Below are 144,179 nucleotides of genomic sequence, written 5' to 3'. Positions count from 1 at the left end.
TTAGTAATTTCTTTAATAGAGCAGGAAGTTTTAATTGCAGTAAGATCCAATTTATGTTTTTCTTTCATGAATTGTGCTCTCAGTTTTATATCTAAAACTTTTATCAACTCGGCGAGTTCATGTGGATTTTTTCCTTTGTTTTCTATCAGACGTTTTATAGTTTTGTATTTTACATTTAGTTAAATGATCCATTTTGAGTTAAGTTTTATGCCAGGGGTAGGTTCTATGTATGGGTTCATTTTTTTACATTTGAATATAAAATTGTTCTGGTACCATTTATTGAAAAGACTATCCTTTCTCCATTGAATTGCCTTTGTGCCTTTGTCAAAGATCAATTGACTATTATTTGCTTAGATCTGTTGTATTATAGTTTCTGTATTCAGTTCCACTGATCTAAGTATCTGTTGTTTTGCTAATACCACAATGTCTTGATTACAGTACCTTTTTAATAAGTCTTCAGATAGTGTGAGTCCTTCAATGTTCTTTTTTTTTTTCAATATCATGTGGATTATTCCACTTCCTTTGCTTTTCCGTATAAAGGATTAGTTTCTAATTGCTGGGATTTTTATTGGAATTGTGTTTAACCTACAGATTAAGTTGAGATAAATTGGCATTTTAATAATACTGATTCCAGTCCATAAATGGAATAATTCACCATTTATTTAGATCTTTGATTTCTTTTATATGTGTTTTGTAGTCTTTCACATATAGACCATATATATTGTTTGATTTATAACTCAGTATTGCATTTTTTCTTTTTATTGGTATTGGTATTGACTTTGTAATTTAAAAAATTCCACTATTCATTGCTGGCATACAGAAAAGCAATTGACTTTTGTATATTAACCATATATCCTGCAATCTTATACATGCTTTTAACTTCCAGGAGGTTTGTGTTTTTTTGTTTTTGTTTTTGTTTGGTTTGGTTTTTGAAGATTGTTTGAGATTTTCTACATAGACACTCATGTCATCTATTAAATGGAGTTTCATTTCTTCCTTTCCTATATGTATACTTTTTATATAATAGAAAAAGTAGACAACATGCAATAACAGATGGGTGATAGAAACAGAGAGGTGGAAACTCTAAAAGGAATCAAAAGGAAATGCTATAAATAAAAAATGTGTAAGAGCAATGCACAATGCCTTTGATGGGCCCATCGGTACTCAACATAACCAAGAGAAAAAAATCAGTGTTAATGTTATTCCTTTATTAGCTCTTCACTAACACGTTCTTTTGTAATTCATTTTATTCTTTTAGTGGTTACATTATAGGTTAAAATGTGCATCCTAGATTTATTACTATTGATTGAATTCATTCATGACCACTTCTCAAAGAATAAAAGAAACTTGTAACACTTAATCTTCACTTAACACCTCCTATCCTTTGTGTTAAGTATGATTTTTCAATATATCTTTCACAAGGCATTATTTTTCTTTTATTAAGTAGTTGAGATTCATATTCATTTATATTTATTATCATGTTTACCTTTCTAGTATTTTTTTCCCTAAAATTCTGTGCTTCCATTTGGGATCAGTTTTCTTTAACTTGAAGAAGTTCCTTTGCTAATTTTTGTACTTAGCCCTGCCAGCAATAAATTATTCAAATATCAGTTTTTTCTCTTAAAAGAAAATCCTCCTTTCTCTTATTTTAATTACTGAAGAATATTTTATCTGCACAGAATTCTAAGTTGGCAGTATTTTTATTTTAATCCCTTAAAGATTCTCTTTGTACTTTGATAAATTTTGTTCAAAAGTTTGCCTTTAGTCTTATTGCTTTATTTTGTTTATGTACTTTTCATATGGTTATATTTAAGATACCTACTTTCTAACTATCATGTAGTTAGGTGTCATTTCTTTGTATTTATTCTGTATGGGATTTGCTGAATTTCTTGAATCCATGGGTTTTTTTTTCATCATATTAGGAAAATTATTGAACAGTATTTCTTCAAACATTATTTATGTTCGAGTAGTACTCTTCCCTTTTTAAAGAAACACTAACTGAAAGATGGTATGCAGTTTGTACCTTACATGTTTCTTAGACACTATCTTTAAAAATCTTTTTCTCTTTTTACTCCAGTTTGGGTCTTTTCTATAAATTTCTATAAATTCTTTTAATTCACAAATCCAATTTTCTTGTCTCCAGTTAGCTCTTAAAAATTGCCTGAAGGATTCCTAGTTTCAAATATTATATCTTGCAGTCCTAAAATATCCATTTAATGTTTTTAAATGGATTCTGTATCTGTTGAAATTCTGTATTTTTTCCCTCCATTTTCTATCCTTTTCTCAGTTGTCTTTATCGTATGATTATAGTTATCCTGATGACTTTGTCTACAATCTCTATCTCAATTATCTCTGACTTTGCTATGACTGAATCTTTTTTCCTCTTGATTACTTGTCACTTTCTTCCATTGGGCACCATGGAAGATAGGTGGTTGGAAAATATCAGCTTCTAAAAAGTATTTAATTAAAATCTGTCAGGCAATTAGATTACAGACAGATCAACTTGACAGTGTTAAACTTTGAGGCTTTTGGGGTATGACTCCATTTCATTTTTCCCTTAAAACTAGGGCACAATCCTTATTCCATAGTCATGCCCTTCTGGGGTTTCTCAGTAGCTGGGCTCAGACTTCAAGTTCTCTCTCCCAGTATCTTGCAAACTCTGAAATACTTGTCCAGCTCTCCAGCCTCTGAGTGGTTCTCACTTCGAGGCCTCCTCAAATCTTCTGCTATATATGTATAGCTTAGGGGTTGGTAAAGAAGCCAAGAAGGGTGGTTTATATAGGTTTATATAGGTGGTTTATATAGGGTGGTTCACAATCTGAACAAGGATTGACAAATACTTTAATGGAGTTTGCTGACCCCTATTGTTACAACATTCTCTCAGGACAAAAGCCAAGGTAAAGGTGGAATTCAACAGCCCTGCATCCCTTCTCTCAATAATGGCACCTGCTATCCAGAATATACCAAACAGCAGACAACTGATTTTTTTTAAATATTCTAACCAGCTTTTATAGTTTATTTTTTTAAAGAGTAGGATGGCCTGCTGACAGCTACTTTATCTTTGTCAGGACCAGTAGTCTTCTCTTATTCTTATTTCCATATGAAGTTTATAGTTCAATTATAAGAAAAAAATAAATATCACTTAAGATGCAGTGCTAAATTTCCCCTGCTGACCTCAAAGAAAGATGTGAGGCATAAGGTTGAGAGAGAGTAGGGGGTGGCAATGAAGGCAAAAGAAAGAAAGGGTGGAGGAAATCTTTCTATATTGTTTTGCTTCAACCAAAGAAGTTGAATTATCTCTCTGCCTCAAAAAGTAAAGGTTTAAGTGAATAGCAAGGCTTTTTGCTTAGAACTTTTAAATTTGCTCTGAGTCATTTCTCATTTCATTAACAGAAATCTTAGATATTTTCTGATCAGAGAAATACATCATTATATCAGAGCAATATATAAATAATTTGAAGCTTGCTTGAAGTTTGAAATTCTCTGAACTATTTCCCATGTCCGTTAGCATGTATAATTAAGAGGTCGTCTATTGATAGAGGCTGTTCCATTCTCCCGATCCTTTTGTAAAAGAGTATATTTAAGAATACATAAAAAAGATGCCTTTTCAGAGCGTTGTGTTGTAGGGCTTAAATAATAATGTTACTTGAGAAGCAAGTTACTTAATAGAGTTTTTAACTTAAAGCTCAAATATCTTAGGATAGAAGTTATTTTCTTTCAAGAAAATGTTTTCTAAAACCAAAGAAAATAAGTAATATTTTCCCTAAGTAGCTAGAAAGAATTGGGGAAAAACCCTACAAAAGTGAATCAGGTACAGTACTTACCTGTCAAGGTCGTATAGGCATTCAAATTCTGACTTAATTCAGTTCACAACATTTTCTTCACTCTGAAGTGATGTTAAATACAAATGACTTGCTTTATTTTTACCAGCATTGCATTTGTAAAGCCACAAACCTATTGCAAGTAAATGTCCTTGATTTAACATTTACCTCTAGTGAGCTCAGTCCAATGTGAAATAAAGAATATCAAACTGGCTCAGAGACATTCCTTGTTGAAACTGCCTGAGGTACATTCATGCAGAAGAAAGCTTTGAAATATTTCCAAAATATAGGTGGTTAAGTTGTCTCTAAAAGGAAAGTACTTAAAATCTCCCTAAGTATAGTTCAACTCCTTACATGTCATATAACTGATGTTTCCATTCTAGATCTAAACTCTGACATGTAGAATTAAAGATTAAAGGACACTGAGGAAAATTCTCTTTGACATATGTTGTAATTGATGGCCTGTGGACATATGAACTCACTTTGTACAGGAAGAACTCCACAGATTCCTAATAAAAATTCCAATAGCTACCACTTATTGAGTACTTAATACAATGTCAAACACTTTGCATAGGTTATCTGTTTTAAATCTTCCCATATATTATAAAGTTTTATCTCCATTGTGTAGCAAGTGAAACTGTGACCCAAGATGGTCAGAGGATTTGTCACAATTCTAAGGGCTAGTCCAAAGCAATGAGCTAGTGTCAAACATTGTTTACCCCATGTCTCTCTGGATTCAAGGCTAGGAATTTCAATGCCTTGCCATTTTGCCTCTGAACTAATATGACTGTTATGCAAATTTAGTTCAATAGATTTTTGGCTAGACAATTATAAGTTCAGAGAGAGCAAGACCATTTCATCTATATCCAATTGGATGTGGTGTTCATTTTCATTATTTGATTCAATCATTTGTTAACTCATTAACAAATATTTATTGAATGCAGATCTCCTGGGCATTAGAAATTTACAAGACAGACAAAATTCCTTAGTTTATGGAAATCACCTTCTAGTAAGGAGACTGACAATAAGCATTGGAAAAATAATAATAATAATCAAATAGTTTCTCATAGTGAAAAGTTCTTTGAAAATTATGAAATATGATAGAAATGGAATGAAATTTAGCTAGCCTGGTCCAAGAAAACTTTCTAGTTGAACTAACATTGGAGTTGATAAAATGCATAACTCACCTGCAACATTTTAAAGCCTGAATTTCAATACCTATCAAGTCTTAAGTTTGGTTAATTTGAATTCAGATTTGCTCTCCATTTCTGTAATATTGCTTCAGAGAAAGAATCACTGAGCTCCTCAAATGGAGATGCATCTTTCTATTGCTAATAGTCTTTTTATAATCACAGATACAGCTTTATAGTAAGAATGTTTTCTTGAAAAGGATAATTGGATCCTGTGATGGTATAACTTCAAAGAAAAAGTGATTATTTTTTCCACTGATGTTCCTTACCATTTCAAAGAGCCTCTGTTGCCATTGTTAGTCCTGTTGAACATGGTTTCAAATGAGGAAAGTGATCTGCCTAGTGGAAGAGGTATGCCAATTCATGAGCTGGTGGTGAGTTTCTTTTTTCCCCTCTTATGTTAGGAAAAGCATTAACCAACCAGGTAGATAGATAGGAGAAATGTCTTCAGAATACCCAGTATTCATTTGGGCACTACTGTTTAATTGGTTTTCTTGAATTAAATAACTGTTTACAGCTTGTATGAACCAAACCCTTCCCTAATATTTACCTTACAATATAACAAGAAAGAGTTCAGGCTAAAATTAAACACATACACACCAAAATTCCTCTTGCAATGATAATACATTGCTCTATTTATTGCCCGCTCACTTCACTAAGGTAAACCTGGAGTTAAATTTTTATTTGTGATGTTTCCTGATAGCATCTGATAGCATCAAATAGAAATTTTGTATATAGAGGCAGTTAGAAACTTGCCTTGCACAAGTGAAAATGTGGCATTGATGAGAAAGGCTTTAGGGATATTCTTGGAGGACAAAATATCCAAGGCCTATTAAAATTCTAAAATAGCATTATAAATTGTAATTATGTATTCTTTTACTATGGTCAAACTATGATTAAAATAATATTTATATTCTTATTACCAAAAAGGTAAAGCACATTTTTGCTTCCTATTAATTGAAGTGATAATAATCTCTAAAGACGAGAATAGCACCACCTGTTCTCTTTGCTTCCTTTAATTATTTTGTGTTAACTTGACAAGGTGTTACTGCAGTTTTATTGCAAAGAATTTCACTTTACTAGTGCTTAGGACTTACTGTGCAAGCATGGTCAAACCTTGATTCTCTATGGCTTGTGTACATGACTTTGAAATAGCTGTATTTCCAAAACAAAACTCAAAATCTGTAGAAGAGGCAAGATATGACAGGTGCCATATACAATGAACAATTGCTAAAGGCAAGATTTGGTAACCAACATTTCTTTTATGTTAACTCCTTTATATCTTCTCTGAACAGTCATTATGTCTTTCTGAATTTTGGTTCCACAGATGTTCAATCCTGTTTCTCTAGCACATTCTTTGTAAGATACATTAGGGATGGTTTTTGGGGAAAAAAAAAATTTCCTGTTTTTCTCCACTTGCTGCCTCTTTGTTATGATGTTAAATAGTGATCCTTTCTTCTCCAAGAATCTTCTAAAAATCAAGTGTGACTTCATTTGCCTACCAAGTAACTTCAGCTAATTTATTCATCTGAAATGCCTAGAATAATTCAACATCTCAGCATTAATATGAAAACTTAGCTGTCCGTTTCCTATCCCTCCCTTCCCCCAACATATACATGAAGGTGAGAGTGTTTCCAGAGGGATATGGACAAACCAGATAGCTTGAACTACCTGTTATCTAACAATTTACTCAGGATTGTCTATCTATATCCCTGGCCTCTTATCCACTTTGTATATTAAAAGTAAAAAGTAATTGTGCACAAATTCACAAATGGTGTTGAAATAAAAACACGTGAATCTAACCCTGTAAATATAGTAGGAGTTGAAGTATTTAAGTATTTTTTCATTGTGGAAAATAACTATTTTTCTGTAACTTCCAGTTATGGGAAATTATGAATTTTCTTATTAAATAAACTGAAATTGATACTTTTTATTAATTTGCAACTCAAAATAGCCTGATACTATATCTCAAGCACTATCAGCGGTAATGTGGTAATGTAAATCATTGCACATTTTTTGGATAATTTTCAGCAAGTAACTATAACTACTTTAAAAAAGTATACCTCCTTTGACCTAACTACCAACACCAGGAATTTAACCTATGGAAATAATAATTATATATATATATGATTATATATATATTCAATGATATATCTATACATATAAAATAATTCATTCATAGATACATTCACTGTAAGTTGTCTGGGGTTTTTTTGCTGCTTTTAAGTCAGTGTATCATGAGGGTAATTTTTTAAATGCCTACTTGGCACCTCCCATCAATTGTGATTTTCTAGCTGTACCAACTACTGGGCAGGAGGCATTATATTTTTTGTATCTTAATTCTACATATATGACTTGAAAGGTTTACACTTTAATACACACTCATAATGTACATTTTATATTTTATAATAACAAGATGAAACTTAATTCCTTCAACAGGGAAAGATTATCTTCTTGTACTACATTTTATGAATTTTAGCAAGTCAGTCCTCTATTTCTGTACACTAAGGAAATAGAGTTGCTAAGAAGGAAAATGATTTACCTAAGACCTACAGGTCTTTTGTTACACAACTGAGAAATTGACTTGAGGGTCAGCATATTTTCAAATATAGTACATGCTTTCCCTTCACCACTGCCTTTCTATACAGAAGATTTAAAAACAACAGATATCAAGTATGTACAGATATTTTAAAACATTGCTTAAAAATAGTTCTAGAATATAAAACTATTTTTAAATAAGCATATATTTAGATTAGGACCTAGCATAATGTTTATCACCTCGTAAATTGCTCAATATTTTTACTGAAAGGAAGGGAAGGAAGGAAGACATACTCTTGACATACATGAATTATAAGGTATGTCAGCCATACTTGAATTACCATTCATTTAAAAACATATCTATAGCTAAGAAGACATAAGTAAACTTTACAAGTATCCTCTTTTTAAAGATCGTTTTAAATATATTTGGCTGCAGAGGTTTTTAAAGCAAATACAAAGAAATATTGATGGATTATGGTTTTTCTCACACATTAAGGATACCTGCTGGTTAAAACACTACACTTTCGGGGCGCCTGGGCGGCTCAGTCGTTAAGCATCTGCCTTCGGCTCGGGTCATGATCCCAGGGTCCTGGAATCGAGCCCCGCATCGGGCTCCCTGCTCAGCGGGAAGCCTGCTTCTCCCTCTCCCACTCCCCCTGTTTGTGTTCCCTCTCTTGCTGTGTCTCTGTCAAATAAATAAATAAAATCTTTAAAAAAAAAAACCAAAAACACTACATTTTCATTTGCCATTTTGTCTTTTTATTTTTAGTGATAAATAATTGAACACCTCTCATTATATATGATATACTCATTAATTACATTAACAAAGGATATTCCCATCTCATAGGAAGTTAGCTCTCTTGCATTTTCATTTAATGTACGAATCTTGTGAGGAATATGTGCTGATGAATCTAAATGTTTTCTAAATGAGGGGGTAAAGATGATATACTTAATCACTGATTAGAAACTATAAAATGGTAATCTTAATGCTTCCTTAAAAATCATAAATAGATAATATCAGATGTCAGTGACATTGTTGAGCTACTGGATATATTGCTGGTGGGAGAATAAGTTTATGTAATGACTTTGAAAAATAATTTAGTATTACCTGATAAAACTGACTTTACTCATACCACACGCCTAGTATTTTCATTCCTAAATACCTGCCCTATATGTTCAATCAATCCTTGTTTATGTGCACCAGAAGAAATATTCAAGAATGTTTATAAAAGAATTAGTTTGTAATTGAAAAAAGAGTGACTAATCCAATAACTACCAGCACTAGAAAAGGTAAATAATTTGTTTTAATTTGTGATATAGTAATTCAATGGACTATTCTATGGTAAATAAATATATATATTATATATATATAATATATATATATATAGCTAGATAAAACAACATGGATAAATCATAAGATGTTAATTGAGGGGGGAAAAAAAGTGAAGGATAGCATTGTAATTCCATTAAGATATATTTCAAGTGAAACAGAAAACTTTTAGGGATATAAACATAAACAGCTAAAGGAAAGCGAAGAAACAATAAAGAAATTCAATACAGCATCTATTCTGAGGATGTAGAGATGGTAAAGAGACTGGATATATAGAGAACTTCAGGTTAATGCTAACAGTCTTTTAATTAAAATGAGTGTTGTGCCCACAGGGGATTGCCGTATCTTTGTTCTTTACCCGTTACATATATTGCATACATACTCTCTTGTTATCTACTGACTATTCAATTTAAAATTATTTAATGAAGAATGACAGAAAACTGTGTAATATTTCTGTTTAAAATAGGTATTTTTTTTCTTAAATAAGAATTAAGACTCAGAACAAAATTTAAAAAGAACAAAACCAACGGTATTACTTGGGATCCCTGGCATTAGTTACTTTCATTATCTGTTGTCTCCTGTGGTGTGGTTGAGCTGTGGAATCACACTTTGCCTATCCCTAGATCTTATTTCTGGCATAGAGAACTTTAAAAAACAGAAACAAAAACAAAAAACTGATGAGAACTAGAATTGCTAACTGATAAGAACTAAAATCGATATCATTTGACTCTCACGGAAGCCAGATTCTTAGCCAAATGTAAGTCTGTATTTCTTTTGGAACAGATGTGCGTGTGTGTGTGCTTGTGTTTGTGTGCATGCACACACGCCACACACACGCAAGGCGATGAAACCAGCTCATCCATTCAAGACACCAGTTTCCATTCAAGAGCTGCAAAGTACTTTTGATGAGTTGAATGGAACCTGATTGTTTGATGATATATCACTATTATTTACATGGTGAATTGTCCATCACAAGGGAAGTCAAAGCTGTCAAGCTCCAAAGGAGAGTTATGGAAAGTAGAAAGTAGTATAGTCAACTCACACAAGTTTCTCCTTCCTGTGTTACAGCTTGAATTCAACACCCCATATCTAGCCGAAAGCTGGAGATTGAAGCAATGTTCAGTTCTTTAACTATCATAAAGTTGGTTCCACCTAACACAAGTTCTGCAAAATAGGCTTCCATGGGCAAATAAGCTTGGGAAATGCATTGTCAAACAAAGCTAGTAGGTTTCTTTACTACAGAATATTTTAGAGGATGTAAAACAGTTTTGTGATTCTCCTAAGTGGGAGACCTTGTACACATTTTTCCTCAAATTTATTTGATTCTGATGCCTCTTCCCCTTTGGAGGATCATTCCATGGGATTATTGACTTGTGTAATAGATTTTGAGAAATGCTGTCAAAGATGGTTCTATTCTCTACCTTTTCCTAAAAAGGTATAGTAATTAGAGAATTTAGGATATCCCAGTAGGATATTAGTTTTTATTATGGGCTGGCAGAATGGTCAGAGGAGCAAACTGAAGTGAAACTATACTCTATAAAAAATATTAGAAAAATATTTTATAAAAGCTTAGATTTTATCTATTGATCCCTTAAATTGCTACTGAAAACTTCCTTTGCCTTTAATATTTCCTCATCGTCCTGTTCTACCTACACACCTACCACCCTTATCTAAACCCTGAAACATTAATCTGGACTCTGGAGTTAAAAAATAAATAAATAAATAAAAGCAGAGGTCTCTGGCTAGGTTCACCTTCTTTTTAATCAGGCCAAAGAATTTTCACTTTAAATATAGAAGTGTGTCTCACTCAAGTTTCTCTACAAATATCCTACAGCCCACATCCTACTTGGCTGTTTTTAGATTCTTAGTTCTCATAAGAGGATAAGACCAAGAGGTGAGAGAAGTCAGGTGAATGTTCTGAATGGAATGGAATGGAATAAAAAGTTAACACTCCATATGGAACTATGTTTTATTTAAGTGTGAAATTGGGAGAAAAATAACCTGTCATGCTGTTAGTGCCTTTTGGGTTTTCGGAATTTGAAAAGTTGTTTCACATGTACCAGTTTCTTCCACAGCTTTGCCAAGGTTGTGCGTATGTAGAATTATTATTTTTGTTTCTATATAATAATTAGAAATGTGCAAGACACAGCAAATATAGATACCCTGTATAAAGTCATAGGGGGTGAGAGGGTTGGATTTAATGAACCTTAAGAGCTGGTTCTAGATTTAACATTGTTGGATTCTATACTGTGATAATGTTCTTTCTAGTCATAATTTTGTTCCAGAACATCAAGGAGATATGGCAACAGGGAACACAACCAAGGACATATATCAGGAATAGTCTTGATATTTGATACTAGCCACATGTACCACCTTGATTAATTTCTAAATCAGCCATTAATTTTGGGTCAAATGTGTAGCATGTGCTGACTGAGCTGGAGTCCATTGCTTGTGCATTTTCCCAGGCATGGGAAGAAGGATGTTTTTTTAGGCCTTCGGTCTACAATAAAGGGAGGTGGAATCCTGCCTGTTACTAGTACAGAAGATGAAAAGGCATTCAGAGGCTAGATAGATTAAAGAAATTAAATACACAAAATAAAGTAAATAATCCAATTCCTGGTTCCATAATTTCTGTTCCATTGATTGGATGAAATTTATAGTTTTGTAGAACTGGAAAACTATCATTCACAATGGCCCCTCTTTATTTTATGAATTATTAGTTCAAGCTTGTGCTTTGAAGTCCCCAGAAAATGAAATTTGGTGGTAATGTCTGGTATTGGGTGAACTTCAATGGCAAGTATATTTGGTAATGACTCTTGGAACTTCCACATGTATTATTTGTATACAGGAGCACAGGATAATCAGATGTTGAGATTAAAGTATCAGCAGAAGTGTAGAAAAATATAGAGACATGATCTATCTTCATTCCTTATCTTGTGCTGAAACTGCTCTGTAGACTGAGAACTGGAAGCCAGTTTTTGGTGGTGAAGTATACCTCTGAAAAAGATTAGGTGACGTTTGGCACTACAAAACTGTAGAATGGTAAATCCAATATTTTCATGTTTGTGTTTTGTAAGCCTTGGAAACGGTTCTTACAGACTACTCTGATAATTATTCCCATTACATAGAACAAGAGGCCGTATCTCAGACAGGTTAAGTAAACCAACCAAGATTAAACACCTGAAATGACAAACTCAGAATTCCAATTAAAATGTTTCTGGGGGCACCTGGGTGGCTCAGTCGGTTAAGCATCTGCCTTCGGCTCAGGTCATGATCCCGGGGTCCTGGGATCGAGCCCCACATTGGGTTCCCTGCTCAGCGGGGGGCCTGCTTCTCCTGCTCTCTTGCTCTCTCTCTGTCAAGTAAATAAATAAAATCTTAAAAAAGAAAAAAAAAAAAAAAACGTTTCTGACTCCAGCACCTGGTATCTTAAACATTAAGGCATGCTGTCCGTAAATAAATCAGGAGCATCTCTTAATGTAGAAGGCTCTTCTGAAGCCCTGATATATTATTGTTATTTACCCTCTGTGGAATGTTGGTTTGGCACCCCTCCCCCACTTATTTATCTTACTGTCAGGCAAAAATTTGTCCATATACAGATGTGAAATTCAGGATGCTGGTACTCTTTTCTACCTGGAAGAATCGAGGCAAATCACAAACCCCTTTCAGAACTCAGTTTCCCCTTTCATATAATAGGGAGGTTGTAACAGATGTTTAAGATCCCTTTCAGGTTGAACACTGTTCAAAATTACATCACAATTTTCTCTTTATGCCTAAGAAGATGATTTTAAAATTTTGCCAATACATAACTCCTTCATAAAACAGGATCATACAATAACTAATTAAATACATAATAAATAAAATAAATAAATAAAAATGCTGTGACAGGGGCCCCTGGCTGGCTCAGTCAGAAGGCCAGGTGGCTCTTGATCTTGGGGCCATGAGTTTGAGCCCCACATTGGGTGTAGAGAAAATGTAAATAAATAAAATAAATAAATAAAATTGCTGTGACATTAACCCTTTCCAACCTAAATATTATAGATCTACTTTATCCGTTTTAAATGTTGTATAGTACTCTATAGAACTCCATGCTCTTCTATAATGCACCAAGCTTGTTTAGTCACACATGTATGTAAGGGCCTTTCTATTTCCAGGGGGTTTTTTTGTTTGTTTTTGCTTTTACAAGTAAGGTTGCAATATATATATTTTATTTAAATTGGACATACTCCTAAGATTTCTAGTATTGCTAACTGGGACAAGATGAAGTAAACATTTTAGTTTATTGACAGTTATTTACTGGTGATTATCCAACATGTCACAATGATTTATGTTATCACTGGCAGTGTTTGAGACCTCATCAGGCTACTTTGGGCTGCAATGAACAGAAAATGTCAATTTAGTTTATTTAATAAGAAGATCCACTATCTTGCCGAACTCTAAGTTCAGAGGATGAAAGGGTAGTCTCTATGTCTCTTTCTTCTCCTGCTCCCCTAACCTTATATAGCTCTCCAAGGTATTGCAAGAAGCTGCAGCTGATCTGGAACAGACACCTAGAGGAGCTGCAGCCTTTGTTTGTGTATTCGTTTGTCTTTTAGATTACACATGAGTGAAATTATATGGTGTTTGACTTTCTCTGACTTACTTCATTTAGCATAATATCCTCTAGATCTATCCATGTTGTTGCAAATGGCAAGATCTCATCCTTTGTTATGACTGCATGATATTCCTCTGTGTGTGTGTGTGTGTGTGTGTGTGTGTACCACATCTTTATCCATTCATATATTAATGGACACTTGGGTTGCTTCCATATCTTGGCTATTGTACATAATGCTGCAATAAAGATAGGGGTGCACATATCTATTCATATTAGTGTTTTCATTATCTTTGGGCAAATACCCAGTAGTGGAATTATTAGGCCATATGGTATTTCTATTTTTTTAAAGATTTTATTTATTTATTTGACAGAGAGATAGAGAGCACAAGCAGGGGGAGCGGCAGGCAGAGGGAGAAGCAGGCTCTTTGCTGAGCAGGGAGCCGGACGTGAGGCTCCATCCCAGGACCTGGGATCATGACCTGAGCCGAAGGCAGCTGCTTAACTGACTGGGCCACCCAGGTGCCTTGGTATTTCTATTTTTAATTTTTTGAGGCACCTTCATACTGTGTTTCACAGTGGCTGGTACCAATTTACATTCCTACCAGCAGTGCACAAGGATTCCTTTTTCTCCACATCCTCACCAACAATTGTTATTTCTTGTCTTCTTGATTTTAGCCACTTTGATAAAAGTACAAGGTGATAGCTCATTGTGGTTGTGATTTGCATTTCCCTGATGATTTGGTGTTGAGTTGTAGAAGTTCTTTATATATTTTGGTATTAACCCCCTTACTGGTTATATCATTTGCAAATATCTTATCCCATTCAGTAGGTTGCCTTTTTGTTTTGTTGATGGTTTCCTTCACTGTGCAAAAGCTTAGAAATGGACTTCTTGATCTGTTTTTTAGAGAGAGTGCAAATCTGCAGAATTTTACCAGATTTTTTCTTCTTATCTCATTGGCCTGAGTTATGTGAGAAATCCACACTTAAACCAATCACTGGAAATGGATTGGTTCAACAGGGTTCAACCGTGGAATTGCAAGTAGGGTCAGCATATTCTGCAGTGTCTAAGTATTACTAGCAAGAGGGAGGGAGAGGAAGAGATAGATATTAGGTAGACTTGAAAAGATTCGTGTGTATTGATCCAACAATAGAGGAGGGCCTTCAGAGTGTAAACCTCTCATCAGAACTGGATCCAACTTCATTTATTTTACTTCACAAATGTTCTCTTTTCCTACTGGTCTTGTTCTCTTTACTTCTGTGTAGGAATTTACCTCAACAATAACCTTTGCCTCTTGTTAATGTCTTTGAGGGGTGATAAATAACCTAAGGCAGTATGGAGGTAGTTACACAAATAGAGTTTAGGTTTTTCATTGAAGGGGGCACAGTCCACATGTAATGAAACATATAATTTTCAAAAACAAAATAGAATTCAAAACTTTAAAGATTATAAGTGCACTAACCTTTCAGTTATCTGGGCTGAAGATTTAGAATTTAATACCCTATTAAACTGTGTAGTGCCTGATAAGTACCAAAATATTTGACTGAAAGCTTTTGCAAATAAGTATCTTTCTAAAGTATATTTATCTATTTATTTTTAAAGATTTTATTTCTTTCAGAGAGAGAGAGAGCATGAGTAAGTTGGGGGAGAGGCAGAGGGAAAGGGAGAGAATCTCAAGCAGACTCCCCACTAAGCATGGAGCCTCTCATGACCCTGAGATCATGACCTGAGCCGAAATCAAGAGTCTGATGCTTAACTGACTGAGCCACCCAGGCGCCCCTCTAAAGTGTATTTATAGAATTTCTGACGACATATATAGAGTACTAAAATATACGGAGCATAAAAAACACCTTGATGATTCAGTTTAATTTTACAATGGCCATTTATTGAATGCATAGTAGATGTGCATGAATTAAATGAGAAATATAGGGATTTCTTTTGACTGGAAGTTTTTCTTCAAGGACCAACTCGAGCCATAATTGAGAGGGTGAAAGAGGGAAGGAAGAAGGGAGACATGGCATGGGTGGCAGAGGATCTGAAAGACTTTCTTCTGATAGCATGGAATAGTGAATGGGGATATAGCCTCTGGTATCAAGAAGATCTAGTTCCCAGACCAAGTTCTGACACTTCCTTTGTAAATATAATTTAATCTCTTTAAATTTTAGTTTTCTACTTATTTGTGAAAGTAACAAAACACTACTCCCTATTTCAAGGAGTTGTGAAAACTGAAGGAGATCACACAAACCAGCTGAGATGGTGCTTGGCACAGCACTCACTAATTCTTCTGAGGCAGCTAAGATAGAGGGTCCATGTCAGTGACCACGTCTGTACCTTGTGACCCTGTCCTCTGGTCATAGTTGATTTAACAAAGGCATTTATCTTATACACACTAGTCCAATTTTTCTCCCACTGAGAAATGTGTCTTTTCTAATAGAGAAAAACACAAAGATTGGAAGGCTGTTGGCCTGCTTCTATTGCTCTTTCATTATATTAGGCAGTCATTTAGCATTTCCAGACTTCAAATTATTTTTAGTGAAATGAAGAGGTTTTATTGAATTATCTGTCACTAAGATTCATTCAACAGATAACTGTATGGTTGTATTTGAAAACAATACTATATATATTTTATAATTCATTTTCCTTAATTGTGGGGATATTAAGTTCTCAATTCTGCATGTAAGGTAAAAAATAAGAATAATTAAAATAACCTTGAAAATACCAAAATAGTCCATGAAATTCATTTTATTCAACAATAACGTCATGTCAGACTTGGTAGAATGTTCACACTCTTAGTGGCATGTAGGAAATGAAGATAAATAAGGCCATAAAGAATTCATTTACTTCATCGTCTGCTTTCTCTGGGGTGTACAGTATGTTTAACAATAGAAGTCATGGGGAAAAATCACCTGGTCTTTACTTTCTCATTTTTGAGATTTCACTCTCTGGCTCTCAAGTTTGTGCTCACTTTCTCTTATTTGCATTTTCTACCCACTGTGATTACCATTCTTCATGACTTCATAGATCATTATGTGTCCATATCTTTCTCACAAACCTACACATAATAATAGGTGATTGATAAATGTTTATTGAAACAAAAATCAAATTTAAGAATTTAAATGTTTTATGTTTACAGTGAGATGCTAATATCTAATGTAAAATTTTGCACATAGCAAATCATGTATAAAAATATAATTATATTGTAATATTAGCAGTAAGTGTTCACTATTATGATATTGTTCATTATATGCTTAGTATTATGTTAAGTACTTGATTGCGATTATCTTATTTTACTCCTAATGATCTGTGAAGTAGTTAACACTGTTACCTACCTTTTACAGATGAGAAAACTGAGGCTCAGAAAGGTTAAATAATAGGTATTGAAATATAATTAATACAGAGCTAGTGAATTTTCAGCCTATATCCAATCAATTAATTCTAGAAGCCAAAATATATTCATTCTAAGTATCAATCTGTCTACCATCCACTCATCTCTCTCGCTCTTTCTCAACTATCAATAATTTTTTAACTTTATTAAAATCATGTAATTATATACCTTTTAACCCTGCTTATTTAGCAAAATGTCACCAATATTTTCCATGTCACTAAATACTTTAATATAGTCTTAATGAAACATATATATTTCCTTGTTTTTAACATTCTTGTTTTTCATCAAATGTAAATTGTGCTATTTTTATTTTCTTGTTACTTAACCTATGCCTCAATACAAATTAATCTTGAGCTTTTTAAAGAATTCAAGAAGCATGGCATTTTATTCAAGAATTATTCATAAAATAAGTAAAATGTGGCTCTGAATATAATTATGTATTCATTAATTAAGTATGCTGAAGAACAAAACAAAGCAAAACAAAAACAGCCCCTTTAAGCAGCTACATATCACACCGGAGTTTGAATTTTCCGAGAATTTTTCATTCATTTAAAGACTGAAGTGCAAAATCTGAAATAAAATGATAAATGACCAAATGGGTCCTCCCCCAGCATCTGGAGATGACAAGGTTAATATGGTCTAAAGGAAAATGAAAAATGTTTGAAAGCATAGATTTTTATGTCCAGAAAGAACATTTTGTTTTTCATATTTCTTTGCTCATACTAAGAGCTTAATGCTAGCTTAGTTGAACAAATTTGTCTCAAATAGAAATAAAACTTCTAATCACTGCTTACATTGCTATACAAAGTACTTTTAAAAAAAGTAATAAAAATAAAATACTTGCTTGTCAGTTGGGTAATTACCTGGGTAGAATCGAGATTCCAAGAAAGAAATAAGACTATCCGAAGGGAAGAGTAGGAGGTTGAGAATGTTACCAACACTGTGGTTCAAACCAAGTTGTATCATTAAATTATACTTATAACCAACTGAAACTACCTAACTGAATACGCCCACAACCTGCCTTTCAGGAGTAAGCACTCCTTCCTTCTATATCCCCAGTGTCATAAATGATAACTGATCTTCTACTAATTTGAAGAGTTAAATAGCAAGACCCAATGAAAAGTAAATTATCCCTTAAGACTGGATAAAATAAACAGGAAAGAATTTCATATATTTCATCATATTCAAGAAGTACTGAAACATATTTTATGGTAACAATCTCCAACTTGGTCTTAAACTATAAACTAAAGTTGTTTTCTTGTGGTTTGGGAGAGGCAGATGAGGTTTTGCAGTTTGAAAATCGGCATTTCCTATCCTGACTCTGTTATTAATTAGCTGGGTAACTTTGGATCAGTCATTAAACCTCTCTGGGCCTAATTCTCTTTTTTGTACAAGGAGAAGCATTGGTTGGATATTTTCAAAAATCAATTTCAGGCTCTACATTATATTCCATGACTTTTTCACTGAGTAATTTGATAGCTATTAATGCAAATATGGGAAGGTAATAAAGGTATTAAAGTATCTAATTTTATAAATAGAACATCAATGAACTACAGTAATTTCAAAAAGGCTTAGTTGATATTCTATTCAATATCAAATTCCCATAACCAGCCATGTGTAATCTCTTAGAATGTCAACCAATACTCATCTTCTTAAATCATTCTTCCAAAATGTACGTATAGTGCCCTGAAAGTGAACACCAGGCTGCCCTCGTAATGAATCTGTATAGGGGTTAAGGACAAAAATCATGGCTTAGTCACCTTTATATTGCCAGCACCTGGTGCAGTGTCTGACACCTTATTATTTTGTTTTGTTTTGTTTTTAGAGAGGGAGAGCGAGGTGAGTGAAGGGGCAGAAGGAGAGGGAGAGAGAGAATCTTAAGCAGGTTCCACATCCAGCGTGGAACCAGATGTTTGGGCTTGATCTCACAACCCTGATATCATGACCTGAGCTGAAATTAAGAGTCAGATACTTAACCAACTGAGCCATCCAGATGTCCCAGTGTCTGACACCTCAGTTGACAATTAAAAGTTCTTGTTAAATGAATGAATGCATGAATTGATAAATTAACTTGAAAGCATACTGGTTTGCTTAGGTGTCTAGAGAATTAAGTTAGAATTTTCTATTAGAAAAAGGATTCAAGCGAGTTGGAATAAACTTTGTAAGTAGCTGCTTTACTAATATGAATTGAGGAGTTAATGTCAAAAGAATTCTCTCTTCTAATTATTGTCATAATGTGCAACCATCACCACCATCCATCTCCAAAATACATTTCTTCTTATAAAACTGACAGTATACCCATTAAGCAATAACTCCCCATTTCCTCCTCACTGCTTCCTCTAGCAACCATTCTACTTCCTGTCTGTATGATTTTGACGACCCTAAGTATCTCATATAAGTGGAATCATGCACTTTGTCTTTTTGTGACTGACTTATTTCACTTAGCACTATGTCCTTAAGGCTCATCCATGTCGTCACATATGTCAGAATTTCCTTCCTTCTTAAGGTTGAAAAATAGTCCATTATATATAGGCACCACATTTTGCTTATCTATTTATCTACTGATGCACCCTGGCATTGCCTCCACATTTTAGTTATTATGAATTCTTCCCTTCATTTTAGGCCACAGGGCTGGAGTTCAAGAGAACCAGTCAAAGAGAATGATAGAAGTTCCTTGGTAAATTAGGGGGACAGAGGGATCTGCATATGACTCAGAATTCTAACCGTCTAAAGACAAGAGGCTATGGACTAGAGCTTTCTGGTAGCAGAGGAAGACTGCGTGCATTGGAAACATTCTGTACTTTCAGAGCTTGGCAACAAATTTGTGTTTTCTATGAGTCAGATATGGCTCCCAAGGAAGAGGGTCGGCTATGGGCTGCCTTGAAAGATTCCGCGTAAAGCATTTCTGATCGGTACAGAGACGGAGATCTACCTGGCGATGCACAAGCTGAGGGAATCATCAGCACCATTCAGATACGTTGTCTATCCCAGGAAAATTTTGGCAGCTCTTTGTGGGGTATCTTTTAGGAACCCTCAAAGGTGCTTTGTAAGACAGAGACAGTAATTGTGTATCTAAGGCCCTTGCACTGGATTCGAATATACCAATCAAGTGATATCTCCACTTCCACCCCTTGTTAAAAAAACCCCAGCCATAAGGTGTGTACATGTTTGTGTGTGTTTGCTGTGTTTATGTGGGGGTTTCCCTGTTAGGGACAGAGTTAAGGGGAGGTATACCAAGAAAAACCATTAGTCTCCCCCTGCCCTTTTCAGATTTCTTATCCTGAAGTAAGTCTTCACTGCAGCACCAATGTTCTACATTGGGAAGTGTATAAGAGATTTATGTTAAGTTGAATTGTACATGTTGATACCTGGTAAATACCTATTCATTTGTTAGCGGACAGTGCTGGAAAAAGCTGTATGATGTGCCTGGAATTTCATGTGGAAGAAAGAAGAATGAGTGCATGGAGGGACTTGAAATGAATTTTTTTGAGAAAGATCTTATAAGAACTTATGTCTTAGAGACTGAGTTTAGATACTATGAAACAGAAAGGAGGAGAGGGAAAGGGCTTGCTTTGTGTGCTAAGAGTGAGCATGGTAGAAAGTTAACTGGCTAAGCTGTAATCTCCCCAAGGGCATGAAATGGGTGTAAATTAACTTGGTTTAAATGATGCCTAGATGGAGGCCTGGTAACTCTTAGGTACTAATAAATTTTGATGAATGTTGTTAAATACTAGGAAAATACATAATGATAATAAGAGGTAATTATTGAACTTACAATATAGGCTGTAGATTGTGTAAATAAATTATTATATATTAATTTATGTAACCCACAAAGCATTATTATTATTAGTCCATATGCAGATTGAGACAAATGTAAAAAAAAAAAAAAATCTCTCTCAGTTGTGCCCCAGGCATGTTAGTAAAATTTCTAATAAGGCTTAAAACATGGATTGATTTTTCTTGCTGACCCCTCTCACTTTTCGACCAAGACCGTAGAAGTTTTCACATATTTTCTGTGGCTTTAAAGAAGCCATGTTTTCTTTTAAGTATTAATTTTGAGGTGCTGAAATTAGTTTCCTCAGTAAAATAGTCTGATAATTTTAAGCTGAATGTTTTTACAATTTGATAGCTCCATATTGAATATTTTCAGTTTTCACATTTGTTTTCTGCTGATGCAAACTGTGTCAAATAAACTGTGATGTTTCAGTAATTATTGTACTTATATTTGTGTTTTCTACCACAATTAAAATTTAAAAAAATGAAATCATTTAAAAGATGATTGACCTTTCCAACTGAACAACAACAAAAAAGGAAATTAAATGCATTTGAAGAATGCCATAAATTATCACTATCATCATTTGCTGTCATTTTCATTTGTCCTTATTTTCCCCTGTGGTTTACAGTCCTCTTGTATGGGATACTTGATTCTGGAGCCAATGGGGGGTGGGGGAGTTTATACTACAGCTCCAAGCCTGTCTGTCTCACCAGTCCCATCCACTAACATGGTCACACTAAATGACACTTCTGTGACTCCAGAGTCTAAGAGAAAATCCCTGGGAGGCACATCATTAACGGTGAGAGACATTAGCCTGGGAAAATTCCACTTTACTGTGTCATGATTGCCTGGAACATCTGAGAATCATTACAAGGTAATTCACAGCATTGATCAAATTCTTACATTGTGTGCCATGCTAAGTAAATGTTGAGAATGCCTGCAGTTTTCAGACCACAGTTTTGATATAAAAAAAAAAATTATACCCAGTGATTTTGAAGGAATGGCCAACATGGCCTTCATCCACTGTTATTGCAAATGTAAACTTCATTTGTTTCTGGAGGATATTCTGTAAGACTCAACTTTGAGATTTTAGTAAATATTCAATGAGCAAATACTATGTGCCAAGCCCTCTTCTTAGGTGCTGAGGAGAGTGCACTGAAATTAAAGCAAGTAAATGCCCTGTTGTTATGGAGAACTGATGTTTTTACATGATGGCAAGAGCATTCCAAAGAGATGAAGATAGAAGTGTAGATGCCCTTTGAGGCTCAGACTTCAGAACTCACACATCTATACATTCTATTGGACAAAGCAAATTCACGATCAGTCTAGAGTCAAGTATGGGGAAATAGACTCCACCTGTGAATCTGGCTCATCCAGTACCCTGAGCAGTGAGGTACTTTGAGTTTCCCAGGAGACCGAAGGAGACCGAGATGCGATAACCAAGCCAATTGTGCAATAACATAGACATCAACCCTGTTAATGTCACGCTGTAACGTATTTGGAGGAACTATAGATACTCCATCCACTCTACTACCCCTAAAATGCTATTGGAATTATAGGTTACTAAATGTTAGAACTGAAAGGATCCATCCAAATCACCTGTATCATCCCTCATTTTATTGATGAGAAAATAAATCCTAAGGGAATGAAGTAATTTTCCTAAAGTCACAGAGTCCATGACAAAACCTGACTCTGGACTCTGTTCTTTGTATTATATCATGTGCCTCTAAAGTTTTATTATAGCTCATAATTAGAGAAGACAATAACTTTTTTTTTTTAACCACCATTATGTTACTCAGAAACTGTATACTCATGCTTAAGAGTTCAGTTTTTCTTAAATTACATAGCCTATGTTTAAAATCTACTCTGCCATGGACTATATAATAAGTCTGTGGGTTATCTTGGGCAAATAATTTAACCTCCCTAACTTCAACCTTCCCATGTGGAAAATTGCAAGGGAATTGTACCTGCCTTATAGTTTTTCAAGGAGGATAAAATAATGCCTGTCACACAGCACTGTGCCTGATGCAAATTATGCTTATTGATAAGGATGCTATTTATTTTATCAATAACATTTAATATTAAAGTGAAATTAACATACAGTGAAATGGTTAGATCTTAGTGTAAATTTGATAAGTTTTATCAGTAGATAAGCCTGTGTTTAATAACCTTCCTAATCAAGATAGAGAATATTTCCTTCATCCCAGAAATCTCTCCTGTGCCTCAACCAGTCAATTTGCATCTATTCTAGGGAAGCTCCATTCTGATTTTAGTCACATAGACTTCTGCTGCTGCCTCTGAAGCTCATATAACTGGAATCTTTCATTTATTTATTTTTGGCCTGGCTTCTTTTGCCTAACATAATATTTTTGAAATCCAACTATGTTCTTGAATGCATATATGTATGTGTGTATATATATTTATATATGTGTATGTATGTGTGCATGTGAATAAGTTACTCTTAAGAATATCACTAAATAATGCATTTTTCCATTTTATAAATATGGCATGGAATCTGATTATCCATTCTCCTATTGATGATATTGAGGATATTGTTTCAAATCTAATAAATCTTCTACAGATTTCTTGTACAGGGCTTTTTTGGGGGGGCACATGTTTTTATTTTTCTTTGATAAGTACCTACGTGGAATCACTTTGTCATATGGCAAGTGAATGTTTAACATTGTAAGAAACTGCCAAAATCTTCTGTAAATGGTTGTACCATTTCACAGTCTTACCAGAAAATGTATGAATTTTAGTTGCTCTCTACATTAAAAAAATTTGGTATTGCCAGTTTTGTTAATATGAAGACGTATCATTGTAGTTTCAGTTCATATTTTGTTGATGAATGCTGACAATGAGAACCTTCCCATGTACTTTTTAGATACACCATTTTTTTTAAGTATCTATTCGAGTATTTTGACCATTTTTATTAGGTTGTTGGCATTTTCACTAATTAGATGTAGGATTTCTTTATGTATACTGGATACAAGTTCTTTGCTGGATATTTTCATTGTTAAAATCTCCTTGTATGTGACTTGCCTTTTCATTATTTTTAGTAGAATCTTTTGATAAACAGAAATTTTGATTCTTCTGGAGTCCCAATTTATCAATGTCATATTTTATGCTTAATTTTTATACATTCTTTAAGAAATTTTTGCTTACCCCAAAGTCATGAAGATAGTGTTTCATTCTAAAAACTAATTTTTAGCTTTTGCCTGTATGATGGAATAAAAAACAAAGGTTATTATTTTTTTTAAATGCCTACTTTGGGGGTGCCTGGCTGACTCAGTAGAGCATGTGACTCTTAATTTCAGGGTCATGAGTTCAAGCCCCACATTGAGTGTGGAGCCTACTTAGAAAATAATAATAATAAAATAAAATTTATCCATCTATTCCAACATCACTCTTAAAGTATTAAGCTGTCCCCTTTGAGATGCCTCACTTTTTTGAAAATCAAATGGATATGTATATGTAGAACTCATTAATTTATTCTTTTTCTAGCTTCTAAAGCCAGAAGCTTAGTTAATTGATTTTAATTTTTCTTCTTTTCTATATTTTAACAGTTAAAAATTTTCCTCCAAGTCCTGCTTTAGCTCCACAAAACAAATTTTGAGATGTTGTGTTTTCATTTGTTTTGAGGCAACTGTGGTTTCCTCTTTGATCTATGAATTAGTTAGAACTATACTGTTCAATTTTCAAAATTTTTGGAACTTTTCTACCTATCATTGATTTCAAACTGAATTCTGTTGTAGTAAGAGAATATACACTGTAAGCTTTCAAAATTTGAAATTTATTGAGGGTTATTTTATGAACAGTTGAAAAGTATGTACATTTGCTAATTTACTCTGCAATTATTGAGTAAAGTGTTCTGTAAATGAGAAGTCAGAAGACTTACTATTGCCAACTGTGTGGGATATATCTATTTCTACTGTGAGTTTTTGCTTCATTTCATTTTAAGCTGTATTATCAGGTATGTAAAATTTTATAATACTTATGTCCTCTTGATGAACCAATCCTTTTGCATTATAAGAAGAGTGCTTTATCTCTTCTCATAATCCTTTTATTTATATCAATTTTCAGCCAGCATTTTGCTATTTGTATTCTCCTTGTCTCATTGTTTTCTCCCCATTCTGTCATTTTCTGCCTTTTCATTTATTATTTTTTAGTATTTGGTTTTAATTTCTCTAATGATTTTTAGCTATACCTTTCTATATTATTTCCAGTGGTGCTTTAAGGATTGCCATATTCATTTTTAATTTATCAAAGTCTATTTACAGTTGCTATTATGTCACTTCATGAAATAGAAGAAACTTGGAACAGTATAATTTACTTAACCCCAGCTCTGGGATACTTGTGCTACTATGCACGTATGTGTTATAAACTCCAAATGAGCTGTTACAATATTTGCATTTAAAAGTCAGATCTCTTTTAAAGGAAATACAATAAAATATGTGTTTTTTTTTCTTCAAATATTAACCATCTTCGATGTTCTCCATCTGTATAGATCTGGATTTCCATATGGTATCACTTTCCCTCAGCCTGAACAATTTATTATTTCTATCTCAGCTCTGCTGGTGACAAATTCTCTCAGCCTTCATTTATTTGAAAATGTCTTTTTCTTTTTTTTCAATTTTGAAGGATCCATTTACTAGATATAGAATTCGATGTATGCATTTTCTTTCAGCACTTTAAAGATGTCACCCACTGTTTCCTGGCCCTGATTGTTTTGATCAGTCAACCATCATTGCATTGCTAGTCTCTAGCAATTAATGTGTTTCATTGTTCTCTGAATATTTTTAAAGTTTTCATTTAATCTTTAATTTTTAGATGTGTGACTAAAAAGTTCCCAGGAGTAGTTTTCATTATGTTTACCCTGATTGGGGTCCACTGAGCTTCTTGGATCTAATGTAATATTTTTCACCAATTGTGGGAAATTTTTTGGCCATTATTACTTTAAATATGTTTTTGCTTTATTCTCTCTTTCTTCTCCTTCTACACAACTTTATTAGGCTTGATATTGTCACACAGGTTTTTAGTAGCACTTTTAAATTTTTTTCAACACTTTTCTATGATTTTTATGTTAGATAATTTTTATTGATTTATCTTCAAGTCTACTGATTATTTCTTCTGCTATCCTGCATTTGCCAATCTGTTATTAAAACTCATACATAAACTTTCCTTGCAGTCATTATAAATTTCAGTTCTAGAATTTTCCATTTTTAAAAAGTTTCCATTTCGGGCACCTGGGTGGCTCAGTCATTAAGCGTCTGCCTTCGGCTCAGGTCATGATCCCAGGGTCCTGGGATCGAGTCCCACATCGGGTTCCCTCCTCGGCAGGAAGTCTGCTCTCCCTCTCCCACTCCCGGGTCTTGTGTTCCTGCTCTCGCTATCTCTGTCTCTGTCAAATAAATAAATAAAATCTTAAAGAAAAAAAAAGTTTCCATTTCTTTGCTGAGAGTCTCTATACTCATTGACCACATAAACATCATAACCATGTTTTCCTTTAAGTCACTGAACTATTTAAAAGAGTTGACTGAATATCCCTTATTTGCTAATTGCATCTCAGGTTTTGTTGGTTTATATTGAATGCTATATTTTAAAAATATGTGTCCTATTATCCTGTGCTTTGTGTGTCTTACTTTTTTTTTTTTGCCATGTATCAAAGAATTTTACCATGTATCCACACAATTTATATATTTTGACATTCTGATTTTTAAAAATCCTCTAAAGAATGTTGATTTTTGTTTTATTAGGAGTTAAGTTATTAGCGAATGACCTTCATCTGGTGCAGGATTAGTTTATACTGTTTTCAGGTTAGTTTCAGTTTTGTCCTTAGTTTAGAGCAAATACTTAGTCCTAGAATAGGAAGGGTTTTGGTACTTCTAGGGTTTTTAAGGAAAGTGTGAAGTATTTATTATGATCCTCTAACTTGGTGGATTCAGACTCCAAACTCGGTGTCCCCTGCAGTGATTGGAAGCTGAAATACTGGTTCAGCTTTTCCAGTCTTTAAGTTTTTGCTTTTCTCCAGGCTTCTTGGCATCTTTTCCCCCTTTCACCCAAAAACAAACATCTAAGGGAAATTTGCATACAGATTTGGAGTCTTACCTCCCTTTGTTGTTGCTGTTTTTCTGTGATTTCTGCCCTCAGTTTGAGAGGCTCTGGCAGCCCCACACCCTCCTTTTAAATCTCAAACCAGTAAATTGCTGCGTTTGGATTCTAGCCATCCAGTCCCTCTGGAATGGAGGGTTTTCCTGGAATGTGGGACTTCCCATGCTAACACCAGGCAAGTTCATGGCAAATAGGGAAAAATTGGTCATCCTTTAACTGCCCTCAGTGGAAAAGCCACATAACCTTAGATCTCCTCCAATTCAGTTTCATCTTTCTGTGGCCAAATGTTCAACACTTTCTGCTTGTTTGGGGTAGCTTTCTAGTACTTTACACAATTGTTTATTTTATATTTTGTCTACCACTTAAAATTATTATATGCAGGATGGCTAGCCAATTTCATCATTATCAGAACTAGAACCTAAGTAATATGTTTTATTTCTCCAAATGATAAGAGATTTGGTATCAACAACCAAACTGGTCCAACTTTTGACCTCATAATTCACTTTTGAGCATAGTAATAATATAATAATAGTAATAATAAAATATGTCAAATTAAAAATAAAAATAAAACTTTATTCAGAAAAAAACTGTAAAACTCCAGCATTTTGAGAATGGCTTGCTTGGATGACAGGATGCAGGTGGTAGTTTTTCCTTTCTGTTTTACATTAATTTTTAAATTTTAATATAAATATATGTCTGAATACATATATAATTTACTGTGAAAATATAAGCATCCTACTTATCACATAATGGTTATTTAAATATGCATTATAAACATACTTTCTTAAGTATGTAACTAAAAGGTAATTAAAAGATTTAAATTTTTTTAAAAAATAGAAAAAAAAGAAATTAGTGGATAAGGTGTCTTGCAATTACCAATGAATTCAATATGTATTGCAAAATCTTAAAAAATACATTAAAATAATATTCTTCAGAGCACACACTAGATAGGAAAGGTCCACAGAGGCAAACTGAAGTCTAACCAGGAATAGTGCAGGTAAAATTGTACCCAAATACTATAAAAAGTAAAATTTCTCTATGGATTCTCTTAATATGCTGAGAGGTAGTCCGTTATTAAAATGGATTAGAATTTATGGAGATCATTGTGAGATGGATAAGGGATCAGTATATGAATTACTACTTTGTGAATGTGATAGCATTCGCTCTTTCAGGTTAATATGCTTGTTACTAAACTTGGGGGAAAAAACTTATGTTGCAAAATTGGAAATTTTCTGTATGGTAGAAGACAGAATTGTCACATGAACTCTTTACGTGGTATGAAACAATATTCGTAACCTAATGGCCTGCCTGTGTTTGGTGTGTCCTCCTTTGTGTTTTAAAAATTAGGATTTCTCATAATTTTATTCCCATATCCTCTGGCAGCTCTAACTGGAAGGGGGCAGTGGCAACTCCATTCCGATGGGGTGTAGTTACTCATCAAGTGTGTATGGTTTCCACCACTTTACTGATTCAGAAACAGCCCTTTTCTTTCATTTATCTCCCTGGCTTGGTTTTGGTAGGCATTGGGCCTTGGCTTACAAAAATACGATATAATATCTTCACTAAAAACAAAAATACAGCTATTAACAACCCAGCATCTTTTTGTAAATAAATGTAAATATGAGGAGGGCCAAAGTTCCTCACAGCGCAGCAAGGAACAAGAGAATTACAAAGAGAGGGATTTACATTTGTTCTCCCTCTATTTTAATCACAGTAGAAAGAAGTCAATTGCTGCCTGTGAATAGTGTTGTTTTGATTGGCTTTTGTTCAAATGACATAAAGTAAGGCAGATTTCTAAAGGTGTGGAATCCTCTAAAGGATTCCAGGTGTGTCTTTTAGGCCTTTTGTGCTTCATTGTCAAGAGTCTCCTCAACTTCTGTCATTGGCAGGAGCTGCTAGTAATTCTTCTGTCCTTGGACAGTTTTTAGGGTTGAGGATGGAGTGTGGACCTACTCGTTTCATGTTCTATTCGTAGGCCTCCTGGACTCCATACTCAAGTTCCCTACCTGGAAGACTTTCCTCCTATAGAAAAGGCGCAGGTTTTGAAATGAATCCCTGCTATATACCAGCAGGGGGTCTGATTTGTCCTCTTTACCTGTATTTCTCCATGTACATCTTTGCTGTGGTCTGGACTCTACAGAAAACTTGAAACACTCTTTCACTTTCTTCTTTATGATGATGAGTAAATGGGGTTTCCTCTGTGGCAGATGAACTAGGATGGCACAGAGGGATATCTCCCATGTATCAGTATCCATGGTAACATTCCAAGCAAGAAGGAAGCATGCTAACACGACTCATCCACCCCACAAATTTTCAGGATTGTCACCAAGCAGAACGAAAAAAGTCAATCCCCACACAGCAAATAGAAATCTCCTTATATTGTTAAATGTCCTCTCAACCTTCCCCCTTTGTCCAAGTCTCTTCAAAAAGCAGCCTCTATTTTGTGGTCTGTATTCTCTATGCAAGCAGCTGTGTCAATGCAGTTATATTCTTCAACCTTCAAGTAGTTTGTGTCTTTATATTTTCACTGGGGATGGGGAACAGAAAAGGGAGGAGTGAATCCGGGGGAGCATGGAATTTTTTCATGTCTTTTAATTCTATCCATGTTTTCTCCCTTCATTCAAATTGAAAATTCACCAAATCTGTTTCCCTACAGGATGTTACAGAGAAACAGCCATTCCTCCCCCACTGTCTGCCCCTCCTCCTGCTACAGTGTAACCATGATTTCTAAGACTGCATGATTTTAATAAGGATTCTTGGCAGATCTGATGAGACAAACCTTCTGTCATTGGTGATACAGTTTACTGGCTTGTTAAGGCATCTCTTGTCCGCATGAAAGTCAGTCCTTCCATGCTTGTGTGTGCAGTAAGGAGTTTAAAGGCGCTGGGAAGACACCACGCATGTGTTAATTCGTGCTGCAGCAGCGAGCATCTCTTCCACTTTGATCTCATAGTTAATCTGCGTGATAGTTAATCGCACAGAGACTCTTTGATCTTTTTAAAATTTCTTTTAAACACACACACACAACCCTATCCCAGCCTTCGCATGCTAAAAGGAAAAAAAAAAAATCAAAACAGAGCAAACAAATAAACAGACCTAAAATGATGGACCTGGGGGAGTATGTGTGAGTGTGAGGGGCATGAGTATGTGTAGAGTGTGCGCGCATCTTTCTCCCTTATTTGTATCGGTGTGCGTCTCTGTACCCTCCCCCTGCCTCAAATACATTATTCCCCTAGACTTGGAAGCCGCTCCCAGAGCTGACGCTTTGATGGTATCTGCAAGCGTTTGTGCTGATCTTATTTCTGCCCCCTGAATATTAATTCCCAAAGCTGGTGGCAATACAGTTCCCCAGTGACGGGACCTACTAGAGGCAGGTGGGGGGAGCCACCATCAGATCATAAGCATAATAATAATACAAAGGGGAGGGATTCTTCTGCAACCAAGAGATTAGAGGCAGAGGAGGAAAAAAAAGCGATGAGTTCGACAAATATATGGAGCACAGGAAGCTCAGACTACTCGACTCCTGTATTTTCACAGAAAATGACGGTGTGGATTCTGCTCCTGCTATCGCTCTACCCCGGGTAAGATGTGTTGTTTTCAGCGTTGTTTTGTTCCAGAGGGGTGGGGGAGGGGGTGGGGATGTGGAACTAGGGAGACCACCCAGATTTTAAACACTGTTCTAGGATATGGGGTTATAATTTAGGGAAATGTGAAAATATAGGGTAGAAAATAGAGGGATGAAAAAGGAAGGTCACTTTCCTTTATTTATTAATTTATTGGATTTTATTTGTTTTGTTTTAGAGTAGAAAAGCTAACGTCATAAAGACTTTGTGTTTGGGGAGTAGCATTTTGATAATACTGCAATCTGATGTCGAGGTGGGCTGTGCTGATACAAGCCGGCATTTGAGGCCATGTTGGAGGCGTTTTGGGTGGGGGTCTGGAGGAGATAACTGCAAATGGGATCCTGGAGAAGACCCAGGAGGTGTGTGTGTGTGTGTGTGTGTGTGTGTGTGTGTGTATGGGGATGGAGGGGTTCTGTTCCTGTACACCAAAGTATTGCTTGCTCTGCACCTGGGCATTCTTAAAATCAGTCAGCCAGATTTTCTATTCAGCCCCATTGACCTGGCAGGAGATTGCCTGATGGGCAAACATGGTTCAGCACCAGGGACAGCAGTCCCAGTTAGGGCCAAAAGGAAAGAGGTTTATCTAACCCCATAGGGAAATCTAATTCTATACAGGACATCGTATAGTACAGACAGAAGGCCAAAGGAGCCAAGGAGCACTAATGACCTCTGGGAGCCCTGTTCTGATTTCTCTACCCCCTCCTTGAAGATGGGAGGGGGCATGGGATGGAGAATGTAGTTGATGAAAGCATAGAGGATATATGACTAGAAAAGACTTGGTCTTGCTGCAATGTTGAAAAAAATAAGCTGAACCAGGTGAATGTTAAGCCAAAATTGTCAAGTTATGCATTGATGCCTTAAAGCCTTGCTGAACTATATGGAAACGATGGGAAGGGGGGAGATGAATTCCCCAAAACCCTGAGCCAGTGTGTGCTCTGAAGTGTTTTGCTCCTAAATTTTCTTGAACTTCATTGCACCAAAAGTATCAGTGAATATTCCTCCACTTATAGGTCATTATTTATCTACACACCCAAACAGCCCCTGGCACCACACATATACATTCCCTCAGGATGTCCAGCCAGGACCAAAGGCAAGTTAGAGGTTCACTATTTACATTTCATGCTTTCTTCTATACTGTCATTTTAAAATAAACTCTATAAGAATTACTCTCATACCCCTTCCCCCCCCCAAAAAAAAAGAAAAAAAGAAGAGAAAAAACTAGCTATAGAAAAAATCAAGCCATTGCCCTAAGGTTTTCATGGGAGTTGACATTCTTATGTAGTATTTGTAACAAAAGGCGATAAAAGGGATAGGGTTTAAACTATTATTAAAAAATTTCTAGTTAACTTCTCTGGTCCTCCATTCTCTAGGGTAGGTAATGGGAGATGCAGATTTCTGATTAAGAAGAGATCCAGGGAAAACAAGGTGTGAAAGCTTTTTTTTTTTTTTTTTTTTTTGGAGTTTCTAAGCAGACAGGGTCTGCTTAATTATTTCAGCACTTTTCATACCTTTCTCCTTTACTTTAAAATAGAATGTTTTTCATTAAGAGCATGAGATTAAATAGCTTTCTCAAAAGTGGAGACAGTCTTTTACTGGAAATGTTTCATGTGCATTACATTTGAGTGGAATCCTGGAAAAACATTTTTTCTATCTAAAATTTGCACATAGATTTTTTTGTTTAGTGTTATATGTAGCTCTTAATTTGTTTCAGAAGTTAGAGAGTTGATAGTTGCTATGGATAGAAAATCATTCTCATATTCTTAGCATTTATGAAACCTGTGGATTGAAATTTAGACAAGACAGGGAAATAGGTCTTTCCTTCCTACTCATGTCTATCTTAGTAAATAGTTTTTTAACAAAATAGATGAATACATTATTATTATCTCCAATGGTCTTGTTTTAATGAAAAAATGTAATTTTATTATTATTCATAATGGTATGTTTAAGATGTCTTTTTATTGCCATAGCTCTGACTTTTCCAATATTATGTAAAAAGTAAAACTTAGTGATACATTTTAATTTTTAATTCTTTGCATAATAGCCTAGATGAGCTTTGTAAATAGCCCTGAAAAAGGGAACTGTGTGTCATGTAAACTCTCCAATAGGATTTTCACATTTTCTCAGTAATGAGAGGGAATGGAGTCATTGCAGTTTAGTGCAGAGAATGTGATCAGAGTTTTAGTTTGCTGCAATCCCATAAAAAAAAAAAAGCCATTTGAGTGGCTGAATAGGGCTGGATGGAAATAGAAGCTTTGATTTCTAAAGCTGGTTCTAAAGAAGGACAAAAATCATCTGGGAAAGTGTGGGACCCTGGAAGCCAATTTAAAAGAGGCTTTTTGAGTAAATAGTGGCAGTAGAAGCACTTAGAAAGTTGAAGGGGAATTAAAAAAACAAACATTTCATTGACTTTTTCATTTCCAGAACTGCAAAGAGTAAGTTTTTCTCCTTTATTAAATTGATTAAATTTATTATATTGTGTTTATACAAAAGTAAAACAAGGAAGGATATAAAGCATTGAGGTGAGGATGTTAATAGCTAATATCTCTTATGTGTGAAATATTAATTTCTGAACCTCAAAGTTATATAAACTTTCCTGCATCTTGTATATAGTGCTATTGAAAGAAACACCTAGAAAACTTGCTTAAATGGAGATTCCTGAACCATACACTGAAAGATTCTGAATCATTATGTCTGGGATGAAACTCAGGAATATTCATTTTCAACAAGTACCCTAGACCACACATTGAAGAAAAGTGGTATTTACTTTGCTGATTTCCAAAAGTTTATCACCGTATTTAATATTTACAAGTGCTTTGATTATTGCTACTTCACTATTCAACTGAGCATAATGAGTCAATTTCACATATAGAATTTCTTATTTGGAAGTCATTGGGCATATTATACAAACCACAAAGGATAAGGAATACCTATAAAGGATTTTAATAAATGCAAATCATGTGTGAGGAAACATGGGCTGAAAAATAAAATATGCATATATGTATGAATGTGTGTAATTATATTCACAAACTACATACATTCCATGTACAACTACTCATACATATAGGTTTTAAAACAAATTTCACAATCTATAAACTCTTTCAATGTAACTATTTTCCATCTCAGAGTAAAAATACACTAACAAGAAGAAATAGAGATACAACAAGAAAAATTTTAGAATAAATAGGAATTAAGTGTTAAAAGTAAATATATTTTGGGGTGCCTGGGTGGCTCAGATGGTTAAGCATCTGCCTTCGGCTCAGGTCATGATCCCAGGGTCCTGGGATGGAGCCCCAAGTCGGGCTCCTGGCTCAATGGGGAGCCTGCTTCTTCTCCCTCTCCCTCTGCCTCTTCTCCTTCTCATGCTCCCCCTCTCTCTCTCTATCTCTGTGTCTCAATTGAATAAAAAAAAAATCTTAAAAAAAAAAAAGTAAATATATTTTTCTATTGGAATAAAATAAGATTTTTATAACAGAATTTTTTTTTCAAGGAGAGTAGAGATGAATTTGATTGACTTTTTGATCCTCAGTGTGACCCTTACTTTGAAGTGCTAGCAACTGAATTTTAAAAAAGAAAATTGAGTTAAAGATTCATAAATATTTTCTGTTCTTAGCTGTTGCCTGAACAGAAATGCTTCAGGAGACTTTTCTTGTGAGCTGCTAAAGTTCTGTGTTTTTTTTATCCCATAATCAATGTTTTCATAGTTTTTAACTTTAAGCAGGCTATGATCCTTCATGTAGAGGGGACATTGTGGTTCTTCCTTCTAACCCTGTTAGTTAACAATTATTCTCTACATACAACCTTACTCTGTGCTATCTTTCCAAATGCTCCAATTGGTTTTATCTAGAAAAAAAAATTTCCTCAGCATACTTAATCGCTAAGTTGTTGATAGAACATTTCAAATAATCTACCCTGAGGCAAACATCTACCTGGGGGGAAAAAAAAAAGAAAAGAAATATTATCACCCAGTATTTCTCAGAATCCAGCTGCTCACCACTCCAGACAAAACATTTAGATTGTAGGCAGGAATTTAAGAATTGGCTTTTAATTTAAATAGTTACATCAATGTCTCTCTGATAGCTTAGACTTCATTTAGAATAATCTTCTCAAAATAATTGGATTACAGAATATTTAATGATCAAGGTCTCTGTTCTACACACTTGAAAATTTGCTTCCATGTCAATAATTTTTCAAATTGAAATTAAGACTAACTTTGAAGATTTTATCTTTGTTGTAAATATGGTAGTAGGGCTATGGCTTCTTGTCACTGTCACAATTTCCTAGCCATTCCAAGACAGAATTTTCACAGTTTAAATACAGGTAGGCTTTGCTGGAATGACATACATTGTGGTTGAAGGGGAACAGGTATATATTTTTGTCTCACTACATAGACTTTGGTTCTACAACCAAACTTGAGTTCATGGCAGGGTTTCAATTATTATAAAGGATCTTTGCTTAAAAAGCATTCTTGTTTTCCCCACTATTATGTTATTTGGTATTCATATGGTTTTCCTTATTAATGGGTGGAGAGTATAATATCAGTGCTACTTATTTAGCGTTTACATGGCACTTTATCTATAGAGTTATACAATGATTTTTATAATGATATAGAATTATTACCATATTCTGCATTCTTATCATAATACTATAGGGATTAATATGATTGGGAGTTAAATTTTATTTTTACTCTAAGCCACTAATGTGTAACTTAAAGAAAGCTTTTTATTTTCTTTTAAAGGATATTTATTCTCTAGAATATGGGAGAAATGAATAGCAAATAACCCTCCCAGTAAAGTCAACTGGAGAGGGCTTTTATATCGCAAAACAATCCAAGTATTTTCTTACCTTTGGAAAGAAGAGGGCTGGTTATACTTGTGTAGTTTGGATTATTGCCCTAGGAATATGACTAGGGGAGTTTTAATCCTGCTTTACAACTAATATTCAAGAAGACTTGAACTAGTGCCTTAATTTCTCCATATTTCATTTCCTACAGCTATTATACTATCTTCCTTATCAAACTCATGAGACTAAACAGAGAATAAGAATGTGCATGCAAATATTCTCAGAAGAAAATGAAGCCCCAATTTCTAGTTGTAACTTCATATTCCTTTAAAATTAAAGCTTATGCACTTTAATATTATTGCATGCCAAAGTTAAGCAGTTGCTTGTATGATTGAGGTGATTAAAATGTCAACTGTAAATATTTACATATTGCAGATTGCAGTGCCTGGGTGGCTCAGTCAGTTAAGCCTCAGACTCTCGATTTTGTTTCAGGTCATTATTTCAGGATCGTGAGATCGAGCTCCAGTTTGGGCACGCTCAGTGCAGAGTCTGCCTGTCCATTTCCTCCTCCTCTGTGCCACACCACTCCACTCCCACCCCCCAGCACTTGTGTGTGTGTGTGTGTGTGTGTGTGTGTGTGTGCGCGCGCGCGCACGCGCACGTGTACACGCGCTCAGTCTCTAAAATAAATGAAATCTTTAAAAAAACATATTGAAGTTACTTTATATCTTTCATTTTTTCTAAGGATTTTTGTAGATCTTTAATTTCATGTCTTCTATTAGATGATACTTAAAGTCTGCCTGTATTTCCCAATAACGGATTTATTGAACACGCTGCACTTAGGTAGGTATAGTCTAAAAATTATATTTCTCTTCAAATCTTATCTGTTGAATCTCTTTTCCCCATACCTGGACAATATCTAAGGTAAATCCCATAAATTTTCTAATCATTTCAAAGTTTAGAATAATCTCATTTTTAGGTATTAAATTCTCATCTAAATTCATCTTTCAATCTCCCATTGAGTTTTGTTTTTTTCTTCTATTCTCTTATCAGGCTTAACCTAAGATTTCTTTAGTCTGACACTACTTCTTCACTTTTTTGTTAGGCCTTTCCTTCTCTCTTAGTATGTTGCTCTTGACTTTTTTGTGAAATTGGAGTGGAGGGAAAGAAGATAATTAAAGGAGCAGTAAGATCTTAAATTGTGTTATCTGGGTGACAGATACCTAGATGCTGAGTTATTCTTTCATGGGGGTGTTGGATGGGTTCCATGAAGATAACCCTCTTTCTCCTTTCCACTTTTGGGTACCTCCAGCATTGCACTATTCCCTGACATGAGTTATGCTATATGATGGCTGATGTCAGATGATACACCTTCAGCTCCACTCCAAAATACATTCACCCTGATTTTCTGCTAGCATTACCTCACCAAATAGACAGTTTTTAAAAGATGTTTCCAACATGACTATTTTTTGACATCCATTTAGCTTAGGAGAGGAGGGAAGGAAGGAAAGAAGAATGAATGGACTGAGGGATGGACTTAGCAAAACTGCCTGTCAGATTCTGGAAGTGAAGGTCTTTCCCACTCAGATTCACTATTCGGGTTATTCAAACCAGCCTATTACCTTTAGACTTTTTCAGGAAAGAATCAGGCTACAGTAGTCCTTTGGACTGCTCAGATTATAGAGAATACAGGGCATATTTACCTAAGAGTTCTCTATCCACTTTGTGTTCATAGAGCACTAACAAGCAGGTATGCAAGTTTTCTATTTGGGGTAAAGATAGCATTTGCCTTTGTTAGTTTTCCATCACAGTAGACATCTATGAGTGGATTTCTTGACTTCCTTTTTTAATTGCCTTGAGCTAGAGGTGGTGCAAATATCTCCATGGGAGGAGGGAATATGAAATTGCACAGCTCTTTCTACTCATAGGCCAATAAACTTCTTATACAAGAATGCCTCTCTCATTGAATCCTTAAACTTCTATTATGTGGCTACAAGGTGGGTGAAGGAAAAGGAACCCATGACTGGTTTTTAGCCTTCTCTAGAAAGTTCTGCCTCTTTTTGGCAGCCTTCCATATTCGTACTAAATGAGAGTCTAACACTCCTTACTTATATTTTCCCTGTTCTGAGACATTGGTTATGATAACAACAGGGAAAGTATATTTAATATTCTGTTCCCTATGCATTGTATTTCTCCCAGATATCCATTGGCTAATTCACCTACTCAAATATTACCTTCCCAATTATACTGATCATTCAGTGTAATATTGCAAACAACATTCAGCCTTCTACTCACAATTCCACTTATTCTCATCTATGTTTTATGCTTCCTTATACTTTGAGCCTTCGGTAATTAAGTAGATAATTTTATACAATGTTGCTTACTGGTTTATTATTTTTACTTTTTATTTTCTGTTACCCTCAGTAGAAGCCAGGATTGATGAAAGCAAAGACACTGTTTTGTCTACTTATATAACCCAGGCTTTTAGAGAAGTGCTTTGCCTCTAAAAATGCTTAATAATTATTTTTTAATTAAATAATGAAAATTGCATTTTATTTTCCCTGTAATTTGTCTTATTTTAAAAAAGGAAGAAAGACGGGTGCCTGGGTGGCTCAGCATCTGCCTTAGGCTCAGGTCATGATCCCAGGGTCCTGGGATCGAGCTCCGCATTGGGCTCCCTGCTCAGCGGGAAGCCTGCTTCTCCCTCTCCTTCTCCCCCTGCTTGTGTACCCTCTCTCTCTCCTGCTGTCTCTCTCTCTCTGAAATAAATAAATAAAATCTTAAAAAAAAAAAAGGAAGAAAGAAAACCCTTTTTATTTTCCCAACAGTATCTCACTCTAAGTTCGGTATATATAGCTGCTAACAACAAAAAAGCAAACAGGTCCTAAAGTATAGTGTGGTCCTTAAAGAATGTAAGCTATGGAGCCACACTTGACCAGAATTTAAATTTCTATCCCTACCATTACTTGCTGGCCCTCAGTTACTTTCATATAGCCTTAGTCTCTTCATATAAAGACAAGGAAGATAATAATTCTTCATAAGTTTGAGTAGTAATTGATATGATACATGGTAAGGGCTTGACACATGGTAATCATCCCTTATATGTTGTCATTGTTTTTGTTACTACTACAGGGTCATTATTTCCTGGGGATATTCGTAGAAGCAGAAGTATCTTCTCCACCTCTGTTAAATCGAAATTTTGGGAGAGTGCAGGAGAGGGTTTCTTTCTTTCTTTCTTTTTCTTTCTTTTTCTTTCTTTCTTTCTTTAAGATTTTTATTTATTTATTTATTTGACAGAGAGAGACACAGCGAGAGAGGGAACACAAGCAGGAGGAGTGAGAGAGGGAGAAGCAGGCTTCCCGCGGAGCAGGGAGCCCAATGCGGGGCTCGATCCCAGGACCCTGGGATCATGACCTGAGCCTAAGGCAGACGCTTCATGACTGAGCCACCCAGGCGCCCCGAGGAGAGGGTTTCTTAATAAGAATTCTCTAATTCTTCAGTCCCCTACCTTAAGTTGTGTAAGATAAAATAGGGGAAAGGTCCCTAAGTTTGTAGAATGCCTAGACCAGTCATTCATTTTAGATCATTTTTGTAAACTTAATATTTCTAACATATGTAGATTAGATCCCAGTATAATAAGAAAATAAATGCTGACACATGGAACTTCTTGAAGAAGTTTCTCTAATGATATGCAAATAAGGATCTTTTCCCAGAGATAGTGTGAAACCACTGTCTTTGAGTTTCTGAGCAAAATTACTCAACCTATTATTCAGAGCAAACCCATGTTGTTACTCTTGATGGCAACATCTATATTAGATTTGAAATGGAAGCAATGGGTCGAATCTGGAGAGTAATGAGGAAGGAGGCAATCCAAGCTGATATTTTGCTATTCAGGGTCATGACTAACTTCATTTTTCTTTGTGCCTAATAGGTCTGATCATGGAATTAAACTCAACATCATCTGTCACCTAGGTTACTAAATCAGTCACCTAAAGTACTTTCTGATGCCAGTTTTGCTGTCTTATTAATTTACTACACAGCAGAGAGTTATTTCTCCTATCAAATATTTTCTTAATTATATAACTGAGATGTAGTAAACTGTTCAGAATTTAGGTGTACAGTTAGATGAAATTTTTTCAAATGTATGCAGTAGTATAATCACTGCTCCTATATACATATGCATACGCACACACACACACACACGTTTTCAATATATATTAGTTCAGCCACATCTGCAGGTTTTCTTACATTCCTTTTCAATTAACTACCTCTCTACTCTCCCTTTCCTCCCTTCTCCTGATAGTCTCGCTTGTGATTTTTCTCACAACAGACTATTTTTTTTTCTATTCTAGAACTTTATATTGATGAAACCAACATTTTGTGTCTAGTTTCTTTTGCTAAACATAATGTTTTTGACACATAATAATGTTGCATATATCATGAGTTCCTTTTTATTTTTAGGAATCCCATGGTATGAATTATAACATGTTTACCCATTCTCCTCTTGATGTATACAATTAGAGGCAGTTTGGACAAAGCTGGCACAAACATTACTGTATAAGTGTTTCATTGGACCCTTTCTCATTTTTCTTGGTGGAATTACTGGGACATAGAATTTATTTTTATTTTTTATTTATTTTTATTTTTTAAAGATTTTATTTATTTATTTGAGAGAGAGAATGAGATAGAGTATGAGAAGGGGGAGGGTCAGAGGGAGAAGCAGACTGCCTGCTGAGCAGGGAGCCCGATGCGGGACTTGATCCCAGGACTCCAGGATCATGACCGGAGCCGAAGGCAGTCGCTTAACAAACTGAGCCACCCAGGCGCCCTAGAATTTATTTTTATATTATAAGCAATTATCAGAACAGTTTTCTAATGTGTGACAGTTCAAGTTGCTGCACATCCTTACAACTTAAGACATTATCTGCCTTTGCATTAGTTGGTATTATCTGCCTTTGCATTAGTTATCTATTTTTATATAAGCAGTTATCCAAAACATTAAAAAATAACAACCCCCCCCAAAACCAACCCCCCCCCCCAAAGGCAAGCCATGTCTTACCTCACAAGGCTCCTGAGAATCAGGAATCCAGAAGTGACTTAGCGGGATGATTTTGGTTTAGGACCTCTCATGAGGTTGTAATCAATTTGTTGAACAGGGTTCCAGTTCTCTGAAGGTGCTAGATAAGCCATTCTCAAGCTCACTACTATACTGGCAGGACTTTCCACTTCCTTCACTGGTGGTCTCTCCATGGTGTTGGAGAGGTGGAGTGAAAAGAAAGAGATCTAAAGAGAGGGAGAGAGAGAGAGAGCACATTCGAGATAGAAGCCACAGACTTTTGTAATAAAATCTTATAATTATGTACCATCACTAATGCCATGTGGCATTAGTAACAAGGAACAATCCTGATACATAGTGGGAAAGGTATATGTGAATGTGTGAGTACCAGAAAGATAGAATCACTGGAGACACTGCAGAGACGGGTAACTAAAGTCTTTTGGATTTAAACCATTACAGTGGGAGTAAAATTGTACCTATTCAGGTTTTTTGGTGTTTTTGTTGCGTTGGTTTTTTTCTGAGAGAGAGAGAGAGAGAGAGAGTGCTCTTGCGTGCAAACAGGTTGTGGGGGGGGGTGCAGAGTGAGAGGGAGAGAGAATCTTAAGCAGCCTCCATGTCTAGCGCATAGCCAATGTGGGGCTCGATCTCACAACCCTGACATCATGACCTGAGCTGAAATCAAGAGTGGGACATTTAACCAACTGAACCACCCAGGTGCCCCTCAGGTTTTTTGTTTTGATTGATTTTATTATTGATTTGTAGAAGTACTTTATGATTTTATATAAAAACCCTTTGTCAGATATAGGAAAATTTTTTTCCTGTCTTTGGGTTTATTATTTACTATTTTTTTAAAGATTTATTTATTTACTTGGGGGGGAGGGGCAGAAGGAGAGGGGAGGGAGAGAATCTCAAGCAGACTCCCCACTGAGCACAGAGCCTGACATGGGGCTCGAAATCATGACCTGAGCTGAAATCAAGAGTCCGACACTCAACTGACTGAGCCACCCAGGTACACTTATTATTTACTAATTTATTTAGGTGAGCAAAATGTTTAAAGTACAATTTGTCATTGTTTCCATTATGGTTAGTGTTTTTTCTGTCCTAGGATATTTGCCTCCTCCAAATTTGCAAAAATATTTTCATATTTTATCTAGAGACTTTATATTTACAGTTTTCTCTTTTAGCTCTAATATCCTTCTCAATGTTTTATTATTTTCATTTAATATGTTAGAGAATGAGATTTATTACCCCCTACATTTGTCCAATTGCTTCAGCCCCATTTTTTGAGGAGATTTTTCTTTTATTATTGATATTCCTTTGAACTTTGTCAAGTTCATATATGTCTAGGTCTATTTCTGAAATCTATATTCCATTCCATTGATCTACTAGATTATTTGTATGTCAGTACTATGTGACTTTGATCATTGTAGCCTTATAGTAAATCTTGAAACCAGGCAATGAATATGAAACACAACCTAGGTGTTCTTCTTTTGTAGGACCTGATTTGTCTATTTTGCATCTTTTAATATCCTTACGTATTTTTAGTAAATTTGTCAACTTCTACAAAAACAAGCAAAACAAAAATGTCCTGCTGTGTCTCTATTGAAATGGTATTGAACATATAGATCAAATTAGAAATTATTGACATTTTGACAATGTTGAGTCTTCCAATCCATGGACATGGTTTATCTTTCCATATGTTTAGCTTGTCTTAAATTTTTCTCACTATTTTATTGTCCTATTTCAGTGTAGGCATTTTGTACATGTTTCTTAAGTTTATTAAGTATTTTGTGTCTTATTTCAAATTATATACTTTTAAATTGTTTACCAAATGTTTATTACTATTATATAGAAAAGCAATTTATTTTGTATATTGATTTTATATCCTGTGGTATTTGTTCTAGAACTTATTCTGGTAATTCTAATAGATCCCTTATGATTTTTTATAATACAATATTGTTATCTGCAAATAAATGTAGTTTTACTTAGGAATGACTTCTTACAATACAAATATGGTTGTTTTATTGCCATATTAAATATTTGCAATAACACACCTTCTACCATAAAATCCAATTCTCTTAACTAGACTTGTAGGTAATATACCATATATTTGTTATGCAAAATGGAGACATTTTTATAGTGAAAGAGGGCATAATTATTAATAATTGTGTCAGGATCACAGGTGCCAATTGGAACTTTCCCAGGCAAACTGGGCATTTGATTACCCAATATGGTCCTTCATGATCTGATCCCTGACAACCTCTCCAGTGTTAGCTCCTGATCCTTCATTGGACCCAACTTAACTGTCACACTGTATTTTATTAGATTCCTTCAAATGCTGGTTTCATTTTCCTACCTCCTTTAGAGGTACTACTTTCAGAGCTTCTTACCTCTTTTCCATTTTCTTTTGAAAATTTTCAAATTCTTTTGAAATTCTTTAATACAGAATTTTCATCAGAGAGATGTTTTAGGATTGAGAGATATTTTTGTTATAAATCTTTTCTATTTCATGACTAAAAAGGAGCATAGTGAATGGTATTTAACTAAGCTAATTATTATATTTGAAAGCATAAAAAAATATTCAGTAATAAAACCCTACTGAAAGGGAAAAATAAAACAAAACTTCCCAGTCACACCACGTCACTTCACCAAAATCTTTTATATAATAAAATAAACAGCAAAAAATTCAACTCAGTGCCACAAAACCAGAGCTATGTTGGCATCAAATACTCCTTGAAACATGTGATTTTTCAAGTACCCTTGTGGTCAACAGGCCATTAGCAGTGTTTCCAAGGTCCATAATGGGAGCTCCTTTTTGTAGATCTGCTACCATTTCCATATGCAGCTCAATTTCTCTGATGAATGAGTATATCAAAATGAACTTTTTAGAGAATCACATAAGGAGGGAGAGATTTTTTCATTAATCTTATTCTCTTGGACTTCAGACTCCATGTAATTCCCTAAGCAGATGCTTAGTAAATGTTTAAGTATCAATGAAGTTTATCAGAAAAATGCACATAAAGCAGAAGTTTGGACATAGTGGTTACATACTCTGATTTAGGTGATCTGAATAGTGCCCTTAATTCTTATTTATTTTGGGAATCATGTTTTGTTTAGTTCCTAGCCACTCTGTTCCTGGAACTATGCTGGAAGCTGTAAAGCATTGGATGAGGCAAACCTAGTCGTTGCTCTTGTGGAAGTATTTTCTAGAATAAAGATGTGCTTTTAAAAGCAAAACACCATACTATGTTATATATTATAATCATATTTTTATAAATTTACTTATAGACAGTGTTCTATTTTTTATTGATTTGTTTCACTTATTGCCTCTGATTTAAGGAAATTGTGTAACCAGATATACATTTCACAATCAATCGTTTTTTAAACTCATAGATCCATGTGATTCTGTCCATTTTCTCCTTGAAATAGGCTAATGTGGGATGTCATTCAACTCTTGTTGAACTTTAAAGTGCTATGTTAAATGTGGAATGAAAATAAATGCAAAGTGGACAAACTTCTTCCTCCTTGTCTCCTGCCATAATTAAATATTTGTTGCATTCCTAACACTTGTTTGGCACTGTGGGGGTTGGAGATAAAACAGTGAGAAAAACTTCTATCTTCTTAATCCTCTTAGAGCTTGCAGTCTAGGGACAAACAGTAAACAAACTTCAAATAGAGGTAAAAGTTGAAGAAATAATTAAAAGTGTTGTGTGATGGAGAGAAGAAAAGAGTTACTTTTAGGTAGAATGGTCAGGAGAGGCCTTTCTGACTAATGGGTAGGAAGTTGAGTTTATATGAATATTAAAAAAATTCAGCCATGAAAACATTCAAGGGAAGGCTGTTCTCATCATAGGTAACAGCAGGTGCAACGGCCCTGAATGGAGAAAGAACTTGGTGTGATTTAGGAACTAAAAAAAGGCCCAGATGGTTGGGCAGTGTCCAAGGATCAAAAGTCAGGATATAGGATTTGGGAGGCAGAAAGCTGCTTCCTGTTACATGGCCTTGCAGCCTTAGTGAAGAATTTGAATTGTATTCCAGATACGGGGTTTGTGTCAGGAGAAATGCCTCATATAATATCAATTTTTTTCTTAAGACATGTGCCTCTATGATTTGGGGAATGGTGAGGGTTAAAATTTACCTGCCAATTCTCAATTGCTTACAATTAACTAAATTTTTTACTTTAAGCTTCCTTAGAGTTATACATAGTATTCTACATTTTGCTATAAAATCTTAGTGGGATCAAGAATCATTCTATTATTTCAGTTATTTGAAGCGTAGTAATTATTTTATGGCATTGTTATGAAATTATTGCATTATATTTAACTAATGTGTTTAAACAGATATGTTTTTATAAAGATAAGTACTTTGTATCTAAGAAATGGCAAAGATAGTCTCTTACTTACAAATTAATATGATTTAGGAGCAGTTATTTGGATGACTGAGTTTTACATTTTAAGGGATTCTCAGAGAACATTAACAAAAGTATACTTCTTTCCTATCCATAAAATATGTTGAACTTAATCTGTGAACAACGAAGCCATGAAGGTAATATTCCATCTAAAAGGCTGAAAGAGATCCAAACATCTATGTAGCAATTTAAAAGGAAACCACAATACCATTTCAGTAATAAAATTCCTTTCTCCCCAGGAGAGTTTGATTGATTGATTGATTGATTGATTTATATTTATTTTTTTAAAGATTTCATTCATTTGACAGAGCATGAGCACATAAGCAGGTGGAAGGGCCAGAGGGAGAGGGTGAAGTAGATTCTCTGTCCAGTAGGGAGCTCGATGCAGGGCTTGATCCCAGGACCACGAGATCATGACCTGAGCCAAAGGCAGATGCTCAACAACTGAGCCACCCAGGCGCACCCCCCCACCAGGAGATTTTTAAATGTTTGGGCTCAATTACCTCATACTTTAGTATCAGGAAATTTTACAAAAATCTTATATCAAAGAATATTTTCAAAAGTTCAGTGATTTAAGTTTACAGCATAATAGCTTTTTGTTTTATTTTTAACGTAGAATAAAATTGACATTTATTGGTGGGCAGTTGTATGAATTTTAACACACATAAATTCTTGTAATTCAGTATCCCTTTTTTTTTTTTTTAAAGATTTATTTATTTGACAGAGAGAGAGAGACAGCGATAGAGGGAACACAAGCAGGGGGAGTGGGAGAGGGAGAAGCAGGCCTCCCGCTGAGCAGGGAGCCCGATATAGGACTTAGTCCCAGGACCCTGGGATCATGACCTGAGCTGAAGGCAGACGCTTAGCGACTGAGTCACCCAGGCGCCCCTGGAATAATAACTTTTAAAAACTGATTATCTAGATTTTTTTTTTTTCTTTCTGGAATGCTTACACAAAATGACCATATTAAGTTTTTCCAGACAAATGGAAGTTTCTTTTATTTTGACTGAGGTTGTACTCTTGATTGAATTAGTCAGGACCTTTTCATTGGTAGTGATATCATTGAAATGGTAATCAGTAATGTGATCTGTTTTGACACCAGTGGTAATTAGGTACCTGAGGATACTGGAACAGATGGAAAGAAAACCCATAGGGAACTTGTAGGAAGAAACATGGATTCTGTGGAGCCTCTTTTTGCGATTTGTGCATTAGATTTGCAGTCTCTTGAAAAAGGTAATAATACCTTACCTAGAAAAGGCAGTAAGGGACCTTGTTATTCCATTAAGGCACTCTCTACATGGTATGAATTCCTTGTCATTTAAAGCTTTTAAACTTATTGCACTGTACAGGATCTATGTTTATAAATATATAAATGATACATACATAAATGTATGGATAGTTTTCTATCCATAGAAATGCACTTAAACTGGGGTGAAGTTAGGCTGATTTCAAAGTCCATCGGGACTTTTTTTAAGATTTTATTTATTTGACAGAGAGAGTGCATACAAGTAGGAGGAGTGACAGGCAGAGAGAGAGGGAGAAGCAGGCTCCCCTCAGAGCAAGGAGCCAGATGTGGAGCTGGATCCCAGGACCCTGGGATCGTGACCTGAGCTGCAGGCAGATGCTTAACTGACTGAGCCCCCCATGAGCCCCCCCCTTTTTTTAACATTCTTCCAGGATTCTAAGCACAAAAATAATTTTGGACTCTCTAAAATACATCCATAGAGTACTTATTCATGCTCATTTTCAATATAGAATTTTTTTTGTTAACACTAACATATTTTCGTAAACAACGTACTGAGGATAGTGTTTAGTTTATAGAAGATGCCTTTGAATAAAAACGAATAAACACAAATTTCTGTGAAGTATTTATAATTCCTAGTTATATAAATTTATATTATATTGAGATAAAAATGGACTATTCATATAACAGGGGTAGGGACTGAGGAGGAAGAAAGCTGAAAGCTGAGATAAGACTTGATTAACTTTTTAAAGTGATTAATAAAACCCTGATTTTGAGAACATGTTTTAGCAGGAAGAGCCAAATAATGAAAATGTTAAGAGTAGTCTAGTAGTAGATATGACCACAGAGACAGATTTGAAATTTGTGTTGACTTGAACTTAAAGACTATGGTGCAATTTTAGAAAATATAGAAGAGGAAAAAAATTTCCTAGAATCATGGTCATGTGGGTAAAATCCCACATAGAAGTGAAAATTCAGCCACCTGAGTAAATTAGCTCTAGGTTTCCAAACATTTGAATATAAAGACAAAATTGAAATATTTCATTTTCTGCTCTCAAAGAACAGACTCCAATGAATTTTTAATATATTTTGAATATATTTGAATAAACATCTGAATATACGCAGATATTCCATGCAGTAGAATCAGCCTTCACTTTTGTACACTGCTTTTCACTGACCCTTAAACTATCCTAAACCTGGGACAGTTTAACCTTTGGGAGAAAGTACACAAAGTTTCTCTTATTCACATGTGTGGCCTCCTTGCAAATATGAGAACAATTTTGCATGTTTATATGTGTGACCTTTTATTTTGCTAGAAGAGGGATCAAAAGTTGGGTCAGTTCTTCAAAATGTTTTATGTTCTAGAGAAAACTATCCTTCTTACTACAGAAATTGAGATTTCATAATAAATGCAGAGGCACATTTATAGAAATAACCTTAACATCAAGTTGGAGGTACTGCAGACAGAGATTAGTCATGGTCTACCATGTGACAATGTTTTTATTATTGTCTTGCATTGTTAGTTCAGTGTTTCTTGCTTCTAGCTGTTTAGGTGTTTGTTTCCTCAAATAGATGAAAGGTGTTTTGATATCAGCATTGAACTTTCTACTTCTTTCCATCTACAACTGTGCTTTGCACAAAAGAATCTCAAATAATTAACTGAAGGACCAAGAAATATAAAGCTATAAGGCATTGTTTCCCAAATCTGGCCACCTTCATGGTTTTTGCCACATCTAAGTGACACCTGATCATTTATTTACTTAATATTTTTCATAAAACCAGTATCTTTTTAAAGTAATTGTTTTACTTAATACATTTAATAATAAAAGTAATAAAATCTGGAAAATCAGTTTTCATAATACAAGCCACCTGCAAAGTAAATACAATGAAATCAGTGCAATGTTATCACATCTTAATTATATATTATTTTCTACTGGAAGTGCTGAGCTTGATGTTCTCCTTAGAAAGTAGATTAGCAAGTTGGAGAATGTGGTTAAAGAGAAATTATAAATAAACTGAGACACTGTCCTTAGTATAATTGAGTGTATTGACAGAAAATTAAAACAGGAAAAATTTTCAAATTTTGGGCTTCAATGTCTAAATGCTATTCCTATGTGACACTTAAATCTGTCTTGGTTACCAGGGACAGGTGTCCTAAGTTCCGGGAACCGCTGATATGGGATAATTTTAATAGGACATAAATTTTGAGGATGATGCTATTTTGAACGTCCAGTGTACAATGAAACACTAGTAAGTGACATTTGACTTGGTTGAGAGTAATAACCAAAGTGGTACTTATTTTGGGAAAAATCTCTATCACACTCTCTTGCACTAGCTCTTACTTCTGGCAGCACCTTAGAATTAGCTGAATACCAATGTCTTGGTCCTGTCCTAGATCAATTAATTGAGTATCTTAAGAGGCAGGTCTTCAGCACTGGTATTTTTTTTAAAGCTCTCTAGGTAGTTATAACATGCAGTCAGGGTAAGAACGACTGGTCTATATAATGTATTGAACATTCAGTATATGCTGAACATTGTGCATTCCTAGTGAATGATAATCAAGTAGATAAAGGAAGAAATACAAATATTTCCTTTTGAGAATATTTCTTGACAGTAAATAAATTACAACCTTCTCTGACATTAGCTTATAGTTTACATATTTCTGTGGTTTAAGTTAGTCTTGGATTTTCATAGTCAGAACATAGCAACTCAATGCAAACTCCATGTGTATTTCTAGAATGAGGGAGAGCAGCTCCCCAAATTGTACTGGCCTAGTCTATCACTGTGTTATTGCAGTCCAATAATAATACAAGTGCAGTGGCTAAGTTCTGCTACGTCATAGAAAAAAAATTGTTGCTTGAGACCAACATAGTTATGGCCTCACTTCCTTTTAAAAATTCCACATCAGTATATAGTGTGCAAGATGAGTTGTCTCAGTTTCCCGAGATCATTCAGGTTTTGAAGACAAAGCTTCTACTCTGTGGCAAAATGTACACAAACAAGAAACTGAATATTATTTTTATCACTTATTAAAAAATCACATAAAAGTACCTTATATATAAAGGGATAGATTAGGAATTTGTCAGTTTAATAATCATCATTATCATTATAAATATCATTATTTATACCCTTGTATCTATTGACATTTGGATGTCAAGAATTCTTGTATCCATTGACATTTCTTATCACAATTTAGCATCAACACTTTTATTTCTATTCTATCAAACAGTTATAGACCGTTGGTTTCTGGGGCTAACCTTGGTTTTATTTTCTTTTTAACTCTCAAAAATATCTTCAGTGCATGTTACCTGAGTTTTTACACACAAGGAATTATAGTGTTCAATGAAGAAGGTGATGGCAATCATGTGATGGCATTATGTAGGCCACTCATTTTAATATTAGCTGTAATTGTTACCTATGTACATTTTTAAAGAGAGTGAATCTACATTTCCATGTAGATTTTCACAAACATTAAATTTTTTAAAATAACCCATACTCTCATTGATTCATCCAGTATTTTGGAAAGTATTCATTGCGTGTCTTGTTACGTGCCAGGCACTTTGGCAAATTTTCAGAAAATGACACTGTTGGAGACAGAAACGTTTCTTGCTCTTAGGAACCTAATGTTCTACTTTTAACTCTCACACCTAAACCTCATTTTTTAAATGCTTTGTTGTTGTTGTGAAGTAAAATGTAGAAAAGTACAAAAGACCTAAATATGGTTCAATGAATCATCACAAAATCCATATAACCCCCAACCACAACTGGAAATAAAATACTGCTAGCACCCTAGTAAACATCCTCCCTTACTTCCTCATCTTCTTCTTTCTCTTACCCCAAAGAAATCATTGTCGTGACTTTCAGCTCTATAGTTGAATTTTGCCTTTTATTAAATTTTATATAAACAGAAACATAGCGTGTGTGTGTATGTGTGTGTGTGTGTGTGTGTGTGTATGTGTGGCATCTTTTGCTCAATTTTTTTTTTTGATTCATGTTGCTGAATTTAGCAATAGTTCACCAACTTGTATTGTTGTATGATATTTTATTATGTGAATATACCATCTTTTATTAATGTATTGTACTACTGGATTATGTTCACATCTGTTTGGGTTATGTTTTGTTTTATGTTCATATCTATTAATAATCTAAACATTCTTAATCAAGTCTTAGAGTAGACATGTGCATGTGTTTCTTTTTGAAATAAATCTAGAGATGGACTTTTTGGGATATGAAATAGGGATTATCATTAGCAGATAATGCCAAAATGTTTTCCTTCCAGCAGTGAATGAGTCCTATTTGCTCCACATTCTCCCAATTTTATTTAAGAATGGTTGAAACAAACACAAGTATGGTGAGGTGGCTAACCAAGGAAAATGGGCTTCAGGGATAATCCTAGGCCTCACATTGATGGCTTTTTTCTGTGTACACCCCTTGACCCCAACGAGCGTTGTGGTTGTCTTTTCCACATTTCCCCTCCTTGCTTTATTTTTTTTAAAGATTTTATTTATTTGCGAGAGAGAGAGAATGAGAGACAGAGAGCATGAGAGGGAAGAGGGTTAGAGGGAGAAGCAGACTCCCTGCTGAGCAGGGAGCCCGATGCGGGACTCGATCCCGGGACTCCAGGATCATGACCTGAGCCGAAGGCAGTCGCTTAACCAACTGAGCCACCCAGGCGCCCCTCCCTCCTTGCTTTATTAATTATCCCAATTTTCATTTGGTGTATGTGAAATCCTCATGCCTTTTGTGAAGCTGTTTCCATCTTGGATACTAATAGGATAGATGATTAGACCAAAATAATCAACATAATCTCCTCTAGCCATAGATTTCAGTTTCGTATGTATGAATTCATATGTATTTGGCTAGCGATGCACAAATTTAGACTCTCTGGGGACTTTTCTTTGTGAAGGAACTTCTGGAAGAGTATATCTCGGTTTTCATAGATGTAAATAAGGAGGCATAGAGGTGTAAGGAGTTGTTAGCATCTCTTGACTGCATAGTCAGGCCATCTTTGGGTTGAAGCTGACACTGGAGGATAGATGGGTGAACTAGAAAGAATCTGAGTTTTCAGATACCATAGTTGTGAAGCTGTCTAGAGCACTGTGAAGCTGATCCTACATTAGGCTTTATGAATATATATGTCAGTGCCTACCAATTTGGTTTGAATGTTCTGATACTTGCAATGAAATTTATCTTAGGTAATAAAACCCCACAGACAGTTATTTGGTACAGGTCACCGGTGATGGCTAATAAAATAAACAATTTGCATTTACACATTGGATATATGTGTCTGATAATTGACTCAGTCAAATAAACATACTTACCAATAGCTGTTCACCTAATATTAAAAAATTGAACTTGGTAAGAGCTAAGGAAGTCATTATAAGTAGGACAATTCACGATCAGAATTGATGCTTGGGGATTTATTTCCTTGCTGTACCGCTCCTCTTTTTGAAAATTCACATTCATGTGTACACAGACAAGCAGAAGCACCTTTCCCAACAGGTTCTACATAGGTTCCTTACATGTCCTTACTGAGAGGTATAGAATCCCATAGGCCACGAAAGACCCTATGTGAAAGACTAATTGGTGCCCCAGTGTTCTTGTTCACAGAATACTGCAGTGTCCCCAGAGAGCTCCCAGTTCTCCTGGACAATACAGAGTGGAGCCCCCTCCTCCCATGATCAGATGATGAGTTCCCTGTGTCCTCTGAGACATATACTCACCTTTCATACCTGCTCTAACACTTTTTACCAAAATCTGCTTTTTGCAGTGGCTGGAGGACATCCTTTAAAATGAACTGATGGGGGCGCCTGGGTGGCTCAGTCGTTAAGCGTCTGCCTTCGGCTCGGGTCATGATCCCAGGGTCCTGGGATCGAGCCCCGCATCGGGCTCTCTGCTCGGCGGGAAGCCTGCTTCACCTGCTTGTGTTCCCTCTCTCGCTGTCTCTCTCTCTGTCAAAATAAATAAATAAAATCTTAAAAAAAAAAAATGAACTGATTGATATGTATGCCTTGCCCTGTAGTGTACATTGCTCTCCAAGCCAAGAAAGAGTGTGAGACAGTTTATCACATGTGTGAAGTTAAATTGTGAGCTCTGCTTTTATTCCTCAGTATGGGGAGATCAAATTATTGGTATCTGTAACAGCAAGCTCACGAAATTTGAATGTTACTAACTTTGTGTGAGGGTGCCATACTTTTATTGAGCTCAGGCATAAACTAATTTATTGTCCTAAAGGAAAATGAGCTTGAGCAACCATTTATTTTGGATCTTATTTTTTGATGAATGTACAGTAGCAGATTCTTTGGACCCAATTTTTCTTTTTCAAAGCTTTGCAGCATAATGGTTAAACATTTTGGTTTTGGCAAACTGAAGTGACTGTTGGTAAATATCATTGTTTTTCTTCATTGGCAAAATGGGGATAATTATAGGAATATCAGTGTTTTAAGGATTAAGTGGGAGAATGTATGTGAAGTCCTTAAAGTTATTCCTAGGACATAGTGAATATTGAAAAGTAGCTATCATTGGTATTATTATTTACCTTAGGAAAACTAGTTAGCAAGAACATTTATTCTTTCCACAAATCTTAATTAAACATGTACTCATGGAATTTGTAGTCTAGTAATGGAGACAGAATAAACAAATCAATACATAGACATTGTAACAAATGCTATGAAGGGACTGGCTAGAGCATATGAAGGGCGGGGTGGGTGACAAAGTTAGATAAAACAATAAGAGCTCAGTGCATTGAGCGTCTGCCTTCGGCTCAGGTCATGATCCCAGGGTCCTGGGATCGAGCCCCACATCGGGCTCCCTGCTCTGCGGGAAGCCTGCTTCTCCCTCTCCCACTCCCCCTGCTTGTGTTCCCTCTCTCACTGTGTCTCTCTCTGTCAAATAAATAAATAAAATCTTTAAAAAAAAAAAAAACAATAAGGGATGACCTCTATGTGAAGGTGAAGGTGATGTTTGTGTTGAAAAGTAAGAAGGAATAAGCCAAGCCAAATATTGGTTTGGGAGGTGAAGAGAAAAGATTGTAGGCAAGAAGGACAATACATGCAGTTAGACTGGAGTTTGGCCAAGTTTCAGGAACTTAACAAACTTCAGTAACATAATGAGGTAAGAAACAACACATTCTTCTCTCTGATGCTTTTGGAGTGTGAGGATTCTCATTGGATTCTATGGTCTGAAGAAAATGTGGGGTAGAAGGATATCTCTGTGAAAACAGTAAAAAGAAGGAATAGAGATTAGATTATATAAGCAGTGGAGATTCACAGTAGAGGTAATATTAACAAAGCAGAAAATCCAATGCATAGGAATTTTTAATAGAAAAGATCCAAAAGATTTCATTTTGCTGACCTATATATCTTGAGAGATTTATTTTGACATATAAAATACCCTGCATATAACTCATTGCACCTATAAAATAAAACTAAAACTTGTACCAACAAAATATTACTGAAACTATGAAAGAATGAAACACTAATTATTTAAAAATAGTTTAAACATAAAAATAAATGATTTTTTTATTTTTTTTATTCTACTTACCTGTGTCAGAGAAAGAAAAAAAATATATATTTTGTCTTTATGATGCCAAATACCAATGGATTTTAAGATGCCTGAACGAAAAGACAAATGTTTTTATATCTCACCCAAATGTTTGCTGTTATATTACCCTGGGATGGTAAAGTGACTAGATTATCCGCCCCCCTCCGCCACAAAACTTAGATCTTTATTGAATTTGTGGGAATCTGAAATACATGGATTAAAATTTAAAATTCCATAAACTGCATGATTAATAGTCAGTGTCAAACATACAAAATATGTACCAAAATTCAAGTATTTAGATTATTCTATGTAATTTAGAACAACCTCTCACTGAGCATCTATCAAATATTTCTTTTGTTTTTCTAAGCCATTTTTTAAAATCAGCTTTTGTTTCTGATTATAAACATGAGCTTATTACATGTTTGTAATAATTCATAAATTCAAATCATGCATAAAACTGGAAACATGAAAATAAAAATCTAATTTACAACATGGAGACTCAGAAGATTTAAAGTGGGAACCTGGGAATATGTATTTTTAAAGATGCCCCCCGCACCCCCCAAACACTCTGTGACTGAGATTCTCAAATGTTAATATGCATATGAATCACTTGAAGATTTGTTAAAGATTTTGATTCAGGAATCTCGGGTGGGGCCCAAGGTCCTGCTTTTCTAGCAATATCCTAGCAGTGCTCATGCTGCTGGTCCAAGGGTCCCAGGCAGATGGCTTTCTGTATCTCTTAAAAAGCTTTCAAAGATGAAAACTTTACAACCTTTTCTGGCACTGTTTTTGACAAATTTTCACTCAGACTATGAAAAAATGTTTTTCATTATGGTAAGCTAATTTAAGACTAATTTCAATTTTAGTTCTCTCTTTTTATAAGATTACTTTTTAAAACTAAAGGGCACAAGAAATAACTACTTGTAAAGGCTGTTACATTTGGATAGGTGGCTTTAGCTAGAAGTTCAACTTTATGTTTGTGCTCAGTACACTCAACTATCAAGTCTGTTTTCTTGAATCATTATCAATCTGTTTCTGCCCAGGCCTTCTTATGGGGTTGACAATGCCACAGAATGCCTTGTGTAATGATCAGACTTCATTATTCCTAGACAGCCTACCTACAAATCAGGAGGTCTTGACTCCAAGGAATTCTTCTCTAGAGAAACAGCCAACGTTGAATGAGAGAGGCTCTTTTTTCTTTTTTTTAAGACAAATCTGGAAACAATCCCAGATTATGCATCAGCCCCATTAATTTAGACCTCAGCTGCGAAAACTCTAGAGAATAAAAACTTCATTTATTTATAATGTAGGGGTTCATTATTTTTTTTTCCTGGAAAACATCTGTTTTTAGTTTTTCTCAGCACATATTAGATAAAAGCCTGAAAGCAGCATCTATGGATTCAGGTTTTAGTTACATGGTTGGAGCTGTCGTTATAAATCTAGCAGTGGTCACTTTATAACAATAATTATAACAGACCTATTTTCAGGGCTATGTGTCAGGCACTATGCAAAGCACTTAATAACCATTATCTTAGACTTACACAAAAATAAGATGAATACTAGCATTAAGTCTATTTTATTTTATTTTTTTTATTTTTTAAAATTTTAAACAAATTTTTATTACACAAAAGTTGTCATATAATTGGATTATTTCTCTACTTTGTACACAATTATTCTTACCCTCCAAAGAAAGGCTGCTGCTTAACTTTTCATCTGGTGATGGCAAACACTAAAATCCTGACTTTAACAGAATAGTAGTAAAAATGCCTTAGTGATTTAAGTTGAAAGCAGTACATTGGTACATGGCTCTTGTACTCAGTTATCGGGAATGTACAAATGTCTTTTTATTCAAAAATACAAAATAAATTATCCGTAGGCATGGACAATGACAACAGTAACCCATTATATGTTGTCAACTGAAACCAGTAACTGATGGTTATAGTGATTTTCTTAAACTAGCATTAACTCTATTTTAAAGATGAAAACTTTGTGAAGTTTAGCAAGGTTAAATAACTTGCCCCAGGTCATAAAATATAGTAAATGATAGAGGTAAGAAATGATGAATCCAGAAAGTAAACCCAGTACTTTCTAACTCCAAAGTATATACTCTTAATTTCTCAACTCTTTTTTTTTTTTTTTAATCTCTCTCTGGCTAAGGAGGCAATTTCAATTATGACAAAATCTATCACTGATACTTTTAAATGAAATAATCCATTTGTTTATTGTTTTGGCATCTAATAGATGATGATTCTAAAAGACTTATTTATGCAATTCTGGAAAGTAGTATTCCTCCTAAGCAAGAATCCCTTGTATTTTCACTATATGTATTTTTCCTCCTAGTCTGCCAGATGATGGTAATAACAGTAATACAGTACCATCATGCTTGGATTATTTACTTGTTAGTATGAGGAGTTGCTATAAGCGAGTGAACCAAATGATTTAATATCTATTCCCTTCCCTTGAAGAAACTTTAATAAGGTGCATTTGTCTGAGGGAGAGAGAGAAAGAGAGAGACTCGGAGGGAGGGAGGGAAAGATTTTTTTTTTTAAACACTTTTGCATGAACAAATTAAATGGTGGTAAAATTCCATAATGATGGTATCCAATGGGCCAACCACATTCTTTTCTCAGAGTTATTGGAGGGACTTGAAAATCTCTTGGTCAGAGAGCTGTTTTTTCTCTTAAACTAGTGAGATTTAGGTCATAGAATGAGAATTCTATTAGGGAGTGTTTAGCAATGCTCTGGAGAAATGATGAATTAGGGCCCAAGAAGAATTTCCCTAGCCGAGACCTGGCCTCTGCCGACACCAGGGCCTTTCTCTTTGAGAGTTCCTTGAAGTTTTATCCAGCCCATCATACCCTAAATGGGAGGTTTATGAAATTTAAATGTTTAAAGTCGTTCTGCTAATTGAAGTTCCAGACGTAAGACTGGCTCTGTGAGGTTTGATGCAGATGTGTGGCTCAATTTTTATAATGGTTCCTCTTTATAAAGCTTTAAAGGAATAAAAGAGGAGATTACTTGCTTACTAAATTGATCCATGCCAGTGATTACTCTTAAAACTTCATCTCCCATGCTCATTCTCAAACCAGATTAATCATGCAATCAGCTTTCTTCTACCATATGGAGTCATCTATTTATCTATACATGCACACATATACATACATATATTTTATATATGTAAAATGAATGAGTATGATTCCAATATCTTTCCAAAGTCAGCCTTAACTTCTGGCCCTAATTGTGGAAGTTTTCTGACAGGTTTGGGCATGGAAAACTGAATCACAGGATATTATGTGCTTTTAGATCACTCAAAGTAGGCAGTTTCAATTACACAATTATAGTATATTAACTATTAGTATGAGTTTCTGGATTAGGAAATTTTGCTCTAATAAAGAGTGGCTTAAAGTCTGCAACTACGTTTTTCTTCATAGTACCAGGTTCTTAACAATCGAAGATAAATGAACCGCCCTTGCTTTCAGTGCAAGTGAGGGGAAAAAAATACACATACACACACCCTGGGGGAAGAAAAAGCAGCAAGACTAAGTTCTCCTTAGTAGTTCAATTGAGAGGGGAGAGGCTTGTCTGGCGGTTTGTGGGAGTGAATCTAATTATCAGTCTCTTACTTTCATTAATAGGTTGAAGCAAGTTAACTTCTTCGGGGAGGAAGAAGTAGACATTATGTCTGAATTCTGAGACTACATTATCATCATTTAAGCATCATTTTCACAAAAATAGTTTTTTTCTTAATAAGTCCTTTGTGAGGTTGGGCAGGTGGACAGGAAGAATATCAACTATGAGAAAGGCAAAAATCACTTGTAAAACATGGTATACTTATAGATGGGAAGACAGAGCATTCTGGAAAACTGGAGAGTACACTTTAATAAATTTGAATCTACATCTGTGAGGTTTAATTAGCTAGATGGAGCCTCAGTGAAAAATTTCACTGTCGTCCATTGTAATACATTCCTGTAATCCTAGTTCATTTCTCCTTTCTCCCCAGTGGACTGTGAGTAAAAAGTCCTCTTGGATATAGTCTATATGTTTCCTGACCAATATTTTTGTTTTCTTAGTCTCACTAGCCAAAAATCTGATGATGACTATGAAGATTATGCTTCTAACAAAACATGGGTCTTGACTCCAAAAGTTCCTGAAGGTGATGTCACTGTCATCTTAAATAATCTCCTGGAAGGATATGACAATAAACTTCGGCCTGATATAGGAGGTATGTTAAAGTAATTTGTGATATAGTAGAGATAGAAACGAACGTGCTTACCACACTAGAAGAAAACATTAGTATGTTTCAATAACCAGAAATACTTAAATGATCATTATATGCTGTAAAAATAAAGTATGTATAAGTAGCATTCAGGCATAGGGGTGGGAGGGGCCTTGATAAATGCAAAATGAGGAAAGGGCATTGATAATCTTCAAATGAGGCATGAGAGCTGGAAATTCAAATTCTCCTAGATATCTTAGACAAAGGCTGTAGAAGGAATATGACAACTTCTTTACGAAGTAACATCAAAAATAAACAAGTAAATAATGGTAAGGAAAGGATATATTAGTTACCTACTGCTGTGTCACAAACCGTCGCAAATCTCAGTGACATATAATAATAAGCATTTATTTAGCACTTTGCCAGGTGCAGTCTAATCTAAATTAAGCCAGGTTGGAGCTGCTCATTTAAGAAAGCTGTATTCTCATTCTACTCCTGGGGCCAGGAGACTAGCTAGGATTATCCTTCTCATGAAAATAACAAAGAGCAAGACAGAAAGTAGAGGCTCAAACATAAGGTTTAATGCTTGGGATTAGAACTAGCGTACTCACTTGTCCATGTAGTATTAGCCAACACAAGTTAGATGGTCAAGCCCGAAGTTCAGAGGCAGTGAAGTAGCCTCACTGGAGTGAAAGCAGAGGCGTAGATGTAGGGACTAGTGAAGAATTCAGTCCAACACAGAAAATTACAGCATGGCACTTTCAGGGAGAGTGGATAAAGATGAGAAAAATGTACTTGTTGAATTGAAGCACAGAATGATATTACAAATCCTTGTTCATTAAATCTTAAATGAAAATGGAGCACATCCATTTGGTCATGGATGTAATACTACATGATTTTTAATATCATTCCTCTTTGACTAATAGGTGTGTATTGGGTTTCCATATGGTTTCCTCATATTATTTGATGAGTCACACAATTGAGTAAGTCATTGAGGAAGATTGATTTTGGGTTGGCTGAGGTGTATGAGGACAAAGTGGTCATGAAAGGAATCAACAGAGGGCAATGTTTCAAAAACAATTCATAATATTTGTTGCTCTTCATGTCTATTTCATGTTTCTAAAGCATATTTTTTCTAGATCACTAAGTAGTTATTTTTTCTACATGGGTCAAGTCAGGTTACCATGCCCAAATAGATTCCAGGGCTTAAAGATATATCTGAGATATCTGAGAGAAGGCTGAAGAAAATTTGAGCAGCGTTTTCATATTTGCTTATTTTAATACACAATTTTAAAGGATAATCAGTTTCAAACTCTAATATGCTTAGTTACTGCATTTACATGCTTAAAAGGAGATTTTTTGGGAAAACAAATAGTTATTTAAATGTAGTGAATTAGTTACTGACACCAAATTAATTGTGAATAAATCACTTATAATGTAGCAAAATAAATTTATTTCTAGAATAACACTAGAACATTAAAATGTTATGCTTCACCACATGCACATATCTATCATTTTCTTTACAGTGAAACCAACATTAATTCACACAGACATGTACGTGAATAGCATCGGTCCAGTGAATGCTATCAATATGGTAAGTTTCTAATTGTCTGTTTTGTTAACATATTAGAGAGGAGATGTGGCATCATAAAAATAGCAAAGAGTATGCTGACAAAAAAAATTCATAGGGGAGAGACAATGTTTCATTTTTTTTTTCTCTATTGTAATATAAAGATATTTTTTATAATTTGTTATGAGAACTAAGTGTGAGCATATGTATATAAACTATTTTTTGTAAAAATGATATACTTTTAAAATTCAACAATCATTGCTTACTTGGTAAGTATAGCTTACTAGAAAATAAAATACAGTACTCCATTAATTTTTAGAATTTGATGGTATGGAGAAGGCATAGTTTGCTTCAAACTGGAATTATTTATCAGAAGAAATAGTGAATTAGATGTAACAATAAATATAGCTTTGTTCTCTCTGAATCTGAAAATAAGAAACTAGGTTGGAGTCTAGAATAAAGTAGAACATACTATAACATAACATAACATTAACAAACATAACATAGTCATAGTATAATTTTGAAATAGTGTTTACCAAGCTAGCAGTAAGGACACTCTGTTGAGTCAGGGAGATGAGAAACTCTAAGTGTTCTCATTTGGGGTGATAAGAAAAAGTCTACCACCACCTGCATACACCATGCAAGTAAACCATTAAAGAAATACCAACACAGGTCTTCCTTATAACTAAGATTTTCAGTATATTTAGCATTCTAATGCAAATTATAAATATTTAAGAAAAAGCTATATGGATAGTTTATTTAATTAGAACTTTTAATTTCAGGAATATTAGTTCCCAGAACTGCTATCCCAGGACCACATTTTATGAAATGCTGGTTCAATGAACCTTAAAGCTTTTATTTTTGTGTGTATGTGTATTTTTTTTCTTCTTGCCAAAATGTAGATCAGAAGCTATTTAATTACTTTACCTACTGGCACATCACTAACTAGTTGACAAAGAATTTCATAAAATAGGTTCCCTTCTTACTGTTCGTAGACTACAAATATGGAACTAAGTGGTGAACAAAGTGATAAGGCTTAACGCTGGTGGAAATGTAGTTAGTTACAATACGATAACACAGCAGGAGGTGCAAAGAAATAGCACAGAACAATGCAAATGAGGCAAAGGAAGAAGATTCTGGTCTGATCCTGACAGGCTGTTTTTTGGATGTGTATTATGTGTAATATGGATGATTCTCATTGCCCAGCTCTCATATTCTAAGTACACTGAATTTTTATTCAATTTTCTCATTTATAGACATCATTAAAATCAAGTTATAAAATAATGTTAAATAATATCTAAATATGACAAACCAGAACTTGAGTATTCTGACTCCAGGTCTGTGGTCTGAATTCACATGACACTTTACTTCTCTTTGATTGAAGTCAATCACTTGCCACTTTAGTGATATATATTTGAGGGTAATCATTATAAAGTCATTGCTCATCACAGCACTTTGTGAATGTGCTTTGTGATGTGGTTAATACAGTAGTAAAGACTATTTTTTAATTGGTTCATTTCCTCTTATTTGGATAAAAGGACAACTATAATAGTAACAAATTTTGAGAAGTTACCTTACATTTGGTGTTTGCTATCTGCCAGACACCGCACAAACTACTTGATGTGCATTCCCCTTTTCCATCTTCACACTACCTAACAAAACAGGTGTTTTTTTTTTTTTTATATTTTATTTATTTGTCAGAGGGAGAGAGAGAGAGAACTCAAGCAGGGGGAGCAGCAGACAGAGGGAGAAGCAGACTCTCTGCTGAGCAGGGAGCCTGATGCAGGACCCGATCCAAGGACCCTGGGATCATGACCTGAGCCAGAGGCAGTTGCTTAACTAACTGAGCCACCCATGCATCCCAACAAGACAGGTTCTTAAAGATCCCAATTTTATTATGAGGCAACTGAGCCTCCAGAGCTCCAGTTTAAGATTGTTTTGAATAGTATGGACTTCCTTCACTCTTTAGCAGTGAATTCTGAACCTGGGTGACTGTTTTCCTAGAGACACATGTGGCAATGTCTGGAGATATTTTTAGCTGTCACAATATGCAGGGGCTTGGGGGGGGAGGGTGCTGTGGTGTTTGTGTTACTGGCATCTAGTGGGTAGAGGATAAGAATGCTACTAAGCATTCTAAAGTACACAACACAGCCCCCACAACAAAGAATGAGCTGGCCCAAATTAACATGAGAAACTGCTCGAGGCCCAGAATGCAAATGATCATATCACAACTATGATCTTTTGCTGGAATTCATCTAAACAGATCTATTTTTTCATAAAAATATCAATTTGTCTAGAAAAGATGGGTGTGTTTCCTTAGCAAAGCTTTTGCTTTCTTTTGGATTATTCAAAACTAAAGTAGCTTTGCTTTGTATTGGCAGTGAGAATACAAATGATAAATATAAACAAATGATCTACAATACAATTCTGTGTTAAAAATGTTCTATTTCACCTTTTTTTTTAAAAAAAAAAACAAAACAGGAATATACAATTGATATATTTTTTGCACAAACATGGTATGACAGACGTCTGAAATTTAACAGCACCATTAAAGTCCTCCGATTGAATAGCAACATGGTAGGGAAAATCTGGATTCCAGACACTTTCTTCAGAAACTCCAAAAAGGCTGATGCACACTGGATAACCACCCCTAATAGGATGCTGAGAATTTGGAATGATGGTCGAGTGCTCTACACCTTAAGGTATGCTTTTGAAAAAAGAAAGGAGTAATCTCTGGGAATAAAACAAAGATCAACTACACTCTCTTAAAACAAGAGGAATGAAAGAAATTTCAAACCTACATCAGGGTGGGCATGTGTGATCAAAATAGTATGTGATAGTACAAAATTTGCTTTTCTTTCTCTTATCAATGAGCTTTTTCAAATCATAGGTAGAATTTTACTTTCTGTGACTGATGTGAGAACTCTGTTTTCTTGCAGGGACATGAAATTCCCCTTGCCTTTATAAGGTTACCTGATTTTTGCACCAGTCTTGGCTTTTGCCTGTGTGTTCTGCTACTTTAAAATAACGAAACGAAAACACAGACAGTTATCCTTGGGACCACTAGTTGTTATGCTTGGAAATGTCTCTGTTTCCAAGGAAACCATTGCTAAAGGAGAAATTTTGGTGTGGAGGTCTCCTGGTACCTCCTTCTCTTTTAGCTGTGCAATAGCAAGTACGATGAGTTCTATCTCCCAGCACTCACTCTGCACTGTATTGATAGGCTATTTGACTTAATTTACTGGCTATTTTGGAAATAGACTTCTTTAGGGATAATTTGAAGGAGCTTTCTTTTATTTTATGAACTTAAATGATAAGTAACAGTTGGGAGATTTTCTACTTAAATTACTGTATGCCATTATCTTAGCACTTAATACCTACATGCATTTAAAATATTTTGATGTTGAGGTTTTTCATGGGTGAGAGTATAGTATTAAACAACATAATAGATTAGTACATAGACTTAAGAACCAGACAAATCTGGCTTTGGTTCTTAGACCTTTATCTTACTATCTGTATGAATTAGGGCAACTCCTCAGAATTTGTATGTAGAGGACTTAGGGGCAGCTATCTTGTTGCAGGGGTCTTGGTGCTAGAAGATGTATCTCAAAGTTTTATTAGTAAGTTTGATGTTTTTACTTGGTTACATCTTTATTTAAAGAAATTTCTTTATTTAAAGAAATTAGGTAGGAATTGATGGAGATTATTGGAAAAGAGGTACCCACCACCTCCATGGTTCATGCCCCCATCCAAGACAGTCGGAGCAAACTCTTTTCATTTCTTTCATTTCTATAAAAAATAAAATAAAATAGAGATAATGATTCTTATTATTATAAGGACTAAGTGGGCCAATATGTAAAATGCTTCACATGCAGCCTGATATATAGTAAGCACAACAGATATTAAAATTATTTATATATATTTTCAGTAAAAATTATGGATAATATGATTTTTCTAGGTCTTAGGATCCTGGAACTTCTAGCTTCAAAATGATTCCTTTTAAAAACTCTTGTGGCATATACTTTATTTCTTATATAACACTTGGCATGCAAAATAAAATACTTTAAAATGGCTCCAAAACCTATATCAGAGTTATGTCAGTAACTAGGAAAAATGGCCATAATTACAAAAGAAATTCATGGCATACAGTTTGTATTCATCATGGGTTTCATTAAATGTGAGAGATAAGGTAATGACTGAAATTAGAATCTAGTGGAAATCAAAGTTTGATAAATCAGAGTCAGTCTTGCTTTTGAAATATTAAGTCATTCATACTATCCCAAGTCCCTTGATTGTTCTCATAACTACACTCATTTTTTCACTTCTATTAATTTGTAGGATCTCTATACAATATTTAATTATGGAAACCACCTCAAAAATGCCACTCATGAGATTCAAAGTTTGAATGAGTTGTGAACTACAGAGAGAGATGATTTTATTCTTGTTGCTAATCTATAATAAGTTATGAATATTTGTGTGTGCAGAGATAACATATGTATCTGTCTTTACAATCTCTCTAAATTATTTTCAATTTAATAATTCCAGTTTAATTTGAGAATAATAATAAAATATCAAATTTAATTATAATTTCACTTATGAATGAAACTAACCTTTTCTTTGGAAGAGCATGTAATTACTGAGTGACAATGATTAAAACCTTTGGCTTTGGAGACAAATAATCTTGGGTTCAAATCTCAACTGTGCTGCTAGCTTTGTGACTTTGGACAAGTTCAAGTACAATAAAGCCATAATAACACTTACTAAATTAGAGAACAATTTACCATACCCAGTGCCACATAGACCAATAAAGGCTCAATATTATTATTTATGTTTAAGATCAGTAATTGTCCTATTATACCATAGAAAAATGAAATCTCTCCAATTAAAAATTATGCTGAATTGTAAAATCTTTTAAAATAAATGTTTATAATTTTTTTTTACTTCAAGATTAATACCTGTAAGATATATAGTTAACAAATAAGAAATCTTAAAAATCATCAGCCCATCACCATTACAATTTTAGAATATAGTTATACTTCTCCAAAGATGGTCAAAACATCTGGAACTCCATTAAATTTCTCCCTCATAGAGTCCCAGCCCGTACTGAAATCCAGAAAATCTGTATCTTTAATAAGCACCCAGATGCAAACTAATTGAGATTCACTGGCAAACATTTTTCTAATATGTCTGTGTATGTGTATTTAACATTTCTTGTTTACCATTAAATATTCTTCTACTCTATAACATCCTGTTTATGGCTTCATAGTGTTCCATTATCAGAATGCATAATACTCCATTGTGAAATACAAGTATTTTAAAAGTCACATATAGTAATTTAAATCTAACAGCTAACAAGTACTTACAAACAGAAGGTTCTGCTTTAATTAGCAGGTAAGAGCTGAGAATTTATCAGCATTCATTTACATGCAAACAGTAAATGAGCTTAAGTTCTTAAAACTGTTCTGTTAAATATACTCAACAAACAATCTCATGTGTGCAATTAATTTGCCACAAAAATTATCTGATCATAAATTTTGGAAAAAATGGAGTTGCTGTCAATGAAATCCTATTGATTGGTCTGTGAAAATGGTCTACATTAAGTCTTGAGTAATTTTCTCCTGGACTTGGTGGGTTTCTTCAGGGAGAATCACCTTGTATTATCGATAATAATATGAGATGTATTCTCGAGGAACAAAGATGAAGAATAGTCATTAAAAAGTGTACTAATGTATATTCTTAAAACTGTCTAAATGATTTCTATTTAGGTTTCATATCTTTCTATTTAGGCTGACAATTGATGCAGAGTGCCAATTGCAGTTACACAATTTTCCGATGGATGAACATTCCTGCCCCTTGGAGTTCTCCAGCTGTAAGTAATCTCATTCTGTATTATGTATTCTGTATCCTCTCTCACCAACAGTTTTCTAATTGCAATGCCAACTAATTGGGAGACTCCTAGAGAATGCAGAATCAAGCAATTTTGTTGACTTTGAAGATTTTGACAGTTACTTTCATCATAATACCAGTTTATTCCTATTAGAGTGATTCCTGCAAAAAGGATCTATTTTATCAGAAATTACAAGTAGGCTTCACTGGTGTATAAAATTTTAATAAATTTGCAGTGGCTGCCTGAAGACATTTTTCAAGAAGGATTATAAAGCCAGGCCTGGCCACAATGGAAAGGTATAATGGTGGATTTTACATCCTTATTCCCTGCCCCTATCCCTCCCTGTTCCTTCCACCCCCGCCCCCCACTACTCCCATAGGCACAGGAGAAGAGAGTAGCAAAATATTTGCTACTTATTTTCTCCCTTACACATCAGGAGGTACATAGATTCAACAGTGTCATTTGCTTATTTCAATTTCAGTAATACCTGTTAAAGATAGCAAAATTGAAATTTACCTTCTCCATCTGGAGTTCAAGCGATATCTAGAACTAGTTATTTACCAGTGAGTAAAAGACTAATTTTTTGGTGTCTTATGGGTCTAGTTCAAATCCCCACTCCATCACTGTGGACTTGAACAAATTACTAAATCTTGCAGTGAGTCCACATTCTCAGGTGCCCAATGGAGATTATGAGACCTGCCTCACCACGATACTGCTTTGTTGATGTAATATATGTAAAATGCTTGGTATGCTACCTCACACACAATAAGATTCATCAAAAAGCTCTGTTAATTTTATTATTATTATTATCAGATAATAGACTATATACCAAGATGATCCATGATGATTCTGAAACAAATTAAGCTTTAGTAACCTTTGTAGATATTTCCTGCTTGAACCAAAACCAAGCTTCAGTTTCCCCCAGATGTTTGCCTGAGTTATTTGTTCAACACTCATTTAGGTTTCTCACCTCTTCCTTATTTTTGGTCTGCCAACTAGGCATACTAGGCAGAATGAAAAACTGATTATAAGTTTTAAGTTTATATTTCTATAAATAGAATTCCTCAGGCAGGGAGTGACAGAGACTCATAAGAGCCAACTAAGTCATAATAACTATATTTTTAAAAAAAATCAATGAAGAGAGAAACAATCATCTGTTCATCATTACATCAATTCCAGAATGAACTTGAAGAAAAATATCACTGTATATCATATGTATTTACAAAAGTTCCCATTATACATCTTATTTCATATGTTTTACTTTATCCAAGAATGGAATATTTTTAAGTAATATCTTTCCCACGTGTTAGGAGATTAGACTTCATTTCTTTTAATTTCCAACTGGGTCTACTCCTTTTCTGAGTCAGCTAAAATTTAAGAACTGGTGATTTCTGTGTCTTTAGGTCACTGATGGACAACTGTCTTCTGAACCCAAACACAACTTAATGTTACTTATTGCTCTCAAAAAAGTTAAATCACCTACGTGTTCTCCATAGGAAATTTCCTAACATCATCATTCTTTTTCTCAGTTTTCAGCACATTCTGCCCCCCTTCCTCTGCTCCATGCCAATATGGGGATCATGCTTTCTTTTTTCTTTCACCTTAGTCAATAAACACATAATACACAACTACTTGGACCAAAAGAAAAGAAAAGGAAGACACATTGGGATTTTATTCCAAGTAGTCAATCAGCCTCCATAATTAAGACTTAGGTTTATATAGCATTATTAATAGATAAATAGTTTAGATGATGTCTAGTTTTGTTTACCTATTTATCTATTTTTACTTGAGTTTATTTTATTTTTTTTAAGATTTTATTTTAAGTAATCTCTACTCCGAACATGGGGCTTGAATTTACAATTCCAAGATCAAGAGTCACTGAGCCAGCCTGGCACCCATACTTGAGTTTATTCTACAATTAACTTAATAATGTTTATCCATTCAACAAATATATATTGACCATCAGTTTCATGAAATAAGTACTACCCTGATCCCCATAAAGAAACAAATAATTTAGGAAAAAAAATGAAGAAACTTTTCTAGGGTATTATGGCCAGCAAATGGTACTGATAACCACTACATTGTCAGTACAATACTTCTTAAAAGACGACTTTCTGTTCTCTTGGCTGAACATGATTGACTTCTTCAGAATCTACATAGTACTCATTGGTATCTTCCCCTGGGCATTTCTACTTTACTAGTCTTAATTGTAGTAAGTAGAATTTCTACATATATTAAAATGAAGTCCCAACAAATTGAGAGAGAGAGAGAATTATGTTAAGTAGTTGAGGTTATTTTTCCCAGTCACCTTCCACTCCAAGGGCATGCCCTGGAGAGGCATTTGAGTCTGCTCCTCTCCTATTATTTTCTGTTTCTGCATGACTCTCAATACCTTGCCCTGTTAACTCTCCTTCATCATGAAATAATCCCTGTGCATATGTACTATTGCTTATATATTGGCTACTTTTTATATCTTACCCTAGACAATGTACAGTATGAATATAGTATACATGAAACCATGTATAGTATACCTTCTATGCAAATTAAGTGACTTTCAAGTAATTTTGACCTCATAGTTTTTAAAATTCCTGTTGGGAGAAAATGTCATTGTGTTTATTTCTTCTATTGTGAGATTCTTTAGTTCAGGATCTTCTTCTAATTTATAAGTCAGTCTCTCTCACACCTACCTCAGTGTCTTGTTCATAGAAGGTGGTTGCTACATACGTTCACTTATAAATAATTTTAAATGTGTGCTTTCCCGTCTAATGGCAGATGGCTATCCACGTGAAGAAATTGTCTACCAATGGAAGCGTAGTTCTGTTGAAGTGGGTGACACAAGATCTTGGAGGCTTTATCAATTTTCATTTGTTGGACTAAGAAATACCACTGAAGTAGTGAAGACGACTTCTGGTAAGATGCACTTGGAATTTTAAGTGACCCCTTCCAGAGTTAAAATTCTGGGATATATATAATTCAGAAGGCTTTTCAATACTTGTCTACAAATGATATGAAGAAAATTAAATGAAGTGTTTTAATTTACCAGAGAAAATTATAATTGGTATTTTAGCATAATAAATATAAATGGATTCTATCATTTTGAAGCAAAATGGATTAAAATTGGATTAGTAAATTATTTGTGTAATTTCTTTAAGCAAAAATGAGTAGCAATTATTTTAAAAGCAAAATATTTATGAGGTGTAGGTGTAATGTTTCTTTTAGGAAATAGGTTTCATGGTATATTGAAATAGCAGCATTTAAAGTAATCACACAAGGAACATTAACTTTCTACAAATGCAGAAATGTGATCATATTGGATATGGACTGATTCAGCATTCAGTAATTTAATATTTTGAATTGCTACATCATGGATATGGGACAGGCCTGGTTTTAAATCCCAAATCTATCAGTTACCACCTATAGATTTTGAGAAAATTACTGTATTTCTCAGGGATCAACTCTCCCAGATATCTAATGTGGACAAAAAGACCTGTATCACAGGTATACTATGTGTGTGAAGGGGAAAATAAAAGGAAAATGCTTAGAATGATACCTGGCACTTAGCATTCAATAAATAGTAGCTTTTACTAGTATTATTTATAATTCTCAGATGTGTATGGGACCTAATGTGCTCAGGACTTCAGATTTCTTAGAAGCTAATTTTTTTTTTAAGATTTTATTTATTTATTTGAGAGAGAGAGAGCATGAGAGGGGGAGGGTCAGAGGGAGAAGTAGACTTCCTGCTGAGCAGGGAGCCCAATGCGATGTGGGACTCGATCCTGGGACTCCAGGATCATGACCTAAGCCAAAGGCAGTGACTTAACCAGCTGAGCCATGCAGGTGCCCAAGAAGCTAAAAATTTTATTTTTATATCAAATATCATGATTTTTAATGGTATTAATTGAATTGATTTAAAAACCCATGTGGTGTTATTTAAACATATTTCCAGACCTGATCTGTCTCGTGGGTGGCTAGTATAAGCCCTCTGCAAAATCCTCCAGCTATTCCTTTTCAAATTATGTGAATCTAATTATGTCCCTGTTTCAAATATAAACATTGTGTTCTCAGCTTAATATCAAGACACGTATTTTAATAATGTATTTCTCTGAGTTGAGCTGTTTTCTGTTGACTTATTTGCAGCATACCTGATTTTTTTTTTCTTTCCTGAAATTCATAGGACCTATTTTTGTGTTAACTGATTTGGAGTAGGGCCTTGGTCTACTATACATAGAGAAGCAAATTAAGGATCTACACAAAAATATAAATTTAAGATTATATCTTCATAACCATCATCCTCCAATTCAGAGCTATCTGGTATCTGGTCCTAACACTTGTTACCAACAGTGTTTGCAGATTTCTCAACTCTCTTAATTTGCAAAAAGAATATAAAAGAAGGTCAAAGAAATGCTTGAATATATTTTTGAAAAGTGGCCTTCTGTTCCCTTATTCGCTGCAAATCCTGAACATCAAGTACTAGAACAGTCTTTTATTTGGTCCCCAAAAAAGATTCAGGATTGCCTTAGAACTGGTTTTCCATCTGTGAAAAGAGGAACATGTGTAAAAATAATCTCTAAGTCTGCATGCTTCCAGAAAGAGAAATTGGGCATTAAATCGTGTTGTATATTCCTATTTCTGTAATTATTCCAGCACCCAACACAGAACCCCCAAATCGATGACTACCAGGTGTTTTTAGTCATTTGAGCCCAGAGGGGCAATAAAATCAAATGGCGGTGAGGGATGGGTTGGCTTTATATCACAGGGCCTAATATCATTCCCTCTGCAATCTAGAGTATTTACTGTCTATTAAGAGATATTTCCAGAAGAAAATGATCTACTTATTTAAGGCATGGCAAGAAAAATTACCAAGGTGTCACGAAGTTATTAATCTTCCTGAGGAAATCAAAGCAAAACTTCATTGATATCAGATTTAATATTGAGGAGCATCATTTAATTGATTGCATCAACTCTTTGTGAATTTTAAATACGGTGGTTAGCCTCCCTGTTGGTCTTCTTATCCACTTCCGGCTTTTGCTGGTTTGTATTTTGTGTGCAGTACCATTTTAATTGCATCTGTGAAGAGAAAGGACTGAACGGAAACTTAACACCAGTGCTAAGAGGCAGCCTGATTCTTGTGATAGTTGATTTTGTAATGACTGGAAGTTTCTGCATGAACATTTGTTTGATTTCTGATGCCATCTTACCTTCAAAGCAGAGCTCCATAACTAGTTACTACCTACTAGGAAGTTATTAAGAAAACTTTCTTGGGAAATTATTAGGAGATCAAATTTATACTCCTTTTAAATCTTAACCTTATTACAATGTGATTTTTCTCCTAGACTTACAGTAAATGTATATCCTTTTAAAAAGCCTTGGTCAATACTGAGTGAGAATATTGCCTAAAATCTGACCTAGCTTACTGCAGGGATTTCTAAACTTCATTCATTTAAGCCCACCTCTCCTGACTTTGTTATATCCAGGTGGTGACTCTACTGCTGGTTCCTTATATTAGGACCATAATTGGAAAAGCAGAAGCATCTGACACAATAAAAGTTGATACAAAAATATAATGAAAAGCAAACAAATGTTCTTAAATTTTAAGTGCATATATGTGTGCTCTGCAGATTAAGTATATTGGAAAAGAGAGAAAGAAAGGTATTAGAGAAATGGGAAAGTGCAGCTGGTACCAGAGCAAAACAATTTACTGATGTAAACAGAAGAGTAGAATGACCATTACACAGGAAAGAATCTTCTCACCATGTAAATCAGTGCTATTTGACAATCTTTGCATCCACCACCTGAACCATCTTGTTTACCACCAGTCCTATCTGTGTCATATTTGAGAAAAATATTACCTTGGTGGTACATTGATAAGACTTGAAGAACACCTTTAGTTCATAGTGAATATATCAAAACGGATTCTGGATCCATGATTTCTCCTCCAAACCATCATGTCTTTATAATTGCTCTGCATCTGGGAAGAGCACCATTGTTGTCCCAGTGAGCCAGGCGTGAACACTCAAGAGTCATGTCTCTACCTCCCACCTCTAATGAATCACAAAGGCATTTATGCCTCTGAAGCATCTTGTGTAACTGTCCTCTTTTCACTTGCCATTGCCACTGTCCTAGTTCAGGATTTTGTCTGTTCTCATCTGGACTGAGTTGGTAGCCTATTAAGATTATGTCCCTGCTGTCAGTCTCTCCCTTCCACAGTCTGTCTTTTACACATTAATCATAAAGTCTAGCACTTACTGAGCACTAACTACACACACTGTAGCTAACCTTTTATCTAAACAACCTACTTGAATTCTCATAACCGTGGTCCTATTTACTACACATCAATACCCAAGATGTCGTTGTGGATGAGGAAACAGACTTCTAGAGGCTCATTTACTGCAGGACTGTAAGTTCACATAGCTTGCTCCTAGACTCATGCTCTTAATTATTACACTATTTTATTCCCATTGTGGCCCAGTGGGTCTTCTGGACACACAACTTTCACCATGTTTCAAGAATTTAGTAGGTCAGTTAGCACAAGCTATTGTTCCTAATATGCAAGCACCTGACCTCAGGAACTTTCTAGCTTTGTTTTCCATAATTTCCTATCTGATGACAGAACTAATCCATCTATGTTTTCCTGAATATAATAAGCCAATCCTATAAACAAACTGAATCTTAGTCTTTCTCTTTTGAATGGCTTCTCAACTCATCCCTACCTTCTTTATGTCTTTAAGGCTTAAAAAGCACAGCACTTCTTCAGTGAGGCCTTTACTTACCTTACCACCAAAACAATTTGGAGCAATTTTTAAATTACATGTCCTCTTGGAGTCAGACAGCTCAAGTTTGAATATTGGCTTGTATTATTATTTAATATATCTAAGCTCAATGTCACCAGTGTTGCAGGGTTGCTCTGAGGATTAAGTAAGATACTCCATTAAAAATGCTTAAAATTTTGCCTGGAACATAGAAAGGACTCTGTAATTGGAAGGCATTATTATTAATACTTATTATCATCATTATTTCATTAACTCTTCCTCAGAGCATTTTCACCCACCTTATAAAAACGTAATTTCTGCCTTGTGTTGCTTAGGCATTTTTTATTTCTGCCCCCTCATTCCAATAAATCACAAATTTCACAACAGAAGCCTTGTTTTAATCATATTTGTATCCATGATATTAGGACGGTGGCTTGCTTAGAGTTGTTGATTAGTAGCAATTGTAGAATTGATTGCTTGTGACAATTATATTGATAAAACTGTAAAATTTCTCTCAATTTAATAAGCAATGCAGAATTCTATTACGTATACTCCCATTACTCATTGTTTACTCCCAAGTAGAAGACTTTGTTCTTTCTGATCATGTTGCCATTGCCAGTTCACCAAATTATCTACATGATCTTTAGTATCAAGCAGAACTTTGTTCCTTCATGTTCTCATCCTGAAATGTGGGCTAGAAAAGTGGGCAAATAAGTTTCGTAGGAGAACCTATGATCCAAATGCCATCATCCTGAATCAAAAAGAATATATCACATTCTTCCTTGTCAGAATACCTTTAAAGCTTCCATATTTTCTTTAGGAGTGCAAACATCAGTGTTTCATGAAATAACCCCATAAGTTTTTGGTAAACCCATGAACATTAAATATTATTTACTTTCTTTTTGTCTTTAACTCACCTTTTAGGCTAGGATTCCATGTGCTAGTTATATTTTCCTGATTTCTATTATAAGAAATACACAAATATTAAAATAAAAAGCCCACATACCACTAAATTTACCTTACTTTCCAATAGTATGGGCAGACTGCAGTTTTAGAAATACTAGCTCTGTGGATAAAGTTCATGTTCATTGCTTGATTTCTAAAATATTTATAATCTACCCTATATCTTTAAACCTTGCCCACGGTTCTCCCACGGTACCCTTAACCCCCCTGGGGTTTTCTGGGTAGGTTGTACTTACTTCATGTCTTTGTATCCTATATTCCTTATTTGGTACCAAGCTCAACTCCAACCTTCTCTACGTATATCAGTGTATATGTACTGGTCAAATAACTCTCCAAACAGAAAAAAGAAATAGATCCTACCTTCCAGACTGTGTTTTAATTTAGATGTCTTTGGCAAACCAGGGAGACACTTTAAAACTTTACTCATCATGGAGGTAAACTATTTTAAGGGAAAGAAAAAGGAAAATAATAAAAAAAAAAGATACAAGTTAACAGTAATTTTTTTTCACCGAAGAAGTTGAAATAAAAAATATTAAGAAACCTAGGTGTGAGGAGACAAATAAACAACTGTGCATTCATCCCACAGTCTCCTGTGACTTTGGAGTCAAAGTAAGTTGTGAGCTCATTTTTGTCAATAATAAACTTTCAAACTACTTGAAGCAATGCAATGTCTTAAATCAGTGGAAGACTTCACAATAATTGATTTTTATCTTATTTTTAAGCTTCAATTTAGAAAAAAAAATTAAGTTTGGTTTCAAGAGAAGAAAATGTATGAATAACAAAGAGAGCTGGGCCAGGAGTAGCCATGGGGAAGTCATTTGCCTTCTCTGGGATGAAAGTTCCTTGTTTATAAAATGAATGCACTTGACTAGATGCCTTTTTTTTTTTTTTTTAATTTAAAGATTTTATTTATTTATTTGACAGAGAGAGAGACAGCGAGAGAGGGAACACAAGCAAGGGGAGTGGGAGAGGGAGAAGCAGGCTTCCCGCAGAGCAGGGAGTCCGATGCGGGGCTCGATCCCAGGACCCCAGGATCATGACCCGAGCCAAAGGCAGACGCTCAACGACTGAGCCACTCAGGCGCCCCTGACTAGATGCTTCTTTGAAGTCCTCGTTTTTAGACCTATCTAGAACCTCTGATGTAACCACAGTTATACTATGGATGTCGTAATGTAGGAGCAACTTTCTTCATAAATTAATGTTTTCCTTCATCAAGTTTTCAGTATGTTTTCAAAGCAAGTCAAATGCAAAAACAAACTCCTTTAGATTTTTAATTTAGGAGTGACAGTCCCACCCATATATTTGTTTTTAGTGATATATGGTGTTATATATAATGTTAACCCAAGATTTTATGTGTTACTTTCTTTCAGTTGTGATATTAGAATATTTATATATTACATTTAAAAATCCCACATCAGTTTTTTAAATTCCAAGGTTGCTCTGACTTTACCTAGTGGGGAGATAGGGCTTGAGAGACACAGAGAGGTTGCACAGAGAAGTCATATGAAATCTAAGGAAAATTGTTTGGCTTCAAGGTGACACGCTTTGTTTCTGCTTATATTCCATTGGCAAGAATGTTGTATGTTCCCGTGGAGATAAAATGAGCCTGGGAAATGTAGCTCAGTTGTGTGCTAGGAAGGGACAGTGGGTTTTATGGCTTTTTAGGGTCTCAACATGCATGATCTCATTTTATTTTTCACAACAAGCCTCTGAGAAATACATTCTTTTGCTATTTGACAGATGAAGCAACTTAAGTTTAGAGGGGCTAAGTAATTTGTTCAAGGATAGTCAATAAAGTAGAGTTAATTATCCAGATACCAAAATTTTTTTTAAAGATTTTGTTTACTTATATATTTGACAGAGAGACACAGTGAGAGAGGGAACACAAGCAGGGAGGAGAGGGAGAAGCAGGCTTCCCGCCGAGCAGGGAGCCCGATGTGGGGCTCCATTACAGGACGCTGGGATCATGACCTGAACCGAAGGCAGTTGCTTAACAACTGAGCCACTCAGGCACCCCCAGATACCAAATTTATACCCTATTGCTTCTCATAAACATATTAGGTAAAGAAATAAATTGAATAAAAGAAAAAGTTAATTCTTAGGCTTGATAATAGGTAATATTACACAAGGCAATGAAGTAATATCACTTAATATAACCCTATACATACATCAACAAAATGTTAGTCTGTAGGAATAGCAATTATATTCATATATAACAATAACAAGTGAGAATTTATCAGTGATATCCCTTTCCTTTTTTTTTTTTTTTTTAAGATTTTTATTTATTTATTTGACAGAGACATTATTTGACAGAGACAGAGAGAGGGAACACGAGCAGGGGGAGAGGGAGAGGGAGAAGCAGGTTTCCTGCAGAGCAGGGAGCCCGCCGCGGGGCTTGATCCCAGGACTCTGGGGACCCTGGGTTCATGACCTGAGCCAAAGGCAGATGCTTAACAACTGAGCCACTCAGGCGCCCCTCCCTTTCCTTTTCCAAAAACATACTTATTGCCTATGAGATAATACTATTCACTTGCTAAGTGGACCTATTGGTCACCATCCAAATATGGCCTTAATTAAGAAACTGTCAGATCCAGTTCATGTGTATAAATTTGTTCCTCACACAAAACTGATCAGAAAGAAAACCTAATAAAAGGTTTGCATGACTATTATTTACAGTAATTTTGGAGGTTAATACCTTATTTTGACAGTCTATGAAAACCAACTAGGTCAAGATGTTAATTTTTATCCAAGTCTTTGGTGTTTCCTAATTTAATTGAAAATCCTGCTTTGCTATATTTAAAAGACACATTCATCCGTGTGACTGATATGACTAATGGAGCTCCTATCGAGCTGCTGCCCCAAATAAATGTAAAACATTAAATAATTTTTAAAAATATAAAAATGTGAGATAATAGAGACTGAGTCGACAGACATCATGCTCTACACACAAACTCATTGACAGTTCCTTTCACTCTGATGCAATTGAATAATTTCTTCACCTTATTTTTGCATTTTCAGAAAATAATGCTATTCGGTGTGGCAGATACGCAAATTTAAGCTTGTCAGAGACTGAAAAGGGAAGCAAACAGCAATGAGAAGGATTTTTTTTTTTATTAACTTTCTTTTTTTTTTTTTTCAAAAGGAAGTTATTATGAAAGTCACAGCACATTGCAGTGCATAACAGTCCAGAAAAGAAATTTGCTGGGCATACAAGCTGGGGAGAATTTGTTTACCATTCTCACCTGTATCTCATATAATCTAACTCATTTAGAAAAAAGCAAGAACAGCTAGTATTACTAATCCATTCCTGAAGGGCAGAAAAGCCCAAGGAAACGAGAATTGACAAATATGTTAAACATGACTTAATTAGTTTTTGTTTACTTTTATATATGGATATCTCCATAACTGCTGGTTAAGAAATTGACAGTGCTTCTCATTAGCATATGAGTCACATCATAAATGTTTAATTTTTCATATTTGTCTTCCAATTTGTCTACCCCTGAATTAACTTCCCCTTGCTATGCATTATTTCTCAGAATAATGACAAAAAGAAATACTAAAAAATAGCATTTTCTTAAAATTACAGTTCTCCAATCCCCATCACAAACCTAATTGTGTTGTCCGTAAATGCTTCTCTGTCAGCTCTGTAAGAACACTGAAGTACAATAAATAAGTGACATTGCTGAGAAGATGAAAGCTTTAGCTGAGACAACTAAGTTTACTGGAATAGTTTCCAAACATGATTTCTGGTATGCTTATTGAACATAAGCATTTTCCAGGTAAGATGATGTACAACCAGGCACCCTGATTCTGATCACTAAGTGGTGAAGAGCTATGTAATATAAAAGACAGTGTGTAATTCATGAGCTGTGTAATAGCTCCTTGTTAAAGAGACAATGTAATCATGGATATGAATTATTACCACCTAATGATTACAATTTCTGAGTTGGTGATTTCTTGTTACCAGTCTCTGTGACTGAGAGTGAAAATAGACTGAGAGAAAAATAAAATTTTAGGGCTAACTCTTGAAGATCAAGCCCAATTTTAATTTTACTTATAGGGAATTTCTCTGAAGAGGTAAAATCAGTGGTTGTAACTTGGTAGCCAGTTGTCCAACCTCAGCGTAGAGCATGGGTCATTAGACATGGATGAGTTTAATTTTATTTTAGTCAACATTGTACAATTGAAAATTTCCATATGAAAATCTTAAACATCTTTACATCTTAAACATCTGGGTCTTCATTCGTATTTGAAAATCATTGGGTAGAACTGAATTATGACATTTCTGAATAGGTGAGGCACATAATCTCCAATTTACCAAAGTTCCTACCACTTCCTGTTGTATTTTTGTGGTTGTATGTCTTTCTTTGTGAATTACTGTTTCCTTATTTTTGAAAAACTAAGCGTATCCATATCTTTGAGGAAAACTGGGGCAAATGAAAGATAATCCCCAAATGAGAGCACATATGTATGTGTGGAAATGAATACTTTTTTTTTTTTTTTTTTACTTTTTTATAGGCAAAAAGAAATATGTGAAAACTATTACTCAGCTAAGGTTTGCTTGAAAATAGTGAGTTGCAGGGAAGTGCCAGAACCTGGCCAACCTACGTTTCACTTGCTTTTTTACATTCTACAACTGGGTTTATTTGTCATAAATATCTAGCCTATGCAGGGCCAATCGATTTTAAGTTTACTCAGTTTATCCCTATGATCCACTTTCATGGAAGATGGATTTTCAATAAACATAAAATGGTGAAGTTATATATGCAGACATTTGTGCACCTAGTCTTGTTTGTATTTGTCCTTTTTAGCTCACATCTAAGCAGTCAAAAGCTTGGTTGCAATTTTCCTGCACATTACTGATTAGTAGTCTTGCATAGCCAATTGACAGTTTTTCCTGTCCTGTTGTACTTTTCTGAAGATTGATACAATTATTGCTCTGCAATAAAGCTCTGTCTTTATTTTCTTTGATGAGGTGAGACAACTGGATATAGAGCAAAAACTGATTGCTACTTAAGAGTTGCCTTTGGGCGCCTGGGTGGCTCAGTTGGTTAAGCGACTGCCTTCGGCTCAGGTCATGATCCTGGAGTCCCTGGATCGAGTCCTGCATCAGGCTCCCTGCTCGGCAGGGAGTCTGCTTCTCCCTCTGACCCTCCTCCCTCTCATGCTCTCTGTCTCTCATTCTCTCTCTCTCAAATAAATAAATAAAATCTTTAAAAAAAAAAAAAAAGAGTTGCCTTTGTGGTGATGCTACCATATAGTTGAATGACCTTGAGCAAGTCATATTTTGATTTGACCCTTGATTTCTTTGTCTCAAAAAAAAAAAATCAGACTAGATTGAATTTGAAGCTCCTTTCACTTCTAAAATGCTGTGCTATATTTCCTGATACCTGGCAGCTTTGTTATAAAGCAATCTTCTGGTGGGCAGTTAGGTTTCCTATGTCCCCACAAGTTCCTAATAGAAACTTCCTCAGGTTTTCTTATTCTGTAAAATTTAGAAATTAACAGATCTATTTTATCTGTCATGTATAGAGAACTTCGGTGGTGACTGTGGGGGCAAGAGGCCCAGAGTGTTGCCATAGAGATGGTTGGTTAATTAGTTAAGGTCTGAAAAAATGAATTTGGCATGGGAAAAATAGGCCCATGGTGGGTGTGAAGAATGAGGGTGGATGCTAACTGCATTTATTCTGAATCAGAAATTAGGAGAGGGCAAAGATAGGACAGTGGCTTTGACATGGCTTTCAGAGAGGAGGAAGAACAGACACTTTGTATCCTCAAATAGAAAGAACACTTGTAATCAAGAGTGCATAGTATGACCTCAATTTATTATTTTATTTTTAATAGCTTAATTATATAAATTTGGCTGATGGATAGTCTTGAGAATTGGAAGTCCATTAAAATAGTACTGATCTACCACCTCTACAATAATAATATGATGTACTAGCATTTGTAAGCTCTTTATATAAGAATCGTCTCATTCACTTTTCACAGTATTTCTATAGTGCGATATTCATTTTCCAGGTAAGATGATGTACAACCAGTCTTGTAGGAAAGTATCTAGAGAAGGTAAAGGCCTTGTCCAAGATCATAGAGTAAGTCACTAAACAGACACTCATAGGTCCTGACAACGCTCATTTTCTAATACAGTGGTGACTCAAATATCAGGGCTGTTTCTGAATTTGTGTTTGCAGAAAGACTTGCTCCTGGCCATATTTCTTTATCTACTATGTAATTTGTTTTCTCTTTATTGTGATGGCATCTGTCTACCTTGCTGTCTAGCTATCTATCCAGCTATCCTCTGTCTATCTAAAGCTAGTTGCATACTAGCATGGCAGAATCCGACTGTATTAGTCAGTTTAAGCTAGATGCTATGCTATGGTAGCAAAGAGCCCTTAAGTATCAGTGACTTAAAACTCAATAAAAATTATATTGCATTCCATGGCATGCTATTCTCATGGCTGAGGGAGAAATAGTAGAAGAATAAAATGATCCTTAAAGTTTCTGCTCTGATAGGCATTAAGTCATTTGGCTCACATTCCTTTTGCCAAAGCAAAGTCACATAGAGAAGCCTGTTGCCCATGGGGTGGGATGCATGCTTCTCTTACACAAAGGGCCACTGGGCTAAAGGCCTTTGTAGGGATGGACTTGGTAGGAAAAGATACAATATTTGGAACTGCAAAATCATAATCAAAATTTACCATTAGTATAATCCTTTACGGTGTACATGGCCCATCTGCCTGGCCAAGTAAAGAGGTATAGCTTGAGATACCAGGTCAGGAAAAAACACCACTAGCAAGGGAAAGGAATGACTTACTCTCAAAGAAAACAGAAACCAGTCATTAAAATGTCTCTGAGTCTGAGATTTATTCTCTTCAAAAGAGACTGTTTTGGGTCAAGCTTGCTTCTTTGTCAATGACCTATAGCCATGATTTCCTATTTATGTAAAATTGGCTTCAGAAGGAGCAGATGAAGGGGCGCCTGGGTGGCTCAGTTGGTTAAGCGACTGCCTTCGGCTCGGGTCATGATCCTGGAGTCCCGGGATCGAGTCCCGCATCGGGCTCCCTGCTCGGCAGGGAGTCTGCTTCTCCCTCTGACCCTCCTCCTCTCATGCTCTCTGTCTCTCATTCTCTCTGTCTCAAATAAATAAATAAAATCTTTAAAAAAAAAAAAAAAAAAAAAAAAAGAAGGAGCAGATGAAAAGACAGAATATTAACATGAAAATGATTGTAGGGTGATAGGAACTGTCACATTTTATAAACATGGGCAAGATTTTCCCTGATACACTTCTGGGACAGCTTTATTAATTACATTGAAAAACAAGTCTGTAAATATTGGTCCCGTACTAAATTAAATTTTACAGATATTAGGTAGTGTAACTTCTAAGAAACAATAAACCAACATTATCCTCTTGTCACTAGGAGGAAGTAATTGAACATGATTTAATAAAGGCCACAAAATAACGAAAGGTTAGGCTGTCTTGATTGCTGTTACTTTTTCATGAGAAAAAAATTGTCTCTAATAGTCTTGTGTAAGAAAAGAGTATAAATAGATTAGTTTCAAGTAAAATTTAAATCCTTTCTTTTATTTAATCTTAACAATTAGCTATAATTTTAACCCTTTCCTCTATGAAACATTCTTAAAATTAATTCTGTCCCTCTATTTTATAGGTGAAGTACGTGAAGTATACTGCTACTAATAATTTCAAACATTTTTGCATGGCTAGTTATTAATAGAATTAGAACTAATCAACAAGCATCTGTGTCTCCAATCTACCGCTACCTCCTGGCCACTTGCCTAAGACTAAGCTAATATAAAAAGGAATTTTCATTTCATTGGCCGATGCTGAATAAGTTAGTAGTAGGAGATATTTTGGTCCTAAAGATCTGCTACTATTAATCTATACACAGATAAATGGTGTTGATAATGATGAGCTGATGGTGGTGGTGGTGGTGCTGATGGTGGTGAGGATGAAGATGAAGATGAGATGCTAAAGTCAGCTTTTCTTGGACATTTTTGTATGCCAGCCACAATGCTAAGTATTTTACAAGGTTTATTTATATAAACCTGCAACAACTTTAAAAGGTAGATAGTATTTTTAATTCCATGATCATATAGCTGGTAAGAGGCAGAGCCAGGATTTGAACCTGTGCTCTGAGACTGAGGCATGGCATTTTTGTTGGGTCTCATTTGTAGGAAATAGTGATTTTCTTTTCATTAAGGAAAAAAGCTATTCACATGAACAGATTGTGTGTGTGTGGGGGTGTGTGTGTGGGTGGGTGGTACACAATAAAGAACACATGTTTTCAAGAGACTTCATGCCACTGGGAAACCATAACAATCTAATACGTTGTGTTGTTCAAGTCGATGGCAAAATTTAGTGTTGATAACTAGACATATCAAGTTAGAGTCCGTTTTCTTTTACAAAGATAAGAATGAGGAAGTAACAGAAGCATCTTGAACAAGGCTAGTTAAAATGCTTTCTATTACTAGAAGAATTATCTATGACTCAAAATAAAATTATGGATAAAAATTACAGGTGTAGTATATTAGTAAGACAAGACTTTTAGTAAAATTTGAAAGGAAAGAATACTTGGCTAGGGGTGAGATGAGCTGGCCTTAAGTCCTAGCTGACCTTATTAATAGATGTATGCATCTGGCCAAGTCATTTAACCTCTCAGACCTCACTTTATCTGTAAAATGGAAGAATTACAATTTCCCTACCACAGTTGCTATGAGTATTTGAAAATGCTTAGGAAATTGTGAAAAGCTTTGGAAATAGATGACAATGTGATCATAATATAATTGTATTTTCCCTTCTTTCTCATTCTTTTCCCTAACCCTTGAAATTAAAATACACACACACACACACACGCACACACGCTTGTGAAGATTTCAGGCATATTTAATGACTGAGAAAGGAAAAGTGATTTATAATTGAAAGTTCATAGAAGATAGTAATTGATGCAGTGATTCACTTCTGCTTGCTTTGTAACCTTACATTTAGACTAAAAAAGGAGAAGAAAGCTGAAATTTTTCCAAAAAGGGCAGATGTGTGCGTGGGAATACTCTTTAAATAGCTGTCCCATAAAGTGACTTTGGAAGGATTTGGGAAAGGGATATTAAGTTGACTTGTTAATTGACCGTGACCAACTTGGGGTCTCTAACACACACACACACACACACACACACACACACACACACACATATTTGCTAGATGTGTTGGAGCAATTCATTATTTTTCCATTCCACACTACTAACAATGCTGCGGTTATGTAATAAAGTCAAAAACCTGCAAGTCAAAGAGACTTCATATTTGCCTAGTCAAAGGCCCTTATTTCCCAGATTAAAAATATAATAATAAAGCCCAGGGAAGTGAAATGGCTAGTGCAAGCTCTCCTAACTAGTTTCACAGGAAATGAAGCACCTAATGATGAGTTTCCAGATTTCATTGCAGCAGACCTCTCTCAAGCCTCTCTGTAAAGTTCTATAACTCAAAGGTTTACAGACAGGTCCTTTCCCTTGCATCAGATATTGAGGTAAAATAAAATGAAGAAAAATAAAAAATGAAGAGGGAGAGAATGACTGAGTTGACCAGATGAGCGATTTCTACTTCTATATTGGCTAGAAGATGTTGCAGTCAGTGCTGAGGAATAAGTCACATGTGGCTTAGCATTGCTGATGGTGGTTATAACTGTACATTCTTAGTTGGAATATCATGGAGTGGGGACAGAAAAATTGGAATAAGAATCTTAAAACCCAGGTTCCACTCGCAGGCTTGCCTCTAACTTGCTGCATTCCCGTGATCAAATCCTTTTATCCCTTTTTGCTTTAGTTTCTGTAAGATGTGCATGGCTTTATCAGGAGTCCTTTCTCAGAGAGGTATGGGGAGAATCAAAGGAGATAATGGATGTGGAAATGCTTTGTAACATGTTGGGAGTACAGCACATATCCAAAGCATCATCGTCATTACTTTAACAATTACCTCTAAGGCTCCCTCTAGATCTGAAGTTCCAAAGTCATGGCTTGAAGGTAAGGCTTAAAGGTATATAAATCTCTGTGCCAGTAAGGAAACCAAAACATTAAAAAAAAGAAAGAATCATTGATCTCGGCTCCAGACGGAGCAAGGCTGGGAGTGTGACTCAAGTTCCTGCCTCTCACTTCTGGGTCCCTGTGATCAGATTTTGTCATCAAGACTTAATGAGGATGACAAGCTGATCAAAATTAAGGGTATTATTAAAGGCAAAATTCTTTTTTTTTTTTTTTGCTACTCTAGGGGGAACCTGCTATTAAAAGATCAAGGCTAAATGTAGAAATGAAAGGGTAATGAAAGTTATACTCAGTGGAAGACACAGGGAAAATGGAATTTGGCTGTTTCCTAGGATTAATGTATTTTAACCTAAAGTCAATTAAGAGACCTGCCGCATTTGACAATCTTGGAGTTGCTGGGGGTTTGCGAGATGGCCAAGCGGGCTAAGTTCAGTGTTTTCACTTTTCTGGGGATCAAAAGTTAAACTTTTAGATGGGGAATGTAGGATGGGAAACACTTTTTTTTTTTTAATATTTTATTTATTTATTTGACAGAGAGACACAGCAAGAGAGGGAACACAAGCAGGGGGAGTGGGAGAGGGAGAAGCAGGCTTCCTGCTGAGCAGGGAGCCCCATGCGGGGCTCGATCCCAGGACCCTGGGATCATGACCTGAGCCGAAGGCAGACACTTCACGACTGAGCCACCCAGGCGCCCGGATGGGAAACATTTTGAAATTAAACTTCATGTAGAAATTTAGAAACATATTTCAAAAGAATTACTTTTTCCTTTCAAAACATTCAGTGTAGTCTCTTTTTTTTTTTAAGGTTTTATTTATTTTTTTGACAGACACAGTGAGAGAGGGAACACAAGCAGGGGGAATGGGAGACGGAGAACAGACTTCCCACGGAGCAGGGAGCCCCATGCGGGCTCGATGTGATGTGCGGCTAGATCCCGGGACTCTGGGATCATGACCTGAGCCAAAGGCAGGCACTTAACAACTGAGCCCAGGCGCCCTGTCAACGTGGTCTCTTGACTCTAAGTGTGGATGCAAGAAAATTGGCAAAATTCAGCATTAGTGCTAGTCTCCATTCTGTTTGGGACTAAGAAAAACAGAAGCTTATTTCTTCTTAAAAACTAGTATCCTCATTGAACATGTCTCTTGGGATAATTGCTGTTTATTTTAAGACATCACAGTTATCCAGTGTGATAATTAATAACATGACTTATTTATTGAAAACATACTACATACAACAAACTGCCCATGGCTATTTCTATGAAATTTCTCTTTTAATTCCCGTAAAAGCCTCCGAGTAGATATGATTACTACCCTGCTTTCAGAGATAAGAAAACTGTAACTCAGGGAAGTTAGGTAACTAGTCCAAGCCCTCAGCCAGTAAGAGAAATAGGGGATTTGAAATCAGATTGAAAAGGCCACATATCCCAGGTTCTTAAACAATCTGCTCTGTAGAATTACTTAGGAGAATACTTTTAGGGAGGGGTAGGGGATAGAGAGAAAAAGGAAAACTAATTCTGTAGTTAAAATTTACTTTAGAAATCAATGTAAACTGAGACCAGCATGCCTCGGGGGCACTTGCCAAAAAAAATGCTAGTAGATTTTGCCAAAGGCAAGTTCAACAGTGCTGCTTTAGCTTCTCAGTAGCATACCTCACTCTGTGCTAATTGATGAAAAGAAAAAATGTTAAAGGTCACTTGCCAGGCCCCTGAATGTATCAGCTTCCTTTTTTCTTCAAGGCTCTTTACTAGTGAGTTTCACCAACGCTAGGAATAGTCAGAAACTCAATGTAGATGAAGGATTCATGCAAATTAGTGGGTAAACCCACTCAAAACATATTGCCTAGAAAGATGTTTCATGTTTACTGTTTCGTGTTGTTTTGAATTGGCCCAGGATATTCAATCCTTAATAGAAACTGTACTTCATTTTTTGGGGAAAAGTTTAAAAAAAATCTAAAAAGACTTTTTTTTTTTTTTGCTATTGAAATAATTGATTCCTAGTACCAGTGTTATTTAACTCTCTCAATTACCGAATGCAGTGGATATATTAATACAGCCATTTTATGAATGGAAAAATAGAGGCTCAGAAAGGATAAGTAACTTACAAAGGTCACACAGTGAGTGGAAGAGCTGGGATTCAGACTCAGTTGAGACCGCACAGCCTACCCGTGTGCATCATCTGTGTGATGCTGTTAACCTCCACCAAGAGGTAGCTCCTTTTCAGCTCTGGTTAGTTTCTCTCTTTGAGCTCAGCTAAGTTCTGTGTATTGGTTATTTATTCAGGACCTCCTGTGTTCTAAGCACCATTAATAGGGTTCAAGATGATAAATTAGGCATGGTCCTTGCCCTTGAGCAGCCCACAATCCAATGGATTGACAATGAGCTGGATCTAACTGAATTTTAAGTAATTTTTACATGAACCTCTATGTGACAAGACTGATGAAATATCACACACAACAATCCATACTTTTACTACATCAGAGCACATTAATGCTTACATGCTTCAGTAGCATGTCATCCTTAGTTTCCGCCCCCCACCCCATGAAGAAACTATTATCCTAAAAATATCCCAAATTCTTAAAATACCTTAGTATGTGTTTGGAATATAATTTGAAAGTACCAGTACAGTCATTATCTCGTGTAAGAGCTATTGTAATTCTTAATTGTGACTGCTCCAGGGCTTAATTTAGTGAGGTGCCTATCTCCACCCACCCCTCTTTCTGGTGGTCGGGGATGCTTGTCCCCACGCCTACGATGCTCAGTGCCTCCCAAACAGAGGCTGGTGGGAGAGAGGTGTCTGCAGAGGGTAACTGCCAGGGTAGCACGCTGAGAACTGGGGTTTTCTTGGGGGAGCCATTGCTAACACATCAGTCAGTGTGGTATTTCAATAGCTATGCTGGCTTAATGCTGAGTGAAATGCTGTATGGTTTCTATCTGCCTTTTCTTGTCTTTTACATTAAATTTTTGGCCCATGTGAGTACCAGTCATGAACTTGGCAACCATAAAAATCTGATCTGTCTGCAGCTCCAGATACGATAGTCATTTGATGTCGTATCTAACCTTTCAGTTCGCATTTAGTCCCTCAGGATTCCTTTTTGTGGCCAAGGAGAATATAATAGATCATAGCAAGAAGAGTATCAAGATCTCTTTGAGACGCATAGCCCTAGAATTGCAATTTCATGTCTAAACGTGACATCATATCTGCTAGAATTCTCTGTACAGTGGTGATATATATTAGGAAGTTGCAGTCAGCACTCCAGACTGTAGCTTTCACTTGAATAATGCATCTTTCTAGTGCATTACTAGTGCATTCACTTGGGTGAATTCTGGAAGAGGAGTCAGATAACCTGAGCTCTGGCACCATCTCTGCAGGCTGCATGGACTTGGGCAATTTTCCTAGCCTATCTGAGCCACAGTTTCCATGCCTATGAATAAGGACTAAAATATTCTATTTAGTCAACCATACAGAATCTCTTTAATAAGTAAATGAGATTAAAGTATACAAAAATGGCTTTGTAATTCAAAGCACTGTATACTTCTATAGGATCATTTGTACAGTATGATACAAGTTCAGTTAGTTATTTCGTCCATTATTCATTTGGTATTTCCTAAGCACATATGGTAAACAAAACATTTTATTGAGAGATATTAGGTTCAAAATTATGTGAGACCATAATCTCACTGTCAAGAAGCTTAAAATCTAATTATGTTAGTTATTCTAATAATTATAAAACTATAGAGGAACTGTTTACTCTCCTTGTTTAAATCACTTCAAACTAGTCTGCAGAGCTACTTTTTTCCATTCTCTCTGTTGTCCCTGGCAATCTGAACACTTGAAGCTCATGGGTTGCTCTATTACATGTCCATATAATTCTGCCGAATTTAATACCCAGAGTTGTGTTTCTGCCCAAATATGTTAATGAATGTCAAACTATTTTCATGATATATTAGACATTACATGAAGTCATATATTTAGGTGTGAGCTAATTGTAAATGATTATAAAAATAAGAGATACTAAAACAAATTTTACACTTCAAATTTTTAAGGTAGATGAATTTAGATTTATGGTCTATAAATTTAAGGTTTATTTATGTGTGAAGTGACACATTGATAAACATTTGGCAGAATCTTGTTCAAAGAAAAAGAGTTTTAGGTCTATTTTTTTTAAGTGGTGGATAAAGTGTACTTTTGTAGATTTTTAGGTTAAAATGCATTTTAAGACAGCCTACCACAAGGTTTTTATATTTGGTGAGAGGGCTTCTCCTTTATAATTATTATTAAGAGTAAATACAGGGGTGCCTGGATGGCTCAGTTGGTTAAGTATCTGCCTTCGGCTTAGGCCATGATCCTGGCGTCCTGGGATCAACCCCTCTCCTTCTGCCCCTCCCCCTGCTCATGCTCTCTCTCTCTTACTCTGCACTCTCTCTCTCTGAAATAAATAAATAAATAAAAGAGTGAATCCAGATAAAATGTCATGAAAGTCCAACTTCATTGTCATCTCCTTAACAACTAGTACAGGGCCTGACGGAGAGTAGATACTCCATAAGTATCTGTTGTACAATTGAAGGAAGACAGCTAGAAGAAAGAATCATGGAGACAGAGCACTTGAACTCAGAAACTTGGAAACAGGGAGAAATTGGGTTTGACAAAGATGTGGACAGAACAGAAAGAATGTGAATGTATCTTCTTGAGAGCAAAGGATTGTGGTTTAATGTAATTTAAGATTTGTAGGCACATTTTAGAAAATGATTCGGAATTTTGGGCTTGTACTCAGAATTATTGGCCTTCAACAGAGACTGAGAGTATGACATCAGGAAAATTAATTCCTATTTTTGCTGAAAGATCTTAGTTTGGCATTTGAATGTCTATGCTTGTAAAATGTGGAAGAGCTAGATATCAAAGGGTCATATAGAAACATGCATGCTTGCATGGATAAAGTAATGTTCTCGCTAACTTTGCAATATCATAGTGTTACTGAAGGCAAAAGTCAGATTTTAAAGAGTTTTAAAATTATGTAAAGAAGCATAATAGAATTTGTGGAGTTGAATGGGTTGAGTTTAATATACATCTTTCCTTATTCCACTAGATTAGAGCTTGAAGTATTCTGCTAACTTTCTAAGGAACATACAGACACAATCACACTGATGCGTATGCTTATTTTAAAATCTGACAAAGTATGTACTTACATATTTTGAAGTAATTTGAATAATTCAGGAAGAGAAAGTTGTGTTGGTTAAAATTAAGGGAGAATTTGAATATTTAAGTGTAATTCATAGACCCTATATCCTAATAACTATGAGTTAGACCTCTGCTACAATGTTGTGCCCCTAAGTATCAAGTCAAACCAAATCCAAACTAAACTAACTGGACAACTCTTCTATAAAATGGAGTTAATATTGTCTACATCACATGATTAATATAAGATGCAAAGAGCTACGCTATAGGAAATGGGCCTTGCCCCCATAACAGACCAAGTGAATGATGAGGAGGTATCCATTTTTTCCATCTCCTTCCGTGACAGTTCTATTCCCCTTCTTGAAATACTGAACCCCTTTCTCTATGGCCAAACCACAACAACCTTCAAACTCAAGATCTAGTGATACTCTGTGCATGATGTTTTCCCTGATTATTGCTGCATATATTGCCATCTTCAATAATTTCATTGTACTTACAATTCACCACCATGCAGCTAAGCACTTTGTGTTTAATTATTACAATACGTTTCCTGGCTCTCCAAAAGGATTGTAAATCCACAGAAAACACAGATGTGTTAAACGACCTCCTCTCGTGGCACAATTTTCAGTGGATATTTGGGGAATGTCTAAAGCCTAGTTGGATACTGGTTCCATTCAAGAATGAGCAATCCATATTTCCAACTTATGTAATGATACTTATGTCCCCTTTGTCTCAGTGTAGTCTAAGTAAAATTTACTTTTATAATCAAAATATGTGTCATACAGGATTATTTAAGTCATGAGTATCAAATACAGTAACTTAAGAAAATGTTTGCCAGAGATCTGGGTTATTTTCATGTCTTCCATCTTCTATCCATGGTGTTGGCTTCATCCTCAGACTTCACATAGTGTCACCATGGAGATCTGACTCCTCACTTTGTAGTAGTACATGGCTGCAGGGAGACCAGACTTCCTATTTTTCCCACTGTCAATGACAGAATCTCTCCTTGGAATTTCTGATTTTTCTCTTCCATTAACTTTAAATTTGGTCACGTTCACATCTCTGAACCAATTGCTCTAGCCATGAGGATAGGATCATCACATTAATCCCCACCTTAGGATCTGGAATGGGATGAGTACCACCCAAATTCAGAGGCTGAGAAAGAAGAGTAAATTCCCAAAGGGAAAGTAAGGTACTTTGGTCAAAGAAGAAGGGAGGGAGGAGACAGTAAGTAAAAGACCAGTAAACATCCATTACAATGATGCTTTTTTTCTTAAACCTAGAGAATATTAAAATAAAATCCCAGTAATAAGAAAAATAGGTGGTGGTGCCTGGGTGGCTCAGTCGTTAAGCGTCTGCCTTCAGCTCAGGTCATGATCCCAGGGTCCTGGGATCGAGGCCCGCATCGGGCTTGCATCGGTGGGGAGCCTCCTTCTCCCTCTCCCACTCCCCCTGCTTGTGTTCCCTCTCTCGCTGTGTCTCTTTCTGTCAAAATAAATAAATAAAATAAATAAAATCTTTAAAAAAAAAAAGTAGGTGAAAAGAAAAATCAGTTTAAAAATGTGTTAACATCAAATTTACTACTTCTCATTTAATGTTAAACCTAGAGGTTAAGAACAATCTTTGGTATCAGATCTTAAACAGAATGTATTTTTCTTGTATTCCTTCAAAAATGCATTGTTGGTGAAGTGGTCCAAGGTAGGAAAGACTGGTATTGTCAGTAGCAAAATTATCACACAGCATTATTAATGTTTACTTTGATCATTGTCTAAACTAGGAATGAAAACTGAAGCCAATAATATCTTAGATACAAAGCAATAAAGCTGGGTAAGAGCAGATTCTGAGTGCTGTATCAATCCAGAGAGGTTAGATTATATTGCAGTAGCAATCACATGGCCATGTCTAACTTCAAAGGGAGTGAATAAATGGTTTTCTACCCTGGTCCAGAAAGAAAGAAAAATGGGAATATTTGTAAACTGCATAAAAACTATGCAGACACATAACAGACAGTGAATCATTTTAGGAATTAATGAGAAAGGATTTCAAAATTGTATTTATATAGCCACTGAAGCACATTTGTCTTTTTTAATTTAGTTGTGAATGAGAGAATTTTTGAGAGAAGCAATATAGCATGGCATAAAGAATACTATCATTAGAGTGTCAGCCATGTTCCTCTCCTGGCTCTGTCGCTCACTAGCCTGTCTTTGAGCCAATCACTTTAACCCTCTGGGCCTCAGTTTCCTCACCTTTACAATAAGAGCACGAAGATGTTTTTCATAGGAAAATAGTGAAAACAACAACAAAATCATATGTAATACACTAGGTACAATGGCAGGCAAATATTAAGTATTTAATGAAGTATAGCTTTTAAAATTCACAGTATTTGATCTCAAGTTACAGTATTAATTTGACAGTTGAAGTTTTTATTTCATTACCACAAAAGTAATACAACTTGATCTCAACTCATTTGGCTGAAAAAACTGACCTGAAAAGACATGGAGCTTGGTATAGACTATGTCCCATTTAGTGTGAATATTCATACCTTTTCCTGCAGAAACATAACCATGTTTGATCATAGCGACTGTTCCAGCCCCTTCTGAATTGTTCCACAACCCATGTCATATGCATAGTGTTCATTTGTAAAATCTTTTCAGAAAATGGCTTCAGAAACACATTCATCCCCAAGAGGTGTAGGGGAAAGGATTTTGATGTCTTTACTTAAATCTCTGCAGTTGATCCAGATGACTGTGTTTCTCATATGTCAGTCATTAAGATGACTTATAAAGACAACTGGTTCTTTCTCATCTTACAGCAATGTAAGGACTCTGAAATAAAACAAAGTAGAATTGTCTCGTTAACTTGTCCTTTACCCCTCTGATCTTTTTAGAGCATGGTTTCTCACAATACATTATAGGTATCCCAGCATTGCTCCTGCTACTCACTCAAAATACAAACTTCCAGACCCCCTCCCCATATTTGTGGAATTAGAGTCTCCAGAGGTGTGTCCCTAGATATTGTCAACAGGATCCCAGGGTGATTCTTAGGCATAATGAAGTTTGAGAAGTGCTGCTTCTGATGTTAAGGATAAGCTGGTCATTTTCTTTCCTAATGCATAAATGATTCAGTTCAACCGTGACACATTTCTTCCCATATTACATTGATTGTGTAATGCGGTCTGTATTCCTACCTCCCATTTGCTATCATTTGAAGTCCCTTCTATTATATTTGATAGGCTTTTTAGTCCCCTGGCATACTTAGCTATACCTTTATTATTGCCTATGGTTGCCACTGGGGCTTTCTAAGTAGAGGTCTTGGAACAGCTCCTAGAAAAGGAGAGTACATTGACCTTCTTCAGAAAATTAATCCAAACAGAGCTAGGATACTGGGAAAACTCTTGTTCCTTTTTTAGAAATGGCAGGAATGTAACAAAAGTTATGCCTTCTTTCTTACTACAACATCTGACCAAAGTTATTAAGAGCTGTGTGATGATGTGGGAGTCTCAACGGTCGAATAATACTATAAAGCTTCAAATATTCCAAAGACCAACATCTAGGAAGACACTAATTTAACTCAGAATTATAACTTCAAACTGGCCTTGGTTCTTCAGACAAGCATGGGGAAAATATGGGCTCAATAGTTGGAAAAATAGAGGTTTAAGCCACAAACCCACAATTGGCAGTTTAGTGAGTCATTCATGTTGGCCATTTTAAATGACCATTTCTTCATGTATAAAATGGAAAAAAAAATATTTACCTCCAAGTTTAGTTGGACTAAATGAATAAGAGGGCAAAATACAGTGTTTGGCATTTTGTATTTTATTTAACAGAAGACTCTCTTCAAGCCATTCTAGAATTGGATTATTTTCTTAGGAAAATAGCTGCCAATAAGAAATTGGGATACACTTGTGAGCATTGTCATACACAGCTCAAGGGGAAGTTTCTACCCCAAGAAAATGAAACTATTGAACAATTTATGAGTATCCTCTGTGGGTGTCAGTGACAGCATGAAATGTGAAGTGGAGATGAATGTGGGCTAACGAAGAATAAAACTGTTTATCCAACCATTTATTTGTAAACTGTTGAAATCAGCAACATGAATGATAAAATATAAATGTATAAGCTGAGAAGTCTAAGACAGAAATCCTTCAAAAGAAATTCTGAAGAGTCCAATTTCAGAAGTTGCTCATTTGTGTCTTTGTCTTAACATTCTTTCATAACCATGTTATGTACATATCTTGAATTCTTAGACTTGAAGCCTAATCTGTTCAGTAGAAATGGGGAAGTTGAGGCCTAATGAACACTGGGCTAAGAGTGGCAGAGCTAGGATTAAAACAACATGCCTTTATTTTTGTATACAGTGTTCTATTCATTACAGGGACCCTATCACTTGATGAAACTTACATCATAAACATACAGACTTATAAAATATTTTGTGAGTTTAGTCTTCACTTTCCCATCTGCGACTCATGATCATATATTTTAAGCTTCATTTCCATTAGTGGCATTATAGGCCCCACCAATGCAACTGAGAAAAAATACTGAAAGTTTATTTTGGGGTCTGTGAAATTCCATGAAATGGAAATGACCTGTTAATGACATGCCATTTTATGATCTCTTAGAATATAAATCAGATAAGCCAAATAATCAGATCTTTCTAGACGATATCTACAGGCTAAAACTTTGCTTACTGTGGCTTTTCCAGCTGCAACAATATTTTGCCTTTTTTATGAACATTTTTTATTGAGGTATAGTTGACATAAAATATTAGTTTTAGGTGTCCAACACAGTGATTTGACCATTATATATGTTACAAAATGCTCACCATGAGAAGTGTAGTTACCATCTGTCATCATGCAAAATTATTACAATATTACCTTATACCCTATGCTGTCCTTTTCATCCCTGTGGCTTATTTATTCTATAACAAGAAGTTTGTACCTCTTAATTCCTTTTACCTATTTTGCCCATCCTCCCACAACCACCAGTTTGTTCTCTGTATTTATGAGTCTATATCTTTTTTTTTGTTGTTCATTTTTTTGTTTTTTAGATTGCATATATAAGTAATGTTGAGCATCCTTTCATGTGTCTCTTGTCTACCTGTATGTCTTCTTTGGAAAGATGCCTATGCTGCCTGCCCATTTTTAATTGGATTATTTGTGGGGGTTTTTTTTGTTGTTGAGTTCTATGATTTTTTTTTTAAGAAAAACCTCTAATTTATTTATATTTTTATGCCTTTAAATGTTTTATTTTTTAATTTTTTTATTATTATGTTGTACTGTATGGTGAGTTCTATGATTTTTCAAAATACATATATTTTTTTGAAAAAAATATATATGTATTTTGGATATTAACTCCTTATTGGATATATCATTTGGAAATAGCTTCTCCCATTCAGTAGGTTGCCTTTTTGTTTTGTTGATGGCTTCCTTTGCTGTGTAAAAGCTTTTTAGTTTGATCTAGTCCCAATAGTTTATTTTAGCTTTTGTTTCCCCTATCTAGGGAGATAGATCCAGAAAAATATTGCTAAAGTAAATGTCCAAGAGGTTACTGTCTATCTTTTCTTTTAGGAGTTTTATGGTGTCAGTTCTTACATTTAGGTTTTCTAATCTATTTTGAGTTTATTTTTGTGTATGGTATAAGAAAGTGGTCCAGTTTCAATCTTGGAGGTAAAATTCTAATCAAGGTGTTGACACATCTACTTCAGTGTTAGTTCACGTAAGTTCAGTAAGAAGAATGTTAGTTCATGACCAAGTCATGTTTTATTCTAAGAATGAAAGGTTGGCTTAATAGTATAGAATCAATCAATATATGCTAAATTTATCACAGTCCTAAAATAAAAAGGGAAAAACATATCATATCTCTGTGGATGCAAAATATTCATTTGGAAAACTTAAGATTAATAATAAAAACTATTAGTAAACTAAGAATAAAAAGGAATTTCCCCTATACAATAAAGAGTATTTGCAATAAAAAACCTACAACAAACATGTAGAGGTCAGATAGTGAAAGATTCCCCCCTGGAATCAAAATTTAGTAAAATCACTAAATCAAATGCCAGTAGAAAAATCATTTTTATTTCTCGATATTAGAAATAATAATTAGAAATGCAACTGAAAGCTTAGGTTATTTTCCAGATCCCCTCTTTCTGGTCTGTCCAGAAGTCCATTTTTTACTGTCCTAGCAACATAAAAGTGCTGAATCAACAAATGCAAGTGACTGCAGTTTTCTTTTCTCTTGAATTTTAAGAGGGGTCCTGGATGCCTCCTTTGTTACCTAATGTCTTCAAACAACATGCTTTCATTTCCTTTCAAAAAATTTTATCCATTTCCTTTTTAAAAATGGTCTTATGCTTTTGTCTTATCTGGAGGTTTGGTGTGATATAAGTTTCTTCCTTATAGTTTGAAATGGACATCTGATTTATTTTTTCTTACTCTTACCATTACTAACATACCTTAAACATTTATTTTTGAATTTCTTTTCAATTGCAGGTAAGTCAAAATTAGCTTTGAATAGTAATTTGTCCTCAATCTTTGATGCTTTTAACCCCTACCTTTATTATTTTTATACATTTCCCTTACAATTTTTGTTGACATTTATTAAGGTAGGAACCTTGTTGTCTCTCTTGGTCTGAATCTGAATATGTTCTCAATAAATCTTAAAAATTAACTTATTTAATTGATTCATTTTACACCTTAATTTCTCTAAAATCAAGACATCTATTAAAATCAGTGTTATTTTGCAATACCTGTAAGACAGGTAGATTTGGGTATAATCAAGAAAGTACCAATATTAAAACATTTTAGAACATATTTTCATAATCATATTTTAAAACAAAGTGCTTAGTCCTTTCAGTCCAAAGATGACAGGTTTCATGTTTGGATATTCTGCAAGGATTTAGCAATCATTGTTACGGCATTACCATTTGATCATTACAGCAGCTAAGGGTAACTGAATTATTATTATTCTGCCAATGACAAACTGAGACTTGGAGAAGTTAAGAAATTTGCCTGGGCACATTTACTTAGTATGTGGCAAAGCCAAGACTTGAAAACAGGACAGTCAGACTCCAAAGAATGTACTCATAATCATTGTGTTAAATACTTTCATTTGTGTGTGAAACATTTAAAATAATTCCCACTATAGAGTTAACATATTTAAACTATAAGTCATCATGAAATCTGGGAGAAAAGTCAATCTCTTATGTTCACATGAGCAAAACATGGTGGTAAGCAACAAATTAAGATTAGGACAGTTAACTAGAGTTAAAACAGTGCCAGGCACAGAGATGCATGATAAATTGAAGTAGGCTCCCTGGAAGATACAGTGCTTGAGCTGGGTCTTGATGTGAGATTTTGATAGGCTGAAGAGAGAGGAGAGGCATTTAAGCAAGGATGATAGCATAAATAAAGGCTCAGATGTAGGAAGCACTGAGCTTATTCAAATGATTGTGAATGTTGAGTATTTAAGGATTCCAATTAGTAACAACACATTTTTGCCTCACCTGTTCTAAAACAATTGAAAAATTAAAGGAGTAAATTGAAAGTGACCAAAGCATCCTCTTCATTACTGGTAAAGCTGATCTTGAAAAATCTCTCATATACCTGTGTGAGACTGAGCTTTACAATACTAAGTCCCAGAACTAGAATTACCCATCTAGAAGAATTAAGATTACCATGCTGGGAATAACAGAGTGAAACATGTATGTCCTTTAGGTATTTGCTCCCAAGAAGAACAGAAAGGAACTGGGCAATGAATGTCTAGTTTCTCCTAAAGCTCATCACTCATCTAATCAATTCTATCTCCACCCTGGGGGTGATCGAAAGGAAATGGAGTGGCCAATAGTGTTATTCTAATGAAGTTCCTTCACAGGGCAGGAAACACTGGGAGCAGAGATGAAGCATACCACCAACTTGGCCAAACTTGAAATTCTGTACCTAAAAATCATAAAAATGGACTCCTTTTCTTAATTTTCTACCTGGCACACAATGCTAGAGATCCAGGCCTTCATTCCTAGCTCCCCTTAAATATTCCCGATAGCAATGAAATAGAACTGAAATACTTCTGTACAAAGTAGCTCAAGGGATATCATAAATCACCCAGAAAAGGCATTTTTTAAAATGTAAGAACAATTTTGAAATAAATAAGGTACACTGTTCTCAGTTCCTTTTGGAATAGAGGGACACGTTCTTTTTGGAATAGAGGGACATGTTTACACCTAAGCTTATGAAAAACTGAATGGAGGACAAGGTTTCTCAGATTGGATCATGGTATCTTTTCAACTGTACTTCATATGTGTTCAATAGTTGAAATAAATCTGAAAAAAATAAGACCTTGGGATAAATATGTTATATCCTAAGACTTTCACTTTCTGGTAGAGAAATAACTAGAGAAATCTATTGCCTAGATATATATATTTTTTAATTCCTAGAATTTATATTTATTTCCATTTGAATCTTTGGGTCAACTCTGGCGCTAAAATCCTTTTTTTTTTTTAATTTTATTTATTCATTTGAGACACAGATAAAGAGAGAGAGCATGAGCAGGGGGAGTGGCAGAGGGAAAGAGAGGGAGAAGCAGGTTCCCCACTGAGCCAGGAGCCCGATGTGGGGCTCAATCCCAGGACCCCAGGATTATGACCTGAGCCGAAAGCCGATACTTAACCATCTGAGCCACCCAGGTGCCCCTAGAATCCTCTTTAATTATCTGGACATTCAGTATTATCTCATTGTCTCCTCATGTATCCTTTCTATCATTAACTTCTATTTTTATGAACAATTTTAAATTTTGTTATTAAGGTAAAATAAATAGGGTTCTAGTAATCACATCATTTCCCACCAAGATTGCAGATGATATGGGCACTGAAGAGGCCTCAGTGGAAATGTATGTAGCAGCTACATTTTAAGATCTGATATATAAGGTTTGTTTGGGTCCTATACACCATTTTGGAGTTAGGATTCTCAGATTTCTAGATAGTACTACCTACTTCTCCAAGCGTTCCTTCTCTGCCTTTTCCTTCACTCATTCCTGATACTCTATATTATACCCATAGAACTGTTTGTAATTTCCCAAATATTTCAGGCTCTTAGCCTCACATGCCTTGCTGTTTCTTCTACATATCATTTACTTGCCTTCTTCACCTGATAACTCTTTCTGGCCTTCATGATTCAGTTGAGATGAAGTAACCCCTGAGAATGTTTACACCTCTCTTGCTTTGTTCTCTTTCATGGCACTTGTAACAGTGCTATGAATTGCCTATTTACCTCTCATTTTGCATGACTGGCCTTTTGTGAGCTGAGAATTTCTCATTTACCCTTGTATCTTCAGGTCCTCCCACTGGGAGTGGCTTATAGCAGATGATCAATAAACATTGGTTACTCTAAATCTATTTGTTTCTGATAGCAATCAATCTTCCTTAACTTTTTAAAACTTACAATTCTAAAATTTCAGAGGAAATTCCCAGACATCATTACCTCTGCAAACCTACCATCATTAGAATTCAACAGTGGCACTATTAAGGGATGATGAGAGAGAAAAAAAAAAAAAGTTAAGTACAGACATCTAAGTAATAGAGATTAAGAGACCATGATTGCCCGAAGCGCCTTGATTTGTGTTAAGGATTGTTTTTAGCAAAATTATCAAATCTCCAACACTGACAAAGTGTGTGTTTTGAATATAAATCATTTCTTTTGGCATGAAAATCTTGACTATTGCCTGTACTTTAGATATTTGGGGATAAATGGATTTTCCTCCAAAATGAAAACTATGCTCAAAAAACTTAAGATTATTCTAGGTTGATATTAGGATGTTTTAGTCTGTCTTCTCTATCTAATCATCTATATGATCTGCTTTAGGGTTTATGACTTAATCTAAGATTTTTGTAAGATTATAGGATTGCGAGTATCCTTATTTATCATGTAATCCAACCATCATTGGAAGCTCACATCGCCAAACATGAGCAATACTGAAGTTTGGCCTTAATGGTGGATTAGACCGTCTGTCTTCTCAGTGTAGTTTTAATGGCTCTGGATATGATGCTAGACTCATAAATGCCATAACACCAGAAATCACAATATTGAGAGTCTTATCCACTGAGTTAAAGTATTGTGTCTACAGGATTCCCCTATAAAAAGCAATGCTGTTAGGAAAGATAATCATTAGATATCTGGTCTATCATGTTGTCTTCCTTTCTACCAGTTCCGTCAGAAGGGAGGAAATGTTACACAGAAGAGAGTTGAGTGAGATGTAGAAACATGTTCCAAGGAGTTAAGTAGCTTACCTTAAGTTGAATACCTAGTAAGAACTAGAGTCAAGGTGCAGATCCAGATTGAAACTCAAAGCCCACACCGTTTTCACTGCATAAACTTGTTTAGAACAGACAGTGTTGTTGCTCAGGGCAAGCAGGTAAGGCAGAGGCTCTGTGTGAAGTTGGGCAAGGGCTGGGAAGGAGATCTTTGGTCACACAGGACAGAGAGCATCAGGAGGAAAAGACCAGAGAAATGGAAAACATGAGCTATAATTTCAGCCTTTACCATGCTTTTGCTTAGATCCTCATAATTTACAAGAAAAATTGTGTTTTCCTATAACTGCTGGTCCAACTTTCTGAAAGCTCTTCCTTTCCTGGGGATTAGAGAACATGGCTGCATGGCCAGCCAAGTATCTCTCCTGCTTAGTTATCCCAAGTTCTCTTCCCTGGCAGAGATACAGTGAGGAGGTGTATTGATTTCGCCTCAGATTTTCATCTCGGTCATTCAACCTACATTAAGCAAGTGGCATTATTTTACTCCTGGAGGCAGAGAGACACTGTCAGTCTCTCCCTGGAGGACAGTTGACTAAGTGTGGAGAGACGGTTTGTTGGCATCCCTTCCCTTGTCTGTGTGTGTTTTACTAACAGCATGCCACAGCTCTTCAAGGAACAATGCTAGAAACTGCCCTGGTTTCCCTTCTTGAGACATGTAGGGAGGAAACAGTACTTGCAAAATGCTGTTGCTCCAAGCTCAGCCCCCAGCTGGCAGATAATCAATTTTCTCCAATGCAAAGTTACTTTCTCTCCTCTCCTCTCTTCTCCTCTCTCTCTCATACCAAATTACACAAGGTAACCTAGGATACAGCCCTGATAGCTTCCAGTTTTCTGGGAGGAAGATTGAGGAGTAAGGGCTTTCCTTTCTTCATTTCTAAGATGCAAGTATTGAACAAGTTGATATCTAGAATTGCATATTTCTGTAGTTTTGGTTATTGAGTTATTACGTCAGTGCATGCAGCAAAAAATTAGGTGTAACACTTTTAGTGAAAATTCACCAGGAGAGAATTTCAAATTGAGAATCAAGCTACTGGAATTCTATATTTAGATCTGATGCTAACTAATTGTGTGGCCCTGGATGTATCATTTTAACTGAGCTTCAGTTATAGCTGGATTAGATGATCCTTGAGATTTCTTCTAATTCTAAAGTCTAAGCTATATGTATTTTCTTCTTCTATTAATACCTCTTTCACTTACTCTAAAGTGATAGTTGTTTAAAGGAATTACTTTGGAACTAGGAGCAAAGGAATCTGTTTATAGTCTATCCTTTATTGCTGTCTTTTCTTAATAAGAATAATGGTCAAACTATATAGAGGAGTGATGAAGGAATGTGGGGAAGGCTTATGTCACCACAGTTAATGTCTTTCTACAAAAGATGAGCTATAGAAGACACCTTTTGAACTGTAGTAATCTGTTATTTTCTTTCAGAGATATTAATTTGGTAACTTTGTGTAAACAGCTAAAAATAAGTAAAGGAATAGCCCTAAATGCCTAAAAGATCTTAAAAGTGTAGTCATAAACAAATTTTCACTTTGTCTCCATATTGCCCAATAATTAAAAGCCTTTGATATGTCTTTCCTACTAGAAATGTTGTAGGTTCATTGGATAGTAAGGTCAAAGGGCACTCGGGGTCTTCAGGCTGTCATTGAGCCCCTCCCATCTTCCTTGCCAGCTCCAGGCAACTGGGGTCTTTCTGAGTGCAGGTCTTTTGTAGCTCATTTTGGCCAAAGTCATTTTAAGATTGCTATTCTGTATCATAATTTTAGGGTGTTCATAAAATCTTGAACAGTTTTTAAGTTCAAGCACTGTCTCAGTTATCCATTGGGAGATCAAAGCTCTTACGCACTTCAGACATATCCTGTACCAGGCTCTACTTCATGTTTAATTTCAGTTTTGAAAGCGAAATGTCAACATTCCTTTAAAAGTATCCATGTTCTTTTAAAAACAGATCTTCCCCTATCTTTCATTTCAAGCAATGTTTTCTTCAGCTTTTGTAGAGATGGGTCATACTGCTAATCTTTGAGCACTGTGTGTGTTTATAGGACACTGAACCTTCACACTCATTGTGGATTTCTCACATGGGTTATTTTGGTCATCAAAACAATCAAATCAGCCTTGATTGAATGACTGTTAGGGCACGATGTTTCCTATTTTCAGTCTGTTCTAGTTCCTTGTACTTGATTATTCTACTTACATAATGAGCCCCAGTGACACCAAATTTAGCTTTTCTTGTTCCCTCATGGGAGCTGTCTGTGTTAATAGGGGCTGCCTCACATAATTCCTAAATTGGGCTCATCGCATTGTATTGCATTTTTATGATCTTACATGAAGAATCTATACTGGAAGTAAAATATACCCACTAAAAATTTTTGGCCTTGAGTCTCCATTAAATGGTAGAATCCATCCATGTTCATGCAAAAAATGGCTGGGGATGTTTGCTTTCTTTACCTTACATTCAGTCAGCATGGCTTTCAGATAATTCTTTATTCAAGTAGATTAAAGTCGATCAATCTGTAATGAAGTAGCTATGAAAAAGAATGTATATGTCTACTAAGTACAGTTTAATGCTTTATTTTGCTAAAATGCCTTTAATATAATTTAGTATGAGAAGTTTAACCAGTTTTTCTCATTTGTTTTTATCATTTTTTACCTGGTTTTTGAGGACCTAAACTTATCCTATACATACAGGGTTTTTTTAAGCAAACCTTTTTTTGCTTCTAACTTGTCTGGCATTTTTCTCTTAAGAAGAATTGGAGAAATAATCGCCATTGAAGTTGATGCATAATACAGATGTGTTAGTCCAGCAGGCTGGTTCCTGTTCCCTCTCTATTAATTCTATGACTATGAAAGGAGTATGTCTTAAATAATTCAGTTTATTTGAGATACACATATTAGTATACCCTTAATTGTTAAAAAAATTAAAATCTTTTAGCTTAAAAAAAAAAGTTGAGCTACATATAAGCTTGGTGAATTTGACATTGGGGTAGATTGCAGATTGTTCACCAAAGACATAAGTCTTAAAACATGACCAAGAGTTTCTTCCCTAGCATTGTAAAGATTAAATATACTAAATATTTAACTTAAAGCAGCTATTTACAATTCTTGAATATCATTGAAAATTTATGACCTTGAAAACCAGGTTTTATAAATTTTTCCAATTACTCTTTCATGCCACCAAATCCAATATGTTGTCAAAGAACTGTTTGGGCCAAAGGGGCTATAAATTCACGTTAATAAGTTCTGCAAAGTGCACATCCTTTAGAAACTGCTTGAAAAAAGGTGAGGTGTTTTGTTTTTTTTCTCCCTGCCAAGAAGGCTGCAGAGGGGAAGCAAGGCACTTCAATTTGCCATTATTTAAACACCAAATTCCAAGTAGGCTATAATTTTAGTGATGTTAACATCAAATCCTCCTTGAGAGATCTCTTGTGATCAGCTGCTAAGAGGTTGTTGCCTCAATGTTGATAGAACAATAGTGCTTAGCAAATAACAGCTCTCTACAGTTAATATTATTTTTATCTTCTTATTTGCAAATCATAAATGCAGTTATTCTGCAGAAAGAATTGGTTAACTCTGAAGTTTATTTAGGAACTCAAGTAGGGGAAAGGAGAGAGAACATCTAATTAAATCTTTAATGCATAAAACCATACTTCAATTTTACAACTCACAGTTTAGTTATTCAAATGACAGTATTAATGAAAACAAAAAAGCTCTCAGGGGTAAATTGAGAGACCTAACTTCTGGTGAAGGTTCTGTGGTGTGACCTTTGGCAAGCTCCAGTATTCCTCAGAGCTTCACTTTCTCATCAGGAAAATGAAGAAACTGGCCTGATCTCTAAATTCTCTTTCAGCTATGACACCCTAGGATCAAATTCAAATTCAGCAATGAAAGTACTGAAAATTCCCTATATAATGAGGCCAAAGATACTTTGAGTTTTGGTGAGCAGAGCATTAAACCATTGTTCTTGATGCTGATTAGACATGGAATACCATCTGTGAAAATAAAGCAAGTGCCAATTCAGAAAAAAAAAAAAAAGGATTTGGAGGGCCTTTAATAATATCCTATATCAATCCTGCAATAGCAGAAACCTGATATGAGGCAGATACCTACATGCCTTGGTTCCCATGATCCTTCTCCCAGAACACTTGCTCCTGGAGGTCCATTTTGCCCAAAAACACAATTCCCTATCTCCCTGTGGACAGAGAATGCTGAGCATCAGCCCTCTGATCTAGACTGTCCGTTATAAATGAAAGAGATACAAGACTCCATGTGGCAAACAGATTGATGTCAGAATTCATTCTCTGAAATATAAATCAAAAAGCCTTGAGATGTGATTCCCAAATATAATCAGCAAATGGATGTGGTTGCATGCTTTTCTCAAATCTCTGTATTGTTTTCCTTTATTACTCAAGTCACAACAAGGGCTTTTGGTGGGTAAAAGGAGGTGATTGTGTCTAATAGTTGAGTAGAGGCAGGACACAGGTCATCTCACCAGCCCTGGGCTTCTCTTAGTGGTCACTATCGTGAGTACAAGGACTGCTGACCGCCAGTAGGGGGCATCCTTACATCCCTGCTATGCTGTGGCCTTCTCATGGTTTTACGTCTGTAATGGAGTCTTGTCAGGGGAAGGAAAAGGATAGATTGTTCTGCTCTCTTATCTTTAACTCCAAGGCCATTACAGTGTAAGAGGTTCTGTCAGGTGTCCAGCTTTTAAATGTCTTACATTTAAAACCAGAGGAGGAATGAATGAGACTAAGCTTTGCCTTCCTGACAAATGGAGAAAAATGGATGTTTATTGTAGAAACAAATCAAAACGAACAGCTCTGGTATAAACTAGATTCTCAAGGTCATAAGATCCTCTGAGTTATGTGAAAACATTAGGAAAAGGAAAAAAAATAATGGTAACAATGTTCAGTAACATTTATTAAGCACCTACTATGTCTCAAGTCCCTGTTCTCAACACTCAACAGGAATCATTCCACTTCACCAGAATTCTAGTAGGGAAGAATGACTATTATCCCAATTTTTCCATGTGCTAAAACCGAGACTAGACAAGTAACTTGCTTAAGGTTGTAGAGCGAATTAATGTCAAACTCAGAAATTGCCAGGGGTTTTTTTTTGTCATATATCTCATTTCTTCATTTTTCATAAAGTTTAGAGCCATTGGTGAATTTTGGATATGTTTCAAATACGCTGATTTAAATAATATCACTAATAATAAATTTAATATTAAAATCATATTTTACATTTTATATAGGGTCCCCACAAGATCCATTATCTAAGTGAATAGTTTTATTTTATAAAAAACACAAAAGAACCAGAAAGAAAAATGGATTTACCCAAGATTACACAAGAAGATCATAATAAACAAGCAGGAATTAGAGCACAGGTCTGCTGACTTTGAGTCCAATGCTTTCCCAACCAAAAGATACAGCTTCCTTTTTCAGAGAAGTTGAGCTTTTTGGAATCAACTCTATGTAGTTTGATATAATTTACAGAGTTTTAAAAAAATGTTAGTAATGATTTTTAACAAACATCTTAAAAATTATCTTGAATATCACAAAATGCAAAACTTCCTGGGTGAGAGAATTCTAGCAGGGGGAAGAAAGCTTTAAAATTGAGTGGTTGGGCATAGAGCAAAGAGCACGTGAGGTCAAGTCTTTAAGCTTATAATTTTGCAGAGTATCCCCAGGAGTGATTTGACGTCGTGGGGAACATTTTGTGATTTGACCTTTTCCAGCCATTGCCTGCAGTTGCCTGAATTTGGATGTTCTTTTTCCAGCTGCTTTCAAAGCTGTTTTAGAAAGCTTGGTATTCTGATAACATTAGGTTTCTCAACTTCTGTGGAGCCTTTTAAGAAAATGTCAGTGCCTGGGTTAGATTAATCAGTTCTGGCTTCAAACACAAAATTATGCCAGGCCCATCAGATGAATAAAAATAAGAAATTACAGTGTTTATGGTTATTTCTCCAGAAAAGTTTTCTGGGTTTGAATTAAAATCATTAATAACATTTTTCTCTTTGCCTCCGGAATTTGAAACCATCTGTGAGATACATTCATAAATCCAACAGATAGAATTCAAATACCATCTTTATTGCTGGTAGCACTGATTTGGAAGATTCGTATTATGTCTCATCCAAATCTAATTTTTGGGATTACCCAACTCAGAGGAGAAGTTGGTGTACAAGACCGACTACTTGCTTGGAATAGCAGCCTGGCAACAATTGGGTACCTAAAGTAGGGACTGGGTGAGAACAACTTCTGGATTAACCTCTAAAAATTAGTCCATGGCTTGACTCAGGAGATGTTACCAAATGGAGAACAGATGCAAGAAATTATTAGATCTATCCAGTAAGGAAACTCCTAAGTGGGCAAGCGTCTCAATTTTACCTATCAGATAACAGAATGCATGAAGTGGGAGAAAGTCAGAGTGGAATCTCTTCTTTCTGGTACTTTCTAAAAGGATGGGAAATAGAGGGAACTGTAGCTGCCCATGGCCAAAGACTCCATTTTTCATGGACAGAACTGTGGATCATGCCTTTTCATGTTGGGAAATCTTGTTTCTTTCAGCAGGTTGCAAGTAGGATTTCTGTTCTTTTCCTCTGTGAAGTGCACTCTCATCATGTATATGTCAGAATGGCAAATGTAACATATTGACCCCTTTCCTGTGGCTCTGGGATTACAACTGTGACAAATCAGTTATAATCGGTAATTACAAGGAGCAAAAAAAAAAAAAAACAAATCCTTCATTATCTTGCACTTACCTATGGTGGACTGGAAGTAAAAAACTACTATTTTTCTTAGGATTTCTCAAATATCCAGCCATGCCTCTATTAAGCCACTTTAATTTTCTTATCAAAGTTGACAAATTTAGGGCGCCTGGGTGGCTCAGTTGGTTAAGTGACTGCCTTCAGCTCAGGTCATGATCCTGGAGTCCCTGGATCGAGTCCCGCATCAGACTCCCTGCTCGGCAGGGAGCCTGCTTCTGCCTCTGACCCTCCCCCCTCTCATGTGCTCTCTCTCTCTCATTCTCTCTGTCTCAAATAAATAAATAATAAAAAAAAAAAAAAACAAAAAAACAAAGTTGACAAATTTAACTGTACTATGGTATGTGCTTCTTATTAGTCTCTCTCTCTCCTGAGTTGTTGAAAATACTTCTAGTCAGCAACTTAGAGCCAAGGGAGCAAAGTTGCTGGAATATGAATTCACATTTTAAAATTTCCCCCAAAATGGGACTTCTCAGAGAGATAAATTAGGAGATCTGGTGGTGTTGCAGTAATACTCTACATGAGGACTAACCATACGTAAAAGGATATTTTGTCACCTTTGACTGCCAAGCCATGTTGATATGTAATCAGTTCATACTTCAGTGTCATGTTGAACAGAAGAGATGACTTTTGTGACACAAATCTGTGACCTATGTTAAAATGATAGTATTAATGATGTTCATGGATACAATGACGTTCATATAAATAAGAATAAGACTGAATGCTTTACTATTATTCCTGATGGTTGCAGGTAGCCTTTTAACATAGGATAAAAACATTTCACTCAAGAAGAAGCTTACTTACCAATACTATAGAATGCCAATACCAATCTTCTTTGATGCGTCTTTAAGAGGATAAAGTGTTTGATATGGATAAATTCTAGGACCCTTTCTAACCAATTCTCTTTTGGATAGGGAGTACTATTTCTTCTATGTTTATATGTGCCAGAATGGTGTTAATAATATTACAAAGATTGTGCTGCTATGTAATAATATATAACATGTATACATCATCTCTGAAAACTTACAAAGCACTTTTCCTACCATTAGCAAATGTGGTTTTCACAACAGCCTTAGGTATGTTTATCCTTACTTTCCTGGGAGAATTTAAACAACTTATCCTACTCTCTGGACCTTGTTTGTGTCATTACTAGCACTTGAATTCTGGGACTGGATTCTGTGTATTTTCTGCTACCACAACCTATTCTGCAATTATATAAAACATGTTTAGTATCTAGTCAGATGTTTGTAGGAGTTAGATTTAATTATGCTGAGAAAAATTGCATTCCTTTTGGATGGATCAAGTGGCAAATGCATTCATTTCTATCTTCAGTTTTAGATTTCTGAGCCAGAGTTGTTTTATTTATATGAATCTCAAGGTGAATTTATTTGCTATTTGCTACTATTTGCTATTTGTTGGAATTTGGTGATGGACCCCAAATAACGAATTGTATTACAGAAGGTCACAATGAGCTAAGAAACTGTGGCTTCTAAAGCATGTGAAGAAGAGGAGTGATTTACACTATTAAATCTAGTAAAGAGAATTTTCTAGTACAGAACTGCAGAGAAATAAGATATTAGCTAAACTTAGGTTCACTGCGTAAACCTAGAGGAAACCACTAATCTCTGGAGGCTTTACAAATATTAAGCTTCCTTTTATCTAAGGCTATTCTCCAGGAGGACAACTCTAGTATGGTTGAGTTTCCATCCTCCTAAAAGTAATATGCCTATATACATAAGGTTCAAGAGCAAACAAAAGGAATTTTTCTCTTTGTCGTTGGGACCCCCAGTTATCCAAACCAGCTATATTAACTACATTCAGTAATTGTTCAACTTTCTGCTTTCCCTCCCCCCCTCTTTATTTCCATGATCCTAACCATTGGCTTAAAATGAACAGGCTATTTACTACAAAAGGAGTATTGCTTTGGGAAGCAGGAGTCAGGGGTCTGCCACTAGGTAGCTCTGTGTCCTTGGATAAAACACCAATTTTCTTTGATGGGTGTTTAAGAGGACAAAATTGGTTGATATGGATAAATTCTAGGAGCCTTTATAACCAATTCTCTTTTAGATGTAGAGTACTATTTCTTCTATGCTTATATGTGCCAGAATGGTATTAATAATATTACAAAGATTATGCTACTTCGTAATAATATATGACATTAATGGGCCTTTTATTATGGGCCAGGAATTATACCAAGCACTTCACATATATTAACTCTTTTTAGTTTAGTTTCACAATAACCCTGTGAGGTGAGGTTTTTTACTATCCCTATTTACACGTAAGGAAGTTGAGACTCCGAGAATTAAGGCACTTTCCCCAAATCACACAATCAGTTAGTGGCAGAAGTAAGACTTTTGAACCTAGCCAGTCTGACATCACAGCTCTTGTAGTGGACACTTTTTTTTGAAAGATTTTATTTATTTATTTGTCAGAGAGAGAGTGTGTGAGCAAGCACACAAGCAGGGGGAGTGGCCAGCAGAGTAGGCAGAGGGAGAAGCAGGCTCCCTGCAGAGCAAGGAGCCCAATGTGGGTACTCGATCCCAGGACCCTAGGATCATGACCTGAGCCGAAGGCAGATGCTTAACCAACTGAGCCACCCAGGCGTTCCTGTAGTGGACATTTTGATGACCCCTCCTTCCCTTCTTCTCTGAGCTGGTGTACCCATCCTCCAGGTTCTGTAAGAGGTGGCTGCTTACAGCCCACCACTGTCCCCTTCTCTACAGAATTGCATTTGGCCAAAATAGAACCATCTCAACTGGGAGATTAAGGCCACTCCACCACAGCCTACAGAGCGCAAATGACGGCTGCTCTTGCCTCAAGGAGGCACTTTGTGGTACAGTTTGTTCCAGAACCTCCTAGAAGTTCTCCTATTTATGCTTAGCTTTTTTCCCACTGCGAGGTCTTGCTTCCTTCCCTCACTCCCCTTCTTTTAACAGTTAAACCCCAATAAGTCACTCACCCTTTCAGGAATTCTTGACTCTACCTCTGCTTCTAGGAAATCTAATTTGACGCAGCTCCTGGTCTTCACCACAGTTCTATGCTCTCTTTGCTCAGTGGAGAAGTCAGAGGGAGTCTTTAAAAGATAGACTTAGCCTAGAAAAAAATTATAAATTACACCTTTAACTTTCCACTGTAATTTTTCCAGTTGCTATTTTGTTTTTTGCAACATATGAGCTTAAAGAAATAACAGGTGAAATAAAAACGGTGAAGTTTTGAAACGAAAACACATCTACCTATTAGACTTAAGGTGAAAGGCTGATTGATCTCTTTCAGCAGCCAAGCCCCTTTGTTGTCTCTCTCATGAATTGGATCTGGTTGAGAAACTCAAATCACCAATCGATTCTTTAATAAGCATAATGCGGTCACTCTGATATAGCTGATTTCCCTTCCCTTTTTTCTTCTTGGCAAGCAGTTAAGATTGCTAACAGCTCATTGTGACCTTATATTCACATCTCTGGGGATTAAGTTTAGCAAGTTATCCAGTAAAAATATTTCCAGAAGCAATAATTTCTAAAGTGAAGTTTTAATATTTCAAAAGCTCATGTTGATCTCTGTCTCGGTCTTAAATGTTTTTTGGTATAGGGTTCACCCAGGGTTTTCTTCATTGCTTTCTAAGCTAAAACATTTATTCATTTAACAAATAATTGTTGAGCTCCTTCTGTGTACCAGGCACTGTACTAGATGCTGAGACTAAAATAGGTAACTAAGTATAACTACTTCCCTCATGGAACTTGTGAACCAATTGAATATTATAATCTAATAGTCACACCAATCATATTCTTTAAATTGTGATCAGCTCTCTAGCTGTCATATAATACTATGAGGTTTTACTGAAGACATTAGATCTATTAAGGACTTCTTTGATGATGGAATAAATTGACATCTGAAGAAAGAATGGAGTTAAAGAAAAGATGGGGGTATTAGATTTTGAACCAAGAGAATCAGCATGTGAAAAGATCCTAAGGCAAGAAGTAGCGGGGACATTTAAGGAACCACAAGAACACCAGTTGGAGTGTGAGGAAATACTATTTAAGATGAGGCTAGAGATGCAGTCAGGGGAAAGATTATACAAAGTCTTAAAGGACAAATTAAAGGATTTTAGTGTGTCCTGATATCAATGGACACTTATTGAAGGGTTTGGAGGAGTGTATACATGTGTGACATGAACACAGGAACAGGGGATATTTCTGAAATTGGAGGTAACATGACAAATGAAGACAAAAGAATGAGCAGTACCTATTCTCTTAGGAGAATAGAAAGTAAATCAAGTTGGGTGGGCATTAAAGGGGGAAATCATAAATGGTGTGAGATACAGTGGGGATGGACCAAGGGTAAAATGGACCAGAAACACATGATAAGCAGTATGGATTTTAAACTGAGAAACTTGAAGGGAATGGAATGAACAGAGGTAAATTTTAGAAAGATTTGTCTAAACTAGCACTGTCCAATTGAGCTTTCTATGATGAAGTAGCTTTTCTGTAATCTATACTATCATAATACATATGTAGTTACCGAGCACTTGAAAATGCCTTGATGAATGGGGGGATAGATTTTTAAATTTTATTTAATTTTGTATTTTACTTAAGGTAACTACCATCTTAGCACATGTCTAGTTATCGTACAGAGAATGTGTGTGTGGTAGTGTGGTAGTGCTGGGGACATTTGGAAGTTGGAATGAGGAAAAGGAGATGTGCTAGGACTCTGGGAGAGAGAGGAGGTCAGGAAGAATAAAGGCAGAAAAATCATACAAATGTGAAGTGAAAATATTTAATTTACTTTGTCTACATGAAGGGAATAATGAGAAATGTCTAGGTTAAATTCAGATTATAGACCGCTTCCCATGCCAGACTAAGGGGCTTGGACTGTCTGTGAAGAGGAACATGGATCTCTTTAAGGTTTCAAAGATTGGAATTATTTAAGTAGAATTTCCAGAAATGTGCTTGCCAGAGACTTCATTTTATTATGGTGTGTAAGATAAATTAGCATGTATATTTTTTGTTAGAGCCCTTGTGCCACTGAGTAGTGATGCTATATCCCTATGTCTTCCTGAGGACTCCCTGATGGCAAGAATTACAGTTTGGTTATGTTTTCCCTTCTGACATCACAGGACCTAGTTGCTGGAAGAATACTGAATGTAATTCCAGAAAAGTTAATAGGGGCCTCAGACACCACTGGGAATGGATGCAGAAACACATGGGAGTGGCATGTATAGAAGTTAACAACTGATTAAACTTGAAAGTCATTACTTACCCATAATGCTCTAGACTCCATAAGCTCAGGGACTGTGATTCTGCCCAAGGATTAGGTATTCTACTCATTCTTTTGGGAACACAGCAAACCTGGAGAAAAGTGTGGTGCCAATTAAAAGGCAATATTTACAAAGCATTTTGGGGGCAGTGTTTATTCCAGATATCTTGAAGTTAAATATTTTTTAAAATATATTTTCTGGAGCACCTGGGTAGCTTAATTGGTTAAGCATCTGCCTTTGGCTCAGGATCATGATCCCAGGGTCCTCGGGTCGAGTCCCATGTTGGGCTCCCTGCTCAGTGGGGAGCCTGCTTCTTCCTCTCCCTCTGCTGTTCCCCCTATGTTCATTCATGCTCTCTCTCAAATAAAATCCTTATAAAAAATATTTCCACATTATCTTTCAAAAAATCAATGTTTACCCCTATCAAAAGTGTGTAGCTCTTAGTTCACATCTTGTCTGTACTTCCTGCTAATATAATAGGTTAAAAGTGAAATACTATTCTTTTACTTGGCGTTTCACTGATCACTACTGAAGTTGATAATCTTCATATATCCATCAATTATCCATTCATTTTTTTAACCTAATTAAAATTTGGGTTTCTTTTCTCAATGATTAATGGGAATTGTTTATGTATCAGTGACACTGGCCTTCGATTTCTTATTTTGTAGATATATTATTTAAGTGATGTATTTTCCTTTTAAAATTATCTAAAGCATTCTCTTTTAACTTTTTTAAAAGCTGTAGATTGATTGATTGATTGATTGATTGATTGATTGATTTAGCAAACTCTGTCCCTAGTATGGGGCTCAAATTCACAACCCCAAGATCAAGAGTTGCATGCTCTACTGACTAAGCCAGCCAGGCACTCCTAAAGTTTTACATGTTAAATGTGTAAATATTTTTCCTTTATGCTTTTTATGTTTCCCCAAATGCAAATGTAGCCAACAACTCTCTTGCTTTCCTGTGGTCAAAAGCAACCTCATAGAAGTATACCACAGATTCAAATATTTAATAAGGGATGATATAGTTAGATCTAATGCATTGTCTCAACACATGTCTCTATTTGAATCGTAGTCAAGAGAAAATTATCTTGTTCCATCTTAATCTATTTAATTTAGAATCAGTTGTGAGATTCCATAGGTCTTAATCTCCATACTCCCTAAAATAGAGGGCTGTATGCATAGCAGTGATTCAGAATATTTGTTAATTTAAATAGAGACTAGAGAAAGGAATGTAAAGAAGAGCATAACACTAACACTATTATGAGCATAAGGAGAGCCTAACACTATTTTGTCTTTAAAGTCAATCTAGTAGAATAATATAAGTTCTATTCAACTATATTTAAGTGGAGTAAGAATCATGAGTGAGGAACAAAGTGAAATCTTTTTTTTTTTTTTTGCCAACCTGACAAGATATTAATGATGTTGAGATAATGTATGCAAACCATTCAGCTCCAGTCTCTGTATATAGTAGTTCTCATTCCAGGTAACCAGAAAATACTTCTTGTCATTATTTCAGGTGTTCACGGGGTAGAAGATTTTTCTACCACTGCAATTGTTAAGTTTTTAAGAAATAGTTTTGCACCACAGTTAAAAAAAAGTTGGAATTCATCGTTCATTAACACTGATAGTCTCTTCCTAAAACCAGATGTGAGAAGCTTATAAAAGATAAAGAAAGAATGGACATTAGTGGGTGTTATTCAAATTATGTCTTCTCTTTTCAATCATAGCCTGTGTCTATAACATTCTAAATTAAGACACAAACAGGGACCAAACTAATTTATTAAATGCTATGACTTTAAATATCATATGTTAGACTAAATCAATGGAAGGAATATATTTGAAGTGGCTGAAATAACCACTTTTGACTTGGTTGGCATTTAAACCTTTTGGGCTTAGGAATCACTGATGTAGCACTTTTAGGGGTTTTGATTTTATAGGCTCCTTGGCCCAGAGTTTTTAAAAATACAAAAAGGGTTGTGGCCTTAGAGAAGACAGGCATCAGGCTGTCACTGTGAAGCTGCTTTGCTTTTAAATGGCCTGTTCCCAAGTATGAATTCATAATCTAGTGGTAGAAAAGCTTTGGATTTGCTGGCAAAGATGAAAGATGCTCAGAAGCTATTACCTTCAAATAGAAATTGAGGGATAAATAGGCTATGGACGTTTAGATTATGACCTAAAGGGAAGTGGAGTATTGAATTGAGATAATTATCGTGTTAACTTGAGACAAAATTAAAGTTCACCTTTAAAAGAGTCAGATCATTAATGCCAAAGTGTAGATTCTCATTCACTTATGTGATAAGAAGTAAAAAAAAAAAGTTACGGGCGCCTGGGTGGCTCAGTTGGTTGGGTGACTGCCTTCGGCTCAGGTCATGATCCTGGAGTCCCTGGATCGAGTCCCGCATCGGGCTCCCTGCTCGGCAGGGAGTCTGCTTCTCCCTCTGACCCTCCTCCCTCTCATGCTCTCTGTCTCTCATTCTCTCTCTCTCTCAAATAAATAAATAAAAACTTTTAAAAAAAAAAAAAAAAAAAAAAAGTTACTAAAGTTATCTAGATTTATTTAAAATATTATAATTTGTAAAGTCTCACTTAAACGCATGTTTAAAATATGCAGAAAACTCTCAAGGACTCTGAAAATAAGGAGAAAAAGCACCACTGAATATTACTATTTAAAAAGAAAACCTCTCCTTGTTTTTCCTATCTAGAATATGAGAACTTGCATTTGCCTACAGTATTCTGATCAAAGAAACAGGAAAGAAACAGACATTAATGGGGATCATCTCAAATTAAGTGTCTTTATTCCACAATTATAGCCTGGGTCTATTATATTGTAAACTAGAAGAAAAGCAGAGACCAAACTAATTTATGAAATGCCATGATTTTAAGTAGCTTAAGTCCAGATAAATCAACATAGAGAAGCATAATCTCAGAAAACTAATCAAAACCTACTTACTACCAACAAGAAATTCCCACTTTAAGTTTTCAGGGATAGTTGCTCATTAATGGCTACTTAATGATCTCTGAGAGGGAACTGATGTTCAAATGGAAGGTAAATTCCCTAATTAGTTTCTGGGTCACTATCACTGTCTTAACCAAGCTTGACTCAGACAAGTGAGAGTACATCAATTCGCCAAAGGCAGTGTTAAGAGGTTTTTATAACTACACTTAGGAAACACTGCAAGGTTAGGGGGAGTCTTTACTCCTTGGAAGAGTAGCCAATGGAGGGTTTTCTGTCTCAGCAGCTTGGAAGGCTGTGGAATGACACTTGTGAGTAGGAAGGAAGAACTGGACTGAGGAGTGAGAACTCACTCTGCTAAGTCAATCTTCTGTGCATGAGGCTTCTAAAGTACTTTATTTTTTATTTATTTTTTTAAATTTATTTTTATTTATTTATTTATTTTATTATTATGTTAATCCCCATACATTACATCATTAGTTTTAGATGAAGTGTTCCATGATTCATTGTTTGTGCATAACACCCAGTGCTCCATGCAGAACGCGCCCTCCTCAATACCCACCACCAGGCTAACCCATCCTCCCACCCCCCTCCCCTCTAGAACCCTCAGTTTGTTTTTCAGAGTCCATTGTCTCTCATGGTTCGTCTACCCCTCCGATTTCCCCCGCTTCATTCTTCCCCTCCCGCTACCTTCTTCTTCTTCTTTTTTTTCTTAACATATATTGCATTATTTGTTTCAGAGGTACAGATCTGAGATTCAACAGTCTTGCACAATTCACAGCACTTACCAGAGCACATACCCTCCCCAGTGTCTATCACCCAGTCACCCCATCCCTCCCACCCCACCCCCCACTCCAGCAACCCTCAGTTTGTTTCCTGCAATTAAGAATTCCTCATATCAGTGAGATCATATGATACATGTCTTTCTCTGTTTGACTTATTTCGCTCAACATAATACCCTCCAGTTCCATCCACGTCGTTGCATATGGCAAGATCTCATTCCATTTGATGGCTGCATAATATTCCATTGTATATATATACCACCTCTTCTTTATCCATTCATCTGTCGATGGACATCTTGGTTCTTTCCACAGTTTGGCTATTGTGGACATTGCTGCTATAAACATCGGGGTGCACGTACCCCTTCGGATCCCTACTTTTGTATCTTTGGGGTAAATACCCAGGAGTGCAATTGCTGGGTCATAGGGTAGCTCTATTTTCAACTTTTTGAGGAACCTCCATACTGTTTTCCAGAGTGGCTGCACCAGCTTGCATTCCCACCAACAGTGTAGGAGGGTTCCCCTTTCTCCGCATCCCCGCCAACATCTGTCATTTCCTGACTTGTTAATTTGAGCCATTCTGACTGGTGTGAGGTAGTATCTCATTGAGGTTTTGATTTGGATTTCCCTGATGCCGAACGATATTGAGCACTTTTTCATGTGTCTGTTGGCCATTTGGATGTCTTCTTTGGAAAAATGTCTGTTCATGTCTTCTGCCCATTTCTTGATTGGATTCTTTGTTATTTAGGTGTTGAGTTTGATGAGTTCTTTACAGATTTTGGATACTACCCCTTTATCTGATATGTCATTTGCAAATATCTTCTCCCATTCTGTCGGCTGTCTTTTGGTTTTGTTGACTGTTTCCTTGGCTTTGCAAAAGCTTTTTATCTTGATGAAGTCCCAATAGTTCATTTTTGCCCTTGCCTCCCTTGCCTTTGGCGATGTTTCTAGGAAGAAGTTGCTTCGGCTGAGGTCAAAGAGGTTGCTGCCTGTGTTCTCCTTTAGGATGTTGATGGACTCCTGTCTCACGTTTAGGTCTTTCAACCATTTGGAGTCTATTTTTGTGTGTGGTGTAAGGAAACGGTCCAGTTTCATTCTTCTGCATGTGGCTATCCAATTTTCCCAACACCATTTGTTGAAGAGACTGTCTTTGTTCCATTGGACATTCTTTCCTGCTTTGTCAAAGATTAGTTGACCATAGAATTGAGGGCCCATTTCTGGGCTCTCTATTCTGTTCCATTGATCTATCTGTCTGTTTTTGTGCCAGTACCATGCTGTCTTGATGATGACAGCTTTGTAATAGAGCTTGAAGTCCGGAATTGTGATGCCGCCAGCTTTGCTTTCCTTTTTCAACGTTCCTCTAGCTATGCGGGGTCTTTTCTGGCTCCATACAAATTTTAGGATGATTTGTTCCATTTCTTTGAAAAAAGTGGATGGTATTTTGATGGGGATTGCAATGAATGTGTAGATTGCTCTAGGTAGCATTGACATCTTCACAATATTTGTTCTTCCAATCCATGAGCATGGAACGTTTTTCCATTTCTTTGTGTCTTCCTCAATTTCTTTCATGAGTATTTTATAGTTTTCTGAGTACAGATCCTTTGTCTCTTTGGTTAGATTTATTCCTAGGTATCTTATGGTTTTGGGTGCAATTGTAAATGGGATTGACTCCTTAATTGCTCTTTCTTCTGTCTTGTTGTTGGTGTATAGGAATGCCACTGACTTCTGTGCATTGATTTTATATCCTGGCACTTTACTGAATTCCTGTATGAGTTCTAGCAGTTTTGGGGTGGAGTCTTTTGGGTTTTCCACATAAAGTATCATATCATCTGCAAAGAGTGAGAGTTTGACTTCTTCTTTGCCAATTTGGATGCCTTTAATTTCTTTTTGTTGTCTGATTGCTGTGGCTAGGACTTCCAATACTATGTTGAATAGCAGTGGTGATAGTGGACATCCCTGCCGCATTCCTGACCTTAGGGGGAAAGCTCTCAGTTTTTCCCCATTGAGAATGATATTCTCTGTAGGTTTTTCATAGATGGCTTTTTAGATATTGAGGTATGTACCCTCTATCCCTATACTCTGAAGAGTTTTGATCAAGAAAGGATGCTGTATTTTGTCAAAAGCTTTTTCTGCATCTATTGAGAGGATCATATGATTCTTGTTCTTTCTTTTGTTAATGTATTGTATCACAGTGATTGATTTGCGGATGTTGAAACCAACCTTGCAGCCCAGGGATAAATCCCACTTGGTCATGGTGAATAATCCTTTTAATGTACTGTTGGATCCTATTGGCTAGTATTTTGGTGAGAATTTTTGCATCCATGTTCATCAGGGATATTGGTCTGTAATTCTTTTTGATGGGGTCTTTGTCTGGTTTTGGGATCAAGGTAATGCTGGCCTCATAAAATGAGTTTGGAAGTTTTCCTTCCATTTCTATCTTTTGGAACAGTTTCAGAAGAATAGGTATTAATTCTTCTTGAAATGTTTGGTAGAATTCCCCTGGGAAGCCATCTGGCCCTGGGCTTTTGTTTGTTGGGAGATTTTTGATGACTGCTTCAATTTCCTTAGTGGTTATAGGTCTGTTCAGGTTTTCTATTTCATCCTGGTTCAGTTTTGGTAGTTGATACATCTCTAGGAATGCATCCATTTCTTCCAGATTATCTAATTTGCTGGCATAGAGTTGCTCATAATATGTTCTTATAACTGTTTGTATTTCTTTGGAGTTGGTTGTGATCTCTCCTCTTTCATTCATGATTTTGTTGATTTGGGTCATTTCTCTTCTCTTTTTGATAAGTCTGGCCAGGGGTTTATCAATCTTGTTAATTCTTTCAAAGAATCAGCTCCTAGTTTCGTTGATCTGTTCTACTGTTCTTTTAGTTTCTATTTCATTGATTTCTGCTCTGATCTTTATTATTTCTCTTCTCCTGCTGGGTTTAGGCTTTATTTGCTGTTCCTTCTCCAGCTCCTTTAGGTGTAGGGTTAGGTTGTGTACTTGAGACCTTTCTTGTTTCTTGAGAAAGGCTTGTATTGCTATATACTTTCCTCTTAGGACTGCCTTTGCTGCATCCCAAAAATTTTGAATAGTTGTGTTTTCATTTTCATTGGTTTCCATGTATTTTTTTAATTCTTCTTTAATTTCCTGGTTGACCCATTCATTCTTCAGTAGGATGCTCTTTAGCCTCCATGTATTTGAGTTCTTTCTGACTTTCCTCTTGTGATTGAGTTCTAGTTTCAAAGCATTGTGGTCTGAAAATAGGCAGGGAATGATCCCAATCTTTTGGTAACGGTTGAGTCCTGATTTATGACCTAGGATGTGATCGATTCTGGAGAATGTTCCATGGGCACTAGAGAAGAATGTGTACTCCGTTGCTTTGGGATGGAATGTTCTGAATACATCTGTGAAGTCCATTTGGTCCAGTGTGTCATTTAAAGTCTTTATTTCCTTGTTGATCTTTTGCTTAGACAATCTGTCCATTTCAGTGAGGGGGGTGTTAAAGTCCCCCACTATGATTGTATTGTTGTCGATGTGTTTCTTTGCTTTTGTTATTAATTGGCTTATATAATTGGCTGCTCCCATGTTAGGGGCATAGATATTTACAATTGTTAGATCTTCTTGTTGGATAGATCCTTTAAGTAGGATATAATGTCCTTCCTCATCTCTTATTACTGTCTTTGGTTTAAAATCTAATTTGTCTGATATAAGGATTGCCACCCCAGCTTTCTTTTGGTGTCCATTAGCATGGTAAATGGTTTTCCACCCCCTCACTTTCAATCTGAGGGTGTCTTTGGTTCTAAAATGAGTCTCTTGCAGACAGCATATCGATGGGTCTTGTTTTTTAATCCAGTCTGATAGCCTGTGTCTTTTGATTGGGGCATTTAGCCCATTTACATTCAGGGTAACTACTGAAAGATAGGAATTTAGTGCCATTGTATTGCCTGTAAGGTGACTGTTACCGTATATTGTCTGTGTTCCTTTCTGGTCTATGTTGCTTTTAGGCTCTCTCTTTGCTTAGAGGACCCCTTTCAAGATTTCCTGTAGGGCTGGTTTTGTGTTTGCAAATTCCTTTAGTTTTTGTTTGTCCTGGAAGCTTTTTATCTCTCCTTCAATTTTCAATGACAGCCTAGCTGGATAGAGTATTCTTGGCTGCATATTTTTCTCATTTAGTGCTCTGAATATATCCTGCCAGTCCTTTCTGGCCTGCCAGGTCTCTGTGGATAGGTCTGTTGCCAATCTAATGTTTCTACCCTTGTAGGTTACATATCTCTTCTCCCGAGCTGCTTTCAGGATTTTCTCTTTGTCTATGAGACTCATAATTTTTACTATTAGATGTCGGGGGTGTTGACCTATTTTTATTGATTTTGAGAGGGGTTCTCTGTGCTTCCTGGGTTTTCATGCCTGTTTCCTTCCCCAAATTAGGGAAGTTCTCTGCTATAATTTGCTCCATTATACCTTCTGCCCCTCTCTCTCTTTCTTCTTCTTCTGGGATCCCAATTATTCTAATGTTGTTTCATCTTATGGTATTGCTTATCTCTCGAATTCTGCCCTCGTGATCCAGTAGTTGTTTATCTCTCTTTTTCTCAGCTTCTTTATTTTCCATCATTTCATCTTCTATATTACTGATTCTCTCTTCTGCCTCATTTATTCTAGCAGTTAGCGCCCCCATTTTTGATTGCACCTCATTAATAGCCTTTTTGATTTCTACTTGGTTGGATTTTAGTTCTTTTACTTCTCCAGAAAGGGTTTCTCTAATAACTTCCATATTATTTTCAAGCCCAGCTAGTATCTTTAAAGTGATGATTCTGAACTCTAGATCTGACATTGTACTAATGTCCATATTGAGTAGGTCCCTGGCAGTCGGTACTACCTCTTGTTCTTTTTGTTGAGGTGACTTTTTCCGTCTTGTCATTTTGTGCAGAGGAGAATAGATGAATGAGAGAACAAAATGCTAGCAGAGTAACAACGTCCCCAGAAAATATACTCTAAACAAATCAGAAAAGACCTGGAGCAGTGGGAAAAGAAAGGGAAAGAGAGAAAAAAGAAAAAGAAAAAGATAAAGATAAAAACAAAAACAAACAAAACAAAACAACAACAACAACAAAAAAACCAGAATGTGATCAAATATGATCAGGCTGGTATATAGATCAGTGCCACACACTAGATTTGGGGTGTATTTTGGTCTTTTAGAAGAAAGTGCCTCCCAAAATTTTAAAGAGAGAAAAACTTATATATGTACAAAAATAAGGGTTGATATGATGAAGGGATGGAATATGACTGTAAAGATGGAAATTATAAAAAATTTTATAGAAGGAATTGATAAGAAGTTGTTTGAAAAAAGAAAGAAGAGGATTTAAAAAAAGAAAAAAAAAAGGGAGAGGATGTGATCAGGCAGGGGAATAGAAAACACCATATACTAGAGATTTAGGGTATATTTTAATCTGTTAGAAGAAACTATCTCAAAATTTTAAAGAGAGAACAACTTATATATATAAGCCAAAAATACGGGTAACTACTATGAAGGGATAGAATATGACTCTAAAAATGAAAAATAAAAATGTTTTTTTTAAAAAAAGAATTGATAAGATGTTGATTGAAAAAGGGAAAAAGAAAAATTCAAAAAGAAAAAAAAAGACAGTTAAAAAAATTAACTTTGAAAGACTAAAGAATCCTGGTAAAAAAGCCATGAATTCTATGTGCAGTATTCCCCTAGCGCTGGAGTTCTGCTGTTCTCATTGATCGGTAAACTTGGTCTTGGCTGGCTGTTCTCGCTGATCTTCTGGGGAGGGGCCTGTTGCCGTGGTTTCCAAATGTCTCTGCCGGAGGCGGAATTGCCCCGCCCTTGCCCCCTCCTGGCTAAGTAATCTGCTCAGGTTTGCTCTCCGGGGCTTTTGTTCCCTGCGAGCTTTCCGTACAGCTTTGGAGGCGGAGAGTGAAAATGGCGGCCTCCCAATCTCTGCCCCGGAGGAGCCGAGAACTTGGGGCCCTGCTCCTCAGTGAGCCCCCAGAGAAAAGCCGTCAGTCACTCCCGTCTCCCCGGTCTCCAGCCGCACTCTGTGCTCACCCGGCCTGTGACCGCGCGTTTCTATCTCTGGCACCCGACCCCGAGTGGAGTCTCCAAACCCAGCAGATCCCTGCGGTGCACTCCCGCGCAGCTCCTCCCAGGGGAGGAAGGTGAGTCTCCCTGGATCTGCCGCTTGTTGGGTCCCTGCTGGAGGAGCAGGGGCCCGACTGTGCCGCGGATCACGGTTTATGGCAACCCCGAGCTGAGAGCCCACGCCTGGGCTCCGCCTCTGCAGCCGGCTTCCCTGCTCATTACCTGGGAGCTCTGCCGCACTCAGGCACCCCCGGTCTTTCTGTGACTCTGAGGGTCCTGAGACCACACTGTCCCGGAGGGTTCCACCCCCCGCTTAGCCACCAGAGTGACGTTCCTCGGCGGAGCAGACTTTTAAAAGTTCGATTTTGTGCTCCGCGGCTCTATCACTTGCCAGAAGCGGCCGCCGGAGGCCCCTCCCCTGCCGTCTATCCTCCCGAATATCGCCTTGGATTCACTTCTCCACACGTCCTACCTTCCAGAAAGTGGTCGCTTTTCTGATGAGAGAGTTGTTGCTATTCTTTTCTTCGATCTCCTGTTGAGTTTGTAGGTGTTCAGAATGGTTTGACCCCTATCCAGCTGAATTCCTGAGAGGAGACGAAATCCAGGTCTCCTACTCCTCCGCCATCTTGCTCCGCCCCCCTAAAGTACTTTATTTTCAAATCAAATCTAAATCAGCCAAATAAGTAGAGAAACAGGCACAAAGCCAAATAATTAAACTAAAAGCAAAGGATTTGGATTTGTTCTTCATGTATTTTAGGACAAATTATAATTTAGTAAAGAAAAAAAGCAACATTTGAAAAGTGATCTCATGTTCATCTCACACTGCAAGAGCAGATATAGTCTTTGACACTATTATTCCCTAAGAGTATGTAAGAAAGCATAAATATATAGTAACTGGGACATGTCTCCATAGTATGTTATCTAAAAATTTTAATAGTATATTATTTAAAATTTTTAATGCTCTGAAATTTCACTTCGAATATTAGATGAAAAAGATGGAATTTTTAAAAATATTAGAGACATCAAATTGTGTCACATTAAATTGTTCTCATGCATAGCCATATGGTTATTCTTTGATTCCTTTATTACTCTACTATAAGGATCATTTACATAAACTCCGTTTTCAACCCAATGTTCCAGAACACATCTTTTTGATTTTTGTGTTTTTTTCCCCCTCTATGTTTATAAATGCATTCTTTCTTTTGATCATTTATTCAACAAATGTTACTGAATACCTACTGGGAGCCAAACAGGATGCTAAGTACTGGTCCTGCAGTGGTATGCTAAAATAGGGACTGTTTGTGAACTCGTGCAAATAAATTAATTCTAATAGGAGAGAGATTAAGAAAATAGCCACACAAATGAGAAATTAAGAATTGCAGTAAGTGCCATGAAGGAAAACCATATGATTCAATGAAAACATTAGAAAAATGTCTCAGTATAGGAATTTGGTTATAAATGGAGTAAAACTGGCATTTACTAGTGTCAGTCACCAGTATATTCCTCTGTGGCTTGTGTAGAGAAAGGTCCTGAGAACAGGAGGAAATTGTTACAAACCTTAGGGTTCATTGCAGGTAAGAGAGGCACAGTGTAGAAACACTGTTCCCCTCCTTCCCCACCAAACAAGAAGTTTAAGCAGGCAGAGAAGGCACCCTCCAGAAACACCTGAAAGAAGAAAATATTATCAATATACTCAAAATGTTTCCTTCCATCTGGTAGTCACATTACTTATGAAAGGATCAGAATTCAGTTTAGTTTGGGTTTTTGTTTGTTTTTTAACCCAAAGGGGAAGAAGATCGTTTTCAACATACCCCTTGTATGGAACTCTGAATTTAAATGTGTGAACATGAGAGTTGAATACATGCTTATTTTCAAAAGCTTTGCAGTTTTTTGTTGATGTATAAATGACATAGAGTATCCTATTGGTTTTAGGTATATATCAGGTGATTTGATCTTTTTATACATTACAAAACGATCCCCACAATAAGTCTAGTTACCATCTGTCACCATACAAAATTATGACGATATTATTGACTACATCCCTATGGCTTATTTATAACTAGAAGTTTGTATCTCTTAATCACCTTTACCTATTTCATCTACCCCAAACCCTTCCCCACTCTGGTAATCAATAGTTTGTTCCCTGTATTTATGAGTCTGTTTCTGTTTTGTTTTTTAGTTTGCGCATATAAGAGAAGACAGTATTTGTCTTTCTCTATTTTACTTAGCATTATACCCTCTAGGTTCATCAATGTTGTCGCAAGTGGCAAGATTTCCTTCTTTGTTTTATGGCTGAGTAATATTCCATTGTATATATATTACATCTTTATCTATGAATGGAACACCTAGGTGGCTTCCATATTTGTAAATAATGCTGCAATGAACACAGGAATGCATATATCTCTTCAAATTGGTGTTTTTGTTTTCGGGTAAACATCTAGAAGTAGAATTGCTGGATTGTATGGTATTTCTATTAATAATTTTTTGAGGAACCTCCATAGTGGTTTCCCATAGTGGCTGTGCCAATTTACTTTCTCAACAACAGTGCATGAGGATGGTTATCTTTTCTCCACATCCTTGCCAACACTTGTTATTTTTTGTCTTTTTGATAATAGCAAATCTGGCATGTATGAGTTGATATATCACTGTGGTTTTAATTTGCATTTCCCTGATGATAGTGATGTTGAACATCTTTTCTTTTGCCTGTTGGCAATATGTATGTCTTCTTTGGAAAAATGTTTTTTCAGTTCCTCTGTTCATTTTTTAATTGGATTTTTTTATATTAAGTTATGTAAGTTCTTTATATATATATTTTGGATATTAACCCCTTATCAAAGATATCAATTGCAAATATCTTCTATTTCAGTAGGTTGCCTTTTCATTTTGTTGATGGTTTCCTTCACTATGCAAAAGCTTTTCAATTTGATGTAATTCCATTTCTTTATTTTATCTTTTGTTGCCCTTGCCTTACACTGGTCCAAAAATATATTACTAAGACTGATGTTGAAGAGCTTATTGCCTATATTTTCTTCTAGAAGTTTTATGGTTTCAAGTCTTTAATCCATTTTGAATTTATTTTTTATATAGTTTAAAGTAGTCATCCAGTTTCGTTCTTTTGCATACGGCTGTCCAACTTTTCCAACACCATTTATTGGAGACTCTCTCTTCCTCATTGTATATTCTTGCCTCCTCTGTCATTGATTGACAATATAAGCATGGGTTTATATCTGGGCTCCCTATTCTAAATGCTTTCCAAGTTTGATAAGTGTTGGCATGATGCTCTGTTCTGTTCCAGGAGATTATGTGGTCATGTCTGTCTACTTTGACCTGAGCAGAAGGATGGGATACTTCACCATCCAGACCTACATCCCCTGCACACTCATTGTTGTCCTATCCTGGGTATCTTTCTGGATCAATAAGGATGCTGTTCCAGCCAGAACTTCTTTAGGTGAGACACGTTTCTTTTTCTTTTAGTGTTCCAAGATAAGTATCCGGTATCAGTAATCTTTATTCCCCTTTCTAAGTTGATTTGCTGTTAATTCAGTCAGCAATTACATAGAAATGCCATTATTTTATTTTAAAGAAAACTAGCATATTTAAAAAAAGGTGTTTAAAAGATTTTCAGTTCTAGTTTTCCTTAATTACCTCAATTCACTTTCTTTAGTGAATTCTCTTAAAAAATTTAAGTTTGACTAGAAAAAAAACAAACTTCTAATTTCAGTAGATTTTGTTTTGGTCTCTGGGCAGTTATTTGCGGAGCTGCTCACACAAGCTCATGAGAGCTGGTTGTGTTTATTCTTTCCAAATGTATTGAGAGATGTCACATTGGTAGATTGAAGTCAGCCAAGGTGAAAGTATTAACGTCATAGAAATCGGCAAACACTAAAAATCAGGACTGCCTTTTTTCCCCTAGAGTCAACTGTTACACATTTACCAGCACATGACTGGCTATTAATTCCAACATCCATAATTATCATAATGACATTTGAAGATGTACATACACAGCAATTGGCTCTAACCATTGAAAATATTTTTGGAAAAATACCTGTGACATTTTGGGAATACAGCCCCTCCCCACCTCAAACGCATACACTTTTAAGATTATTTGCATCTTTCTTGATGTATTATATATAGAGATGTTTATATTTTCACATTTTTTTCTCATGTGAGGAATAAGGTTCAAATAGATTATTACAAAGCCACAGACTCACAAGGACGTTGGAGTCTAGGTCCATGAATGTTAAGTAGTTAACTAAGAATTAAGCTGTTGAAAGATGAATTATACAATCACAGTCCTCTTTTATCAGCTATGTGAAAACTAGGACCACATCTCTTGCCTGCTCTTGACTAGTGAGTAAATATAATTGTAGTAGTTAAGAGCTCCGGTTTTAAAACCCAATAAATCTGGATTTCATCCCACATGTATAGTATGGCTTGGAAATGCTCTTTAGTTTCTGTAAATCATATTTTCCTCAAATGTGAGACATATATCATTTTCTGTAGGGTTTTATTAGATTAATCTAGGTTAGGTACAGAAAATACTTAAGAAAATAAGGTATTCCACACATGGACGAAACATACTAAAGCATTAGAAATGTTAGCAACTACAGTTGACCCTTGAAATATGTGGGGGTTAGGGGTTCTAACTTCACCTGAGCAGTCAAAAATCCACATATAACTTTTAACTACCCCCAAACCAATAGCCTGTTGTTGCCTGGAAGCCTTCCCAGTAACACATATATTGTATGTCACATGTATTATGTACTGTATTCTTACAATAAAGTAAAGTAGAGAAAAGCAAATGTTATTAAAAAACTGATAAGGAAGAGAAAATACATTGTACTGTGCTTTATTTGTTGAAAAAATCTGCATATAAGTGGACCCATGTAATTCAAACCCATGTAGTTCAAGGGTCAACTATATATCATTTTCTGACAAAATGCTCTGTACCAGGTTATTAAAACTGAGGGCAAAAGAGATTACTGGGAAGAAGACATCATTTGCATGTTTGTCCTCTTCCAAACCTAATTTAGTCTCCCATCTGTTTCAAAATAATTTTGTTTGGACTTTTCTGTTATATGCGGTACATTGTTACAAGTCCTATTCAACACTTAGAATATCTTGTTTACTTCTACCAGCTGAAATAAACCCAAAGTATGTCGAGCCTATTACTTTAGGACTGTTGTCACTGTGAGTAGAATGTATTGCCTTATATGCTTACATGTCTGTCTCTCACATCAGAATGTAGATGTTTTTTCATTCCCAGTATAGTGCCTGGCCCATAGCTGGTTCTTCATTGATTATTCAAGTAATGTATGCTCTTATGAATGGATGGAACAAATGCATTAATACATTCCAATATACCAATACCAAAAATATTTTAAGAAAAAGATTTCAAATCAATCTCTTCTCTTGAAGTCCAGACTTCTTTTGGTCAAACTCCTCTTAAGGCCACTTTGGTAATTCATTTCATCCAGTCATTAAATGAGCCCTTACTGGCCAAAACTGCTGTAGGAGAAGGGATCAAGGTGAGTGAGCTAAAGAATGAGGAATGAGAGAGAGGCCCCTGAACAAATAACAGGTATGTGCTCCTATATGTTGATCTTTGACTATAAGTCACGCCTATTTAATATAGTCCCCATGACTTTTCTACCCTTCACAACTACTTACAGAAGTTACAGTGATAATAAAAATTATTAACACATTTTGGTAGGGCTAAGGAAGCAGAGGTGCTGCAAGGTTAAATGACATTCACAAGGTCACACCCCCAGCAGATAGTCTATCTGCACCTTGGCTAATGGGGCTTAGAGTTGTTCTGTGTGTGAGGCTTTGTTGAAGGCCAGTTGTGGGGAAAGGTGGGCAGGAGAGACAGTTTCTCTGTGTTAACTTTGCTTTCTCAATTCTCTAGATCAGTGCTTCTTAAATTCAACTGCACATTTATATCACTAGGATGCCTTTACATGTATAGCTGCCTCAGTCCAATCACAGAAGATGCTTATTTAAATTTTGAGAGCTTGGCCTGCATGTCAGGATTAAAAAAAAAAAAATTCCCCAGGTGATTCTAACATGTGATCACATTACCTTTTTCAGTGTTTACAATCAAGCATTAAACCAGATGACCCTAAACACCTGTGGACCTAAAGTTTATTGTCACAGAATAGTTAAAGCCAAGTTGTTGGATGAGTGAGATAAATATACCTATACGGCTCAGACTCTTTCTGAGCTCAGACCACAAGAGCATGGGAAGCAGTCATTTTGGGGCTTACAACACTTGAATGTAGTTTGGCACACAGGTGGTAGCTGGTAAGCCTTAATCATGGTTCAATGTCGACGGATGAAACAATAAAAACACCAGTTTGTATTTTTCACACGAGTAATCTGAGGTGAGGTAGCATGCCTGAAGAGCTTACATGATGCCAAGACTGGAGGAATTGATAAAAGCTATGGATATCTTTTCATCTATCCCAAGTAAGCCTAATCCTTTGCTTAGCAAAACTGGACTTTAAAAACCACCCCCAGCTATCTTGTTGTTGGTGGGTGGATCAGTTAAAACTACCACTCATCTCCCACCCACTGTTCTCTTCCCCGCGGATCCAACCAGAAACCTGAAAATATCATGAAGTGGTTCTTCAGGAGTCTTCCTTTACATTACATGGCTGTGATGAACTTCCATGTAGCCTAAATAACATCTTCCTAACTTGCTAGATAAGTTTTTAAGTTACATGTTAGATCAGATTTTCTTAAGTGAAATTGTCTATGGTATCTGCTGTAAATTATGACATTTTCACTCCTCCATAGGTCAAGTGTGGCTTGAGGCCTGAATGTGAAGTGAAGGCCAAGGTTCCCCCCATACGCAAATAATGAATCATTGGACACCACATCAAAAACTAATGATGTACTGTATGGTGACTAACATTAAAAAAAATTACCCTCCTTAAAAGTGATATATCATCAGCTGAATAATACATGATGAGAATTCCTAGGGGCTATTGTTTGTTTGTTTATATATAATAAAATTACAAATTTAAGTAATCAAAAATAAATTCTCCCCCCCAAAATATATCAACTGTAATTATGTATAGTCAAGAACTTCTACATGAATTATTGCATGGACAACTTGAGTGAAGTTTTTTTAATTTGAGAAGCAGACTGTTCTTCTCTAAAATAAATAGCTTATATTTATTGATATTTTACTAGGAATTGCAGTTAATGAACATTACTTAATCTTCACAAGAACACTATGAGCTATGACCCTCCCACGCCACCCTAGTTTGTAGATGAGAAACTTGACCATTGCTAAGGTTCTATCATGACAATATGGAAGACCCACAGTCCACATCATCCTGAATTAGGAAAATACACTAGCTCCCAAGTGTCTGGTGCTTCATGCTGCATATTAGGTACATATTCATAGAGAGGGAATATAACAATGTGGGTCAGAGCACAGCATTTTAAGTTAGACTTTGTAGGCTTGTATCTCATCTTTCTCACTTTCTACCTTGGACAAATTCTTTATTCTTTCTGTGCTCAAGTTTTTTTCACCTGCAGAAAAAGGATAACAGTGATAATCCTCATTGTGAGGATTTTGTGGGATAATATATAAAGTACTTGAGGCAGTACCTGGTCAAAGAAAGAGATCCACTAAATGTTAGCTGTTGTTATGTACAGTTAAAATTCTATCCCACAGGCCATCAATGTGGATTCCTATTTTCAGATGTAGCATGAGTCTCTCTGACCTATCATATATACATTATTCATTGATTGCTCCATTTATGCATTCAAAAGGGTATTTATTGAGTCCCAGCACTATACTTGTCTTATGAAGTCACAAAGGACATTAAGATAGAGGTCCTTTCTGTTGTCACATAATATACAGATTACAAAGGGAGATGGGCTATTCCCTAATAATAATATAGGAAAGAGTTTATGATTGTAGTGTGTGTGTGTATACCATATAATATTTATCCATTCATCTATCAGTGGATACGTCGGTTCCTTCTATATCTTGGCTATTCTAAATGCTACTGCAATAACCATAGGGGTGCATATAACTTTTGAATTGTTTTTGGGTTTTCGTTTTCTTCAGGTAAATACCCAGAAGTGGAATTACTGGATCATACAGTATTTTCTATTTTTTGTTTTTCGAAGAACCTCCATACTGTTTTCCAGAGTGGCTACACCCATTTACACTTCTAACAACAGTGTACCAGGGCTCCCTTATCTCCACATCCTTGCCACAACGGTCATTTCTCATCTTTTTGATACTAGCCATTCTGACAGGTGTGAGGTGATACTGTTTTGATTTACATTCCCCTAATTATGAGAGATGCTGAGCATCTTTTCATGAGTCTCTTGGCTATTTCTCTGAGTCTTCTCTGGAAAAATGTCTATTCAGGTGTTCTGCCCAATTTTTATTTGGTTATTTATTATTATTATTTTTTGGTGTTGAGTTGTAGGAGTTCTTTATCTATTTTGGATATTAACCCCTTATCAGATAAGTCATTTGCAAATATCTTCCTCCATTCAGTAGATTGTCTTTTTGTTTTGTTGATAGTTTCCTTTGCTATGCAAAAAGCTCTTTAGTTTTATATAGTTCCAATTATTTATTTTTGCTTATGTTTTCCTTAGCTGGCGAGACATATTCAGAAAAAATATTGCAAAGGCCGAGGTCCATGAGTTTACTAGCTCTGCTTTCTTTTAGGAGTTTTATGGTTTCAGATCTTACATTTAGGTCTTTAATCCATTTGGAGTTAATTTTTGTATATAAGAAACTGAACCAGTTTCATTCTTTCTCATGTAGCTGTCCAGTTTTTCCAACAGCATTTACTGAAGAGACTTTTTTCCCCCATTGCATATTCTTGCCTCCTTTCTTGTAGATTAATTTACCACACAAGCATGGACTTATTTTTGGGCTTTTTATTCCGATCCATTGATTTACATGTCTGTTTTTCTGCCAGTACCATACCATTTTATTACTATAGCTTTCTGGAATAGTTTCAAATGGGATTGTGATAACTCCAGTTTTGTCCTTAAGATTACTTTGGCAATTAAAGGGTCTTTTATGGTTCCATACAAATTTTAGGATTGCAATAAATGCTATTGGTATTTTGATAGAGATTGTACTGAATCTGTAGATTACTTTGGATAATATGGACATTTTAACAATATTAATTCTTCCAAATCATGAGCATGGTATATATTTCCATTTATTTATGTTGTCTTCCATTTCTTATCATTTTCAGAGTACAGGTCTTTTACTTCCTTGGTTAAATGTATTGCTTAGTATTTTATTCTTTTTGATGAAATTGCAGATAGGATTGTTTTTGTAATCTCTCTATTTCATTTTTAATGTATAGAAACACAACAGATTTCTGTATATTGATTTTGCATCCTACAATTTCACTGAATTCATTTATTCATTCCAACAGTTTTTTGGTGGATTCTTTAGGGTTTTTTATATATTTGTATCATGTCATCTGCAAATAGTAGCAGCTTTACCTATTCCTTACCAGTTCAGATGTCATTTATTTATTTATTTTTTGTCTGATTGCTGCAGCTATGTTGAATAAAAGGGGTGAGGGTGGACTTCCTTATCTTGTCCTGATCTTAGAGGAAAAGTTTTCAGCTTTTCACCATTGGAGTATGATGTTGGTTGTGGGTTTTTCATATATGCCCTTTATTTTGTTGAGGTCCGTTCCTTCTATACCCCCTTTGTTGAGAGCTTATATCATAAATGGATTTTGAATTCTGTGCAATGCCTTTCTGCCTCTATAGAGATGTTCATATCATTTTTATCTTTCATTTTGTTAATGTAGTGTAAAATAGATTGATTTACATATATTGAACCATCCTTGCATCCCTGGAATAAATCTCACTTAATAGTGTTGAATGATCATTTTAATGTATTGTTGAATTCAGTTTGCTAATATTTTATTGAGAATTTTTGCATCTATATTCATCAGGGATATTAGTCTGCAATTCGCTGTCTCTTTGTAGTGTCTTTTTTCTGGTTTTGGTATGAGGGCAATGCTGGCCTCATAAAATGAATTTGGAAGCATTCCTTTCTTTCTGTTCCATTTTTTGAGTAGTTTGAGAGAGAGAGGTATTAACTCTTCTTTCAATGTTTGGTAGAATTCATCTGTGAAGCCATCTGGTCTTGGGCTTTTGTTCGTTGGGAGTTTTTTGAATACCACTTCAATTTCATTACTAGTAATTGGTCTGTTCAGTTTTTAATTTCTTCCTGATTCAGTCTTAGGTGACTATATAGTTCTATGAATTTATCCATTTCTTCTAGGTTGTCCAATTTTTGGCATAAAATTTTTTATATATATATTTTTTAAAGATTTTATTTGACAGAGACACAGGGAGAAAGGGAACACAAGCAGGGGGAGTGGGAGAAGCAGGCTTCCCACAGAGCAGGGAGCCCGATGCGGGGCTCCATCCCAGGACCCTGGGATCATGACCTCAGCCGAAGGCAGATGCTTAATGACTGAGCTACCCAGGTGCCCCTATATTGTTATTTTTTATAGTTCTGTTTTGTCACTTATAACTTCTTTCATTTCTGATTTTGAGTCCTTTATTTTTTTCTTGATTAATATTACTAAAGAATTATCAATTTTATCTTTTAAAAGAACAGGCTTTTAGTTTCATCTTTTCTTTTTTAGTCTCTATTTCATTTATTTCCAAACTGATCTTTATTATTCCTTCCTCCTACTAACTTTAGGCTTTGTTCTTTTTCTAGTTCTTTGAGGTGTAAGGTTAGATCTGAGATTGTTAGGTTTGAGATATTCTTTTGTTTCTTGAGGTGGACCTGTATTGCTATAAACTTCCTGTATCCCAAAGATTCTAGAACTATAGGATAGCCATTTTCATTTGTCTCCACATATTTTTTAAAGATTTTATTTATTTATTTGAGAGAGAGAGAGAGAATGAGTGGTGGGGCAGGGCAGAGGGAGAGGGAGCAGCAGACTCCCCGCTGAGCAGGGACCCCCCCCTCCCCCAACACAGGGCTCAATCCCAGGACCATGAGCTAAGCTGAAGGCAGACACTTAAACAACAGAGCCACCCAAGCATCCCACCACATATTTTTTTTATTTCCTCTTTGATTTCTTCTTTGACCCATTTGTTCTTTAGTAGTATGCATTTTACACTCCATATCTTTGTGTTTCTTCCAATTTTTTTCCTGTAATTGATGCCTAGTTTCATACTGTTGTGGTTGGAAATGATTTCAGTCTTGTTAAATTTATTGAGACTTGTTTGGTGGCCTAACATGGGCTCTATCCTAGAGAATGTTCCATGTTCCCTTGAAAAAGGATGTGTATTCTGCTAGTTTTAAATGGAATTTTCTGTATAGATCTGTGAAGTCCATCTGGTCTAATATGTCACTTGAAGCCACTGTTTCTCCACTGATTTTCTGTCTGGATATTCTATCCATTGGTGTAAATGGGCTGTTTAAGTTGCCTACTATTATTGGATTACTGACACATTTCTCCCTTTTTGTCCGTTAATATTTGCTTTATATGTTTAGGTGCTCCTATGTTGGGTATGGAGATATTTACAAATGTTACGTCTTCTTATTGTATTGGTCTTTTTATCATTATCTTTGTCTCTTGTTACAGCCTTTGCTTTAAAGTCTATTTTGTCTAAGTATTGCTACCCAGCTTTTTTTCTTTCATTTGCATGGAATATATTTTTCCATCCCTTTACTTTCAGTCTGTATGTGTCTTTAGGTCTGAAGTATTCTCTTGTAGGGCAGCATATAGATGGGTCTAGTTTTTTTTAATCTATTCACTCTATGTCTTTTGATTGAAGCATTTAGTCCATTTATAAGGTAATTACCAATAGATATGTATTGCCATTTTTAAAATTGTTTTCTGGTTGTTTTATAGTTCTTTTTCCTTCCTATATTCTTTTGCTCTCTTCCCTTACAGTTTGAGAACTCTCTTTAGTGTTATGCTTCAATTACTCTCACTTTATTTTGGGGGGGTATGTATTATAATTTTTTGGTTTGTGGTTATCATGTGGTTCATATATAATATCCTAAGTATATAGCCATCTATATTAAGTTGGTGATTGCTTAAGTTCAAACATATTCTAAAAGCACTAAATTTTTACGCTCCATGTTTATGTATAATGCCATATTTTAATCTTTTTATGTATTCCTTGACTAATTTTTGTAGCTATAATCAATTATACTAATTTTGCATTTTAGCCTTCATACTAGCTAAATAAGTGATTAATTTGCTACCATTAATGTATGTTTGCTTTTACCACTGAGATTTTTTCCTGCCATAATTTTCTTATTTCTAGTTATGACCTTTTATTTTCCACTTGAAGTCTCTTTCACATTTCTTGTAAGGCCAGTTTAGTGGCGATGAACTCCTGTAACGTTTGTCTGGGAAACTTCTTCTCTCTCTTTCAATTCTGAATGATAGCCTTGACAGGTGGAGCATTTTTGCTTGTAGGTTCTTTCCTTTTAGCACTTTGAATATCATGCAACTCCCTTCTGACCTGCAAAAAGTCTCTGCTGTAAAAAAAAAAAATAATCAGCTGATAGCCCTAGAGGGTTTTCCCTTTTATGTAATTGTTGGTCCCTCTCCTGCTGCTTTTAAGATTATCTTTAAATCTTAGTGTGGACCTCCTTAGGTTTAACTTGTTAGGGGCTTTCTGACCTGGATGTCTGTTTTCTTTTCCAGGTTAGGGATGTTTTTATATTTTTGGTTCTGACTGGTTATTTATTTTTTCTGTTTCTTCTGAGTTCATTCACTCACCTCTCAAGTTCTGTATCTTTGTGACCATTACTTTCAACTCTTTGTCAGGTAGTTTGCTTATTTCCATTTTGTTTAGCTCTTTTTCTGTGGTTTTGGGGTTTTTTTTGTTTGTTGGAATATACTCCTATGTCTCCTCATTTTGTCTCTATGTTTTTATTTATCAGGTAGGTCAGCTATATCTCCTGATCTTGAAAGTAGTGGCCTTACGTTGAAGGCATCCTGTGGTGCCCTGTAGTACAATCCCCTCCTGGTCACCAGAACCAGGTGCTCCAGGGATGTCCCTTGTGTAGGCTGTGTGCACTGTCCTGCTGTGGCAGTGACTGCTGTGGGCACAGTGGTGGGTAGGGACTGCCCCTAGTACAGTGAGCTTAAGAGGCCTGGTTACAGCTACTATGGACATGCTGGTGTGTGGGGTTAGCTCCCCAGTCCCTAGGGCAGGGTTTTCTTTGGAGGGACACTGATTCCGGCAAGGGCCGCCTGCCAGGTGTTGTGGGGCAGTAGTCTCTTTGAGGGGTTGCTGTTCCCAACTGAGGTTACCTGGCCAGTTATGGCAGGACAGGAGTCCCTTTGGAGGGGGCTGGAGAGGGTGGATTATGTAAATGGATCTGTTGAGGAATGATGGGGTGGGGCAAGTGCTGCTAGCAAGTAGAGAGTTTCAGAACTGGCTTTTGCAAGCATATAGCCATCCAGGCTGAAGTAGGGTAAGAAAAATGGTGCCCATCAGCACTTCTGTTCCTGGAGAAAGCTTCTGCAGATTCTTGCCCCCTGACACCAGTTCAAAAAATCTCCTTCTTGTATAACCCAGGCACTTATCAAACTGGTTCTTCTGTGCTGGAATACATGGTGAGTAGTATAGCATGCTGGCTCTTTAATTAAAAGTGGAGACTTGGGGGCGCCTGGGTGGCTCAGTTGGTTAAGCGACTGCCTTTGGCTCAGGTCATGATCCTGGAGTTCCGCATCGGGCTCCCTGCTCAGCAGGGAGTCTGCTTCTCCCTCTGACCCTCCTCCCTCTCATGCTCTCTGTCTCTCATTCTCTCTCTCGCAAATACATAAAAAAATCTTAAAAAAAAAAGTGGAGACTTGGTTTCCTCTGACCTTTCTGGCTCTCCTGGAGTTAAGCCCTGCTGATTTTTAAAGCCAGACATTATCAGTGCAGGCACCCAGGGATGGGGGTGCTCATCCCCTGGTTCCTCCATGCTTGTCCTATCCCTCCCACTTCTGGGTAGTCACAACAGTAGTTTGGTTCCTAACCATACCTCTTCCCTCCTACCCTTCTCCCTTCTTGATGTGGCTTTCTTTTTATGACTTTAGCTGTTATAGAATATGTTCTGCCAATCTTCAGGTAATTTTCAGAATGAGTTGCAATATATGTAGTTGTTACACCTTGGTATATCCATGGGGATGGTGACCTCAGGATCCTTCTACCACACCATCTTCTTTCTATATAATATTTTAAAAATTCATTAATCAGAACATGTCACATAGCTCATTTCCTCTATTTGATACCCTTAATGGATTCTCCTTGTACTTTAAATAAAGTGTGAACTCCTTTACATGCTCTGCATGATATAACTTCTGTTATCTCAGCATCACTTTGATACCCTTGCCTCTCCCCAGGTGCTAGGTATTCTAAATTTTTTTAAAAAGATAATGTGTCCCTTCCTCAGTATCTTCCTTTATTTACTCTGCAATTAGTCAGAAGTTGGTGTCTTCTAACTTTTTAAACTTCTCCTTAAATATCACCACCTCAAAGATGTCTTTCCTCAGTATCCCATCTAATTAGGTTTTCACCATCCCTGCTGTTCATCACATAAACCATAATTTGTAATTATACTGTCCTTTGCCCCCTTGATTTATAGTGTTCTGTCACTAAAATATAAGGTACATAGGTCAGGGAAGATGTCTTAGTTTTCAGCATATACTCAGTGTTTGTCATAGTAACTGATACTTGGTAAGCAGGCAATAAATATCTGTGGGCAGAGTGAATGGGTTACAGTTAGTTATGCCTCCTTTCCCATTACTGAGGTTGCTTATCAGAAGTCACAAAACAAATTTGGTCTCAGTAATGACTCAGTTACCCAACTTGCTGATGAGGTCACATGATCTGTTTTACTGTACCTTTCTTCAGGTATCACCACTGTCCTGACAATGACCACCCTCAGCACCATTGCCCGGAAGTCACTCCCCAAGGTCTCCTATGTTACAGCAATGGATCTCTTTGTATCTGTTTGCTTCATCTTTGTCTTCTCTGCTTTGGTGGAATATGGCACCTTGCATTATTTTGTCAGCAACCGGAAACCAAGCAAGGATAAAGACAAAAAGAAGAAAAACCCTGTATGTATCATTTCCCATTGGGATCACTGAAATTTTTACGTAAAGGCCACCTGATTTTGTTTTGGCTTGGGCTCCAAAATGAAAAGAGAATGTATGATTTTGACCAGGCCATAAGAATTTTTACTTGGGAGAGACCTGATTCACTAAGGCATACTCTTATTTTCATTTCATAGGGATTATAAACGTTTCTGAGACATGCATTTATTCTAGGTTTCATTGATTGTCATCTTTCTGCTCCCTACTATAGCATTCTTAAATTATTGGTGTTTTAAATTAACATTTTCATTCAAGGCTTTCCATTAGGAAGCCTGAATGTTCTTGAAGTTTCAAAGATTACCACACTTTTGCAAGTAATTGTGTGTGTTTTACCACAAGAAGATAAAATTGGTTTCATACTTAAAAAGTATCGTTTTTAAATGAAATGGATCATCTATTGTTTGGGCAAGTTACTTAGCCTCCCTGTGTCTTTGTTTTCTCATATATAAAATGAGTATTATAAAAAATATATAACTTAAAGGGCTGCTGTGGTAATGAAGGTAAAAAGCATTACATGGTGCCTTACACATGAAAGTCCTTACCATTAATAGTTGATGATGATGGTTGATGTTGATGATTTATACAGTTACCAACCTGGATTGATTTCAATGATTTGGAAAAAGGTAGGATGACTTCTTCACCTTGTCACCAAACTTTAAATAGAGATGATAAGGCACAAATATACAAGCCTAATATAATTATCCTTTAGTATGGATGTTGAAGAGAGCAAGTAGCTACTCATTTATGCACCTGAGTATAGTGGCTGTCTGGCTTCTAGGAAGCCCCATTGAAGTTAAGGTCTATTCCCTTCTAAGACAGGGGCAAAGGAAGTCACCCTAGCTTCCTGAATTCATGCTTTCCTGGTCGGTCATAAAGGCCATGAAGGCCTTGATATTGGCTAGTGCTCTGACCACCAACTTTGGGGCAACTACATTTTAATGAGGAAATACAGCCGATTCTAGGTTGAATCCTGATCTCCAGGAACACTGGTGAAATTCTACAAATGGCATATATTTATCTGAATATAAGAATCTGTAACAGGTAAAGAAAAATCATTATTCTTGATGATTAATACAAAAAGAATTGCTAATCCTTAATTTCCCAAATATTCACGACGCTTTATGCAGTCCTTTCCTTTCCTGTTTGCCTCTCTATCTTTGCGTTTTTTCTATCCTTATTTTATTTTCCTTACTGTGTTTTTTTTAAATTATTATTTCTCCCCATCCTTCACTTTCCATTACATTTTTCCCCAAGAAGAGGGTTATTACATGCCAGCATTAACAAGGTTTAAACAAGAGTCCTTCGGAAAAAGCTCTTCTGCCCTTTCTAACAGCTCTATCATTGCAGAGGGGATTAAAGAAACTGAAAAAATCAAATTATCTGAAAATTTTATGGATTTCCCTCTTGTAAGCCAATTAGATGATTTATCACAACTAGAAAGAGCCTAAGCTGTGAGTGAGAAGCTGAAATTTCATTTTTCCATTAAATATGCCCTTTGGTTCATTGTGCTAAGACTTACCTAGTAAGGCCTCTTTGATGTTAATTAGAAAATAAAATCACAGTACTTTTATACAGGGAAACCAGGCAGTGGAAAGCTTCCTCACAAGTGAACAACACTGGCTTCTGTAGTTAGATAATTATGGATTAAATTATTGAAATCCCCAAATTCCATTTTCCAAATTTGGGCATAAACTTTATTCCAAGCCCAGAATTGTCCTTCTGTGTTTATAATTTCAGTTCATTTTACTGTTTTTAAAATGTATTTTTAATTTATCATTTTGTCTTTTTCTTTTTTTTTCTTTTAATTAAAAAAAAAATGCAATTCTCTTTTCTGTCTACAAACCCAAAGCTTCTTCGGATGTTTTCCTTCAAGGTATAATGTTTTTGGAATGAAAATTCACTGCATGCAACTGCTGAATTTAATTATTAACGCTTACATGGTGTTTCGATTTTTTTTTTTTTTTTTAGTGAGTAGATATTTAAGCATTCTACGAGAGGTAAGACCTTTGAGATGAAGAAAGTTCTATAGATTTCTAGAGTTGAGTCATCAACCCTACACTAATTTGCAGAGGTTTGACACTATAAAGCTATAAGCTCTAGGACATATCATTAGAAAAGAGGGTTTCTTTAAACATCAAAGTCAAACCTTATCCTCCCTTCTCAGATAAAATTCATTGACTGCACCTACCATATATACTATAAATGCTCTTAAAATGTAACTCAGTAAATCCTAATTCAAAACAGGATTGTTTTTTGATAAGTAACTTTTTATAATCTCCATTGTTCTGAATTTTGAACCTATCAATTCTATAAAACTTTGAAATGCTTTAAGTTAAAACACCCATCCCTTCCATTTAGGATAATCCAGGGGCCTTTTGGCTCTATCATGCAATAATGCAACGATTTCTGATAACTTAGAGACACTAGGGTTCATATTTATAATAAATATCCTAACATTAACTCCTCCGAATTAATCATTGTGATTTATTGTACTTTCATAATTAATAGGGCAGCAAAGATTAAATTATCATTCGATTAATTGGTATTAGTTTCTTCTCAAACAGTAAAAAGGCGGTAGCCTTTTTTTTCCGAATTTTCACCCACATTAGGTAAACATTGCTGACATTCTGAAGCTTCTAGATGCTGAATGGTAGACAAAACACTGTATTTCTTTAAAACATAAGCCATACCATTTGTGGTATAAACTCAGAAAACTATATTTATATATATTTTAACATTTTCTTTTAATAGTGTTTAGTACATTTGCTCAGTGTAATGGGGTTTACTATTTGCCTATAGGTAAGCATGACAAAAAATTTGAGTTCAAAATTGATGCATTTTATTTCTCTGTTCTACTCACATGCAACACCATTAAACGCCTTCATGTAACCAACCTCACATCTAATATTTACTAGAATAAGATTCCATGTAGTTGTTTGATTTAAATCTTTAAACTTTGAGTTCTTTTGGTGTTCAATCTTCTTGCTATAGCTATTAGCTTGATGGTATTATTTTCAGCTGCACTGCTTAAGCTCAAAATTTGAAATCTGCAAATGTGCTCTAAGTTCAATTTTACCATTGTAGATCACGATTTCATAGCAATTCCTGAGTACTCATTTTCAGATTCATCATTCACCTTGGTGACATTGTGGAGACCTAGTCTAGGATTTATGAAGTATAACTAACTCTTCTTCCCTACCCTTGTCTCAGGCCCCTACCATTGATATTCGCCCAAGATCAGCAACCATTCAAATGAACAATGCCACTCACCTTCAAGAGAGAGATGAAGAATATGGGTATGAGTGTCTGGATGGCAAGGACTGTGCCAGTTTCTTCTGCTGTTTTGAAGACTGTCGAACAGGAGCTTGGAGACATGGGAGGATACATATTCGTATTGCCAAAATGGACTCATATGCACGGATCTTCTTCCCCACTGCATTCTGCTTGTTCAATCTGGTTTATTGGGTTTCCTACCTTTACCTGTGAAAGAGGTATGGGTTTTATTGATGTGGGTCTTATTCACTAAATCTCATGGAGAGAAGATGTCCTTTCTAAGTCCACTTAAATAATCCCCTGTGTGGTTTATGGTACTTTTGAATTTGTTTCTATGTTCTAACCTGCTAAATTGTATTAATGTCCTATTGTTTGCCCAACTCTCCTGTGGTAAATGTAATTTGAACTTTAATGTTTGCTGTGTTTCAAACCTGCAAGGCAAAGTGAAATTAGAGCAAGAACACTAGATCTTTTTCAGCTACAATGATTGAAATAGTGGAAGCCGTGACTACTTACCGTGGTGGTGTCCTTAATCAATTCAAAATACAATTAGATGCAAAAGGTCCAAAACTGTACCCTATGTTCATTTGGGGGCAGGTTGTAATAAATTTGGTCCCAGTAGGATATCTCCCTCATTTGAGAAAAATCACAAGTCACTTTAAATATAAGAGCCTAGACTAGAAATCTATTACACCTCTATCCCAAGATAGGAAGAAAATTTCCTCCACATCACATGTACAATGATGTAAATATTTAAATACCGTAGAATGCTTCAAGTTTAATGCATGCATCTCTTTAGAGCCAAAATAAATGGAATGAAGTTAACATCATAAAGCATTGTCTTTTATTCTGTGTCTTTGGGCTATAAAAGAATCATGAATGTAATTATAAGGGTTTGGGTTTGGAATTGGAGGGAGGAATTTTCTCTACCATCTCCCTCACGCATGAAGATTCAAACAGCTTATTTTTTTTTCCATGTAGGACATATTAAAACACTTTAAGTAAAATATAGACTGAATAATTGACATTTGCCACCTCTAAATATGCCCAATTTCATAGAGTATAAAGTAATTGTATGTGCTTGCAGCTACTTTATCTTCCTTTAGGATGATAGATTATAACAGAATTTATTCTCCATCTCAAGATCTGCTTCTAGTGATTGTGAGTGCCTTGTGGGCAAAATCCTTGTAATTTCCTCTTTGGATCCTCAGCACCTTATATAGTGCCTGGCACATAGTTGGTGCTCAACAGGTATGTTTTGAAGTGAACTGGCTTCATATGCTTCTGTGAATCTCTGAGCCAGCTGCAACCAGTGATTCATCTTTTCACATAGGTATTGTCAAATGTTATTTGGTCTTGTGAAAATTAACAGAAGGATCCAAAGACCTTTGCCTAAAATAAATTTTTGATAATGAGCAAAAATAGCCAAAGTCCATACTTTTAAAACAATACTTAAGTCCTATGTTTATGCACAGAAATGGGCCTACTAGGGCATAATTAGAGTTTGTATATTTTTTCCCAGGTTTGGGGATGAGTTAGCTTTGACCCCATCCACAATTCCACTTGAAGACATGACAGGCAAGGGCAGGATTCATACCTGGCTGGTGTTTAGAATGTTGTATTCTATGCTCTGTTAAAAAAAAAAAAAAAAAAAAAGAAAAGAAAAAGTACTGAAGATTAATTTTTAAAGATTGAAAGAACAAATGAATGACTTACATGGAGGTTGAACCTATGACTGTGGCCTCATTCAAGTATGTGATAATCACATGAAGTGGTTGTCCCAGACTTCAAACATGATGAGTTGAGCTCCACCTTCATGTACTCATCCTGAATCCTTATTTTTCTAAAATAGCACCCGTTGTCAGTTCTTCTTTATGGCAATCATTTTTCTAAGTTAGAATTCAATCATAGCCAGTATTAACTTGATAATCTAAAAAGAGTAGAAAAGAAAGAGTGGCTTTGTTATGAAACTGTGTAAGGTCCTCATTGAGTTATCTGGATGAATCTTGAAACACATTCAGCTGCCACTTTTACAAACCTTTAATACATCAGTGCTCTAGTATATGACCTCAAACACATGTAAATAGAATTATTTTCATGTTTTGAATTGTTAACATATTTAATGTTGACTCTTTGGGAGAGTTGTTGGCAAATTTTCAATGGTAAGAAACACATTATTGTCAACTTGAAATGTATTCTGTAATGGGGACACTCAAAAAGCTAGCTTTCCAATGTATACATAGTACTGGCAATATGAATATATATTATATGTAATCTAATTCTTAATTATTAGCTGCTCCCCATCTATGTATTTAAAAAACCTTTTCACAAAGGGAATTGCCTAATATGTGGACTTTTACAATAAAAATGCTGCATTCTAATTGATGGTTGCATGTCAGTGGTCTGGCTGGACTTGTAAAGATTGTGGCCCATCTTTCCTGTAGCATTCCCCAATGCTGCCTTCCCTTTATGTGAGCTTTATTTGTGAGCAGTGTGATCTTATTATGCATGGTGATGCTCCTCACTTCAAAGAAATTAAGAGATATATTTGGGGGTATGGAATGGAAATAGAAGGAAGAAATGTCACCAAGTAAGTAAAGCTCAAACCTCAAAACTTGTGGTGTGGTTAAGAACATGGACACTGGTGTCAGACATAATTGTGATCCCAACTCTACTATCTACCCGTTGTTTGACAATTGTCAATTCTTCCTTTATAAGCCTCCATTTTACCAGCTAAAAGGTATAATAATGCCACCCCATGTAGTGGCACTCAGCCCTCAGCAAGTGGTCAAAAGTGTCTTCCTTCACTTCCAGGGCCCATAGTATTCTGTTGCCACAATCCTCTCACCTTCATCAGATCAGCTTTCCTTAAAAAATCCAGCAATACTCATGTATGTCTTAATGTGATTCTACAGTATGAGGTTTCATTTTTAAGGAGTATTTGTATTGCAAACATTCCTTTAAACTATAGGTTGAAGATCTGAGACTCTCTTGAGAAAATCTTACACATTAGTTACTTTTAAGGACAAAGAACCTTTCTCTGTATCCCCAAAACTTAAAAACATAGGGAGACATGCTCCAGAGAGAGTGTCATATTTCACTGAAGTCCTTTGAAATTCTCCAAAGAAAGTAGCATAATCCTTTACAAGCACAGCTGCCCTAACCTTCCTCTGCCTGTCATTCTCTTGGCTCTTCATGGCTGCCTGCATCCAATTTAAACATCTCTTTCTCACCTTCCAGACATGTTAAAAAAATAGCTTTCACTTAGATTGTGTCTTCTGTCTAACCCAATGCCCTTATCTTTAGCTGAGTACATATTCATTATATGGCCTTCATCCCTTCTTTTAAGTCTCAATATTATTCTGACTAGTAGCAACATTTTTTTGTCTGTGGTGAAGGTCAAATTAAATTAACCAAATGATGTGGTCTTTGGGGATTATGTCAAAAATTGCTATCTCTATGCTTTGTCACTACGAATTTTTGTCAAATGTGTAGGAGTAGGGAGAATGACCTAGACCAAAAGCTCTGCTATGTTTTTTACTGCTGGTTGAATTGCCCAAAGGTCACACAGCCAGAGGGAGAGGCATCTGACCATTGCTCTTTCTATTGGGCCTTACAGTGTTTCAGGAGTATTCTGGAATACTTTCTTTCTGTTAATACTTTAGGATCTGCCAAACTTGAAGATGCATTCTTTCTTTGATCTCGACCTCACTTTATTTTATTGCAATGAGACAGAAATTTTAGAATACCCAGAAAAAAAGATAAGATGATAAATTTTGCATTTCTTTCATTCTCTACCTAATGTAATGATCAATCAATAGTCAGTGTTACCTACTGCTTTCAGAATTCTGTTTGAAAAAAGAGATCTCCAGTTATCTGAAAAATTCCAGACTCAGAGTTGGCCTTTGTCCCTCAGGGCTTGAGACAATGGACAACCAAAGAGTTTCCCATGACTAGTCTCTATAGGCTCATTATTTCTACCAAATCAAGAAAGTGGTAGAACTTATTATTACTTGTTCTGAGGTTAAAAATCATAGACCAATTGTAAATCCAGTTATAACTTTCTTCTGCCATATCTGGGATATAAATAAAAGGTTTCCCTTATTATTTGTATAACAAAATGGCAAAGCAGAGATTCTTGTTCCAGCTTACCTAGGTTCAAATCCAGGCCCTTTCAAGACCTATTATACCCGAAAATGGGAATAATAATGGTTTATAACTCATAGTTTTATTATAAGGAGTAACTGAGTAACCAAAGAGGGACTGGATATTAATAATTTTCCTCAGCACATATATGAAAGGTCAGAAAAGAAAGGGCACAGGATCATAGTTTACCTTGCCTAAGAATAATGATTATAATTTATGAAGTGAATTACTATATATTCCCACTTTGTGGGAATAATAAACATCTTTACTGATATAACATGCTTGGGAAATTCATGTACATGAAGAAAATTACAGAGCCAAGTATTGGTGAGTAACTATTCCCAACTGGAACAGTATCATTTAAATTGCCATAGATGATAAATATAAATATACATGTAGATAGCTTTTAAAAAGTAAAACATGATTTTCCTTAAAAATATGGAAATGCCTAATTGGACTGCTAAATAAACATAAGTGACATTATCAATAGCTGTGTAGTTGCATTTTAATATAGTATGTTTTTCCAATATAACTAAGCTAATAAGTTATTTTTTAGCTAAATTTATAAGATCCTTAATGAAATGAACATGAGGACTTTTATTGCTATAAAAAAGAAAAAAGTGTCACTGGACCAGGGATAGAAAATTCAAGTCACATCTGAGGATTTTCTGACTATTCCTATTTTGGTCCCTTCTAACCCATCTTAATTCTATCACTCTAATGTTCTTAATACCATCTAACATTCAGACTCTCCTAAACTGTGTCATATCTCCACACAGTTGTCTTGACTCATTTGTCCTATTTCCTCCTTGAGTCTTTTCCAAAATAGTGCCATATTACTAGAATGCCTTTCTCTGTTCACATAGTGAACAGTTGCTAATTAAAAATTCTACCTAGTCCATGAAGCCTTTCCAATCTGACTAAAGTATGATAGGCTATTTTATTTCTTCCAGTACTTACTGGGATTGTTGAGTAGCCTAATCCTAATGTTTACCTCAGCTAAGTACTTACATTTATTCAATCCTCTTAGTAAGCAAATTTTAAATGAACAATTCTGTGACAAGAATCTGATATAAATAATTCAACACCATTTGCATCTTAAATCAGGTTATCTTCTATCTCCCTGCTATATAAATTTGCCTTTTAGTTTTTTTCTGTTATTTGTATTTTTTTATGGGTCCCTCATCAAAGAAGTTTTGACTAAGCATCTATAAAATCAATTTAATATAAAGCTTTCAGTAAACACCTATCAGGAGCCTCGCAAAGGGTACTATGAGTATAGGAAGAAATAAATTTTAAGGCATTCTCTGCTTCAAAATGCCCATAACGTGATAAAAGAGTCAGATAAGAATACAAGTAACTATAATGAACTGCACTAAATAGTTGCACATATAAGAAATTATTATTCTAATAGGGGAAACTAGAAAAGATTTTCTCTGTAATACAAAGCATTCCACCATATGTGAGGAGAACCCATTACTGCTTTAAAACTTT

The 144,179-nt window shown here is 35.7% G+C and overlaps 1 protein-coding gene across 5 annotated transcripts; it reads left to right on the top strand.

Moving 5' to 3' along the window:
- Window positions 1-30,187: 30,187 nt before the first annotated feature.
- GABRG2 (gamma-aminobutyric acid type A receptor subunit gamma2) lies at window positions 30,188-138,891 on the top strand. Of its 5 annotated transcripts, none has more exons than XM_021698030.1 (10): window positions 30,212-30,323; window positions 57,464-57,615; window positions 59,136-59,203; window positions 61,661-61,881; window positions 64,966-65,048; window positions 67,839-67,976; window positions 123,422-123,574; window positions 135,025-135,230; window positions 137,116-137,139; window positions 138,477-138,752. In XM_021698030.1, the coding sequence occupies exons 1-10, from the start codon at window positions 30,217-30,219 to the stop codon at window positions 138,750-138,752; spliced, it is 1,428 nt and encodes a 475-aa protein (XP_021553705.1). In that variant the 5' UTR covers window positions 30,212-30,216. The 5 variants fall into 5 exon arrangements, with proteins under 5 accessions (XP_021553712.1, XP_021553705.1, XP_044772799.1 ...); XM_044916864.1 differs by having other exon boundaries at window positions 30,217-30,323; window positions 57,473-57,615; XM_044916863.1 differs by having other exon boundaries at window positions 30,217-30,323; window positions 123,425-123,574.
- The last annotated feature ends 5,288 nt before the right edge of the window (window positions 138,892-144,179 follow it).

The sequence above is a fragment of the Neomonachus schauinslandi genome, chromosome 7, assembly GCF_002201575.2.
Source record: "Neomonachus schauinslandi chromosome 7, ASM220157v2, whole genome shotgun sequence".
Classification (NCBI taxonomy): Eukaryota; Metazoa; Chordata; class Mammalia; order Carnivora; family Phocidae; genus Neomonachus; species Neomonachus schauinslandi.
The sequence above is the reverse complement of the archived record's forward strand: the minus strand, read 5'-3'. Positions and strand labels throughout refer to the sequence as shown.

Excerpts from the sequence above, each read along its gene's own strand:
- GABRG2 (XM_021698030.1), top strand. The coding sequence starts at position 30,217 with ATGAGTTCGACAAATATATGGAGCACAGGAAGCTCAGACTACTCGACT. Across the intron at positions 57,616-59,135 it reads ACTTCGGCCTGATATAGGAG|TGAAACCAACATTAATTCAC; the intron begins GTATGTTAAAGT and ends TTTTCTTTACAG. Across the intron at positions 65,049-67,838 it reads CCCCTTGGAGTTCTCCAGCT|ATGGCTATCCACGTGAAGAA; the intron begins GTAAGTAATCTC and ends GTCTAATGGCAG.